At 33.9% G+C, this 144,179-nt stretch overlaps 9 protein-coding genes across 10 annotated transcripts; 5 read left to right on the top strand and 4 right to left on the bottom strand.

Moving 5' to 3' along the window:
- Nucleotides 1–5,680: 5,680 nt before the first annotated feature.
- LOC138307823 (glycerophosphodiester phosphodiesterase domain-containing protein 5-like) lies at nucleotides 5,681–25,795 on the top strand. 2 transcript variants are annotated; one of them, XM_069248728.1, is made up of 15 exons: nucleotides 5,681–5,768; nucleotides 8,362–8,556; nucleotides 9,465–9,568; nucleotides 12,137–12,230; nucleotides 13,284–13,442; nucleotides 13,820–13,913; nucleotides 15,498–15,643; nucleotides 15,873–15,955; nucleotides 16,589–16,739; nucleotides 18,981–19,199; nucleotides 19,535–19,683; nucleotides 20,588–20,735; nucleotides 21,331–21,413; nucleotides 22,233–22,294; nucleotides 24,403–24,677. In XM_069248728.1, the coding sequence occupies exons 2-15, from the start codon at nucleotides 8,440–8,442 to the stop codon at nucleotides 24,531–24,533; spliced, it is 1,740 nt and encodes a 579-aa protein (XP_069104829.1). In that variant the 5' UTR covers nucleotides 5,681–5,768; nucleotides 8,362–8,439; the 3' UTR covers nucleotides 24,534–24,677. The 2 variants fall into 2 exon arrangements, with proteins under 2 accessions (XP_069104829.1, XP_069104828.1); XM_069248727.1 differs by lacking the exon at nucleotides 22,233–22,294 and having other exon boundaries at nucleotides 24,403–25,795.
- A 7,932-nt stretch (nucleotides 25,796–33,727) lies between these two features.
- On the bottom strand, nucleotides 33,728–40,448 carry LOC138307824 (probable methyltransferase-like protein 24). Its single transcript, XM_069248729.1, has 7 exons — nucleotides 40,095–40,448; nucleotides 38,140–38,324; nucleotides 37,641–37,804; nucleotides 37,089–37,217; nucleotides 36,808–36,882; nucleotides 36,501–36,645; nucleotides 33,728–35,509 (listed from the first exon to the last, which is right to left on the bottom strand). The coding sequence occupies exons 2-7, from the start codon at nucleotides 38,320–38,322 to the stop codon at nucleotides 35,213–35,215; spliced, it is 993 nt and encodes a 330-aa protein (XP_069104830.1). The 5' UTR covers nucleotides 38,323–38,324; nucleotides 40,095–40,448; the 3' UTR covers nucleotides 33,728–35,212.
- Nucleotides 40,449–73,631: 33,183 nt separating this feature from the next.
- On the top strand, nucleotides 73,632–90,845 carry LOC138307121 (sodium-dependent multivitamin transporter-like). Its single transcript, XM_069247752.1, has 16 exons — nucleotides 73,632–74,003; nucleotides 75,965–76,033; nucleotides 77,189–77,240; nucleotides 77,726–77,793; nucleotides 80,279–80,359; nucleotides 80,854–80,927; nucleotides 81,306–81,443; nucleotides 81,839–81,974; nucleotides 82,701–82,789; nucleotides 83,483–83,588; nucleotides 83,878–83,884; nucleotides 85,234–85,304; nucleotides 86,374–86,615; nucleotides 89,619–89,719; nucleotides 90,066–90,187; nucleotides 90,777–90,845. The coding sequence occupies exons 1-16, from the start codon at nucleotides 73,632–73,634 to the stop codon at nucleotides 90,843–90,845; spliced, it is 1,797 nt and encodes a 598-aa protein (XP_069103853.1).
- Nucleotides 90,846–94,072: 3,227 nt separating this feature from the next.
- On the top strand, nucleotides 94,073–95,335 carry LOC138307120 (neuronal acetylcholine receptor subunit alpha-10-like). Its single transcript, XM_069247751.1, has one exon. It carries the CDS (start codon nucleotides 94,073–94,075, stop codon nucleotides 95,333–95,335), a length of 1,263 nt encoding a protein of 420 aa, XP_069103852.1.
- A 14,003-nt stretch (nucleotides 95,336–109,338) lies between these two features.
- On the bottom strand, nucleotides 109,339–110,136 carry LOC138307119 (5-hydroxytryptamine receptor 3A-like). Its single transcript, XM_069247750.1, has one exon. The coding sequence runs from the start codon at nucleotides 110,134–110,136 to the stop codon at nucleotides 109,339–109,341; it is 798 nt and encodes a 265-aa protein (XP_069103851.1).
- Nucleotides 110,137–111,992: 1,856 nt separating this feature from the next.
- Nucleotides 111,993–113,246, top strand: LOC138307118 (acetylcholine receptor subunit alpha-like). Its single transcript, XM_069247749.1, has one exon. It carries the CDS (start codon nucleotides 111,993–111,995, stop codon nucleotides 113,244–113,246), a length of 1,254 nt encoding a protein of 417 aa, XP_069103850.1.
- A 9,532-nt stretch (nucleotides 113,247–122,778) lies between these two features.
- On the bottom strand, nucleotides 122,779–123,561 carry LOC138307117 (acetylcholine receptor subunit alpha-like). Its single transcript, XM_069247748.1, has one exon. It carries the CDS (start codon nucleotides 123,559–123,561, stop codon nucleotides 122,779–122,781), a length of 783 nt encoding a protein of 260 aa, XP_069103849.1.
- A 2,079-nt stretch (nucleotides 123,562–125,640) lies between these two features.
- On the top strand, nucleotides 125,641–126,891 carry LOC138307116 (acetylcholine receptor subunit alpha-like). The gene has a single exon (XM_069247747.1). It carries the CDS (start codon nucleotides 125,641–125,643, stop codon nucleotides 126,889–126,891), a length of 1,251 nt encoding a protein of 416 aa, XP_069103848.1.
- Nucleotides 126,892–131,468: 4,577 nt separating this feature from the next.
- LOC138307115 (uncharacterized) lies at nucleotides 131,469–131,912 on the bottom strand. Its single transcript, XM_069247745.1, has one exon. It carries the CDS (start codon nucleotides 131,910–131,912, stop codon nucleotides 131,469–131,471), a length of 444 nt encoding a protein of 147 aa, XP_069103846.1.
- Nucleotides 131,913–144,179: the final 12,267 nt, after the last annotated feature.

Below are 144,179 nucleotides of genomic sequence, written 5' to 3'. Positions count from 1 at the left end.
GGAGATTTCAACTTACCACACATAGATTGGCAAAACAACACACCAATTCAAGGTAAAACAGATACAAACAACAACTACTTGATATCATAGACGATAACTCTCTCACACAAATGACTACCAACATAACTAGAGGTGACCACATTCTTGACCTAACAAATCGCCCTTCAATTGTCAACAAGACTGAAACATCGCCACATATAAGGAAAGTTGATCACGACATTCTATTCACCGAAATTGACGTGCGACTCAAGACAATTAGGAAGCAGCCCAGGGACATCCCCCTATACGGTAAAGCAAACTGGGACAATATTAGAAATGACCTGACTCACATCAAAACGAAACTGCATGACTCAACAAACCAAACAATAGACATCCTCTGCAATCTTTTTAAGAACACACTGAATGACTCAGTAGACAAAAAAATACCAAAGAACCACATCACATATAAATCTAAACTACCATGGATAACACAACTCATCCATCAATTCGTGAAGAATTGTAAAAAACTACGCACGCAGAGCAAAAAACACACAAGATCAAGAGCTTAAACAAAATTAAAAGCATACAAATCAAAACTACAAAAACGCATTAGAAGTGCCTATCTAAATTAAATAGAAAAAAAAAGATGAAAGGCCTACCAATAGATGAGCAACAGCAAGAGTCACCCCAGAAAAGAAGAAAATACAACCCCGAAAAATTATTCTCATACATCAAAACAACAAGAAAAGAGAACACAGATATCACAGCACTAAGAAAGGATGGACACCTAATGACAGACACCACATGTAAGGCAAACATATTAAATGAACGTTTTAAATCAGCCTTCACAACAGAACAGGATCACCCCATACCAGAAAAAGGACCATCACCACGCCCAGTCATGCCTGAAATTAACATTACACAACAAGGAATTGATAAACCCCTTAAAACACCAACCCACACAAAGCAACAGGACCAGACAATATACACGGCAGTCAACTTAGGGACATAACAGCACCCATACTTGCCAAACTGTTCACTCACTCTCTAAATACAGGCACATTTTCAACAGATTGGAAACACCATAGACAAGAAAGGCGACAGATACAAGCCCACTAACTACAGACGGATTTATTCGAACTCTCTGTTGAATTGAGAAAGTGTGTAATCAAGCGAAAGCTTGATTGTAAATCTGATGCTGCTTTTTTATCTCTCTCGATAAAGCTTCGTGATGAGACCCATATCAGTCACCTGTATCACATGCAAACTCAAATGGAACATAGCATTACAAGCGTCACAATGTCACATCTGGTGAACAACATCATACTTTATAACTTACAACACGGCTTCAGATCCTACAGATCATGCGAGACACAACTTGCTAAATTCATACACGACCTTGCAAGCAATAATAACAGCAACAAATAGACAGACTTTATAATCATGGACTTTGCCAAAGCCTTTGACAAAGTCCCACACAGACGCCCACAATACAAATGAAAATACTACGGCATAACAGGCAACACACAACAATGGATCACAGACTTTCTCTCACAACGCACCCAAACAGTAGTACTTGAGGGAAAACAATCAAATAAAATACAAGTAACTTCAGGAGTCCCTCAAGGAACATGTTTGGGCCCCATTCTGTTTCTCATATACATTAATGATTTCCATCAATACATGCAGCACAGCACACTAATATTATTCGCAGACGACAGTAGTATATACAAAACAATAAACAACAAAGACGACACAATAAAACTACAGAAAGATTTGGACGCAGCAGCACAATGGGAAACAGACTGGCTAATGAAATTTCATCCAGATAAATGCAACATCATCAGTGTTCCACCAAAACGCAACAAAATACATCACAACTACATACTCCGCAATCACACACTCGAGCAAATAAACTCAAGTAAAAACCTAAAATGGAACATATGTACATAAACAATATCACCGCAAACGCAAACAGATCACAAAGGTTTTTAAAGCTCAACTTAAAAATTAATTCACCACATATAAAAGAACACGCATACAAAGCACTAGTCCGACCCAAAATAGAAAACTGCTCTTCAATACGAGATCCCCACAACACAAACCAAATTCAACAGATAGAAAAAACCACTCCCTATAGCAGCAGTACAATGCACTACACTCGAGGACCTCAAGGCACATATTTCCAACGTAGCCCTTGAAGCCCTCATGCACTAGTTCTGCACACACCTTTTATCTTATATAATAAAAAATCTCAAATTAATCTCTTTACATCCTTGCACCCCTACAGATCACGTGACGTAATCGTCATTTTTGACGGAGTCATGAAAAACAAAGAAAAGATGAAGAAGAAGATATGTTTTTGACTATGTTTGACTATGTCAACATTTTTCGAATAATATGGACTCTGACACTGATTTAAGTGATGCTCTTGATTTAGAAGAAGAAATTTCACTGGCAAAAACGGAAAGCAATGCCTTATTCCAATGTACAATTATCTCCGATATCAGTGATGTCCAGAGACGAAATGTTGAAATTTACCTACAAAAAACGTTGTAGAAAATGCAATATTTCCAAGCCACTAAAGGAATCATATTTAGAAAACTAAATATGACGGAGGGACTTTCATAGAAAAGAGAGGATAATTCAAGATAGGTGCAAAATTTGTTCGCAAGTCAACTTGGCAAACAGAAAGAGAAAATACAGTTTCTTGAAAATACAAAAGCATATTCAAAGAGAGGTAACTCGCGATCGTTTTTCAGTACAGTGAAAAGAAATAAATGTATAAAATACCATAGAAAATTAGAAATATAATAGTATACTATCGGTTCAGAACTAAACACTTGAAATGTTGTTTTGTTTTGCTTTTTCGAATATAAAAAGAAGATGCATCGATGCGTCCCAGGGGATTGGAAAAATAAACACCATATAATTATTGAGTTAGTCCGCTAAACCTGTCTATAGATCAGGCCTTTTTTATTTTACAGAGCACAGGCGCGGATCCAAGGGGGGTGGACCCGGCGTACGCCCCCCCCCCCCCCCCCCCCTAAAATAGTAGAGAGAAAAAAAAAGAAAAAGGAAAAAGAAGGGAAAAAGAAAGAGGGGAAGGAAGGAAAAGAAGGAAGAAAGAAAAAAAAAAGAGGGAGAAAGGGAAAAAATTAAGGAATTAGATAAAGAGTGAGAATTAGACAGAAAGCTCCATTTCCTACCTTTACCGTTTGATGTTATCATTTTAAAATCTAAATGTATTCGACTTTGTGGTACATACATGCATGAACATACTTGTATCCAGACACAATGGAATATTTTTTTTTTTTCGTGTAAGTTAAGGTTTTATCTCCATCGCTTAAAAGGTACAATGTAAATCCCTTCAAGTATTTACTTTTTCCAAAAAAAAAAACCCCAAACCGATAAAATCCCAATATGTTAGATAATTTATTGTCATTACTATTTAATATTGACAGGTTATATCTCGATATCCTTAGCAATAAAAGAAAAGGGGGAGGGGTGGGTGGAAGGAATTGTAGCTGGCCATGAGTCTTCGCTGGTTGATTATATGTCATGCCCTTCATTTTCCAGGTTGTAAATGATATATTACACATTTTTGAATCAGCATTAAAGTCCTGTATTAAATCCGACTATCAATTCACAAATGTGTGCGTACTTTCAAAACGCCAGTTACAAGATCACTACTGACGCCGAATGCTTCTAGAAGCATTTTATTTGTCCTAAGAAAATGTGTGTAAAGAAAAAAGTGGAATGCGACAGAAAATGAGAGCTTCTAGGGTCTGGGTGCACCCCATGGCCAGATGCCTTCCTTTTTTGTTTCAATAAAAACATATCTTAACGATAATGTTATAAGATAGGCAAGCGATGTTAAAAAATAAATGCACATGACAAAAGGCTCCCTATTAGAAAACAGGATGATAGCAATGGTTCCTGGCACCGTATGGCCATAGACAAGACCACTAGCCTTCTTTTCTTTCGTTGTCCAATACACGAATTATGAAGATTGTGTAAGTTAGGGAAAATGAATTACTGTATCTAATCTGACAGATAATGTACAAAAGTAAAAGCTTACATGTATATCGTTAAAATAGTTCACATACACTTTCATTAGTCCTATAAAAACCTTCAATAGGCGACCCCTAGCTGCAATATTGTAGCTCAAAAGACTTTAAGACTGAAAATGGTGTCTTCTTTAGAGCTACAATTGTTCCCTATTACTTCAAAACCTTCAAAAAAGTATGAAAAACTGTGCCCGAGTGATTTTCGGAGGCAGTGCTCCACTACGATACATAGGGACCAATTCGTACCCGGCCTAAAGGCATAGTAGGCCGGGTACGTATATTCGTTCTAGGCGGCCCCCAGACCCCCATCCTTTTCTTTGCTTCGTGCCTCTATGAATAGATATTCAGATTTTAGGCAGTGCAATTCTGTAACTTTATATTCAAAATCTGACATTAGACGTCAAAAATAATAAACGAACATTTTTACATGGCTTCAATTATTTTTTGGAAAAAGTGTACATTTATTCGAGGGCTTCAAAAATTAAATCAAAACTTCAAATAAAAAATATGACACTTGACACGAAAACCATAAATAAACATCCTTAAATGGCTTCAATTATTTTCTGGAAAATGTGTTCATGAAATCCTCAGAATGCAGTATTTTGCACCATTTATTCGAGAGCTTCTGGGGGCCGCCTAGGCGGCCCCCAGACCAGGCGGCCCCCAGACCCCTCGCCTGATTTGCTTTGTCCCACGCCCCCTCTAACCTAAAAACCTAAATCCGCCCCTGGAGCAATTTTTTTAAAGTTAATAAAATTAGTTCTAGCAGGTTTATGGAAATTACCAAATGATTCGACCTAACGAGTCCTATATACATGTAGATCTACTTATGTATTTTCTTAACAAAACGCAACAAGTGGATACTGACATCAGCATGAGGTACATATTTTAAATCTAGTGTGTTCCTGTAAAGTCTCTCTGAGTCACGATCAATATGGATCTATTACTTAAAGGGTTTGTGACACAAAAAGTGATAAGTTGTCTATAGGATTGGGGGCCCCTTTAAGTTCACCGAAATACCCAACTCCAATACGGAGTGTTCCATCAAAGGCAAAAACTGTATTGGATAATTTGTCCCGAAACAAAACGCCAAAGCAGAGATATCACTGTCATTGTTTTCCATAAAAAATAAATACTAGAACATGACGTGTTGGTGTACCACGTGACCGGCTAGCTCATTAAAGTTTTCTCAGTCGCAGCAATTTACCCTTACTGCCCTTAAAGTAGATAAACAGCTTTGCGGAGTGCTGTGAAACGTGTGTCAGCCAACATTGATGGGGTCAAACTATCAGAAAATTTATAAAAAGGTTTTTGTGTCACAAACCCTTTAACAGTTAGAAAATTTCATATTAAGCGCGGGAACTTCGTTAGACGTGAATTGGGCGAAATGACTTTAAATTAAATTGAACCTAAATTTTGCGTATCGAATTAAAATATCCATTAATCACGAATTATGCAGGAGTGAGGTGTTGCTTGAAAACATTCATTCCGTTTGTGGGTTAAACTAGTATTATTGTTGACTGATTACGGATAATCTCCCGAAAAACATAAATTTCGGTCTTCCATGAGAAGTAGGCTAAGCTGCCCCAATTCGAAAACGAGACAATGACCTTTCATTTTACCATTGACCTCTCACCCTTAAAGAAAACATTCCAAGATGGCGGAACCTGAATTGAAAACAGTTCGTCAGTGAGAAAACATGGAATAAACACATTTCTGGTTAGTATTTTATGATAATGATGTAACAGAGAACTGAAATGTTGTTTATTTCAGCTGTACGAATATACTGTTTTGTGTAATTACGACATCGAAGGTAAATATCCATTCAACGTTTGTTCAAACTTCCTGATAATGAAGTCGGTTGTCGGTTCTGTGTGTTGGCGTGTTAGGGTCATTGCATTTGATGACAAAGTAATATAGTGTGATGACGCACAGAAGACAATGCCTACATGAACTAGACTATTATAATATATATTTTTATATTACAAGGTATAATGGCGCGGAATGACTAGCACGATTAAACTACAGATCCAGTGACACAGTGGAGCACTTCGGGAACAAAATAGAACAGTAGAAGAGTCTAGAACTGTAGAATATTTAAAATGTAAAGTTAATATTGTATCGTGGGCATATCCCCATCTTGATTTCTCAACAATCCTTTGTAACTTGATTATATATAATCAGATCATTTTGATATTCTGAACTTTTTTCCTTTGATACACCGGTATCGCGTCTTAGTCCAGCCATTGAAATTGAGGTTAAAAAAATATTAATTATGTCAAAGGTCGTTGTACGTATGGTTGTGTAAAATATTTTGTAAGGTAGTGTATCGAGAATAGCTTGTACGGATTCACACTATGTCTATGTTACAAAGAAGAATAGGGAAAACACACATATAATTCCTGTCGAACATGCCTCGACCTGACCCCGGTCTCCGGTGTGAAAAACTCTGGCTCTACCGACAGAGCCAAAGAAGCAATTTCGGTCAGCTGATCATGAGTGACAGAGACCGTATTTTACACGATGTACAAACACTATACCGACCCGCTTCTTTTACACTACTCCCCCCTGTTTTTCTTGAGATTTCCCAAATCTCAACCCAAGACTCTTTTACCACCTATCATGGGTTATTTAGTTGGACGCCAATGTAGAAGAACAGGGAAAATACACATGTACATATGATATTGATTCCTGTCAGTACCCCAACCAGGACTCTATTCGAAGAACCTGGTGTGAAAAACTACGGCTCTACGGACTGAGCTAAAGAAGTATGCTCAGTCAGCTCAGTGACAGAGACTGTATTTAACACTGACTATGTACAAACCACACTGACTTGCTCCTTTTACATTCAATTCTTATATAATGTATCTTGCATTGTAAATCAGTGAAACAGTTACATGTATACAGCTATATAGTGATAGGTCTCTATACTGTTGTGATTCCAGCAAAAGAATTCAGCCTATCATAAATTACAATTATTGTTTGAAATTTTTTGTTCGAGTAGAAAACAATTTGGTATATGTAACAGTAAAGTAGAAAATGTACTGGTCAGACCAGGGTTATATTTGAACCTTGGACCTCGAGCTCCGATACTATTGTCAAATCCTCTACTGCTCCACCACCTGTGCATAGATATACAGTGGAACTCGGTTAATACGAACTCGAAGGGACCGAGATAAAACTTCGAGTTATCCGAGTGTTCGAATTAAGCGAGTTATCATGTCTACTGACGATCTCTTTACTTGGTATAAATGTACTAGTTCCATGTCATAAAACGATGTGAACAAGACAAATGTCAAAATAGCCGATGGTAGTTGCAAAATTATAACAAGAAAACCTAGATATATATTTTGAAATGCCGTTCTACGGCAGATTTATGAAACAGAAATCGGCATTTTCGGCGATCTCGTTGCCCACAAAATCTCATTTCGAGTTATAAGAACATATTATGTATGACTTTTGTCATTCGGGCCCAAAATTTTTTTGTATTATCCGAGTTCTTCGAGTTTTCCGAATTCGAATTATCCGAGTTCTTTAAACAAAGATAAAGAGGGAATTCGGCCGGGACCGTCAATGCACTTCGTATTAAGCCGGGTTGTCGAATTATCAGAGTTCGTATCAACCACCTGTGCATAGATATATAGTCACCGATTATCAACAAGAGAACTATTGCTAGTACAGTCCAATCCCGCTATATTCCTCCCTCCCTTTTCAAAGTCTTTGTCTTTGAAGACATATATGATATCCTTATACCAGCACCATGGGTATTTTAATAGTTGGGCGCCTATTTTGTAACAGGAGAGGAGATAATGTTGTGGCCATACTGAGATTCAAACCCAGGACCTCTGAATCGAAACTATAGCTGAATGCTCTACCGCTGATGAGCTGCCTGAACTGCACTGATGATCGACCCAATTCAATTCCGCTAGTCTACACTTCTAATCATAAGCAAAGACAGTTTATTAATATTTTATTGATATCAGGCATGTAGATCACTATTACATTTAAATTTATATACAGAGTTTCAAGGTAGTTCATTTGTGTTCAGTGTTGTAGAGCTAAATGCACTGAAGTTTAAATATTTTTATGTACATGTAATTGTAGCATAATTTGACTTATATGGTACAACCAGGTAGCTCAGGTAGATCTGGAGCATTCGGCAGTGTTCAGAGGTTGCTGGTTCAAGCCCGAATCTAGCTGGATTACATAATTTTCCTCTCCTGTACATGTTATTACCTAATTAGTAATTATGAATTCTATGTTGACCTCCTATGATTACTGGAATTATATATGTTTTCTGTTTGTGTTTCAGAATAATGTGACAGTAGCTGTAGACCTATTTTGTAGATGTAGGAGACTGATCTCAAGGGTATCCCCCTGAAAGGTAACCATGGTTACTCACGCCAAACTTCAGTATTACCGCCACAACTATGGCCTGGTGTGTATCACAGGTTTACTGGGCTGTCGCTGGCATCGTTATAAACAGTCCTTACGTGATAATAGAAAGGTAGGTCTGAAAATTATCACATATTTCGAATTCATCATGTGATGAAACTAATGATAAACGTTAATTGTCAGATGTACTGTGAAAGTTTTTTTTTTTTTTTTTTGTTTTTTTTAACCCATGTTTTCTTCAATTTTGAATAAGTATTACAGTTATCTTTTCTGTCTGGTATATAGGTATATATTGATTTTTTGTGAATTTAACAATATTAACATTTTTTTTTCAATTAACATGTCTTTTACTCATAATTAGTTCTGCTTACAAAATAATGATGTAACAAATTGCCTCGAGAGTGATTCCTATCCTCAAGGCAGGGCATGCGCAGACATCTTTAATTCTGTATTATATATATGCAAAGATAGGATTATTATTTCTTCTGTTGCTTTCAATTTCTATATTTTTACTTGCTTCAATATAGAAACCATGAAAATAGCATGTTATAAATGTATTAGATGCATGCATAATTCGATAATTTTTGATAGATAAATGCAATGCATTTTTTTTAACACTTTCTATACATGTACAGTACCGTATACTAATGTATAAAGCATTTATTGCCTTTTTGGTGGTGAACTATATACAAAAATATATATATAAATATAAATGTCAATGTTTTATATTTAAGATTTAAATGTGATCTAATATTTTTAAATTGAATAACCATATTTGACTCAATAAAAGCAAAGCATATTTAAAGATTGAAAAAAAATGATGGGGGCCTGATGCTATGTAAAATCTAGGACCAAATTTTAGCTAATGTTTTACAAAATTTTCAGCCTGCAATTTAGTTTGAGATAAGTGATATGGTGGAAGGGGTACTTATATAGAGACATTAGGCACTTATTATTGGGTCAAATACTCGAATACAGTATCATTATATTAAATTATAAATTGTTATTTTGCTTTTACAGAGGGACTTCTGTGTGTTTGGTTTTATGTCGTTGACGTTTCTCTTCCTCACATTTCTACTATATGTCATCTTAATATCCCGAAATGACTTTGACGACTTTAATTGGTGAGTTATAATTTAAATAATAATTGATGTTATTACTACTGATTTCTTAATTAGCTATATGCATGTACTTAAAAAATGGCCTCAGCCCTGGGCTGATGTCCGATCCAAGTTAAATCTTTTTGATTTAAAAGAACATTTTAAAATGATATAAACATTAAAAATGGCAATAGTTTGGTATTGTAATACACAGGTGGTACATATGATTATAAGGATATGTGTATTGGCCAAACTTTCCAATCTTTATACTGAGCCTCAGGAACTCGCTATATAACCACGATTAACAGTTTGAACATTTCATTTAAGTTTATGTCAGTGTATAATTATGAGAAAATCTACTCATTATCAATATTATAGCCTGGGATGTTTGTCCGTAACAAACATAAACAGAATTCAAACTGTTAAAAAATATTATTGAAAAAAAAGTAGACGGTGAATAAACCAAATAATTTATTCATACAGATGTTGAACAATTAAAAAAAGGTAAGAAAAATAAATAAAAAATTAGGAGTTCTTGATCCAATAACACATAAAAAGCATTCATTTATATAGCTGCATGATTTGGTTTGCATTTTCCCTCTAATTATAATATTAAGGATTAGAAAATTGCATAGCTAATTACAGAACCAACACCGCAAAATTTCTTATAGACCAACCAGGTTTTCTATATATATGGCCTCAGGCCATCAGACCAGGCACTGTTAACTTCACTTTCAAACACTGTCTTGTAAAGATATCAGTTCTAAGTGAATTTTACAAGGTTGTGTATTAAAAGACAGATTATTATATAAATTGTCTCTACATTTTAATTATTTTAAATCCTCTCTATATTACAGGTTTATGTACAACTTCCTGGATGGCGTTTACAGTTTATCTTTTCTGTCTGGTATATAGGTATATATTGATTTTTTGTGAATTTAACAATATTAACATTTTTTTTTTACAATTAACATGTCTTTTACTCATAATTAGTTCTGCTTACAAAATAATGATGTAACAAATTGCCTCGAGAGTGATGCCTATCCTCAAGGCAGGGCATGCGCAGAACATCTTTAATTCTGTATTATATATATGCAAAGATAGGATTATTATTTCTTCTGTTGCTTTCAATTTCTATATTTTTACTTGCTTCAATATAGAAACCATGAAAATAGCATGTTATAAATGTATTAGATGCATGCATAATTCGATAATTTTTGATAGATAAATGCAATGCATTTTTTTTAACACTTTCTATACATGTACAGTATACTAAGGTATAAAGCATTTATTGCCTTTTTGGTGTTTGAATTATATACAAAAATATATATATAAAAATATAAATTTCAATGTTTTTATATTTAAGATTTAAATGTGATCTGATATTTTTCAATTGAATAACCATATTTGACTCAATAAAAGCAAAGCATATTTAAAGATTGAAAAAAAATGATGGGGGCCTGATGCTATATAACATCTAGGACCAAATTTTGGCTAATGTTTCACAAAATTTTCAGTCTGCAATTTAGTTTGAGATAAGTGATATGGTGGAAGGGGTACTTATATAGAGACATTAGGCACTTATTATTGGGTCAAATACTCGAATATAGTATCATTATATTAAATTATAAATTGTTATTTTGCTTTTACAGAGGGACTTCTGTGTGTTTGGTTTTATGTCGTTGACGTTTCTCTTCCTCACATTTCTACTATATATGTCATCTTAATATCCCGAAATGACTTTGACGACTTTAATTGGTGAGTTATAATTTAAATAATAATTGAAGTTATTACTACTGATTTCTTAATTAGCTATATGCATGTACTTAAAAAATGGCCTCAGACCTGGGCTGATGTCCGATCCAAGTTAAATCTTTTTGATTTAAAAGAACATTTTAAAATGATATAAACATTAAAAATGGCAATAGTTTGGTATTGTAATACACAGGTGGTACATATGATTATAAGGATATGTGTATTGGCCAAACTTTCCAATCTTTATACTGAGCCTCAGGAACTCGCTATATAACCACGATTAACAGTTTGAACATTTCATTTAAGTTTATGTCAGTGTATAATTATGAGAAAATCTACTCATTATCAATATTATAGCCTGGGATGTTTGTCCGTAACAAACATAAACAGAATTCAAACTGTTAAAAAATATTATTGAAAAAAAAAATAGACGGTGAATACACCAAATAATTTATTCATACAGATGTTGAACAATTAAAAAAAGGGAAGAAAAATAAATAAAAAATTAGGAGTTCTTGATCCAATAACACATAAAAAGCATTCATTTATATAGCTGCATGATTTGGTTTGCATTTTCCCTCTAATTATAATATTAAGGATTAGAAAATTGCATAGCTAATTACAGAACCAACACCGCAAAATTTCTTATAGACCAACCAGGTTTTCTATATATATGGCCTCAGGCCATCAGACCAGGCACTGTTAACTTCACTTTCAAACACTGTCTTGTAAAGATATCAGTTCTAAGTGAATTTTACAAGGTTGTGTATTAAAAGACAGATTATTATATAAATTGTCTCTACATTTTAATTATTTTAAATCCTCTCTATATTACAGGTTTATGTACAACTTCCTGGATGGCTGGGCCCCGTATTTTATTATACTATTGTCTGTGATCTGTGTCCTATTTACATACCTTGCTATCTTAATGGTGAGTACGTACAGACACCCATGTACAGGGTACTAGTCAATTCCGTCTTTGCATATTACAGAGTTGCTTCCCTTATTAATGTTAACTTTGTTGTGCTGTTTGGGCAAGATGACTTCGTACATGAAAATCATTCTGACAGCTTTTCAAACAATTTCGTCACCTAAAGCAACATTCAAGATTCTGGCAGTAGCAATTTGATTGGCCATTTCCAAATTTAAAGGTCACCTGGACGTGACCCCTTATGGGATGTTGTGTCAGATCCATTTATCTTGGTTTAAGATTTAATATTCATATTTTTGTAGAATTCTATTATCATTGTCAGGGTGCAAAGGAAAAATGCTGAAATCAGATAAAAATAATTAAGCATTAAACTGTCTACCTAAAGCATCTATGGTCTATATATATAGATGCCAGAGCTTTGCAGACAATCTTTATAATGCACGCTAGTGCATTATGAGATGATTGTCTGTAAAGCTCTGGCATCTATTTAGACCATATATCTATGCCATAGAAAGATAGTTTCATGCTTATATTAACATCGAATCAACTCACTTTAGGGTATCTGCATTAACATTGTTTAAGCAGGACTAGGAAAACTATTTATCAACAATGATTTAATCCACAAGATAGAACAGCTATTTTGACGGTGATCAGTTGATGTCACCACATCAACATTAGTGACGTCATAATGGTCATGTTTTGGGTGTCCATTATACTGTCATATACTTCACTTTGCCTCGGTTAGTTTATATAGTAGAAGTGACAAGCAAAATTAATGTAAATATTACACTATAATCTATGTTTTCAATATTCCATATTTGCATATTAAAGAGTTATCTGTCCTTGTGGGTAGGTATGTATAGTGGGGTCATATGTTTCAGAGGTTTACGTCATACTATTCAAAGAAAACAACGTGAGTTGCGCTCATAAAATACTGACATCACAATGGATACCTACCCGAAAGGGAGATTACTGTGTAATATGCAAAAACAGAATATAACTATGTGAAACACCTGTAAAATAATCTGTACCCTCCTTCCATGTATTTTCCAGCTCCTCTCCCTGTGTCACATAATACACGGCCATCAGTTGTACGTACATCCTGTACACGTAGTGTTCATTTTCATCTGTCTGGGGTGCTGTATTGCTGGAACAATCGGTTACTCCAAGCTTTGGGCTACAGAATGGTTTCTTATCTGGTTGTCTTTAAAGGTACGTCATGTGATAATCAAAATATGATGGGAAATTAACACATAATTTATTTTTTAAGTTGATATCATAATTTACATTTTCACATATTTATTTTGTATATGAAGATGCTTCACTGCTGACAAATGGTATCTGTTCTCTATTGGAGCAGACGAAAAAATTTCCATGGCGCTATACCTTATATGGAATAAAGCACTAATATCGTACATGCACCAAAAGGAAGATAAATTACTAATATGTATTTTTGTGTTAATTAGACAGATATACATATATATGATTTATCAGTTGTTTTTCAATTGAAAGGTTTTTGTTTTTGCTCTGTCGGTGCTGGAGCATCTTTAAGATGTTGGTTATAAACAAGAATTGACTGTTTGTTTCAGGCGATTGGTCCTTTTCTACAGATCGGATGTGTAATATTGATGACAATGGTGTCATACATAATCATAGGACAGTGGTTCACCCTGTCTAAGTGGTGTAAGTAAACCAAACTTAATGTAGATATATACTTTTACAATATTTGATTTAATTGCTATGTGATAACTGACTTTATCACATGACTGGCCCGTCCAGCCATGTCATTCATGCGACCATTAAATATCATAAGACACATGATTGTGTAATAACACTATTGTGATGTCACAGGCAGTTTTGATGTCATGATCTATATCTGTTAGTAACAGCACTGAAACTTTTATTCACTATTTTTCCACTTTGATTTATATGTAATTTATTACTTTTATATGTTATTTTATCTACTTGAAGTCCACTTGTTTTGCTCTGTCTATTGTGTGAATCATGTGATTTAGTAACAATAAATGTGACATCATTTCGTGAACTGTATTTTGCACTTTAGCGCTGGAAATGCATTGCTGATGTAAATTTGTCAGCCTACATGTAGCCATCCGAAACATGTAAACTAATAAATACCCACAAATTCACGGAATCTTTGGTGTTGATGCTCCATCCTTCTTCATACTTGTATTACTAAACATTTCAAATCACTCAACTGAAAAAAAATTGAGGTTTTCTCACTGACCTTTGATATAAAAAGATTTAAAGGGTACACTGTACAACCATGGGGAACCACTAAATATAACACAAATTCATACACTTCAAGGGCATCCATTAACCCCGAGACCTCAGGTCATTGGCGCAACAGAATTTATTTTGACGCACAATCTTTGCATGCCGTGCGTCAATCTAACGCTTCACATTATTACTACCACTGTCCATCAGGTTTGTGTATGTGTGTATTATGTGGTAACCAGCCCTCAATAAAGTGCATATTACCAAGGGTCAGTGACAGTAATTTGTAGAAACCCCACGCCAATTAAAAGATTCACTCAACTGTGACGTAGTCCGACCATAATTTGCTAATTGGAGCATAGGTAAAGAAGTCACACCTCTAATGTTACCAAGTACCTACCTACCTACCTTCGGTCCGCTAAAACTGCATCAGCAATCACATTTTAATCAAAGCTATATTAGATTTCCATTTCAATACATTAATGTTACATATCTTGTAATCAGGACATGCATATATGCTGCAGTAGCCATTTTGTTGTTAACCTAAAACCCTACATGTACATTACCCACAAACCATCAGGGTTAGAGTGTGAGAAGCGTAAATCGTTCTTGTTACCTCTGCATTTATTATTCGTTAGCCTAGACATCAGAGATTCATTAATTCTTAAACATTAAAAAAAAATTAAGAATTAAGTTAAACAATTTTATAAGTAAAATTAAAAAATGTAAACTTTCTTAAACATCATCTGCAATGACACTACAGAACAGAGACATCATTGTTTCTTTTGGTATTTTTTGCTTCACATTTATTATTCTATTTATACTGTACGATGAGAATCCAGTGTTGTGCCAGGAGAGACAAAAGTTCTGGTTTAAATTCCTGCGATGTGTACTCCCAAAATGTTCATGAGTTTACTATCTGAAAACTGTGTAACATATGCTTTTCACATATTTTTGTCAATGAAATAAAAATATATTTTGATTTCATTTGTGCGATACTTATATTGATATTAATATGTGTTTGTCTTTTAGATTTACAAATGTTCTGGTTGTGTGTATATCTATCTGTGATGGTCGGACTTTATATATCACCGTTGTTTATTGACTCGCCCTGTGTTGTGGCAACTTCCAAACTGCCACCGAAGCCACATATCATAGGCCACCGTGGGGCATCTGGAGTAAGTACACACAACCAGCTAGGCCACATATTATAGGACACCGAAGGGGATCTGGAGGGAGGGAAATTAGCCTCATATATAATTGTATCAAAAAGAAGCATCGTAAGACTATCTGATTATCAGAAAAAGTTAATTTATAAAATCCAATTTCAAATTACACTTCAGTGTGGATTACTAGATTATAAAGCTTGTATACCGGGTACATGATGTGTAAAAATTCTCTTATCAGATTGCTCCAGAAAATACTATGATCTCATTCGAGGTTGCTGAACAAAATGGAGTTTTAGGATTTGAAACTGACGTGAGAATCAGGTAAGTGGTATCTGGGTTCACACAATGTCATGTTTTTAGTGTTCTAGTGCATTTGTGTATGTTTAGTATCTCATTTAGAATGCAGGACTACCATTTAATATCAGATACCAAGATAGATAACTTAAAAAAAAAATGAAAAGAATGAATACTGAATGTGTTCAGTACAATATACTGAAAACCACCTTATGTTTACACCAACTTTGCTTCATTGTTTTCTTAACAATCAACATTTTCACAGCAATTCAGTTTCACGATTTATTATAATTTATAGTGAAAAAACTATTTCGACATGCAGTTATATATATATTATTGCTGTTAATATTTATATGCAGTGATTAATTTTCACAATTTTTTATTGGCAACAAATTTAATAAGCGAATTTCATTACATGCATGCAGAAATATATTTGGTTTACAGTATAACAGAAATATTTACATTAATTTGCTGTATACAAATGTATATATATTTAATATACTATATGCTAATAAAAAACTAAAAATAAAAAGATTTTCCTGTGATATGTGCTGTATAACTTTATGCATCATATTATAACGTTTTATGAATGATATAACAGATTGTTCTAATGTCTTTGTGATATATGTATGACCAGTTTATATTTTATTTGCTTTGCAGTTTTGATGGCGTGCCATTTTTACTCCACGATAAAACTTTCGAGAGAACAACAAATATTGCCAATGTCTTTCCTGATTTAATAGAAACTGAAGCTTCCATGTTCAACATATCTCAAATAAAAGAGCTAGATGCTGGGTCATGGTTTATAGAGGTAAGAACTCTCAGAAATTCAGTTTTTCATTGGGCTATACATTTGTAATTAGCATTACAGATTTATCAATTACTGTTAAAGTGAAATTTGATATGTGTATGTGGAACTTTTTGCTTAATATATAAATCCAGTATCAAACGAAGTGTGGTAAATGAGTGTCCTATTGCTGTAGGGTGATGCATGTACAAAACAAGACTTTTTAGCCCACCATCATTAGATGCTTTTTGCATTTTGCTTTTTGGGACCGATCGGTCAACAAGATGGCTGCCAGGTAGCCATATACATCTTGGATTTTGATAGTTAAAGTTTGTTATGGCTATTTCTCAGAAATTATTGAAGGGATCTGTTTAAAATTTCATATGTAGGTTCCCCTAGGCCCTAGTTGTGCATATTGTCTTTTGGGACCAATCAATCACCAAGATGGCCACCAGGCAGTCATCTTGGATTTTGATAGTTAAAGTTTGTTACTGCTTTTTCTCAGAAAGTACTGAAGGGATCTGTTTAAAATTTCATATGTAGGTTCCCCTAGGCCCTAGTTGTGCATATTGTCTTTTGGGACCAATCAATCACCAAGATGGCCACCAGGCAGTCATCTTGGATTTTGATAGTTAAAGTTTGTTACTGCTTTTTCTCAGAAAGTACTGAAGGGATCTGTTTAAAATTTCATATGTAGGTTCCCCTAGGCCCTAGTTGTGCATATTGGCTTTTGGGACAGATCGATGAACAAGATGGCTGCCAGGGAGCCATCTTGGTTTTTGATAGTTGAAGTTTGTTCCTGCTATTTCTCAGAAAGTACTGATGGGATCTGTTTCAAATTTTATGTGTAGTATGTTTGAAAAAGTATGAAAAGCAGAGAAAAGATTCCTCTTTCCATTTTCATACATAGATCATTCTTTGGTGGGCACCAAGATCCCTGTAAGATCTCTTGTTAAAGGCCCACTACCTTTCCGAAACGGCTTTTAATTTTTAAAATGGTAATGTAAAACAAGATCGATAATTTTGTAGAGTCTTATAAATTATTAACTTACCGTTAACACCACATTTATCATTATCTTGTGAACAATTTGATTAAAATAAATAAAATGTTTATTTTCATAACGCGGGTCGTCTTATGTTTCCCGCCGCCGTCCTAAATACCGGGCGGTAGTTGACTATCACTGCGCCAAACGGCAAAACAGCGAATTGACTCTCCACTGTTTTCATATATTATGCAGGAAATCTTGCATATGTTTGGTGTCGTAACCTTATTTTAGGTCATCGGTATGCATTTTCTGATGTTATTAATGTTTTTTAAGAAACCTTTATATTTTGCTCCGGAAAGGTAATGGGATTAAAATGATTTATAAAAAAAGATTTCCTTAAATAAATCTATGTGAATAATATGATATGTCAATATTTAAGGTATTAATTTTGACTAATAATATATGTATTTATGTCAAAATATTTGCTTTATTACGGATTATACTATTGATGCAAATGCAATAATAATCACATCACACACTGTGTTGAAAGCTGACAGCTAGCAAATTTCTATTATCATTATCAGTTATGAGTCAGATGTCTAGACCTTTTGGGGCCGCGATGGCCGAGTGGTTAAGATGTCCCGACATATTACCACAAGCCCTCCACCACTGGGAAGCGGGTTCGAATCCCATGTGGGGCAGTTGCCAGGTACTGACTGCTGGTCGGTGGTTTTTCTCCGGGTACTCCGGCTTTCCTCCACCAACAAACCTGGCACGTCCTTACATGACCCTGGCTGTTAATAGGACGTAAAAATAAACAAACCAAACCCCAAACCCTAGACCTTTAGTTTGAGTCATTTTAAATGTTTTAGAATATAAGAGCAAAAGATATACTTGATGTTATCTAGCTTTCAATGATGAGCAAATACTTATTCATATAAGGCCAAAAAAAAAAAAAATGTCTGCTTAGGGTTACCCGACCGACCCTAATCTTTTTATCCCCGTTCCTATTTTTTTTCCCACTTTTCTACAAAAAAAAAACCATTTTAAAAGTCAGGATTTCGATCTCAGACTCTGGTTCCGACCATTATTGTAGAGTGAAAGACTCTAAAAAAAAAAAAAAAAAATCCTCTCGACCTACCAACTCTATATTTTTTGTAACCCTAAACAGACACATATTTTTTTGGGCCGAACAGAATGAATGAAAAATTTCAGCAGAGTTATGATGTATGAAAAATGTACAGAACTTTACATCACTTTTTGTGGTAATCTTTAACAGGATAACCCCATGATGACATTAGGGAGTGTCCCACAAGAAAGGAGAAAGCTTTACGCGCAACAGAAAGTCCCTACTTTACTTGAACTTTTAAAATTTGTGAACAAAACAGGCATGGTTATCATGTTTGACTATTTCAACCCTCCCAAGTCAAATCCTTATTACTCAGACATGGGACCAATCCATAACGCCATACACGAGTCGGGCATCGATCCCAAGAAGGTAAGTGCAATGATCATACAAATGATTTTGGTCCAAAATTAAAATTGATTTCTGTTTGTGATGGTTAATATTAATAAAAAGAAAACATGATATACCAAATTAAACTATTCTGCAATTTTAGTTTTTGGAAAGGTCTAAAATTTTGAAGGATGGTGCGTATCCACCCATTTACCACCTGTAGAGTTATTTGAGCTTTGGTTTCAAAATAATTGTAGCTTCTAACTCATTTATTTGATTTTAACAAACATGTCAAGTTTTCTCACATTTTGTGTACTACATACAGTACTTTCAAACTTTGGTTTGTAAACCGCTACATCATTATTGCTGTTCTACAGGTCTGGTGGCTGCTGAGTGATGCGGACATTGTAATGAGTGAACGTTATACACCGGTTGTAAGAGAATACCTACCGCCCGATGTTCTACGTGAAAAGCACATTAATCACATTAACATCGAGTTTAGCAGCATATCGTTGGAGCAAATTAGGTTGGTACTTTTCTTCATATTATGAATCATCCTCAATATTCCAGGGGTTGCTCTCACTATCATTATATACACCCTAAGTTTGCACTATATGTCGTAGTAAAACTGAAGGCTCTGTGTGCAACAATAGATAAACATGTACCTCAAAAGAATTAAATAACAGTACCCTTTATGGGTTTGAAATCATGCATGGTTTTCTGTAATGTTCAAAGGATGTGTATGTACAGGCCTGTGATTGATCAGATTTTTCTGCCTGAAATGCCTTCACTTTTGCTATGACATGTAGTCCTAGGTAGGATATGATGACAACGATTGTACCACTTAGAGTATTAAAGATGATAATGGATAAATAAATAAAGAGAGTAATACAGTTCATATAATCCTTTGAAACGTCAAAAGATCGTCAATTACTTGCAATGCATGGTAAAGAATAGCTTTATATGCTATGTATTTAAAAAATTTCCATTATCAACTTTTGAGTTAATTATATAAAATTGGACAATCACATAGATATGCAAACAAGACTAAAGCCCACAAAATGAAAGGCAATCATATCCTTCACATAACAAACTTCAAAGATTTATGAATGACGTAATTCTGTATTTGCATATTACAGAGTTATCTGCCCTTGCAGGTAGGTATCGATTGTGACGTCATGTGTTTGCGAGCGTAACGTCATACTTTTCGGAGAAAACAACGTGAATTGCGCTCACAAAATCATGACATAACAATAAATACCTACCCGCAAGGGAGCTAACTCTGTAATATGCAAAGACGGAATATCCTATCCAGTGAAACCTTGATAAATAAAAGTTTTTCAGCACAAGGTTAAATTTTAAGTATATCATACCTGAATATATACATATGTAGTGAAAAATCATATTAATTATGTTGTGTTCCATTTCAGAGAGTACTGGTCCCATAACATTAGTACTAATGTATACAATGTAAACACAGGCTGGTTTCTGTCTCTACTCTGGTGTGTAGGTACATACAGTGTCAGTTCTGACAACTGTCATACACTGTCACATCTGGAAAACCCTATCTGGACCCTGGTATGTATATATAGGTCATCCACCCCTGCGGACACATTTAGGCTCTTCTTAATTAAAGACTAGACTAGTCCATTTAAAAATTTTAGGGGTGAATGAGTTAATGATAATTACTTGTAAAACCTCTTTTTTTATTTAGTTGATATGTAATTATCACTTGATTGTCAAAAAATATAATAATTTTCAACCGCCTTTTACAAGGAGTAATTCAAGATTGATGGACAGTTTTAATTTTAAGAATATTTTTCCTATCAGTCAAATATTTATGTATTAAACATTTTATGCCTTGCCAGTAAATTTGTCTGGTGAACAGTCATGTGCTCTCTCATTACATCCTGGTGGTAAAAAGTTTTTTTGCGTTTTCAAAGGGGAATAACTCTAAATGTTTTTGCAAAGTACATGGAATATGACAATGGCTTTTAACGATTTTGTGTTAACATGATCATCAAATTTGAAATAAAGAAGCATTGTTAAGATGTAATCACATGAATTTTAATTGTTTTCTTGTTTTCTTTGATCCATTGTTTGTGCATATTAAATATATTTGATTGTTGATTTTAAAATATATAGAACTAAATTCGGACTATTTTAATTGCAGTTGCCACGGAACTATCTGATCCTCTGGGTAACCGTTGATGTGCTGTCAGCTATTGTTATTGTTGTGATATTTATAGTACGAAGGTATGTTAATCATTTTATCCATATTTATCATGACTTTCATATTCTAAATTTGTTAAGAAATGTTTCACATTTAACCACATTTTGTTAAATATCTAACCATTAGTTGGTCCCTTTCAAGATTAAAATTTTACTACATATTTTGTATTTTCTGATTGCATGACTAGCAGGGATGGCACAGTATCCTATCGCCTCATTTAATACAGGATTAACATGTGTGAATGAAGCAGGCATAGGGGAATTGTAATTGTGTAATGATATCACTTGTAATTAATTACATTCTCTCAAGTAATCAATAGTAATCTGTAATTGAAGACTATTCCAATTACTTATATGATCATTATTTAAGTGAAATTTCAATGAATATATTTATTATTTATACTGTGGAAATAAAATACAAAAATCAGACTAGTCTAAATAAAGCAATTTATGATGAGAGTGCACTCGAATTTTTGTGTTATAGTTCCCTAACATAAATTATCTAACTCTATTCAAGTTAATCCTTATAATTCAATCTAACCCTGAGGAATTCCAGCCTTTTGAAGGACTTTCTATGAAATCATTAAATATTACACAGTTGTTTCAACAGAGACAGTGTTACAAATGGCGACAGCATTAGATGAAAACATTTTTTTAGCCAATCAATATTCAACGTTGACGTCATGAGATGAAAATTTTTTTTTTTACAAATATCTTGTTACAAGATTAAATTATCTAATAATAACATATATGAAAATCTTCAAAGATGTTGAAATGTTGGACATGTTTGAAGGAAATTTACATAGCTTACCTGTGTCATACACAACTGCTGTTTTGTTTTAGTGTACGAAAGCAGCAAAACTTGTACAACTTGAGTGACGACATTATTTACCAGGAGTTCTCAGGTTTTGTACCCCCATACAAACGGAATCAACCCTTCAGATATAACTGCCTTACCTCCTTTGGCTTTGAATAATGAACACCCTTTAAGACCATTTATCCTGACCAGCACAATAGATTTAAACTCTATGTAGGAGATATATATATATATAACAGGTCTATATAAAATTGTGTGAAAAGAACAGGCGGTCAATTGGTTAATTGGCATATCTCCAAATGCATGTGTACCTATTCAATGTCAGAGCTGATAATATAGAATATTCTACCCCTTGTCCACTTATAGTTATTATCTTTATCCCCCTCAGTTATTCTGCATTTGCATATTACAGATTTATCTGCCCTTGCAGGTAGGTATCAATTGTGACGCCATGCGTTTGCGAGCGTAACGTCATATGTTTTTTAGAAAACAACGTAAATTGCGCCCACAAATAATGACGTAACAATCAATACCTACCCACAAGGGAGCTAACTCTGTAATATGCAAAGACGGAATATATTGTAGTGTGATGATACCATAGGTAGCCTATTTGGACAATGATAACCTTACCTTATCATTTACCTAGCCAGATGTTCAATTCCTGGCCATGGTTTTGTGTCAATTGCCTGACCATGTTTCTCCAATTAACTCTTAATTCTTTCCTTCAACATGAATGAGGCTCCAGTTAGATAATTGTAATGTGTGTTGTGAAGCCTGTTTTACTATTCAAAAGAATTTAAATTATATATTATCCAGATAGTGAATATTTTGTATACATTGGTTCAAATCCATTCGCCGTACATGTTATCCAATGACGTCAATCTAAGCCAATACTATGTAGTAGAGTTTATCTTGGCAATTTTAACTAGTCTTAGAGCTGTGGAAAATATTGAAGAAAAACCCTTGTATCTTTAGCAGATATACCCAGTTACCTACATAATAATTTTACAATTATATACACAGAAATGTATAGCAACCAATGCATGCATGATATATAATATGTAGATCTAATATTATCTGTCTTTACAATTCTTTGTAATTTCTGCCTCTGTTATAAAGCCTGATAGACCGAATTTAAATTTCAAAGTTGGTAGGTTGGTAGCTTTTCTCTGGGTACTCCGGCTTTTGTCTATCACCTTAAAGGATGATTTTCTTGAATGCCTCGATCTGGCTGTTAGTTAAAAATAATTAGATAAAACAAGAACACAAAACAAATTTGGAACTTTTTAAAATAACTGAATACATAAATTTTAATTCTTAGACTTTCAGAGAGTGTCTCAATTAAACATTTGAAAAGTCTAATGTTTTTTTTGTTGTTATTGAAATTGTGTAAAAAGTAGCTTGAATGGCAAACTTCAGAGAGATTAAACAGGTTGTTTTCTGTGCATGAATTCTTTACACAATTATGATGTTTAATTTTGTTCTTGCAGCACTTCTTTCATTTTTATCAATATTCAGTAGATAATTTTTATGTTTTGCTATTTTCAAAAGTTGTTTTCAATTAAACTTGCATTGGAATTCTTTTTTTAGAAGTTTTTTTTTTTATTCTGATATTTAAGTTGCTTGCAGTCGAGTTCATAGAAAGAGGTTCCTTTTCATTAGTATACTCAGCCATGTAACTTGGTAATGAACTGGCTCTAGGAACATGAAAGAATCTTTGACTTAAAATTTTACTTAGCCAATCATAAATGATGTAACATTATCTTTGATTGGTTAAATTTAAAATCAAGACAGTTTAAGGCTTCAGTCTATTTCATAATCCTGATGCCTTGTCCAGTTTTAGGATAAGAACATATTAATTGCTCTTTTATGGTAAGTTGAATAAAAGTTGTTGGTGATAATGTTTATGATGTTTAACTAACATTTCTAATCTCTAGCCATATCTTACACACTAGGCATGGGTTCTTGATTGTTTCAACTATAGGCCTGGAAATCATGAAACAGTTTTAAGTCTAAAAATTGTTTTGGCAATCACAGATTCAGCAGGGTCTAATTATTGATTTGCTAAACTTTTTAAGTCTCCTATTGTTTTTATAATGTTGCATTCTAGACAGTTACTTCAAGTCATTAATAGGTTCATATTCATATCTTAACTGTTATATCATATTGACAACATTAACTTTGGTTTCGTTTCAGAATCCACAAGCAGGGTACCAAATACAGCCCCGAGTCCCAATCCCTCAACTGGGAGGCCCAAAGCCATCAGGTCCAGCAACACAGGAGTCACCAGCGCATGGACAGTTATCGACGGAACAAGAGAGCCATGAAGGAGAAATTACTGATGAGGGACGTAGCATCGGAACTCTTTGATGTGGAGCCGGAGGTCGACGATCTCGGTATAGAGAGTAACTACACCGTGCAGTCGACAGACGGCCGAGTCATGGCGGCCACATTTCATCAGGATCGTAATGGCTATCAGACAAGTTACCAAGACCCCAGTCGTATACATTCAGATGGTATAGTAAATCTTTAGCACCTGGGGATTAAACTCGTTCACCCCTGAAATTTCATAATGGACTGGTCCAGTCTTTGATTTGTAGAAGAGTCTAAATGTGTCTTCAGGGGTGAATGAGTTAAGATTGAATTGAGAACACTTACAATTTATGATGCAAGAAGTATGGAGTTGGTATTTTCAGTCACAAAAATTACAAAAAATATTAATATTAGATTCAGCAAATGCATTTTCATGTCTCAGCTATAAGATGTTGGTCACCTTGGCATATAAAGATAACTATATCTTTTGGGTCCCAACAAGTTTGCAAGTATGGGATAGTTAAGACTGAACACTTATATTGGTTGATTTATTGATTTCAGTGGTTAGCTTAAAGGGACAATTCACTCACGCTAATTCTTTTACATAACCAAGAAGCAAAATATGGCATAAATGTATTGTTCTACATTTCTTATGAAACATATAACATAAGATATTGACAAATTCCACGTCATTGTTTAGTATTTTAATTGATACCGTTGTAATTACAAATCGTTGATCAATACGATTAAGCAGGTACAATATGTACGCTGTACCAATATCCGAGCCAAAGTCACGCACGTTAAACAAATGAACTACATAACCACTGTGGAGGTGATATAATGATTTTTTAGGCAAGACAATTCACCTAATAAGGTAAAAACATTTCTGTCAGAGCGATTTGAGCTGTTCTAGACAAAAGTAGCATTACTCTACGAGCAAGGGACTGGGTTCGGCATACAAGATATTCGACCACAATTTGTAATGGCGGACAGCGAGTGAGTTTGAACATTTCACACGCATTTCACCACCATGGGATTTTCTGACATATCACAGTAAAACAGACTGATCTAATTCCCATTAGAACTGGGGGTTTTCCGATATATATACAAATTTTAATGTTCTTGTAGAATGAATTGTTAGCTTAAGAAACAAACCTGGAAGAAATGATACAGTCTATGGTAAATGATTCAACATTTTCAAAATATATTCACCATCATGCACAGATTTTGTCTAATTTTCATATCTGCGAGTTTTGACAATTTCTGTTTTTTCAGAGGCATTCAGTTAATTGATTTTCAGAGGCATTCAGTTAATTGATATATAATTATAAGGACACTGAAAATGCTTGAAATGTACTTAAAAAATCTTTAATCATTAAAGTGCTTTCAAGGCAGAAAAAAACCCATAAGTTATAGCTACATCTCCTTATTGATAAAAGTTGAGTGAGCATTCAACAAGATATATCGCTGATAAAAATATGTTTTTTTTTTACTTAATCTGACAAGCCGGTGTGCTTTTGCTTCATCTATTTATTCTATTTTTGCAGATTACAGAGTTTTCTCCCCTTGTGAGTAGGTATTAATTGTGACGTCACGTTTTCTCCGAGTGTAACGTCATACTTTTCAGAGAAAATACGAATTTCGTCAACAAAATAATGAAATTACAATGGATACCTAACAGCAAGGAAGGTAACTCTGTAATGCATAAAGAGGGAATAATTACTTGTTACGTTGGTTTTGTTAGCGCTATGTGACTAGAAAATAGGACGATGGACATTTAATCTGAAATATCAGATTTCAAGGTGATATTTTGCATTTCCATTAATTTTAACCATAAGTGTGAATACATCGATTGATTAATGAATGAAATATATTGTGCTTTAAATGAATACTGTGTATTCACATATAATATATTCTGACTTTTTACATGACTAAATGCATTTATTAATTATTTATAATTACGGGGAAATGTATTTTGTTTTGAGATTGATTAAGGTGTTTCCTTTATCATAATTGCTATTGGACCAAACACTGCATATGTCTTTGTTAATTTGTTTCATTAAATGGAGACTAATTTATGATAACATATATATACATGTACACACTGTACTATAGATATTAATTTATTATTATTGAGAAGTTGTACAATTTGTGAAAACCATCCAATGGTTTTTGAATAGTCAGTGAGATATAAAAGATATTTGCAAGTACTTAGATTTTGATAGTTTGCATGTCAACTAGATCTGAATTCCACAGATTCTATGAAAATCGTACTTATTGTGTAAAAACGGGCATTCTAGGCGTATAAACTAGGATAACATGCATGTGATATCATAACATGAGAAAATGTAGTACCAGTAGTTATTTTTTTCTGATTATCAAACATGTATCTTTTTAAGTGATTTTTGATTCAAATTGACATATTATTTTTTACTATTACCATATCCGACCTAATAGCGCTTCAATCCCTATAAGCACCCTCCCTCTTTTTGAGGCCCCAATTTCACTTGCTCTGGCTTACACACAGACTAATAATATGAAAACCAAATGGGGTTCTCAATTTAAATTCTTTTATGAATCGCTTATGGCTTAGTCTTTGCAATAACTAGCAATACATTAATTTTGTGAATTGGGTCTTGTTAAAGGGCCTTTAAGTGCCCTTCATTTTTCTTTGAATTTTAAACTTTCTGGGCCGCTTCTTAAGTAGAATAGAGAATTTAGAACTTTTGTAAATGCCTCATTAACTTAAAGAAGTTGAATTTAATTCATTCACCCCTGGAATTTCACAATAGACCATCCTAGCCTTTGATCTAGAAGAATCTAAATGGGTCTTCAGGGGTAAATGGGTAAGTTTTAGACTATAGTATACCTCATACATATACATTGCAGAAAATTACATTAGAAATTGGCGTTGAATTTTTTCCCATGTGCATAGGTACAAAATACTCCTTTGTGTATAAGTACAGCCTGTATATTGACACACCTGCTGATTTTTACCTTTATTTGTTATTTAAAATTTATAACAATTTACCTAAAAAATCATACAAATATTAAATGATCAAAGGTGCAACACCGCCGATGAATGGTAACTTCTATCCACTTAAAAGAAGGAGCAGATTAATCAGTTTTTTTTTCAGTAACAAATGTTTGGACTACTATGTACTCCAGATTTGAAAATAATTAATTGCATTTTGAAAAAAAAAACATCATGAAACTATACCTACATGAAATGAGGTTTTAATTGTGCAGACAAACAAAGCAAAACAAATTATTTTATGTGTTTTTTTTGTGTTAATTAAACACATATATGTACACGATTAAACATAACTTATTATTCAACTAATAAATATGGTTTATGCTCTGTCAGCGGTGGAGCATCTTTGATTATCCCCTAAAGTATTGCTTTATCCCTGCTGAATTTATCTTTAATTGTTATTTAAAATTTGTAACCTTTTACTAATTATATCATACGAATATTGAACAATTAACTAGATCCCTTTACACATATTGCTGATTTTTTTGAAAAGTCATATTTCATTGATCTAAAAGTACTAGCTCTCAGTATTCCAGCTTTAATAATTGTTTTATATTATGTCATATTCTTAAAAAAATCTAATCAGCTGAAGTGATTATTTAAACACAAACCGTATATGTTCTATACATTTTTAACCACTTGTTAAACTTATATTCCACTGGTTATATTTGGTATGAATGTTTATGAAGTTTTAGTATATTAAAATATACACAATATGATTTGTTCAGCATATTTGTCAGGTATAGACAATTTCCGGATTATACAGGTTTTAAGGCTGACAATTTGTTTATTAGTTTATTTCATTTCTGAGATTGAAAGCTTTGTTACAGAAAATGGATATTATAAGCTAAAGGAAGATCATTATTTTGAGTCAAATTGGAGACCATTATTTTTAGCTGACCTGGTCCGAAGGACCAAGGTGAGCTTATAATTATCCCATACCGTGGTGTCCGTGGTCCGTCCGTCCGCAACAATCGACTTCTTCTCAATAACCGCTGGTAGGATTTCAACAAAATTTGACTGGTAGCATTCTTATGGGCTACTAACTGAAAATTATACAAATGATGGGGCTGACCCCCCCCCAGGGGCCTGAGGGGCGGGGTCAAAAGGGTCAATTTGTCTATTTCCATAAAAACGACTTCTTCTCTGAAACTAAGCATGGGATAGCACCCATAATGCAATGGTAGCATCCTTATAGGGTGGAGATTTACATTGTAAGATTGAAGGGGCTGAAACCCCAGGGACCTGAGGGACGGTGTCAAAAGTTGTCAATTTGGCTAATTCCATATAAACAAGTTCTTCTTTGAAACTAAGCATGGGGCAGCACTCATAATGCATTAGTAGCATCCTTATATGGTGGGGATTAATAAAATTGTACAAATGATGGGACTGACCCCCGGGGACCTGAGGAACGGAGTGAAAAGTGGTCAATTTGACTATTTCCATATAAACGACTTCGTCTCTGCAACTAAGGATGGGATAGCACATAATGCAATGGTAGCATCCTTATAGAGTGGAGATTCAAAATTGTGCAAATAATAGGGCTGACACCCCAGGGGCCTGAGGGACAAGGTCAAATGAGGTCAATTTGGCTATTTCAATATAATCGATTTCTTCTCTGCAACTAAGCATGGGATAGCACACAAAATGCAATGGAAGCACCCTTATAGGGTTGGGATTCAAAATTGTACAAATGATGGGACTGACCCCCGGGGACTGAGGGGCGGGATCAAAAGGGATCAATTTGGCTGTTATTTACAGCATCTACTGTATTTATAGCATCATTATATGGTTGGGATTCAAAATTAAACAAATCATGGGGTCAATTTGTCTTTGTGATTTTTGAATCACTTATTACTAAATTACAGAATTGCTAAAAAAAAAAAAAAAAAAACTAGGTGTGATACAGGCCCTCCTTTTGTTTCATATGAATTACATCCTCCTTGAAACTTTGTATTGGAAAGCATATTTGTATGGTTGGGATTCAAAATTGAACAAATTTAGGGGTCAATTTTGATAATTTTTCTGTTTGTAAGAGTCTTTTTGATTATTACTTTTAAAAAAAACCAAGTTAGCGATACAGGCCCTCTGGGGCTCTTGTTTTACGTTGCGTTTTTTTTATTATTGATACAGGTAGTCAGACACTGTTTATGTTGTCTGACGAAAGCCATATTGTATGTTAAATTTCTCCCTCGCATGCCCATAAATGACCTTGAAGAGCATAGAAAAAAACTGATATTCTTAATAAAAGTGAACCTTTTACAAAGGAAATTCCATGCGCTTTAAGGAAATAAATGTATTAATAAACGGGTTTAATGAGGAGTTGTGTAAAATGTTTGTGTTTCTGCTGTAGATTTATGTGAAGCTATTGACAGTCACAAGAGGTTTTTGTCGGAAACCTAAAACTTCATTCATCGCTTTCAAAGTTTATTGAGTTGTGTCCCTTTTTGATATTCTGTTTCGATTTTCCCTGAAGTGCTAACACTCATCCTACATATTTATTTTCAATCCATCCTTGCGCTTGTGTATAGTTTTCGTTTTGATATTTTTATATTAAGTATTGATTGCCTCTGTTTGATCTCTATTTTTCAAATATTGCTATGAATTTAAGTAATCGAGAAGAAAGCAGTTTTTCTTGAGTAACATAACTCGTTGTGATTTAGGATTTTCCTTGGTTTTTATTTTTTCTTGCTTGTAAGTTTTTCCCTTTTTCAATTTTGCTTATTGCATAAGTGATCTATATTATGTCCTAGTTTATAGATTTTTTTTTTCTGACAAGTTAATTTTGGTTTTAGTATTAGAAACATGATAGAGTGAAATGAACATTAAAAACGTTTTTTTTATGGATGAAGGATTGTTTAATTAGAAGATATTTGTGAATATTAAACATCTTACCAAAGTGTTGTTAATGAGTTGTCATCAAATCATTACTTACATTGATTTACATGTTGCATATAAGGTAAAAGGAATCATTATGGGAACCATTGTGATTTTCATTTTCATAAAAAAAAATTTTTTTCTCAAAGGCTATGGCCATTAAATAAAGGGCTTGACTGATTATAAACAGATTCTTTTCATAGACAAATCGGAATGCATTTTCATTAGACATATCATATTAATGCATACATGTAGTTTATCAATTGTTAAAACGATAATTATTATCAAACACGCTTTCTCTATTCATTAATTCTCTCATACATATTATAATCAGCACCATTAATGTTCAGTCTAACACAAACTTGGTTGAGGATAAATTTTCTTTTTAAAAATTAAAAGATATGGAGAAGTAATTGCTTCTCATGTTCAGAGATGGAATAAATTCATCGATTTGTACAAATTAGTTTTTGTACCACAAATTGGCTCATTAAATAATTATTTGTTGGTATACGAAACATGTTAAATAATTAATTACATGTACAACGTATATATACCTGACAAAAAAATTCTCTGATAGGCCAGGCTCAGGGAATGTAAAAGAATTGTAGGCTCGTGTTTTTCTCGATGAAAACTTATGCTATTTGTATGTTTTTGCCTTGATTTCTTTTCAAACTAATTCATCTATAACTAGATGGATCAAACATAAGAAATTTCAGATTTTTTCATGATCGTTTAGCCAAACTGCTTACAAAGAGATTAACAAACTTATCTGAATCTCACTAAATTTGATTCTTCTATGTGTTTGACGTGAAAACCTTGAAAATGATTTTGTACTAGTTTTAAATATTCTTCACAATTTTTATTTTTAATGGTCAAATGTTCATTTTTTGAATGCTTTGTTAATGCAAATGGTTAGTTTATTCGTTTGATACATTAGAATATTGTTAATGTCATTTTTGGACCTATTGAGGCATCATTTAAGTGTTTTGGACACAAATACTCATTATGTTATAAGTATATTTGATTACAAGTTATTAGTGTTTTTCTATCCGTTATTGCTTAGTGCTGTATATGTATATAAAATATGAAACACGAATACTTGTGAAAATACAATATTGGATAGAAATGGATGATTGAGGTAATGAAATTGACACAAATAGGAGTCCCAAGCTAATCTGGATGTCTTAAATTACACAGTTTGTCTACGTTTACACGGAAAAGGAATAGTATGATAAAAGTATGGTAAAAATAATAATGCATTTTCTCATTTGCTTTCAGCAAAATGTGAAGATGAAAAACTTAAAACTTTATTAAATTAGAGACAAAGTCATAACCAGATTGCTATACATGTATTTGTTAGCTTTCTTATAACATTTTTTAGTCATCCATATTACAATTATAAGGCTTTTGACACGATAATGTGTAGGAAGCTATAAACGATCATCTATGTCTGAGTAGACTATTTAACACATGAATACATTTTCATGCAACGTGTGTATTTTACTTTCAGGTTATGGAAGAATTGTTTGATTTTCAGCTTTAATTTTGTTGGTTTCGAGGTAGATGTAAAGCTCTGCAGATCATAGCTGGTATAATATATTGACTCATGTCGAGATCAAATCTACTGTACTTTCGTTTTAGATATACATTGTGTTATTTTTTACTTTTTTGTCTATTATATGTAATGATACTAACAAGAATGAGCGATTGTGTGTGACATTTAAAATAACACTTTTTATAGCCAAAAACTGGGAGAATTGGTGGACAAATGGTTGGTGCTGCTATTTTTGTTAGAGAGAACAAATGTACATGTTAATATATGCCAGACAAGGGATTTTGAAACACTGATGAAAAATTCCGTAAAACAAGCAGACAATCTTAGGTAATTATTCAACAGAATAGTTTAATATCCATATGAAGTTACTACTATATATAATAAATCTATTGAATTAGCTACCAACTTAACATTTTTTCTATCATAAAGTCTAGAAACGAAATTAGCTAAGGACTTACATTGATTTAAAAAAAAATATGAAATAAAACGTGTTATTGTATCTCAGTGACATATTTTAACTGTTAATGAGGGATTTATGTCTTAAAAGTTAAAAAAGGGGAAATTAATTTGTTAGTGAAATTAAATCGCTCGTGAATAAAATTTGAAATATATACATTGTCATTATGTTGATATGTAGCAATAAATTAATGTTCTATGAATCTTAACAGAATGCCACAGTAAGTGAATCTATAGCTATTGTCACATGTACGTGCAAATGTAATATTATATGAATTCAATATACCCAATACACATCACAGAACTATCCTCTGAGTCACCAATTGTTGTGATAACAACGTGTAGATACACAGGGACTTGACAAGAATTCCCAAGCCACGACCAATATATATGTAATAAATAATCTATGACTATCTAACATGTATATACATTTTAGCTGTATATGAACCATGGTTTTGAAATTCATGTCACGATCCTGTGTGTAGAAATAAGTCCGTAGAAACTTACTGATATTGTTTTTACATTGCCATAAGTTGAATTTGTTGGGTTCTTTTAAATACCAATGCTTATTTTTGTACTTGTTTTTTATGAATTATGTCTTTCATGACTTGTAATGAATTGTCCAGTTGTTAGTGTATTTAATGTATGGACCATGGTGTAAAGGCATGATATGTTTGGCCAGAGATTGGACATAGTGGTCAAGCCCGGACAGCTTGACCAGCGTGCTAGTGCTGCACCAACACCTATTTACAATTTTTATCTGACCCATGATTCTAAAAAAAGTAATAAGATACTGCAAACGTACATATTTTAGTGGAAATCATATTTTAGCGCTCATCACGAAAGAAATACTGCGCTGAATACAGCAACATGAATTGTATTTTCTTTATATTTTGAATATAGCTATAATGGTGAATTTGCAAATTTTCCATTGTTTTAAAACACTCAATGTCCCATTTGCGCTAAAATATGATTGAACCAAAATGAAATAAATACATTTACAGTAACGTTTATTAGCTCTTGTGTTTTCGAAGATTTATTATTATAAAGTAGACATAAATTTTATTTGTTCTTGATTGAATATTTCTTGAAAATCAGTATTTTTTCAGTGAACAAAAAAAAAAGAAGAAATTATTACCTATTTTTTGTTTTAATGAGGTATTTAAATGATGTTTGGATTATGAGTTGACAAAAAGATAGATAAACGCTTTTTCTGATACTTAATACCATTCTTGACAAACAAATACATAAAAAATAGTCAAAATTCTTTGTGAAATATTGACAGATTTCTTTCAATAACGGTTATTAAAAAGTACAATGATTAACAATGATTTTTCATTGAAAAAAATCATACAATTTTCCGATTTGATTACGAATAATATCGAGGAAAGTGCACATCATTTTCTAACCCGATTTTCAGTTTTAAGGCCGGATGTACTATATCAGCCCATTGAATAAACAATAACGAAAATTTATAGTCTTTGTTGTTGATTATTCAAACAAATCCATCAATGAATATGTATTTATTACGGTGATACGAAATTGCAAAAAATTGAAACGGAAAACTATATTGAAGGAAATAAAAGGACTGCAGAAATATGTATTAATTATTAGATTGACGAACGTAAGAAATGAAAAACGGAAGTTTAGATAATAGAAGATGTGAATTGTGATGTCGTCATTTATCTATATATTATATAATTAGTATTTGAAATACTAGTATTCTCAAGCACTCACTTTTGGACTTGAATTGAGCGTTTGCCCTTGTGAGGAAGGCTCTAGGTTCTGTCCCCTGGCCGAGACACCATAGTCTATAAAAATGGTAGTTTCTGCTCCTGCTTAGCGCTCAGCATAACTGGAGTGAGGCGACATGTTCGCCCGTTGTCAGTACATGTGTGACCGATTGGGGCAGTTGCTTGGTGTCTTCGGCGGCATGCTTCAGTGTTTAAGCACTATAAAAGCACTAAAAAGGGCAACAGTTCCACTATACAAGAAGACACGGACATACCGCAGTCTCCCAAAACACGCTCTTCACACACACTGCATACATGGGGGCCGTCCTTATATGATCATGACTGTTAATAGGACGTTAAAATAATCAAACAAACAAACATTCTCAAGCAAATGCCGTTAAGTAGGTCATGAAAAGACGAATCAATTTTGAGCTGTAAGTGTAGTTGAATAAACAGTATGATCAAACATGACTACAACGTAACAAACGACGATCACATTCTTGAACAACAAACAATTAAAATGAATTTTGGCATGCATTGCAAACAGAAACAGACATATGTTTCAATTAAAACAAAACTTCATAGATAAATGTGACAGTGGATGCCGAATGGTTCAAGTGTTGTGACATCACCCTTAGCCACCCTCTTGTTTGTAAGCTTGACGCTCAAAGTTACTGACCTAAATGCTGAAGAGTTTTCCTTACCGCTTACACCTGATAAAACACCATATTCTCTGAAGTACTTACAAAGAATAATATTTCGAAATAAGTTCCGACTTTATCTTTCACATTTGCAAATACTCCGTCTTTTATATCCATACTCATTCATTAGCATAAAACAATGTGCTCCTGCCTTGTTCATGTCGTTTCCAGTTGCATACTCACAACGCTAAATCTGTTCTGTCTAGCGTAGCGTATGTATTAATACTCTCCCCGTATTCTTCAACTGCTTACAATTAGGATAATTTACTGTGACAGTGTATATATCCGTACATTCTTTTGTATACTCTATTACCGCTAAACTACTCTGAAAGTTGTTCTAACTGTTCTTGACGAAGGATACTTCGTAACATCCGTATAATTTACGTTTCAGTATAGGTGAAGTGTAGGTGCACTTCATATTGCGTCCTATCCAGAATATACGAAATCCTTCTAGATATAGTTCACGTAATATCAGTAGCTTATGGATCCAATATTCCCTCACGTGAGTATCGGTATTGGCGTGGAATTCCACCAGAAGCTGCTTGGTACCAGTGAACTGTGAGGTCTTTAACATGTCGGGTATGACTTGCCATTCCCACGACTCAATGTCCATCTTAATGATTTCAGTGGCACGCTGTAATGAATTGAGAGGCGTACAATTATGTTGAACAATTAAGTGTTTATTAAAATCATATCAATGTCTTTTTGAATTATAGCAAGGCAATATTCCTCCTTCTCAAAAAGAAATGGCATATTTATTGTGTTTTAATGCTCATCATATAAAACATTATTTTAGAAAATTTATGTTTTATATAATCAATAATGTTTTATGCAAAAAAAAGGAAAACGAAATTCTAGTAATCTTCTCTATTAGCTTAAAAGCTTAGTGTTATTCGCAGAGAGATATCATTAACCCGATATTTGTACAATGCGTATTCATAAATATAAATACTTAAATGTTTTAATCGCCTGACGCAAAACGTCTGGTATCCTTTTCTTCTGCCAGTGGTCGATAAATCTAAGTGTGATTTTTACTGCTGCCCATTGTATAAAAGCCATATCTAAAGAATGCATGTGACTTTCCCTGCTTTATACTGAAAGTATCAGCATTACATTTCATGGAATTGGACTAGCGTTTTGTAAGAATTCGAAAATATGTCATAATTAGTCCTTACAGGTAACATATTACATTTCATGTTTACGAACAGTTATCCCCGCTTCTACCGCTTCTAATATTAGTAATCAGGTTTGTACACGATATATACCATCAAGTTCATAAATCAATAATCCCTCATTACTTACTTTTCACACACGTTGCATAGATGATCGGCGTCCTTAAATTAACCTGGCTACCGAAACGAGAAATTTAAGTTTTAGCAGTTTCCGGCATTTGGATTTAATGGGATACAATTTACAATTTCTCAATTTTTCATTTTTTTGCGGATCAAGTCTTCGCGACCATACCTGTCAAACCGTGAAAAATACCAACACCGCTAAAATAGCCAGCTATACAGTTTACCTAGTACATAACTAAATAATAAAATAAATAAAATGAAATAACTCCTAACTTGTAACTGGTGAACCCCGACCACCATCTTGTACTATACATCTTCCAGGTCACTTACACTTTCATGTAGCAGCTCTTTCCGAATAGTTTTGAATGTTCTCATCTTCCAACTCGCCATATCTTTACTGACGCCGTTATAATCAGATAAACCGATGGCATGGAAAAACACAGACGGGCTCCGATTGTGGTCCTTTTGATGCATACTGGAAAATACAAAAAGAAAAAAAATAGTTGAACTTCATTACCACGAACTTTAGTAACTCAAAGACTGCTTAAACTTTAATATTTTGTCATTTTCACCTACCTTTGTTAATTCCCACAAAGGAATAACGACCATAACATGTTTTATATTAACAATTACTTACCTCGGATCAAATGAGTGCACTTCGCATCCAAAAACTGAAGCAATGTCATCGTCGAATGAAAAGTCAAACTGGATTCTGTAAATGACAATGCAAATCTGATCCGTAAGATAAGAAATATGTAAATCAAATATTATTCTTGAAACTAAAATGGTAAAAACTGTGATTTGCTTGAACTTTTAATATGTGAAAATTGCGTTTTTTAACGTGCAAAAATAAGCAGCTACGCTGTTTTGGCATACATATTAGGTTTTAAAAATAATGATTGAGAAAGTGTCGTGTACCCGAATGAGTAGACGAGACAAGCATTCCGATTTATCTTGTTCTTTTCACTGCACACATCCCACCCTCCGTCCAAGGTATTGCCCATCCTTAAGGAACGTTTACACGGTAACTGTATCGTACTTAAGTACCTGTAATTTTGAAGAAAAAAATAAAATATTGATATCATAGGGTTTGCATTGGACAAGAGTTTCTTTTTGTATCTTAAGCTTCCTTTCACATTTCACAAACATAACTCCTCGAAACAATGGTATGACTAGACTGTATGACTTTTCATTATGCATTTGATTGTGAGAGCAACTTCCACATCTAATTGAGTATTTGATTACCAGCGAAGGGTTGCATTATCCATGTGACAATGCCATTTAAAACGATGGTGGACAGTTTTGGTTAATCCTATGCTAATGTTTACATTCGTATTATCATGTTTACGAAACAAAATGAGCAAATGTGAAACGACCAATGAATTTAAAATGATATTGTATACGTATCCAGGTTTTGTTTTTGCCCTTTATATGTATGAAAAGAAAAGAAGTAATAAATTAGCTACGCACGTGTGATAATACATTTCTAGATCCTCAAACGACATCCTGCATAGTTCGTCCCATTCTGGAGGCGGTCCTTCTGGTATTGCTATTGTTTTCTTGATGCTATCTATTACACTTATATTTTGTTTTAAAGCAACAGGCGTATGGCACATGGTATATGGTAACTTCTCCTAAAAACAAAATATATCAAACAATATTTGATATCATATACACTTAATGTAATTGGTATAACTCTACTTTTATATACAACTATATTGATATTTTTGATATACTGTAAACTAAAATAAATGTTTTTTTGATTTTGGGTTTTTTTTTTTTTTACAAATTGATTTAAGATATATAGAGAATTGAATATTGTTTCCTAATGAATACATACACCCCTACCCCACATACATGTTAATTTTTACATCTGCTTCCATAAGGATAAAACAGTTTCCCCCTTTTTCTTATACATAAACTGCCGGTATTTAACATATTTTATCATCTTTTATGAAATTCAACGTACCGGAAGAGACTTTGCGTCCCACCATGTGCGGTTAAAGGGCGTTGGCCGTGGTGATGCCACGCCACTGTAGATTTGGAAAGGACTGATGATGTAGATTGCTCCTATAATTAATGCTATCAACATCCAGAGCCTAACGTTCCTGGAGCGGTAGCGTATCAAGCTGGAGGTGAACGACTTGGACATGACTGCACGATATAAAATATTATACATAATAATTTTACGAATGTTGTTCGTTGTCCTTGTAAGTCTGCTTCAGTGAACTGGCATTTTGAAATGTAAAAGATTCCCGGCAACTACCCCACATGGGATTCACCGACCTACACCTCTGAGTCACAGGTTCGAATCCCATGTAAGGTAGTTGCCAGGTACTGACCGCTGGTCGTTGGGTTATTTTACGGGTTCGCCGGCTTTCCTCCATTTACAGACCTGGCACGTCCTTACATGACCATGGCTGTTAATAGGCGTTAAACCAATATAACCAAAAAAATCCAGATTTCTTGCTATCACAAAGGGACATGACAAATATATACGGTAAACCTGCCTCAGCGACCACCTCTGCATAAGGACTATCTGCTTAAAGATAACTTTTCGAGAGTCCAAAATTACCAATTTCAAAACAATTAAACCAGTGTATAAAGGATAGGTTGGACTTTAGTGTAGTTTCCTAATACTAGTACGTACTTTACACAAGTACGCACATTGCTAACGAGAGAGGTCGTAAGGGCATATGAAATTGACTCTTCTGTTAATCAAAACAAGAAGTTGAACTCTGAAAGCGTTTCAAACGAAAGACATGCGTTTACAGTCATAGTATCCTGCTACTCGTCATTCAGTCTTCATTAAAAAACTTTCGAAATAGCTAGTTTGCAGCAATCCCTGAGAACCGTTCAGTCCAACAAATTTATTGGTTCTTTTGTATGCCACATTCGTATTTTTGGGAAAGAGGAAAAGAACCATAATATCTCAGTTTACTTCGATTTTACACTTAGATAGTCCTATATTCACAACATATATAATCGTTTTTGTTAGCATATTTACACATGTAATCCTCGATTTTTCAGGAGTTACTATCACTCTTGTAATATCCATCCTTAGGGTTATATCATAGTAAAACTGAAGAAGAGAGAAAAAAAACCTGACCAATCACAGGCCACAGATAGAATCTTCATTTGAAGAACACAGAAAGCCACGACTAACTTCAAATCATGTAGTGTACCTTTGTTGCGTCATATTAAGAACATCAAAGGACCAAACTACCATCATCATCTGTACACAGAGACGTAAGTTGTACTATGATATAGTCCAGATGTGGATAGCACGAGAGTAAAAATCGATATCTAGGACGGACATGTGTCAATAAAAGGCATGTTACTCATTATACATTCAAATAATGTCAATAATCACAATATATGTCCTCCTACCGGTAGTAGCAGTACAAAACACTACAGCTAAGTCCTGACGAATACAACAAAAACGCAATGTGACACCTGATGACAATAAAAATGCATTTACTCATGATAACAAAACGTGGTCACTAAGGCAGGTTTTATGTAAGTGTAGTTCTCACAATTACATATATGTCAAAATACAATGTACTTCACTTAAACTTCTTCAGTTGTGTGAAATTTTATCTTGATAAAATCCTGCAAGAAGCTATACGAAACATACCTGATATGAGGATAAATTGGTAGCCAATAGGGATTTACACAGATATAACTGATGAAATAGTTTTGTACAGAAATGGTAACCTATGTGGATGAATAACTTGTCAATGGATACGCTGTTTTTATACAGTATTACTTGTTGTCATATCATCTAATTTGGATCACAATGTAATATACATTTCACATCAGTAATAGTAGTTAGCCTTATATCTTCAATGCAATATAGCATTACCTTTCAAAAGGAAAAATAACTAAATCAATCAATATACAATTTGACTATTGTCTACTGACCTGGTCACATATGGTCTGCATCCACGATCTATCCACAATAAACTTGTAAATGTTGACTCGTTGGCTAAATTGTAAACAATCTTATACAGATACTCAAGGATTATACATCCTCGGTATACCCTGGATCAGAAGATAGGGGAATCGGCAATTGATGTCTAAATATATCAGCCAATCCTAATACTTCACACAGATGCCGTTTTTGAACTTTTGAGTGAATCCCCAACATGACGGTCTTCAGTGATTCAATAAATAATAGCTTGGTGGATAAGGCTTCAACGCTACAGTACTTTGTCTATGTCTCTTCCATTGCGCTATGAAAGCTTCATTCTGATTGGTCGTAGATCTGCAATCAATTTGCCAACATATGTTTATAATTTGTTTTATAATAAACATATCCAGTGCACAAATAAAGATTTCATTTTATGAAGTCGTGTCAATATAAGTTTACATCGTGTTGTACTTAAACTAGGCACGTTGAACAGATGGAATGTTTGGATTGTAATAAAATATGATAAGTTACAATATTTGTAGTTGTAAATTGATATTTTTGGTCACTTGATTATAAAATAACGAATATCCTACTATAAAAGTTACCATCTAGACGTATATAATCGAATAACTAAAGTAAAAGAGTGCTACTTTTCCCAGACACCAATTTGCATAAGACGTTGATATCATATTTCAACTTTGGCTAAATACATAATTTCGTCTTACACTTAGTGACAGACGTAAACAATTGACTCGTCACATTGACACTTACACTTGTATTTGCTTTAGTATTGAAGAAAAACAAAATGTGTAGTATTTTTTGTAATATTATAAAATTTACACATTTGACAATCAGATGAATGTTTTTTTTACCTACAGTTACATTTGAAAATGCTAAATCATGTTGTTCGTGCACTATATACAAATCACAAAAGAAGTTATGATTGATTTTACTCAATATTGAATATATTTCATGCACTGTATGTAACGGCGAAAGTAGTGTGCGCAAGCCGCAAGCCCGCTCAAACCCGAACTTACTGCTCCGCCGCATTACCTACTGAGCTAGAGGAGTTCATCCTAGCGCGAAGCTAGAAGGAGGCCATACCACTCGTCCACTCGTTTATTCATCGTTCTATAATTATCACATGGTCAACTTTACATTAACTATACGAAAAGCATGTGCTATGTGTCAAATTATTTCGTTTAACTCCGGATAATATATCAAATGATTACATTAATTGATACTTAGAATAATATACCTTAAAATTGTATGTGCGGTAACTGGGCGAACATTTTGACATGTTGTTTTTAGCTCGAAGAGAGGATCACTTTTGGGTCGGCGTCTGTTTGAAGCCGTCGGTGTCGGTGTCGGCGTCGGCGTCGGCGTCTGTTTGACGCTCTTGTCGTTGGGAATACAAAGTTAAGGTTTTGGTAAAAGTGATGTAATACTTTTATATGTTACAACTGACGCTGATTTCTACAGTCATTTTGGATTATAATTGTTGCTATGGTGATGGACAATTATTTAAGTGAACTAAATGCTGTTTTTTTTAGAATGCACAGAGGAACAATGGACCGAAATAACCAAGTTAAGGTTAAGATGCAAGTGTTGTAATACTGTTATCTGTCACAACTGATGTTGATTTCTAAATGATTTTGAATTTTAATTGTTGCTATGGGTGTGGACAATCATTAAAGGTAGGGAATATTAAATTTTGAGAGTTCCATGAGGCCCAGTGAGCTTAAAAGTTAAATTTTGTAATGATATTGGTATATTTTATAATACTTGTAAATTACAGGAACCTGAAATACATCAATAAAATTCCAGAGGCGAGCTTTGCTGCTCTCAAATAGCTCTTGTTTCTTTAATTATCTAATAAAAAAACCATTAGGTTTAATGAATAAAGCTGTGAAAATCATTCAAATGGACAGACAAACATAACTATATAGTCCCTTATAAACGTTAGTTAGAACACAGACGTTATGCAGTGTAAAATTATTGATTTTTATATGTCTTTTGTAAGTTTAGATGAAAATAGAACTGCAGAAGTTATAAACAATACTGTAAAATGTGAAATGAAATTGTAGACAACAATTTGACACTATGGTCTGACGTATGCTATCTTTCCACTGACTGTTGATTTTTTATAAGGAGTTTTGGCAGAACTGTCAAAAATCATTTTCAGCTCATATTTGTACTTGTAATCCAATATTATATTATAAAATAATACAATATATAATATATTGTAATTATATCAACATATTGGTAATTTTTGGTGGTGAAATAACATATTAAAAACTCTTCTTGATTCGTGAGTATGAAAAATACGGCATATGCAACTTTAATATAATTATAATCAATTTCAAATTACATTAATGAATAAACACCTGCGAGATAATACCTTAGATATTTGTTTTCCAAACAAGTAGTTTAAAAGTAAAGCCTTAAGAAAATTAACCAGAATCATAAGTAAACAATTCAAAAGTTATTTAACATAATCTGTTTACTTAAGCGCTTGTACAATGCAAGTATCAAAATGATGGTCAATATTTACTCGATCTTGTTGTATATTTAATTAAGATAATTTGATAGCATGTATGACTTTTTAATGCGGTTGATGTGTGGAAGGTGCGTCTAGTTAAGTATTGTTGGTGATATTTGAAAAAAAAAATCATAGCTTACTTTCGCGGCTACTTAATTTTGCGATTTCCTTTTCACAACTTTTTTGCGAGATTAAGTTTTGCGGATTTAAACTGAATGGAATTATCTTTGAACATAATTGTGCAAGAATTGTGGAAGATATCAATATGCAGAGATAAACTTTCGTGAATTTACCTTGATCGTGAAATTCGCGAAAATAAATCGCACGCGAAAGAAAGTTGGTTTACAGTAATACTTTAAAGTTTACATTTTCAAGTTTTGTTTTTCACGGTGTAAAGTTCGATCTATGGCGCAATTTTTGTGGTTATCAGGGTTAATCGTACGTATGTATGCCACTGTGTATCGGACAGTTAACGTTGTTTTATTGTTTGTCAGCAGTCACAAAATTCTCGACCTCCACCAAGTGAATGTTTCATCTCTGTTACCCATCCTCTATATCCCAGGTGTTACTATCACTGTTGTCATATCCACGCCATGTCACTCAACTTTACGAGTGAAACGAGTAGACCATTACTACAATATACTTCATAAGTGGAATAACGTTGAATTTGCTTTGAATAGGTGATTTGGTAGAGTAGCATTAAAAGTGGTCAGAGTTTCGCTATCACAAAAGGCTACAACAATAATATACCGCAGTTTCCTGGTATTAGCACTCACTCATGATGATCACTTCTACAAAGCGCGTACCACATGAAAGGACGTCTGCCAATGATTTAAGATTTTAGTGTGACGTTTAGCAAATAATAAAATATATATCAACCCGGAAACTTTTACATGATCCACATGCACAGGTGTGTTCTACAAATCAATCTCAAAACACCTCTGAGAAGTAAAAAAATGAACTTTTTTTCTCAATAGGTTTTTGGAAATAGGAGTTTATACCATAAAAATGGAAGAAAAACACTTGTCCGTGTGCTCGTTTTTCAGTTATAGCCATTAAAATATAGATATTTGACAAAATGTTCGATTTTATTGGAATTTCGTCGTTTTGACAATCTACACAAAAGATAATAACATAATATCATAATGAGTTGTATGGTATATGTATTGTTTGAATGTTTGCAGGATATATTGTACAATTATAGGTTTTTTGTTTGGTTTTTTTTTACAAATATAGAAGCTATGTAGCATCATACGTATGCTACCCCAACCCATGAATTTTATCCAGATTCATCCCTTTACATAAAACGTTCTGGTATCAAACTTTGCATATCAATAGCATAAAGGTTCATCTTCCGGAATTAACCACAAAATTGTTGGATCCGTGTGCTAACTTTTTTTTTCTCATTTAATTTTTCTTTATATTTTAGAGTAAATAATAAAAGTGCTAAAATTATCCTAAAATGTAAAAAAAAAAAGTGACAATAGTGTATGATATCCCACATTAACACTTGCAGTAATTTTCATACTCACGAATCAAGAAGACCTTTTAATATTTTATTCACCACCAAAAATTATCAATATTTTTAGAATTACTACAGTTACAATGTTAATTTTATAAGTACAATTAAGAGCTGAAAATTATTTTTTGCAGTATTGTCAAAAAGTATTATATATACATCTACAGTGCATTGAAATGGGTACATGCCGTCTGACCAAGTTGTGGTCTACAGTTTCCTTTCACATTTTCACATTGTTGCTAGTAATCGTAAAATTATGCATGCAGGTTTCATCTAAACATACAAAATTCATACACAACAAGGATTTAACAGTGCATACATTATGTGATGTAAGTTATGTTTATGAGACATGTTTTTCTGTCCATTTTGAATTATTTTCGAGGCTTAATTAATCAAGTCTGTTTGCGTTCAATAGATCAATGAAGAAAAATAGCACGTCCAATTTTTCGCCCATTTATGGATGGCACATTGAACTTAAATATTTATATTGAGCCTAGTCAAGATTTATAACAAAACATTTGCTCGATACAGCTAAAACTGTTGTCGCAGTGATGAAGTACGATATGGTAAAAATTGGCTCTATTCAAAGCGAAGAAAGACACATTTATAAAATGGCCGCCAAAAGGGGTGATTTCTTACAATTCCTGTATAAAAAATCTACAAAGAATAGAAGTCTATTTTTTAAACAAAATTGGGGAATTTTAACTTTCTACATATATTGATCAATATTATCTGAAAATCCCAACACTTTTGTGATTTAAGTCGAAACGAGACTTCAACGATACTGTAACCTCAGTGGTGCGGATCCTTAACCGATACAACGGAACTGAAATATAATCAATATAATGCATAAGCGAAGTTTAAAAATCATAAGTAATAATCAATATAATCTAAAACATTAAAAATTTAACAATATCAATATAGTAAAGCACTATTTTGGCGTTTACAATATTTTGCGTATTTGTTCTTTTAATCATATTCGCGAATTCATTGAATTGTCATCAATGCGTCTTACTGACATTCACGCCGTCATACATGTACGTGTTGTACAAATAGTCGCGAAACAGTTGAATTCACTTTCGAGCCGAGTTTTCTCGTGAAACAAATACAAGTTTTTTATCACGCGAAAAAATGTCGTTGCGTAATACAACAGAAAGTAAACAAAATAAAATACATAAATCTCTGATATCTCGTGTGCAAATATGAATACCACAAGCATGTACATATACCAAACACAGACGAATGCAACTTTTTACGAAATATTACATCAAATAAACAATTACTGTACCTAGAAATCTCAATATCCAACTCTTTTCTACTAGATGAATATTGTATGGTGGTTAAGCTAGTGTCCCTGATGTGTATTTTCTCTTCTGTATAGGTGATGGCAGTGGTATTTTACATCTGTAGGCTTAGTTTCATTAATAATAATTGGAAACTCATAAATGTCATTTTTAAGAGAGATAGGATATCTGATAAACTTTAGAGAGCAGAGGAGGTGTTTCCGAAAGATACAAATTGCAAACAAAACAAAACAATAACAATTGAGGATCATCTCTTTTTTTGTATGTGGAATGGAAAATCGTAGTTGCCAGAAGAATGGGAATCTTAATGACTGCTAACGAATATATTTTTGGTAAAGCAAGAAGGCAGTCAAGGCTTCACATGGTTTATTATGACTGCAATTATTTAATGCATATTGATGATACCACATCATTATCTCCCACCAGAGCAATGGAATTATCAGCAAATATTCTTAACAAAATCACTTTGGCAGGCATCTGAAATATTTTGCGTGATGGAGATTCACCTTAATATCAGACCTGCAAACAGAAAGTACTGATATTGGCAAGATCATTTGGGATTCGTCTACCAAAGAAAGGTTTCAATGGATGCGAGTTGGCCGCACTCATATTGGCAAACCACGTTCTTGTCCGGCCGTCAACAGCGTCTCAGGCAATCTTATGTGGAATCAGGGGAAGATATTCCCTCTATTATAATCAGATAATATACCAAGGCATAATTGGGTCCGATGCAATCCAGCACGACTCCCAACAACATCTAGACAACTCCACTTAAGTAATGTTCATAACAGGTTTTGCCCGTTCAAAACTTGGAATGTCTACCTGGTCCTGGACATGGCATACTTATGGTACGTTGTATCAATTTGACAGTAGTGGCCTTAGAAAGTTAACCAAACCCACAACCAAGTCCTTGCGATGATAGTCATATATACCTCTATGACATTTCTTTTACCAAATGTAAGCCAGTGGCTCCGAAATAAGAAATTCCATTGCAGGCTTAGGAGATAAAGATGGCGAAGGTAAGACAGTTGATGGTGTTGAATTAAGAACAGAGATGATGCAAACTAAATCCACCATATACATATAGCCACCGTCAGTAAAAACATGCATACGGTACCAAGGACTGGGTGAAAATAAATAGCAGCCATGGAGAACAAAATAACTGTAAGTCTTCAAAGAGAAAGTATTATATGGTCATTAAAACTAAGTGCAAAATTTGGAGATGATAGAGAGTATAATCAAGATTGGGAACCACATAGACTGAAAAACTAACTTATTAATATTGTCATCTGGAACCTTGCCGACTTTAGTTTAGGTTGACATCGATATGTGGAAAAAAAGAAGGACCGAAAGTGCAGCTGCTGATTGTTACCACAATAACTCTTGTGCGTGGTTATGGATATACTTGACAGTTTCATCGGAGTTACACTGAGAGGAGGGATTTGAAAGTTGGAAGCCGAAGTATAAAGGATTGGTAGAAGGTAACAATATCCTAGATTGTCCGAATTGGTGTTCCTGTTTCCTGCATGTTCAACTTAAAAGCTATTTCCAACATTAAGAAGTAATGGACAGTGAGAAGAAAATCAGCTGTAGATGTACTTTCAAAACAGGAGAGAAGGCGTCTCGACTGATCGCAGTAGAAGCGACAAGTTAAGAGCTGGGTGTTATCCACAGATGGAGAAAGATTGGGCCAATCACTGCTGATTTGTGAACTTTTAAGATGTTCCATTGAGGACTCGATGAAGCACATGAAAGATGGTCATCTGATGACGCCTGTAGAGTTGCAATTCAGGGATTTATTCAATGCATTTCATATGTATCAATATTTAACTTTTTTCTTCTCTTACAGAGTGAAATACGGAGACAACTTTAATTCAAGCAGCCATCTTGGATCTTAAATTGGCGGTCATTTTGAAGTTAAAATAAGAATAAAATTATTAATGTATCAAACACTACTACCAAGAGATCCCTGAGGGATCTTGACGCTCCACCAAAGAATGATCTGCGTCTGACAATGGAAAAGAAGGATATTTTTCTCTGTTTTTCAAACTTTTACTACATTCTTACTACATAAGAAATTTGAGAAAGATCCTTTCAGTATCTTTTTGATATATTAACAGTAACAAACTTTCATTTTAAAAAATCAAAGATGGCTACCGGTCGGGCCATCTTGTCGACCGATCAGTCCCAAAATGTAATATGCACAATAAGGGCCCCAGGGGAACCCACATATACAATTTGAGACAGATTGCTTCAGTACTTTCTGAGAAAGAGCGGTAACAAGCTTCAACAATCAAAATCTAAGATGGCAGCCTGTCGGCCATCTTGATCACCGATCGGTCCAAAAATGCAATATGCACAACTAGGGCTCTAGGGGAACCTACATATGAAATTTGAAAAATATACCTTTAGTACTTTCTGAGAAATGGCGGTAATAAGAATTGTTTACTGGACGGACGGAAGGACGGACGGACCACGGACGAAAGGCGATTTGAATAGCCCACCATCTGATGATGGTGGGCTACAAATTTAAATACTCTCACTATATTTGCATATGTTTATTTGGTCAAAGTAAGATTAGCCATTCGATGTATTATATACAGATATAGCTCGCAAAAGTTGGCGGCCATCTTGAAAGACAAAATGGTGGTACTTCTACATGAAGTTTAAACACTTTAGAATGTTCTTATGTGTCAATAATATGGTGTAGACGTTTAAAATTTTGGCCTAGCTGGTATAGAACGCTAGATATGGGTCGCAGAAGGTGGTTTTTGACGGCCATTTTGAAAACTAATATGGCGGCCGCCCAGGGCCGTGATTTTTTGGGGTCATATGCAAAGTTTCATGCTTTCTTCAAGCTTTGAACGATTTTGCCAAAACATCGACCTTAGCCGCTCCACAATTATACTCCGAGGCTTGTAGAAAGTACCATTCATTTTATAATATACATGTATGTATATAAACCGTTAACGTTTATGGTGTCCATGAAAAATATTTGCAAAGGAACACAAAACATCAGCGTTATATCCGATATTATGATCGAACCAATCACAGCCACTAGAATAATGCAGGCCACGCCTCCCATGACTTTACTGATCGGCCTATCGTCATTGACACTGATCTTCGTACGCCGGAACATCGTGGTGGTATTCTTAATAAACGTAAAGTTCCTTCCGGATCTTTGAAATAGCATTCCCACAGCTCGGTGGGGCTTAGTTGTGTGATGTTCTTGTGTGAACAACACCCACAGGATATACTCATCCTTGGTGGGGTGGCGAGTGTGGTGGCCATGTTCTGTTTTGGTTGCTATAGTTACATTGGTTAAATCGGTAAATGCGATTGGTGTGTTGGTTGAGATGGATGGTGTCAGGGGTTCCATGGCAACTGTGCTAATCGTGGTCGTTGTAGCACTTGATACGATACGTGTATTGGTTAGGTCAGCGGTAATGATGGGCGTCGCCGTTTCCATAGCTACCGTGGTGATCATAGTCGGTTCAGCACTTGTTACTTAAACTTTGAACGGTTGCGTCGGCGACTTTGGGGGACATCACCGTTCCAACATCTAGTGTGGAGGTAATGGGCCGGTTGACACGAGTTGATACACTTGTTTCGGTTAGGTAAGTTAGGGTGGTGAGCGCGGTCCATTCACTAGCTGTTGTGGTGGGACAAAGTCGATAATGACGACGAGAACTCTGAAGCTTTATAACAGATATATATACCAGATTTCAGTCTATTTTAAGCAAAGCTTCTTGACCACCTAAATCTATAGTCTGTACATAATCATAATTATATTTGCGCAAAAAACTCAAAAACTTGAACATAATGAAATATTGAGCACATCCAAGTTCTATACCTTATATACAATATATACACATATATGTCCATTGTTTTAGCCTGCTTATAGTAATGTCTTCAATAACAGCTAGGGTAAAACTTAATGTCACAGTTCTTCCAATACGTGTTTATGAGGGTCTTGAATCTGTTCACCGACTCGGCATTCACAATTTCCGAAGGTAGGGAGTTCCAGTCGTTGATCACTCTTATTGCAAATGAATGTTTCCGAATGTTAAGTCTCGTATGATGTTTCAGTAATCTTTTGTTGTGTCCCCTGTTCTGTAATGGTCTTGTTTGGTCAGCATGCTTCGGCCTCTATCACTGGTTTTGTCAATTTCATTAATAATTCTGAATACTTGTAGAACATCAGCTCTTTTACGTCTGTACTCTAGAGATGGTAATCCAAGTTGACGTAATCGGTTTGAATAGGTTAAGTCGGAAAGTCCTTTTACTAGTTTGGTGGCCCGACGTTGCACATTTTCTAGTTGCTGAATATCCTTAAGTAGCAGTGGACTCCAAACTGTAGTAGAATATTCTAACTGTGGCCGAATGAGAGATTAATATAATGGCAGAAACATGTCTTTTTCGAGTGGACCAAACGTTCTCCTAATCATCCCCAGAAGTCGATTTGCTTTCTTGACACAAGTTGATACGTGTATGCTGAATTTGAGAGTTGGATCAAATCAAATATCACAACTAAATGCGATCTATAATATACGAATAACAAATAATTGGAAATTCGTGTAAATCGTAAAGGCACATCAATTGCGTGCAAACATCTAAATTGGAGTCAAATGATAACTGTCCGTGTGGTATTGTTTAAAGACACAAAAACCTGTGTATTAACACCCAAACCCCGAGAATACCAGACAGAATAAAGTTCGATGGTTTAGTGGTTCGGTCGTCCTGGCAATTCAAATTACCAAAAACAGCTCCATCTTTGGATAGATGTTATGTCGCCAGGTACTAATCACCGGTCGATAGGTTTTTTTTCCACTTTGGTTCCTGTTGATTTTCTCCATCTCCTAACCTGTCATCTCTATAAAGAGCTGTTAATAGGACGCCAAACACAAGACAAGCCAACTAAATAAAAAACCAGTACTGCAAGTAGGACATACAAAAACTTTATAAAATATGACTTTCTTTGCTATCAATATGAATGTCTCTTTAGGGAATAATAACATTGATTTGTTCTGGTACATTGTATGAATTTTTGAGTGACGTCTGTCATTACATATGGCAGCATGGCACATAAAAAATGCATAAAAGCAATTTACATAATAGGTTTATGTTTTGTACATCTTCTGTTGTGAGATATTGTCACTGCAGACAGCCGTTGTAAGGGATACATAACATCACTATATTCCCACAATTATTTATTCATTTCCAATTATAGTTCAAAATCAGTACAAAATCCAAAATAGAAAGCAACGGAGAAAAAATCAATATCAAGACTGATTTAGAATAAGCTTTCTACCACAATAGTGAGTGTTATTCAACTCTCAGGGTATCAAATAAATGATGCAGCTATTGATTAACAATTTGTTTATACCACACGTGGTATAAACTCTGTACGCATTCTGATTGGCTGACACGGTGAACTTTGACCGAACTACGTCTTTCTGAGTGGGACGTCATGCTATGCTGTGATCGCCGCTTGAGGGCCAAAACTGCTGTTGGATAGCGTACTTATCCTCGTCGTATTTCTATCGGCTAAAAGCGGATATAATTGTGTTAGAAACAGGTCACACGACTCGTAGTTGTTGGCTATGGAATTTTATTCCACACTCGTAAATTATTTTTTTAAAGTTACAAAAGACACATCGCTATAGCTCGTGTCTTTTGTAAATTTTAAAAAAATAACTCACTCGTGTGGAATAAATTCCATATCCAACAACGTCTCGTTGTGTAACCTTTATATATCGCTAAATTCGACCAAAACCCATCAAATAGTTATCATACTTACCATATTCGCACATAGCTGCGCGCATGGCGCTGACACATTTCGCCGTGAAGAAGACACCGTACCTCACCTTAACACACTGTCGATCTGAAACATCTATTGGGTTCACCAAAAGCCCATTTACTCCACGTCATAGGACTGCCATTGACCCAAACGTACTTGGTGCAGTCAGTTGATGTTGTAGATAGACCAATACTGACGTTGTCAGTAAGTCTGTAATAAAAACGCAAAGTAAACTGAAACATCAACATGTCGGACTCCTTTCGAAGCAAATCATCACCAATACTACAGATAAACTGGTTTTCCTGTTGGAATAAATCCCGCGTGTTTAGCAATCACGAAAATAAACCGCCGCAAAATACAAACAAGGAAAAGTTAAATTAAAACCCAGGAATTCATTCGCCTTGAAAAATATCCCTTAGTATAAGAAAGCGGGGTTATCAGTAAGACGCAACGCGAACACAAGGTTGTTTACAGTACAGTAACATGAAAGACCAAGCGTGATTGATATTGTTATATCGATATAATAATAATACATAAAATATACCATATGACAATATTTATAAAAAGCCTTGTATTTTGAGACAAGACTGTTTGACCCTCTGTTTATTACAACCAGTTACCTTATCAAATGTAAATTACGGTAATACATACCATTAAATAGGCATTGTGTTTCTAGTTACAGTTTCTTTTTTACTATGAAGTCATTGACAAAAACATTCATCATTTATGTAATTGTAGCTTAATACAGTATAAACTCCTCTAAACTCGAACCCGCATTCCTCGAATGACTCCCATTTATGAATATTTTAAAATGCTAGAAAAAAACTATCCTTAAATCTTTATTGACACGCAAGCTTTGTCACAGACTATGTCAAATTTTAGCATTTCACAACGTACATTTTTATAAAATTCACATTTTATTAACATTACGATTGAAATCATCGTTATGAATATTTTAAATGCTAGAATACAATACTTGTTATCGATATGCAAGGTTTGTCAAAGACTAGCAATTTTCAGCGTATCACAACTTGCATTATTATAAAATGCACATTTTATTTTCATTACGATTGAATATTGCCCTTATAAATATTCTTTATGCTGGAAAACAATACTTCAAACGTAATTGACATGCAAGGTTCGTCACAGACTGTGGCCAGTACATATGCCTATTTCTCTGACTGTCGACTAATATCATATCTGATTCAGGCAATAACTAAGTCCATATTTTTAAAATTTAGTTGTTTTATTTTATTGATATGCAATTAGGTAACTTTTTCGAATGACTGTGCCACTTTTGAAAATGCCCGCGGAAACGTTCCTTGTACTTGTATCTGATGTTATGATAATCGAAAAAGTGAAGCAAAAGATAATTAATAAAGAAACGTATCACATCGAGGATTGCTTGCTTGTTTTATAAAGCTTAGACTTAAATTTCTGTCGGCACTGTCATTATATTTCTAAAAAAATACAAGAAGTTTGAATACAACTATGATTTTACTTACGTGACGTTTCCATGGTGTTTCACGTCCATTTCGAGAACATAGTTATACTTGGTCAATGTATCTATGATAACCAAGCGGCCATGTAGAGTCTCACAGGATAACTTGGCTTCGTGCCAAGTCATTGTGGAATTAAGTGTAAAGAACGGTGATTCATAGCCACAAACGTACTCTGTAATAGTGAAATGTTATCGGATGTTCAGTCTTTGGTAATTCTTCATAGTCTAGGAGTTACTATCACTATCGTCACATCCACCCCTTGATTATGTCATTAGCTTTATTAGCGTATACACCAAATTACCAAATTTACTGTTTCGTTTGAGTCAGTTTTGCTATGGCAAATTACAGAGGTAGATATAATGACAGCGATAGTAACCCCTGGAATACCAAGGGTGATCTTTGGTAAAAAAAGTTACAAGCATCATTAATGGGCGGTAGAAAAACTGCAACAGATATAATGTTAGTGAAAATATTCGTAAGGTCCTTAATGATATTTATCGCGTAATTTATTCGATGTATAGTTTTATTTGCTTATGAATATCCGTGCATAAGTTACGAATGTGATATGGTCTTTTGATTGGTTGTGGCGACCAGAAAATACACTGAGATAACATAATTGAACATTGACGTGACGTTAGCAAAACAATAGCATAACGCCAGGATTCAAAGACGACTTGCCGAAATGACTTGATGTGCTAAACGTACCGACGTTAAAAAACAATACTTGTAATTGTAGGATGTTAATATTATGTGATTTTTTTCATACTGTGTTAATTTTGTATCATATTTTAAGAATCTTTTTACATAAAATCTCTCTCTTCATAAAATAAAAATGAACATGAAAACTGAATACACATATGCAAGATCTTTATGATATTTTCTCAAAGTACATACAAACGTCTAATACACTTTGCATATTGCCGTAAGTTGTTCATTTTTTTCTTTACTTTTCTTGTGGTACATACAAAGGACTAATATATTGCCGTAGTTTGTTTAAGCTGTCTCCACTTTTTCTCATTACATTAATGTAACTCCGTTAGATTTTTAAGACTTCCTTACTTTTTCATTATTCTATTAACGGTCTGCTTGAAATTCTAATTATTATCACAAGGTCACGATGACCTGGTCATTACGCTTTCCTGATATCTAAACACTATTCCTTAACACATTGTTCGTCGTGATAGATTACTTAAGGCTTTCATCAGTTCTATTTCTGATTTCATTTCCGGGTATAACACTAATGCTATTAAGGTTATATTAAGTGTTGTAACTGGGATTAACCACTAATCGAATTTTACTAGTGTGATGAAGTTTTCATGAAGGTGTGGTGGAATTTCTGAAAACCTTAAGATCGGTGGTAGAATTTAAGAATATTCAATCAAGGCTTTCCGAACTTCTACTACGGCCATTAAAGCATTGCGAAATTCTACCAACTATATATAGGTTTTCGAAAAGTAAAATTTCAAATATTTTAATTCATATTTCTATACATGCCATTATTTGTTAAAACCCATTAATAACATTCTAGAAGTAGGAATAATAGTTGAGACCAACACGTACTTCTGTCAAATATGGCGTAAATTTATTGCTGAAGTATGAAAGTCAAGTCATTTATATTGTATATAACAGCGTATAGCATACATTAATAAGGGCAAAGAACAGCAACTCTTGTAGAAGTGCAGAATCAGAGTTAGGCTTTTCTGACAGACCATGCTAAATGTAAGATATATTTAAGTTATATAGACTTCACCTGTGTGTGATGGCACATAACGAATACAAAACCAGTAAATACGTAGCAGTATATTCCGAATTTGCATATTACAGAGTTATCTGCACTTGCAGGTAGGTATTGATTGTGACGCCATGTGTTTGCGAGCGTAACGTCATAGTTTCGGAGAAAACGACGTGAAATGCGCTCACAAAATAATGACGTAACAATCGACACCTACCCGCAAGGGAGCTAATTCTGTAATATGCAAAGACGGAATTGGTGCAAATGATTTATTAGAAATGAGATTGACGATAAGTTTGTATTTATTATGACGACTACATTAAGCAGGCCGATTATAAGCATTTCTAACATATTAATATAAGAAATATATTCACCTTGATGAATTAATTGGCCTTTGGAAATCATGTAGTTTGACGAATATCATTTATTTCAAAAGCATAACGTTTAAGGGAACATAACAGCATACATAGTATACAAATTAAAAATAAAACCAAAAACATGGATCATATACTAACAAAATTCGTATTTGTATTATACAGAGTTATCTGTCCTTGCGTGTAGTATCGGTTGTGATATCATATGTTTGCGAGCGCACTGTCATATTTTTTCTGAGGAAACGTCGGGATACTCGGTAGCAAAATAATGACGTCACAATGGATACTTACCCAAAAGGGAGGCAACTCGGTAATATGCAAAGACGGAATAGCTGTTCGAACAATGATATCTCAAAGCGAGTAATGCGATATGACAGTCTTTATGGATAACTGACATTCAGTCGCATTTTGACCATGTTAAGTCATGATATATATTGGTTTATGTACATACGGTACGTTTGTATTAAGATACATGAATTAAGCACGAATAATGATAACATCACACAATCTACATTCGCTAACAAGTTCCTCCTTGTAACCTTCTGAAATATGAGGCTTTGTTTGTACATTATGCATCACTGTAAGACCGGTTTGCATCATTTAAATGTAACATGAAAAATGAAAAAACGCACAAGGCAGATAATTACCTTACTGAAGGACACCTTTTTTCCTAATTACCTTATATTACCCAAGGACACCCTTTCCTGCAGTAACAAGCAATACTATTTTTAGGCTTTTCTAGAAGCTCCCAAGTTTAGGTCATCGTCAAATTGCCCCACAACTATGCTGCCAACCCCTTTTTGCTAAGAAAACCTGCAAAGTTTAATGCAATCTGGCACAACGATCGAACCAATCACAACAACTAAGACAATACAAGCCACGGCTCCCATGAATTTACAGGTCGGCCTATCCTCATATACACTGATCTTCTTACGGCGAACCCTCGCGGTATTACTTTTATTGACCGAGAGTTCCGCCTTGATCTGGGTGACGGTATCTTGAAGTTCAGTGAGGCCGACTGTGTGCTAGGTTTGTTTTCCTCTGAGCAACACTCGCATGATACATCGGCGAGGCCGTTTTTGAGGGGTGTCCTCATGGTAGTCTTTAGCGAGTCGGCACTCGATGTTTCAGTTGGCTCGTTGAATTGGTGAGTGGTTGCGGGTTATACCTATTGCAGCCCGTCCACGGAGATGATGGTGAAATTAGCGTATCTGAAGCGTTGAAGAAACAAAACCATCAGCATGTACAATGTAGATTTGAGAATGGTGGGTGAAACGTTACTCCATCTTTTAATCAAAAGTTATACGAGATACCCCATCATTCTGAAATAAAAATGCAAACCTAAACCATAATCCAAAGTTATAATTCAAACATGCATATAACAATGGCTAGGTACCCCACCAAAAAAATACATTTGTCAATCTCTGTAAAACTCATTGTCGAGAACAATCACGAATAGATTTATTGTTTTGATGATTGCCGAAGTGGTAGTCTATCATCGACCCTGTAATTTCACTTGTAATATATTTTCATATAAATTTGACCTGAAAAGAGCTTTAACTGCAATTCTGCCGAAATTCAACAGAAATTGACCTGATATTCCTCATGAAGCAAAATTCAGTTTAATTTCATTCGGGTCAGTTTCAGGTACAATTGACATAAAAATAATCCATATAGAATAGTCAAAGCTTTCAGATCAAATTCATATGGAAATAGCTTCATTATAACTTCATCGCTGTTAAAGTTATATGTGCCGTAACTGGGCGATAGTTTTGACAAGCTATTTTTTTCATCATTAATTTATTAAAAACCATAAGGTTTGGTGAATAAAGCTGTAAAAAATCATTCAAATGGCTTCAGATGACTTATAATACGTTAGTTATAACACTGAAATTTTGTACTTTAAAATTGTTGTTTTTATGCCTTTAAATATGTTTAAAATGAAAACATACCAGCAGGAAGTCACTTTACAATTACTATAAAACATTGTAAAAAAAACGTGTAATGGAAATTGTAGACCACAATTTGGCTGCCATGGTCGCTCACCGTATGTACTCATTTCACTTCACTATCTGATGTAAATAAATGATTTTTGGCAGTACTGCAAAAAATCATTTTCAGCCTCTTATTTGTACATGTAAAATTTAAACTCTATGTATTTGAAAAGCCACTGTCATTTTCAAAAAGGTTGGTCAATTTCTGGTGCTGAATAACATGTTAAAAGCTCATCTTGATTCGGTGAGTATGAACACAATACGGCACATATACTTAAAATCTTTTCCAGAAAAATGGTATGAGTGTACTTTCAAATTTTAAATTGGACTTGAACTCGACTTTAGGTTGATCCAAAATTTTTCTATATTTTGGAAGTTTATGATGACAACGATTAACATTCTTAGGTCACAGACACACATGTTTTCTTATCATTTATTTTTTGGCCCATTATTTTTTACACAAATACGATCTGTTTTTATTAGGTAAGAACTTAAAAGTGAGACATCATTTAATGAAAACGTTATTCTAAGTCTTTGTGGCGGTTTATTTTTGTGAGTTCAACCAACCACTTAGGACTAGCATAAATTTTGATTAAAATTTTATTCTTTAGTTGTAGTGATGTGGGAATTTTGCATTGAAAAATCAGTTATCTTCTAGTTTTAAATGCCACATGGTTGATCATTAACAATAACTTTAAAAATGTCGCACGCCTTCTTGGGTGTGGCCAATTTCCAATTTCAGTTTAGATTGTTGCGATTGATTCATTGATATATGTGGGAGGGGCACAAAAATTCAACTGTTTTCCTATTAATGTATGAACACGCTTTATTATTCTTTAAAGAGAATTTCTTTACTTTCTAAGCAAATCATGATTCATAATGATCAGTTTTCAAAGATGTAAGACTTGTCTGTAAATCTCATTAGACAAGCATTATGGGTGAATGATACCAACTGTATTAGCTTGTGCCGCCGGTCACTTAGCAGAGAGCGGGAATTCATGTTAACACACAAATAAAACCATTAAAAATAATCTATGACAATTTCGCTCCCGCTGAACATACTCTGAAATTACTTTAGGGTATTTAAATAATGAACATTGTTTAGAAAATGTGTATAAATATTTGATCAGCTGCTTTTACACCCGATGGATCGTGAGAATACTATTAAACTTTTACATGAGAAGTCATTAATATAGTTAGGTTAGGCTGATGTTGATAAGAGCTGCATAATATTATAACATCCTCCTGAGGGAAGATAATTCAAGGGCAAGCAGTGCAAAGGACGCGACTTTGAACCGGTAAGACGCACGTATACATTATAAAAAATTGATTTTTCTTTATAACAGAAAGAAACATATCCTGTCCCAAATTCGCATGTAGTTTTATAATTCCGTATCACACCAGACTAGAATTTTGTGACGTAAATATGATATCATTCGTAAAAAATGAAATTTTTTATTTTCAGATTTAACAGGAGGATTTTATGTATTATGTAATCTATACTTATGGGATTTTAGCACAATTTTTTCAAAGTAATTAATTATTACAATATAAAGCTCGCATTCCCAAATACAAGTTTTATAGCATATATTAGTATTATAACAAGATGACAGTTTAAAAATGAGATGAAAATGGTATGGCAAGAGTTAAAGTACATGTATCAAATATAAATATTTGTCTTTTACTGTATAGTCGTTTTGTCTTTCCATTTCCATTGATTATGTTAGCATGTCCTATTAGGCACATGTATCAAATTATCAAGGAAGATACAAGTGGAACTATATCATGGTAACCAATTGCGCCTAATAGCCTATATTTAATTAATTTCATATCCTTAATGAGTATATGTGTTGATAAGTGGCATAGATTTAATCACCTGACAGTAGAACGCTCGCTGATCATCTTATAACTAAATACAGTATTAAAATTAGAAATTATAGAAAATAAATATTAGAGAACAGTAAGATAGATAAATATAAACTATTATTTATAATATCAGTCAAAGATTACGAAAACAAGTTAAATAACTTATTGGAAAATCCACTCTCCGATGATGGCCCGGATGTATAGCGCCGAGGGATCTATATGTGGGAGTAAACCGAGTGCCCGGGGAAAACCCACGATTATCAGCATGGTGACGCGCTAACCATTTCACGTACCTGTGGCCATGGGATCGAACCCCGCCGCTATGGTGAAGCAGAGGTGGCTTTAACCACTAGCACAACCACCCGATCAACTGAAATCAAGACGATAGATTATACTTCTATCCCTGACAATGCAACGACAATGTAATGACCCATGTTAACCTTATCATTTAATACACGAATAGAATAATTCAAATCACCATAAAATGTAATCATATTTACCATGTTCGCATAAAAATTTACGAATGGGGACGCTCCCCACAGTGTGCCTGTTTTGAAAGAGTTCTGGATCGTAGCGGGCGCGTACACATTGCTTGTCTAAAAACATCTATTGGGTAATCCCGGCAGGGCCCATTTTACTCCACTCCATATGTCTGCCATTAATGCCAAACCTAGTTTGTACGAGTCTGGGCTAGATGTAGGTATAGAGTCCGATGCTGATATCACGAACAAGTCTGTAATGCAAGCAAACACCACCACTATTTTGTACGAAAACGTCAAAAATTTGTTTTAATATGTATATTCAAGTTATTTTATCAATTATTGACCTTTGTTGAGGTTCACATGGTGTTATATCGTCCTTGTGGAATTAAAGGTTTTTAATTTCTATATGAGGATATCTAGTGTCTTTAAACAAAAGCCCAAAAAGTTATTCTCCCATGGGAGTAAAATGTTTATTTGAATTTTCATGTACAATTTACGACGGTCAATAGGACGCCATCCAGAAAAAAAACAACTCAACATTAGCCAATGATAATAGTGGAAAATCATCAGAGAGCATATGTAATATAAGAGCTATTTTTGCCTTTTATATGTATGTCATGTTCAGGTCACCTCTTGTGCGTTAAAGACCAAATCTGATTGCAGATTACAAAATTTTGAACATATTGCATTGGCCATATGATGATGTTCACGGTGTTTTTGATTAAAAATATTCTACTGAAGACAGAACATAAAGAATATTTATATTTTGGGCAATAAGTTATGTCTAAAGACTCTCTAATTTTTCAGAAACGAAATATTCAATTTGCTTAACAAATGCAAGATTTTCAGCGTAATTCATGTAAACAGTGAAGATTAATTTCGTTGTATTGCCGTCTGGCGGTAATTACTGTAAAGGCGAAGGCAGCAGGAAACATTAAGGAATATAGGTAAGTCTTACATAAATTACAGAATAAACAAATTTAGCATTTAAGCCTTTCTCCCAAAAAGGAATATAAGCCACAGCTTATTTTGCGATATGTCAGGATATTACAAAATACCAAGTATATCCAATTGCAGATAACTATTGCAAGCATTTGGGACAATATACACGTTTAGATCGACTGGGTAACATAAAGGACTCAAGATTTATTTGATAACTACTTAATAGATATTGCTTTACGTGAGATTTCCATGGGTATTTCATATTCCATTTCTAGAAAAAAGTTAAATTTTCGTCACAATGTATCCATGGTTACCAGCTGGCCACGAATTTGCCTTGCAGTATTCATTTGCATCGTTCCATGTCATGCCCATGTTGGAAACTCAAAGAAAATATGCGATTCTTCGTTCCGAACAAAATTCTGAAAAATGAAAGTACATGTATAATCGGTATAATCCTATAGCTTACTGCAAAAGTGAAATTATTGGCGGGGCAGAAAGAAATTTTCGCTTTTTTATATACCCGCAAATATTCGCTCACGTGAACAAGTTTTAAATGCAACCTACTAGATGTTTCAAGTTTAACTTAAGCTCATGTTAAATCACGAAATTAAATTAATGGTCAGAAAGTAAGACAAGAGACATTAAATTAGATTGCGAAAAAATAAGGTTGTTTTAAGCAATCAATACAAAGCTTTAAAACTCCCTTGAGGCCAGTGAAAACATTCATGGATACGGAACATTTTGCATGATATTGTCTTTCAAAATATCCGTAGGCTTAACATTTTCTCTTAAAACCATTGACTTTTGGTTGATTATCTACATTGTAATTCGACTATTATTGTATTTTTGTCACATGCACAGCTTATGCTATGACAATAGACATACATTCATACTAGTGGAATGGCTTCTCTTTATGTTCCCTGATGTATTAGATATGGTTACATGTAGAACGATTACATTTGTATGCTGTACTTCCATATAAATTCTCGTAAACAATAAAACCACATTGGTTATTTAAATAAAAAACGACAAAAGAAACAATAGATTAGTCTGAAATGACCATGGTATGTGATTAAAAAATGATGCATAAATAATAATAAAAAAGCAATACAGATCAACATTGGCAAATACAAAGTCACTCAAAGATAGAAAACAAAAAACAAAGCATTAATCAACCTTAACAAACAAAACTGAAGAATCAGAACAGATAAACATTAGCGAAAGAAAAAAAAAGATTTTATTACTTGGAGTTAAATATATAGTGGTATATAATACCTTTTGGTAATGACGATCCAAATCCACAAGACAAAAACGAAGAACGGCGAGAAGAAACGAAAAACATATTTCCACATATCAACAACAGCGCGATCAGATAGCGACAGTTTCTCTGTTGGAATGATACTATTGTACTGCAATGTTTGTCACCGAATCACCATAATACCATAAATTTTTACCTAACAACAATACTTGCTTAAATGATAAACAAACGTAAACATATATGTGCGTCAGAGCGATGTGCTTTCTGAATAGCGCGGTCTGGTAAATTTCTTATAAACTGAAGTTATAAATATTGTGGTATTTTTGTATGTCCTTGCCACTGCTGAGCTGTGGGGTATGTTCCGTATCTAGAAAGAAAAGCAACTATCCTGAGAGATCCACTTTACCTTTACCAAAACACAATAAAACTCCTAATGGTCTTGAATCGCTTCCTATTATCTAAATACTCATGAGAAATAATACACCCAGGTATTTATCCATTTCTATATTGTTTGTTTTTATGGTGAAAAACAAACAGTGTTATATGATACTTGGTCAGGAATTCGTGTACCTCTAAATTTTTCGACACGCGCTAAAAAGTGTCAAATATTCTGTACAATTAGGAAATAATGATTCTAAATCGCGATTTGTGTCTTAATAGGGATTATGTGGTTTATGTTTCCTTACGGGGGTAGTTTACATGCTGTATCAGGTGGTTAATACTTTCATATATTATTTTATAAATGCAACAAGACTTTTCTAATAAACGGAGCATCTGTATTGTAAACTGTTCATATTCTATAGAACATTAAGCCTGCGTGCATGCTTCAGTTTAAATGTACTACAGTACTACAAATGCATTTAGTGTATTCTGGTGAATTTCCGGATTCACCTTGTTAGGAGACGGTCACTAATCATGTGTAACCATTACATTATATCTGTATGTCAGTTAGCAGGCAATAAACTTATCAACCTCTAAAAATGCGATTAGGTATAGTTTTTAACAGTTAGATTAAGAATTCTTTAATTAAGATAAACGGTACATATCTGTTAACCAATCTAAAATGGAAAAACAACCTATTTATAGGTTTGTTACTATTGTCGTTGTGTAAAAAAAATAAACAGAAAATAAAATTTATCATATATAATGCCCTTTGGAGATTTCCATAAATATGTTGGCGACTGAAAATTAATCAAAGAACACCTATATTTTAAGCTGTTTTGGCGCTTTCTGCTTATTACCCTTGGGTTTTTTTTTTTCTTAATTTCATTATTGATAATCCGTTGTCTTATGAGTTTTAAAGTGTGTGTCATTCGGCGTCGCTTATAAATCAATATCAACAAATCACGAATTAAAAGGTACACGTTTTTTGGGAAATCGAGAGAACTAGTGCGTTAGCCATGTTGATTGGGTAACAATTTGGAACATGTTTAAAAGCAGCTGAAAAGATCAAGATAAGCAGATTAAAACATGGCCTATAATAAATAACACATTTTTTTTAGATAATACTGTAATCATTGTCACACATTTTTTTACTTTTTTACTGATAATATCAGACGTGTACCAATTTCTTCATGTTCATAGTAGAGAATATATTTAAATAAATTAACAATCATAATTTCTGTAATTAATAGAAAAATAAAATGAATTAAAATAAGCTATATCATTATGCTAACTGGTGTTATTATTTATACATGCGTACTTTCGGCATAAATTCAGTTCATCCTCAAGTCAATTTCATAGTCAATTTCTTTCCTTATGAAAATTCCTGAAATCATTTTCCTGTAAAAGATGTAAAAAAAAAAACCAATGTATATTGTATGTGTCATTAAGACATTTTCTTGTTAATTTGAATCTTAAAAACTGATAATTCTTATTATTGCTTGTTGTTTATATATGAAAATTGATCTGAATTTTCCACTTGTACACTTTTTAACCTATTTTCACATGTAATTGATAAACTGGATCTGAATTTTTGCTTCCTGTTCTCTTTGACTTTCCTGTTAAATTTCCTGTTAAAGCTCATCCTTTTCAGGTATAAATTGGCTTGTAACATACCAGTTCACCTTTGGCATTACAGCACCGGTGAACTATCTTTTCGCACAATCAACAAAAAAGCACAATCTATCAAAATGTTATGAAATGAGTTCACAAATTCTTTATTTATTTTGGTAGTAGATGAGTTTTATCTTTAGGCCTTTGATTGTTTTGTTATGGCGTTCTCTAGCTGTGACTGGTTTAACGTACTGCCATTATGATTTAGAGTTATCAATTTAGTCACAGAATAATCAGACAAATAAACCCAATGTACATTTAGATCTTTATTTGGGCAAAAAAAAATGGTCATGTCATTTCAAGGACAAATACACTCATGAGCTTATGGGGAACATAGAGCACACCATGAATATTTAATTACAAACTAAATTTATTTTTGAAGCATACGGAGCACTCACGAGAATGATCAAATTCTTGTTCATAAATCTTGTTCTTTATTAATGTGTTCATAAATCAAAATCAACGAGGGCAAGAAAACATCACGGTGTTTAGCACACTCCAACACCAACAGGAACACTTTGGAATATACTGACTGTAGGGGGCAAATGCACGAACTTTAGTTGGAATCTATTCATAAAGTTCATGTTCACTTATATATAGATCCAAGGACTAATTGGCTTCATACACACCAATAACATCAAAAAATTCTCTTATTTGGAAATATAACAAATCAGTACAGACGAGTATTAAAAAGTATTACGCAATGTGAATTCAGCACACAATGCTCCTGGACCCAGACAAACAGCTCCCAATAAGGAAATACTTAAAGGGTTTTGCGGTCTAAAAACAAGTGTTCTAAGTCTGTCATATAGTTTGGGCCCACAACTTTAAGTTCTACCCTTAACTTAACCCACTCCAATGGGGTACACACACTGAGATACTGTCATTATAAATTCAAAAATGTGTGGATATAACGAGGCATGCAATGTGCGCTTATGGTTCACCGGCTCACCGCTTATAACAACACACAGAGATAAACAAAATAAGTTAAAATAATCTTGTGTTTCAAAATAAGTTTTTTAAAAGTTCACGAAGTGCTTCTTTCACACAGAAATTTTCAAATTAAGAAAACATGAAAGACGATAGTAATTTAAAATACATAGTTGCACTACGTGCATAAGTGTCAAGTTTGAGCTGACAGGAAAATCATCATTTGTGTAAATGGGGATAAGATAAGATAACTGTGGAGGTATTAAATTACTTCAGGGTCAATTTAATTCATGTTTGAAAAGGTGACCTATCATCTATGACCTGATAATGGTATTTATTGTACATTTATATTATAATTACTCAGCCCTGTTTGTTAGTAAACATTCTCGTACATGGAATGTGCTTGTTTCAAATGTGTGTTTGCTAGTAACAACTTAAGGACAATTCATCATCACCATTGCCAGCTACTTATTTACTCATACGAATGCTACAGTTCTCATTATTAAATAAATAATTGCATAATATCAGTAATAGTATCTGGCTGTATAGTCATATAAATACATTATATCGAGAAGAGGATTGATGTAATGTATATAAATATTGCAACAAAAGTAACATTTCGTTAATAATAAATATATCAATAGGTAAAATTAATAACAATATAAACAATTTACAGAGATATTTTTTTATTGAAAACTATGGAATTGATATTTATCTCACGACAGCAGACCGTAGATTCCGATTCCGTAACCATTGGATCACAGAAACCACATGAACGCCTGTTGAAAATAAAAAAAAAATATAGCTAAATATGTATCCACAACATAAAACGGAAAAATTGAACCATGTAATTAGCTTCGTCTCATAGTAGTAACCAATGTCATTATTATACATTCCTGTGTTGTTAAGAATATAATCCTCATTTATTGAATTCTTCAATTGTTTATTGACAGTAATAAAGTGTATTACACATTGTTGTCATTGATGTTTATTAAAAAATAGATTTTATTGAGATACATGTATATTTGTAATATGTAGGTATGTAAAATTAGTGTAGTAATCATATAAGTCGTAAGTCACTGATATCAATCATACAAATGCATTTAGGTTTATGCATTTATAATGTAATAAAAGGTGATGGCAGTGGTATTTTACATCTGTAGGCTTAGTTTCATTAATAATTAATAAAACTATCGCAGTAATAACGCACGTTACGTAACAATGATGACTAACAATGCATTTCTAAATAGGTTACCACTTCATCTTCCTACCCATCAGCCAGTCCTTGGTAAAATAAAACACGCTTAGAATTAACTCGATCGATAACCCTGCTGGGAACCCGTGCACTTCAAAGGGATGTTAGTGAATTCACACGCCACATTTAGTTAAGTAAGATGGTTGTCATGTGTTGGGTTTAACACGGCCCACTTCGTCTTTATGTCGAATTATCCGTTCTCAATAAAATAAGAAATTGATTTTTTGTTGGGTAATGTACTTTGCTTTTCATTGAATTATTGAATTATTTATGAGCGATAGATTTTATTACACTCTTGCAATCCAGGAGGCAACAAACATATTCCTTCTTATTCAAACCCACGCTATTGCCATAAATTTTCATTTTCCCCCTCGCACAAGTGTGTAATAAATATCCTCCTGCTAATTGATAACGTCAAGGCATAATACTTCCCTCTAACCTTACACTTTATACATATCTCAATCTACGATAATAGATTGGTATGTTTTCGTTCTTGTCGTTTTCATTGACGAGGGAATATAATTGAAATAAATGACAATTGGTATTACTATCGGTTTAACACTTTAAGTAGGTTGCAGATATATTATTAAATTATTTTTGTTACAATCGATAGATTAGGTAATATGAAGACGACTTTTCTACATGAATTCTGTATTTGCATATTACAGAGTTATCTGTCATTGTGGGTAGGTATTGATTGTGACGTCACGTGTTTGCGAGCGTAACGTCATACTTTTCGTCGAAAACGACGTGAATTGCGCTCACAAAATAATGACGTAACCATCGATAACTACCCGAAAGGGAGCTAACTCTGTAATATGCAAAGACGGAATAGTGTACATATGTGTCTCATAAAGCTATGGTAAGTTTGTGTTGTAGTTCAATGTAATGATCCTCAATGGTTATCGCCCGTAAGCGGAAGTAATATGACGTTACATTCGTAAGGTGAGAACAGAGTTTGGAGGAGACAGCACCACAAAGGTAGTAGCGTGATGACGCTGGAGGTAGACAGACAGAAAAGGAACTGTAAGCTTGACGGGATTGTCAAACATTTCATACCTCTTAATAATAAATCTAAATCAATCTAAATTTTTAAAATTCTCCATATATTTAAACTTGAGAAAAATTAAGTTAAGAAGTTAGATTAATATCTCTCGATATTATTTATATAGTAACATGCATTTCAGTATGTTATTATGCTCTTCATAACAGTTACAGTCATGCTTCGTTATCTCGAAGAGACAATTCATTGAGACTAATTCTGTTACATCACCACGAAGCGAAATATGACATAAATTAATTGGTCTACATTCCTTATGAAACATATAACAAGAAATATTGACAAACTTTACGACGTTGTTTAGTACTGTGATTGATACCATTGAAATTCCAAGTCGTTGATCAATACATTAAGCAGGTACAACATGTACACTGTACCCATACCCGTGCCAAAGTCACACACGTTAAACAAGCAATACGTTACCACTGAGGAGTTAATGAAATTATTTTTAGACAAGAAAATGCATCTAATAAGGTTAACACACTACTGTAAGAGCGATATGAGTACATGTAGTTCTAGACAAAAAATTCTTTACTTCACTGACAAGGGCCAGGTTTCGGCATACATGACATCTGACCACTATGTGTAAGTGCGGACAGTAAGCGAGTTTGAACATTTCAAATACATTTCACTACAGTTAGCTTTTCTGGCATATCACAATAAAACCAACTAATCTAATTTCTATTAGAACTGGGTTATTTCCGAAATATGTGAACATTTTCATGTACTATTAGACTGAATTGTCGATCCTGGAATGTTTTAAACCCTGTTTAAACTAGTGATATTTGTATGCCTATATATCAATTTTTATGTATACCTAAACATAAGTAAGTTTATAAAAAGTGCGTATGCATGAGTCTTAGCCTTATTATCGTTGAGTCGTAGATTAAAATGTTGCTTGTATGGCCAATTATGCAAACAATTGTACAATTCAGTTGGGTGAGTACACAGAGTTCGGTACATTTTATGTCACCAAATACATGTAACTATGCCACTATGCTTACTAGTGTCTATATCATGTACAAGGAGCGCTTCTTTGAGGGAATTTGACTTTTATCATCATACATGCAATATGGCATAAAACGGGATCTCTCTGTTAAAATTCATGGATGAATGACAGTCGTTAATGGATTTTTTATGCCCCATTGCACGACTTACACTCTTTTTTATACCCAGTTTCAAAATTGTTTTATTCATAACAACAAAAATGATAAAATAACATGCATTAGCTTATACAGCTTATCTCTTATATATTACAAATTATATATTAACATGTGAAAAAGAAGCGGGTCGATATGGTTTGTACATAATGTTAAATACGATCTCTGTCACTCAGCTGACGGACCATGCTTCTTTGGCTATAGGCAGGGATGTGTATGTTTCCTGTCGGCATCCTACAATGTAGACGAACATGAAAAATACACATGATTTCTGTCGAACTGTCCTAATCAGGAATTGAACCCGGGTCTCCGGTGTGATTAACTACGACTCCACCGACTAAACCAAAGAACCGTGCTCCGTCAGCTGTGTGACAGTCATGTATCAGCCACATCAATCTACTCTTTTTACACATTTACCCAGATGAAGAAAACAGTATCCTTATACAATTTATAATAGTACAGTAATATCCTAATATGTGGTTAGACCGGAATTACTCAATAGAAAATCATGTATTGTATTCCTTCAGAAGTAATCACAACATCAATGGTATAAATGTGTAAATGTTTTTTTAATTAATATACGCCTGCAATGACATATCATTTAAATCCAGTTACAATGTAAGGGTTGCCTCCACCCATGTGATGGGACCCGATCTATCAATATTGCCTTCACGATGATCTCACGTCTTCAATATCCCATCTGACCACTGAATAAACCCACATTGCAGTATTACATCCAGTTGAGCAACAAACTGCACAAATGGACGGTCCGCTTACAGCATCCGCTGTGAGAAGTTAATACAATTCTAAATTGGTCGACATGTTGTTGTTTTAAACGTGAGAAAAACAATGAACTATGTATGATAAGGGTCTTTTGTGGCCCTCAAATCCGCTATATTTCAAAGTCTGTTATTTTAAGATGTTAATCTTGCATTTCAAATATTAACTACATAACTGACATATTTGATAGTGCTGTTAGGTAATATAGCAGTTCTAGTTGCCATGGCAACCATTTTTATTATATATTATGCAAAATGTGAAAAATTCATTAAAAACGACCTTTTTATGCAGCTTTTCATCTAGTTAACATAGAGCGCATTCTAGAACAAACTTTATATTTCTTAAAATGATGTATTCTTCGTGTCTGGTAATTCCCTTGAAATATAAAGTTTGTTCTAGGTTGTGCTCTTTTGCTTTTAAAAGAAAAACTGTCAAAAAATATGCCAAAATTGACCAAATCACCATGGTTATATAGCAAAAACATACTTTATGTCAACAAAAATATCATTAAGTTTTTATCAGGGAGGTATTCAATATTTCAAACGCAGCCACTTAATTTCTAAATGCTTAATTTGAAATTTGGTAGATTTAGGGGCCAGAAAGAGCCATTACCATATCTAGTCAAAAATCTTATTCCTTTTACTATAAGACAAGCTTCATTTCATTTACAAATCTCCTATACGGTTTGTTTCAGAATAGCAAGAGAAATAACAATACAAATTACAAAACGGGAAAAAGTAAAAATAAAAATGCGTACCTTTTCCACTTTATTCACTTCATAATCATTTACTAAATTATGCTTCTATTCACTCTGGCGTATACTTGATATTTTCTATACTCTCCCACTCTCTGTCGACATTTGACCAATACAATGTATATGGAAGATATCGTCGATAACGCTTTATCCTCCGGAACAATTGGAATGGTTCTGGTTCTCTTGTTGTCCAGGGGATCTTCAGTTTGGTTGATCTTTGCCTAACATAGTTGTTTTAAAAATGCATACCACTTGAATGTGTATCAGATATATAGTAGATATAAATGCTTTCTAGTTTTAGTTTCAATGATATTCAAGGGGGCGGAGTTCTCAAAGTTGATTAGCCTGAATAGAAATATGACTTGTCGCGAAAGGAACATTAACCAGAGCAATAAGCAAACATACCTAAGATCTTAAGATTTAATCTGTTTACATACTTGCTGTAGCAAAGTTCTTGTCAATATTTTAATGTTGTAGTGATATGTTTGTTTATTATAATTTGATAACACATTCCATATGGTGGGAGACAAGTATGTTTATTTAATTATTATATTAGTAACAATCGTGAAGGGATCAGTACGCTTATAAGGATTATATATTACGTGAATAAATAATAAACCACATAGTAAATGTATTTTAACATTTTTAGCGACTAGAATTTATTTTACTTTCATGAATATGAATAATAAACAAGATTTGTTTTATTCTGCAGGGTACAAAGGCCTTACGAGTCTATTTACTTTTATTCTTATTCAGTTTTGAATCCTTTAGTTCTAATAGATATTTAGGTATACTATCTAACTCTCTGGTTATAAGAGTCGTTTGGCAGTATGCTTAGAAATATTTTATTTGACCGAAGATAATTGGGATTTTAGCAGCTCTCTGTGTGTACCTTCTTATTCTGATGATATGCAGTTTAAGAATTATATATGTGGGTTCGTATTAGTTCATATTATAAAAAAATACAAATGCGTCTGCATATACGCTGTGATAGAGCGAGCGCATTACCATTCTAATAAAACTAAAATTTGATACGGGATGCGGTGAACAATACATTACATATTGAGGAGAGAATATAATTATATAGGCTTAGCATGTTTTTCTATCCTTCTGACTGTACCTGTGCCACCATATGTGACAATTGTGTCGAAATGTGCAACTTATTACTTAAATATAGTGTTGAGAGACAGAAATTATCTCCCTTCAACTATACATTGTATACTGTATCCGAGTCAATGACATGGCAAGAGTGTACACGTTCGTGTACACCACATCGTTTTAAAATGAAACATCAAAAGTTATCATAGCAATTTTACTTAAAATAATTAAACCGTCTTGTCTGTGCTATTTCATGGACTCAAATATCACAGACAAGATGGTTCGAAACTATGAACAGCATACTTATACTAAAGTTGTACCCATAAAAAAATGTAAGTTTACTTACACTTTCCATATGTCCCCCATTAGTATTGCTACCGTCCTTGGTATTCATTATGAATGAGCAATGTTTTAAAGTTATATTGCCGTAATTTTCGTACTCACGAATCAAGAAATTATTTTATTCACTACCAAAAATTACCAACATTTCGAGAATGACGATATCTACAATTATACAAAGTTTTTCATTTTAGAAATATAGACAAGAGCTGAAAATGATTTTTGGCAATGTTACAAAAATTATAATACAAAACTGTATGCACTTCTACAGTGCAGTGAGATGTATGTATATGACCAGACAATGAAGCCTAGTTACCATCTACAATTTCATTTCTCATTGTACAGTGTTATTAGTAATTTAGAGATTTCTGCAAGTATGTTTCTATCTAAACATAAATAATGCATAATCATTTTACAGTGCATAAATTTCGTAATGTCAATATAACTTGTAAGCCTTCAAACATGTTTATTTGTCCATTTGAATTAATTTCACAGCTTAATTCATCAAAATTGATGGTTTTCAATAGATTACAGAACAAAAAATAACATGTCTAAATTTTATGCCCAATTATTGCACATATAACTTTAATGTTCATAGTATAATAATTAAATTCCTTTCCATTGATAAAACGGTTAGTCGGTGGCACTTAGAACGTATATATTTATCAGAGAGCCAGACAATTTCGTCTGTGCTCACTTCACTAATATAATAGTTGTATTTTCATATGATATTTCCAGTAAATAACCAGTTAAAGGGACATTACTCTGTTTCGATATCAAGAAAGTATAGAAGTTAAAACAGTCTAAATTTCTATTGTGTATCTATGTATTAACTAAATTCAATATATTTTGACTCAAAATTAAAAAAAACTACAAAATACAATAAAAATAAAATAAAACTACAATACTTTTTGCTGATGATTTGATATAATTACGTCAATCTGATTAACTCCAGATTTGCGATTTCACTTCGAATATATTATTCCCATTATATTAAAGTAAGAGCATAGCACTGCTTTTCGCATATTCTTATTGTAATAGGTGAATCCATATGATCGATGTATCATTAAAATTAATACTAATGCGATATTTAGTCTGGAACGTTTGGTTTTGTTCTTATTTGTATTCCATTGTGAATTCTTATCTTGGATGTTTTGATATTATAAGTTTACTATTTTTTTTATATTTTTGGTATTCCCCTTTGTATTCTTATTTCATGTATTTTCATATTTGCTTTTTATGTTATACATATATTTTTTCTTTGTAGGATTTTGTTTAATTTCAATCAAGATATCGACACACAGTTTTTTTTTTTTTTTTTTTTTTACAAACCACATTATATCTTGCTTTTGAATTCAATAAATCACCTTTATGCACAGTTGGTGCACAGACGTAGGAGACATTGTCATAAGTTCCAGTACACTACGACTGCAAAACCACTCAGTTGTAATTATACAATGAACCATTTAACCACTGTCAAAGCAACGTTGTAATATCGACCAATGATGCTGTGTATATAAATACTACTTTTTCTTATCTTGTCATACGCTCCCTCGTGCTAACACAGCTGTGTAGAGAGTGTTAGGACACAGATGTGTCACTCCTGGACTTTTTTTTATTGGCGACGAGGAGACGTGCGTAAATGATATAGGTAAGTTTATATGATATTGTATAAATACTGTATGTCCACTTACTTGGAGCAATCAAAGTGTAGCACAAAAGCAATCTCCTATTTATATCGGTGCAAAGGTTTAGCACGAAACCTACCTTGAACAGATTGATGGATTTGCGATAAAATCAGTGAAGGGTTTTATCTCTCACTGGCTATATAGCTATGTAAGCATTAAACTACTGATTTTTGTCAAAGTAAATTAGCCTCATTTTTTCAAAATTAATTGTCCCGTCAAAGTAAAATTGTCGAGTTAATTTTAGACCAACATTTTGGTCATTTTTCACTGCAAATTGTAGTGAATATCTTATCATTTTACATTATGAAATATCTTCAGCAAAAAATAATGTGTTGAAGGTGTTAAGAAGTCAATGGAGAAATTCATGTATGTTCTGTATACCGTAAACTGTAAACATAAAATACAATGAGTACAATCATATTTCAGCACAGCATTTTACCGCAAAAAAGAACTAAAATAATTTCACCACTAAAATGCGAACGTGTAGAGCAATCTTGTACTCATAATTTAACATATTTGATTTGAAACGATAGAAAAATTATTATGATCAATTCATTGTCCCAAATACTCATGTACAATGCTTTTGAACACGCCAGATACAACTTGACGATAGTTTGATATTTCATCTTAACCTATGCTAACTTCGAATTATATTGTAAAGGAATTAGCCTTAATTACAATATTGTCATTAGTTTGAAAATTTGTGGGAAAACTGAAAAATAAAACAATAAATTGAAAATCCAAATCACGCATGAGTTTCACAATTTAAAAATCAAGGCTGTTAGAAAATGGCATCACTTGTTTTTGCTTTTACTTTTTTGCACTTTTTTAAATAATCCAAATTCCCTGAATTTTCTGTGAGTTCGTGAATAGCGTACAAACTAGACATGTTTATTATTAATAGACATTGTAAATCAATTTTCAATGTTCACCTATACGGGTTCTGTCACTTGATTAGTGTTTCGTAATAAATATATATCTACTTAAGCGACTTTCACCTAATGCATTAATTTACTCCCACGTGTATCGGCCTTAATTTGCTTTGTGTTCGTTGTGTTTAATATGATGATGCATTTGTTTCAGAAATTCAGAAATACTCGACGTTCATTAAAATATGGCGTTTTTGAAATGGGAAGATTACTTTATCATCGTATTGGCGGTGATAGTATCCCTTGGTATCGGACTATATCAATCACTGAAAGGACAGAAACAAAAGACCACGTCCAACTACTTACTGGGTACAGGACAAATGGCGGCCATACCTGTGGCCATCTCATTGGTAGTTTCGTACGAGTCTGGGATCACGATGTTGGGAGTCCCCGCCGAAGTTTACATGTATGGGTTGCAGTGGTACATGGCAAATATAGGATTCTTCATCGCTGATCTTTTCAATCGCCATTTTTTGGTTCCTACTCTAAAGCAACTTTTCAATCGCCATTTTTTGGTTCCTACTCTAAAGCAACTGGAGATTACAAGCATATTTGAGGTAGAGTTGACTTCAGTAAATAAATTAAAATATCATGGTTGGCTTCTTTTATATGATAACCGATATTTGAGTCCCGAGTTTATTAACCTCAGGGCAATTGCCATCCATTGACCTTACTTACCTAACATCAGCCCTCTTCGTCCATAAGACCTAACAGTTAGCAAAAATGGAATTTGTCTGTTATCTGTGTGCTTTAAAGATGCTCCACCGCCGACTAATGGTATTTTTTCACTATCAACAGCAGGAACAGACGATTTATTAGTTTTCTTCAGTTACAAAAATTACTTACTTTACACCAGTTAATTAGACATACATATACACGATTGAACACCAATTATTGTTTAAATAATTAATAACAGTTATGCTCTGTCGGCCGTGGAGCATCTTTAAACTCTTCTGTGTGCGATGTGGACACAAATTTATTTCCGCGACTCCAGTTTAATCATATTAATAATACAAACCTTACTTAAACTGGTCGCCTAACATTAAGTTGTTGATACGATTTTTTCAGCAGATTTATAATACTAGGTTTTATCCTGCACAGCTTTATCATTCGCTCCAGCAACGTTATCATTCGCTCCGGGCAACACTACTATTTCTTCAGCCGAAACTTTATCAATTTTGCTTCACGTGCCAATTACGTGATTTTTATGTGAAATTTATTCAAGATATTTTCCATGATTTCCTTTCCAGTGAAATTCATTAGAATTCCATTCACATCAAACAATATTTGCTGTATTAAACTATAAGATTTGTTCTGCAATATTATTCGAACAGTGCGGTCATTTTGTAAATTAAAAAAAGATCATGAAACACGCAGCGAATTCTCACAGAAATGCAAACATTTTCTTACGTACAATATGGATGATTAAACAACAGATTATTTTTCCAAATCAATACGCTTCAATGTCTCTATTGTGATGTATTGGGTTTCTGTGGTATTCTCGAAATTGTATAAAGATATGAAAAATCGGACATTAACAAAGTCAGAATTATCATGAAAACAAAGACAATATATCATTCAATAACATTTTAAATGAAAAAAAACCTCATTATATTCTTTATGATGTACTTTATTATGAGAAACTTGAAAGGGACAAAGAGTTTATGACGCTAAATACATGGTTGATGAATAAGATTTTAAAGGCATTTTTTATTTTCATCGGGTATAATCTTCACATAGATGAATTTATTTGAGGTGTCTTACTTTGATACATTGAAGTTTATGATAATCTTATTTCAGTTTGATATCATCAAAACGTCTCTAATGTTAGCTTGAAATTTTACATTAAATTGCATTGTCCGTTTTGGGGAAAAAGTATATTTGAAACAGATGCTGAATATCTGCAACCCTATATTTACATATTGTCAATAGGGTATATATGTGATATGCATACATTTAAATTCTAAACAACATGAAAAAAATGGAATCATAAGATAACGAGAGATTCCATTAATAACAGGTATGGTCATTTAAATAATTTTGATTTTAATTTTATCATATCCAGGGTAAGTGTTATATAAGTAATGTATATCTACTTCTCCAAGTTGTTATTCGCAACGAGGGACCACAGTTGTCTTTTTTGACTGAATATTCAAGTTTCTTTTCATATATAATTCATAAAAATACACAATGATTCATTGTATTCAAGGTATGAGGTCCAAATGGGGAGATAATTTTTTTGAAAAGAAGTTTCTTGCTAGCACTTTCACCCATCCGTAGAGTATTCATGCAGTAATTTATTAAACTTATTATTATAAATCATCGCTCGCAAGAATTTTCGTCATTTTTGGTATGTTTTCGTGTATTTTATACACAAGCGTATTGATAGTTAAAATACACATTCTGGTGTGATTATATAACGGTCTTTTTATGAGAAAACATCAGGCTATGAGGAAATATGATTGTTTCCAAACGCGCACATAATGATAATGAAAATAATGTTAATTTTGTTTTACAGTATTTAGAACTCCGTTACAAATCACATGGGATCCGGATGTTTGCTACAGTCCTAAGCATCATATCAGGGGTATGTATTAAATCAAACATAGCTATAAAAATGCACCTCCCCATGACCTTAAAAGAGCACTACTATCGAATGCTGTTATTTGTGCAAGTTTTAAGATTGACTTGAAAAGAGATTTGTATGCGATTAAGATATAGCACAACAAGCAGAGTGTTCTCAAAATTCACCACGAATTAGTTTATGAGAATATACTATAGACTATAACTACATACCGTATTCGCCGTAATTAGCTAGGGGCTTAAAGATGCTCCACCGCCGACAGAGCATAAATGTTATTAATTATTTAAACAATAATTGGTGTTCAATCGTGTATATGTATGTTTAATTAACTCAGAAAATATTATATTTTTGTTATTTTGCCTTTGGTGCACGCGCAATCAGTAATTCACTCCACATAGGATATAGTGCCACAGAATTTTATCGGGATGCAGTTAATTATTTTTCATATTTTTAACTTGAAATAAAATTAGAAGCTCATACTTTTCAATGGTGGTAATGGTGTGAAGTAAGTAACTTTTGTAACTGAAGAAAACTACTAAATCGTCTGCTCCTGTTTTTGATAGTGAAACAATACCATTTGTCGGCGGTGTGGCATCTTTAAGTATTGTAACAAAAGTAGTGATTATAAGTGAATCAAATTGAAAGGTGTGGACGAAAAAAGTCTGTTACATTAAACATGTATGTATATACCTTTTAGCCTTTGAGACACATTATTATGTCATGATTCACGTGTTAAAAGACCCACAAGTTCATGTAATATAGGATACAATGCTGGTGTTACAGACAACACAGCTTGTACAGCATCGGTAAATTCATGGGATGGGGTTTGTACAACTTCAACTCCTTCTCCAGAAAAGTGGAGAGGCGCTTATATGGGGAAGGGCGCTTAATACGTCGAATGCAGCAATATAAACTATATTTCAGTTAATCCTTGCTATTCATTATCAGACTGTGAATGGTCAAATTTCGTAAAAAAAAATCCTTAAAAATTGTTAAACAGTGGTATCAGTCGATGAGATGCGACATGACAAATGGCGCGTCATTTAAATATTATGAGGAATCAAATTAATATAAGCCAAAGGAAATTTCAGTTACCAGCAAAATTCAATTATATTCAAAAAATGAACAAAATGTGAGATTCTATCTTCCACATTTCAGCTAAACTATCTGGGAACAGTGTTGTTTGTCCCTGCCGTAACGTTGGAAGCCGGTAGGTTTGTTGTTAAAACTGGACAGCCTCGGCGGAATCTCAAATAAGGGCAAAATTTTATTAATGCTTTCTGTCAATATTAATATGTCAACAGGAAAATAACAATAATATTAACAACAACAAGAAATAGATTTAAAAGAACTTTCATGTACAAATAATATTAGCGGTTTAGAGTAAAGAAATAATGTTAGCACACTAGGATTTTGTGTAGATTCAGTTTTGAAACGATGCGCGGAATTATGGATTTATTTCATTTTATTGAATATGTACATATACACACTTATAATTCAACAACCGTATTGAATGAATAAGAAGATAATTACATAGGGTAACAGGAAATTTCATAATTCAAAAACTGATACAACTGTATTCTAATATGATATATGACAGAACTTATCGGAAATACATATAAAGACATATTTGTTTTGTATAAATATGAAACTAAAAGCAAATATGGGGTTAACAAAACTGTTGTTTAATTGTAGTTGCTGATATACCACAATGGGTGTCTATTGTCGGAGTAATGACAGTTGTCGTCATCTATACATACATAGTAAGTAAGGGTCAAATAAGTAATATCAACAGGATTTTCCCGATGCCACGGGATCCAATTAAGCGTAAGTCTGTTGGATACGAATCACTTCAAATGGTAAATATGGGACAAGGAAGTAATTCCAACCGTGTGCACAAAACAAAATTGTAAAATTTTTGAGGCGATCTGCCCCTTTATCAAGACATACAAAACGAACACGATAATAGGATACGAACAGTAATGCCGGACAAAGTAGACAAATATTAAACTATACAGCACAATTGAGCGCAATTTACCCTTCGGCAAGTGGCAGTCGAAGGCCAGATCTACAAAAATGTATCCATGTTGTTAGACAGAACGCTAAAATATGAGCGATGACTGCAAAGCGTGCCACGCGTGACGTCAAATATGTGACGAAATTTATATTTAGTGCTCTTTGGTATAGGATGCAACTTCTTCTCGGTGTGTTGGCAAAGAAGCAAAGTCCCAGATTTAGTCGCCTATCTTCTCGGTGTGTTGGCAAGGAAGCGAAGTCCCAAATTTAGTCGCCTTTTGCCGGGCAGCATATGTAAAGGATCAAAAACGCGTAGAACAGAACGGGAAAATGCTGGAAGTAGGGATAATTAAATGAAAAGCAAGTGATCAATTGATGTCAATTAGTATATTTAACGTTCGTTAATGCCTTTGGGATAGCGGGTCTGTAGATAGGTAATCCAGAATCTCTCTCTCGATCGACGCTTGGTTTGTGTCAAGTAGGAACAGTGCTTAATTGCAATCACCTGCATGTCTTTGAAACTATGGCTGGGTAAGTTGAAATGTCTGGCAACAGTTTTGATAGACCAGGTGTTTGTTGATTTTGACGTTGAGTGGACCACCGGTTTCCCCAACGTATTGCATTGTGAATTTCCTACACGAGAGGAGGTAGATGACATTGCTGGATTTGCACGTCAGTTTCTGTCGGATGTTGTATGCTCTGTTGTTGATAGCACATTCAAATGTGTCTGTGGATACTGTGTATGGGCACATCATGCACCGTTTATTTTTGCATGTCTGGAATGAACCCGTTTGTGCAGCAGGAGCAAGATGAGGAAGTTTGCTGCTCACAACAAGGTCTTTTACATTTTTTGGTCTGCGGTAGGCTAGTAGCGGTGGCTCTGGGAAAATACGCCTAAGTTTTGTTGATGACTCAATGATTTTCCAGTGGCTCCTACGGATAGAAGGGAGATGTGGTAAGTTAGGATGGAATGTTTCCACACGGGGAACACGTTGAGTGGCAGTTCTGGTTTGGTATATGAGGAGATTGGCTCTATCTAGGGCGCGGACCTTGTCGATTTCTTGGTCGATCAGATGCGATTGGTATCCTCTAGAGAGAAGGTAGCATTTCATCTCTTCGCACCGGCGTTCTACGGTGGTATTGTCGGACACTATTCGACGGATTCGTAAAGCTTGTGAATAGGGAATGCTTCTAGCGGTATCCGAGAGATGACAACTGGTGGGACGGAGGTATAGCTGAGAATCAGTAGGTTTGGAATACCAGTCAGTACTAATGGCCCCTTCAACTATGGTGGATCTAGTGTCTAGAAATATATTGGTATCTGATGATATATCGGCAGTGAATTTGGTGGAATGTGTTGGTATGTTCAATAAATTCATCGAGAGACTGTCGGTTGAAGGTCAATTTGATTTCAATATAGTCAATGAATCTGAGCCAGCTGAATGGTTTGATTGCGGCTGATGTTAAGATTGCAGATTCAAGGTGTCCCATGAATACATTGGCATACGAAGGAGCCATCTTGGTGCCCATAGCTGTACTCACTGATTTGCAAGTAGTTGTCGTCATTAAACTTGAAGTTGTTAAGGGTGAGGACAAGTTTAAGGAGATCTACTAAACTCTGGGTCGACGGATGGTTAGACACACGTCTGTCCCATGCCGCACGACAGGCAGCAATGCCGTCCGCGTGCGGGATGTTGGTGTAGAGAGAGACAACATCCATCGTAACTAACAGAGTGCCATCTGGTAGGTCATGGCAAGGCGTTTTATTCAAGTAATCAGTAGTATCTTTTAGATAAGATGGTAGATTTTCAACAATGGTGCGTAAATGGAAATCAATAAACTTAGATATCTTATATAGTAAGTAAATAATATAAAGTTAATTCCTCTGTTTAAATACATGTTTAATAAAAACACTTTCATTGTGTCCCATATGGACAATTTCAACCATATGATATTTTGACCAGTTCACTATAAAGACAATTTATCCTTTAAAAATTTTTTATAGACCGATTAAGTGTAAAGTGTTATACGCATAAACCTTATGAGAACTTCTGGTTTAGTTTGAAATCAAGCTGTCACAAACTGAACCATATCCAAATACATGTATTTTATTTTTTTTATTTTATACCCTAGTGATAAAATCTTTATGTATCTAGACAGCTGCATAATTTGATATATATAGATTGTATTTTTTTATTATCACTGCAAATGGCTTCTTTATTTTATTTTTAGGGAGGTTTTCAGGCAGTCGTGTGGTCCGATGTTGTACAAGCTGTTCTGATGTTTAGCGGTATATTTGCTCTTCTTATTATGGTAAATGATGTTTTATATAATACATGGCATATTTATCTATATTTAACAATAATGCCCTTTTATATTTATAACATGTTATTATCTATCTAATGGTGAATATTTTACAAAAGCTTTCATGTATATTGTTTATGTAAATGGGTTATAAAACAAAGTATAAAAATGCAATCTAAATTAATACTTGTAACCGGGATATGATGCAAGTTTCATTGAAATTACTATTTTATTGACGTTAGCCAATACAAAAAACCCATTAAATTTGATAACAGCGCAATAACCAATCAGATAGAATGTTAATAACAGCATTTTAGCCAATCGGGTAAGAAATCACTATCAGTTAGTCTATCGGGGAATATTTTAAATGAATAGACGTTGATTATGTATAAGCCAAATGACATAAAATCTAAATTTATGAAAAAGTTTGTTTCAAGAAAGATTATATTGTATTAAATCATCCTTTCTTTTCTTATGTTTTTTCTTTATTTTTGTTAAACTAGGGAACGATAGAAGCTGGAGGGGTTGCTGCCACATGGACATTATTTAATAACAAAGGACGTCTAAATCTCTTCAAGTATGTGATCTAATAATAATAATTACGTTTCTACTGTGTTATGTATATACTGAATGCTATATCCTATGTAAGTCACTTGAACTTCAATTATTACTTTTAACGTACGTAAGTGATTGATAGATTTCGCTAAATGAGTAATTTTGAATCATGTTTAGAAAGGACTAGTTAAAGTGACCGCATATTGTTAATCTAGTTACACCTAGTCTAAACTGTTAGCAGCACTGTAGCATCACTTAGACATTCAAAATCTACCGAAAACTCGTGCTTCATGTCTTTGATTAAGGTTAAGAAGTATAATCAATTCAATACATGGATTAAACAAATCTATTTAGCAATGTAAGATGTTTCACATACATGATTCTTCAATTCCCTTTTCAGCTTTGATCCTAACCCGACTCTGCGTCAGACATTTTGGAGTCTGGTGGTGGGGAGTACTATTTCCGGTATGGGGGTACCACTCACACAGGTATCATTCCTCAGGATTAAGGCGACACCAACAGTGAAATCAGCAAAGAGGTATGTCTGAAATCTTATAAGAGTAATGCTAAATGAAAAACGTAAAACGATACATGACCGAGTTTTAATTGATTTCTGAGTGTAGCGATCAAACATGGGCAAGGTGAAGTATTTTGTCAATTTTTAAATCATTGTGTTGAAATAGAGGACATGTTATTATTGAGATTTGCTAATTGAGTTATTAAAATACAGTTTGATTCGAAAACGATACATGTACTTCTTTTATTTCCATTTCATTTCAACAACTTTTATTGACATATTCTACAGACAAAAGGATTGAATAACAGGCAAAACATATATATATTATGAAATCGTCTTTCAATTTATTTCATAAAGACTGAGTTAAATTAAAAGATGTATCAGCGCTAGATCTTTTATGTTGCTATTTCTTTTAGAATGTACCTGTTTACGGCATTTGCTTTCCTGATTACCAATCTGATCGCTGCTTTGGAAGGCGTTGTTATGTTTGCTTACTATGAATCCAAAGGTTGTGACCCCTTGGAGGCCAAAGAGGTGGACAATCCAAACCAGGTGAGAGATTAATTAGAATTAGGCGATTAACTAATTAATTATAAATTATGATGTCATTACACAGCAAATTATTTGATAACCCGGAAGTAAAAAAAATGCATACCTAGTGCGAAAAATGCAATATTGCAAATCCATTAATGTTATACCCTGTAATAACGTAATCGAAGAACTATTTGAAAATTAATTCCATGCTCTGAACAGTGTCTGATGATAAAATCCGATTAATATCCACTCCCACCCTAATGAAGGACACACCGAGTGCACTCTAGGCTACGAGTTCGAAATCGACATGTTATAGTTCTCGTGGGGATACCTTACCGTAGGGGTTATTGGACGGTTACAGCTGATCGAATGTTAGATCATCACTTCACAATCCGGTCGTTTTGTTCCCGGCGTCGTCACAATTACAGTAGTTGACTAATATTGTTCCTCTTGGGAAAATAGCGAAATAAACCATCATTGATAACAAAGATTTACACCGGGTGTGTTTATTTATTGTAACATTGTAACATCATCTTGAGAGTTCAATATACACAAACTGGCGTTATTATTGTTATCAATAAGCTTTTATGTTTTGTTTGGGAAACGTAGTGGATTTTAGAAATAATATCTCAACAAAGGAAAGATAACTCTAACATAAAAAAACAGCTAAAGCGTAAGCGTATTGAAGAGCTGGTTTTAATCAGATTGTTTCTTTTGTGTTATGGATTTTAAATACTTTTACAGTTGATTGCTAAGATGGTGATGGACGTTTTCAGAAACACTCCTTGCCTACCTGGGTTATTTTTTGCTGGTATTTTCAGTGCTTCGTTAAGGTAAGAAGACCAAATTTTAATATGTATTTTGTTAAACAAAGCAATACAATCATGTTATAGAAATAAGATTACTTAGATTATTTTCAAAAAGTTTACTACAATATTATTGGAAATATTCATTTACAATGCTTACTTAAAGTAGATGTAAAACAAATTAATCGGTATGATATTTCTTTGCATTTAATCAACAGCTTATGATAAAGTGTACGGTGCATTATTTTTCTCAGGCATTTTTAAGTAGGGTCTGACTTGACAAATCTATAACTTAATTCGCGTGTCTAAGTCACCTGCACACTGATACACTATAATTATACTTTATCAATATGATCGCGAAAATTTTATACGCGAAATATTAAGAAAGCATTGAATTAAATTATACATCGATGACCAACTCGCGAAAATTTGTGAAATAGTTAAAATGTTATATCCTCATTTTAGTTACCCCCACGAAAAGCTCCCCTGTTAGTCGCTCTGATGAACATATAATGGGGAATTTACGATTTATTTGATTACTTATCACTAAAATATATCGCCACAGAAAAGATTTAATTACAATAAAGCCCTCGAAAATAAATCGTAATGTAATTACAAATGTCCCTCACCAGAAAACTTCGCTTGTTTGCATTATTCAATATGAAACTCTTCTCTAAGGTATTCATGTTATTGTTTCTATCTGTCGTTTCCTCGTTTCAGCACGATGTCCTCGAGTCTGAGCGGTTTGTCAGCATTGTTTTGGGAGGACATAGTTAAACCACATACAAAACCAATGTCAAATAAAAAGTCGACGATTCTCACTCAGGTATCAGTAATTACAGCAGCCATACAAACGCGTCTTCACAATTGGTCAAAGGTCAACAATTCATACTTTAATAGTAAGATCGAAATCTAAAAGATCTACAGTAAAACTAGCTTGTAACAAATTCAGATGGATCTGATCTGAAAATTCAATTCGCTATAAAATGAGTTCGTTGTATGTTTAATTCGCTGAAAGCGTTATGTTTCTGGTGTAAACCTAACATATAAGCATGATGGCATGACCACTTGAAAGAGTTGGAGACCTCATTTCAAGGTATCCCTCCATGTAATAGTCAGCACGTTGGCTTATTTACCGTAGTATAAAACTAACAGCGCCAAATGACCCTATTCAATTTATGTTGATCACTAAACAAGGACATACTTAAATGTTAAAAGACTGTGGCATGCCTCTGCCAGATGACATAGCACAGAGTAACGCAATTTCATAATTACGACATCATAATCAAATAAGTTAATTTATCACATACCTAAGCCTCCTAGACATATCACACGCGCGAACGACCATGTCATAAATATCTATATGCATATCACGTCGCATGATTGTTTCAGTAGACGGAAAAGTCACATCCGAGTCAGATTTATACAGTTTAAGTTTTGCTTATATTTCTATAAATAAAAGTTATGTGATAAATATAATCTTACACTCGTCACTATGTGATATGGAATTTATCAAACTCCTTATAAATTATTTGATATGCCACTCGCCTATAGGCTCATGACATATCAAATTATTGAACTCGTTCGATAATTTCATATCACATAGCCACTCATGTAAAATCCTTTATGCATCCTCCATCTTGTCACATAAACAACAAAAATAGTTTTGTGTGAAATGGCCAACGGATGGTGACATTTAATATTACATAAAATATATAGACAAACAATTTAAAAGTCATACTGACTAAGGCATAGCATTATACATATCAAACAAAGGAGACACTTTGTAAAATAAAGAAAAGTGGGGTTTACCAAAACTCTGCCAAACATAAAACCTAAAACAAAAAAATCATAACTAAATAACTAACTGGAGTAAAATAAAAGATCATGGCTGGAAATATAAATTTATATAAGTTTTCAAAACAGAAATTTTGTTCCACGAACGATAACTTTAGGGTGGAAGAGGGTGGGTAATTGTTAAAATTCAAAATTGGAGCTCGCACTTTCTCATCATAATGGCGCCTTGAAAATTTTTTCTACCCATGATCCTTTACTCCTATCAGTAAAGGGAAGTAATCCTTACAATAAATTTGGGTACACGATCAAAGGGAGAAAACTCCTATAAAATATATGTGCAAGTATCGGTGTGCATAAATTAAGCTAAGTACTTAGCTGAGTTTTATGCATCCTCCATCTTGTCACATGAACAACAAAAAATAGTTTTGTGTGAAATGGCCATCAGATGGTGACATTTAATATTACACAAAATATATAGACAAACAAATAAAAAGTCATAGTGGCTTAGGCATAGCATTATACATATCAAACAAAGGAGACACTTTGTAAAATAAAGAAAAGCATGAGTAGGGTTTACCAAAACTCTGCCACAAAACCAAGATGTTGAAAACATCTAGGTTTCCCTGCCTTCTATGTCTATTATTAGTTCTGAATTAAATTTTTGTTACTTTTAGTTTTGGTGTTTGGAGCTATTGGTATAATCGTTGCATTCCTTGTATCTGGACTTGAAGGGCCGATTATCCAGGTAAAACCATTTAATTTCGTTCAATGTTGTCAAAAAATGATATGAGCCGGTATGACATTAAAACTCAACCTCTCAGTTGCAACTTTGACAATACAATATAGTCTTGCGTTCCACCTGCATCGCTGAAATCTCTAGCATGTCCCTAAATGAGCCTAATGTAAATACATGCTGTTATATCGACTAAAACACAGATTTTCAACTTATGCTGAAAATTAATAGAAGAAATAAAACAATTCTTTATCAAATACATCATTTTCTTCAACAGATATAACAGATGTTTCATTTCTAAAGAATCAATACGGGTTTTTATAATTGTTGAATGAATATTTGATATTACAAATGTAAGAAAAGTATTGCTGAGTGTTTCATCTAGAGTTAATACAAAAACGGTCTTGCCTGTATGGAATCTGTTTCAGGCGTTGATGTCGTGTGTTGTGGGATAGGTTTGTCTTAAATCTCCTCCTAATATTGGAACTTTTGCTCTTATATAGTTCTTTCTAACTGATCCATGGCGCTGCAGTTCACACTTTATGCCGGATGTGAGAATTTGTTTTCACATGGCTGCTTGGATTACTCCATAATGAAATTACTCCGTTAATACCTCCCATTTGGCATTTTCGAATAAATATTGTATTAAGGAGTAGTTTATTATGTACAGATCTTTAAAACAACAAGTTCCTGCGTGAGGGGTGCGGTGCTCGGCATATTCCTGATGGGTCTCCTCTGCCCCCGGGCCAATGCACTGGTAATATAAACAGTACTTTTACAGTATAACTTTTAGTTGGCGTTATAATCGTATCTATTTCCCTTCATGATATTGTAAAAGGCTACATTATTTAAATCATATTGCACATTAATGTGGATTATTACGAATATATAATGGGAAAGTATAAAGTGAGCGGTTCGTGTTGCTGGGCGTCTAATAAATATAATTTATAATTATAAATCATTAGACATGGTCATATATGTATGTTGATGATTTGTTTAGATTTTACCTCCAGTTATGATTAAAAAACCATGGCTTTATTTCTTTATCATATCTATTTGGTTGGTTGCTGTTTATTTTTAGGGAGCGATTGTTAGCGGAATCTTGAGCTGCGGTTTAGTGGGATGGCTAGCTATTGGCCGATATATTAATGACGTCGTTAGTCCGAACTCAAAACTGGAACCTGCCTCTACAGAGAACTGCATATTCCCTAACATTACCTCAATCACTAATTTATCTTTATATAATTACGATACATTTACGCCCACAAACGTGTCGAGTTATACCTCCACACAACCTCTAGACATCACTACCTCAACAACGCCGTAAGTTATCCTCAATGTACTTCCTCTATAATACGTCCTCTATCTAAAACGCTACAACTCGGCGATTACATGTATGTTAACTTGTTGAACTCGTAATGACACTATTTGGCTACTTTCAGGCGTTCAAATAATGTAAATTAAACTTGCTCTTAAGTATAATTGATATTTTGGAGGTACTGTAATACAACTAATCAAATTTCGCGATTTCTTTCTAAAACCAAGTTCGTAAGTATTAACTTTGGCGAATTTAGAAATTAAATGCAAATATATATTAGTATAAGCGAGGTTCATTTAAGCAATACACTGTTACCAGATTGGACATACAGTTGATATGAAGCCCATCCGGAAGGAAGATAAATACAATGGCGCCCGTTAGGACGCCATGGATATTTATCTTTCGGACGGATGTGCTTCATATCAACTGTATGTCCAATCTGGTAACAGTTTATTACTTATATTCCCATTACGATCATTCGAATTCAAAACTACACACGTATATCCATTAAATTTCCCGCTTGCGCTAGTGTTGACGTCACCAAGTTTAATAGACGGAACAGCAATAGCATCAACTTCTGAATATAGTTCAACACAAAACGGTTTGAAACAAGCGAATAAATGAAAATTATGCGATGACGTTTTTTTAATACAAGTGATTTTGTCAACACGATAATACTATTAGATTTCATAGACTACACAACTTTAAAACCACTTTTGAAAGTATTTGACCGTTATGTATAGGCGTAAGTATACATGGAATACATTGTCAGTGACGCGGCGGAAACGTTAGATATGCATACGCTTGGCCAGATTGGAGTTCATAGCCAATTATTGCCCATCTGTTTTAACATAGATTAATCGGGAAACTGATAGAATGGAAATATAAGCATTTGCGGAGATAAAACATTCGCAAATTTACTGTGATCGCGAAATTCGCGAAAGTAAATTGTTTAAAAATATCGAATAATCTAATTTGGAGATAAAGTTAAGTTATTCGCGTGTACAAATGCGAAAATATTTTGTATCAATACAGGGATTGGATTTCGTTTTTATGTTAACCATGCTTGTATGGAGCTATTCCTCTAAGAATATATTCTATGGGGCGCTTTAGCGCCCCATATTGAATATATTCTTAGAGGAATTGCTCCATACAAGCATGGTTAACATAAAAACGAAATCCAATCCCTATATTTACACTCACACGACTTTTTATTTATATTTTATGCAATAAAATCGTCATTTGAAAGTGACGTAGTTATTCAATAAATGTCGGTCAAAAGTGGGAGGAGCTTACTCAATTGAACAGCGAATGATGACGCTGCACGTAAGGTAGAATTATTCATCCGCGACGACAAAAAAGTTCAATATTTTAGTGTAAAATAAACATGACAAACAAAGTAAATTTCAGAGATAATTTTATTTAATCAGATCAGAACTTTAAGTAGGTATTAAATTTTGCAAAAAGTTCATATATAGCGTAATTTCATAAAGTATTTGTTCTCGGCCACATGTGTGAACTCGGTGACCGTTATTGTGCAGCGAGGCGAGGCTGACGCACGCGTACACAGTGGAGTTTTCCGAAGTTGTCAAAACACCAGTGTTCAAGTAGCTAAATTTGTTTGAGTTTGTCGTCTGACTTGACGATATTACATCCTTCGGAGCCATGTGATTATATAATCTACGCTTATATCCATCGCCATCTAGGCTATAGATGGAATAACTTCACTTGTGTTCGATGGATACAATGTATTTGTGGTGACGCGTAACTGTCAACACGTGGATTACTAGCGGTGCATGTTTTATAATACACATGTTAAATTCTCAAAGAACAAAGACAAGAGGATATGTTTATAACTGACCTCTATCAGAAGGTCTCACGCCCGTCCACCCAAATGACTCGATCGTATGACGAACACAGACACAGAGGTAATGTTTACATTTGACACCCATCATTTTTAACAAAAATGAAAGCACGTCGCCCCGGTCGGGATATTTTTCCGTTTCTGTATACAATTGTTAATTTAAAAATTGTTTGAATCAGATATAAATATAAATCATGTGTTTATTGTTTACATTTTTCCAAAATTCTATGAAAAACAACAATATACACGTAATGTTGCATCAAAATGTAAACAAAGCCATGTGTTTGTTTAAAAAAGTAGTCCTTTAACGTTGCATAGAACATTTTCTTACGCAAGTTCAAAGTTCAATGTTACCATGCAGTTATGGTAAACAAAATCGGCTAGTATAAGCGTATAGTGACCAAGCATAGCAAGTGTAAATATAGTTTCATATAAGTTGTTTTTATATAATAAATAAAATAAACTATTATATATATATTGATGGAGGAATTGCGCAATGAGCAAGTGTAAACCAAACGGAGTTATTTTCGCGCTCGATTTAATTTCACTATTTAGCGATCAATTAGATGACGCAAAAATAAATCACCTCAAAAACGCTTTAGGTACAGATACAATAGAAACATATGTCACTGTAAACTGATATTTGTATCTGATAATTTACCGGTATCTATCGTTAACTTTAAATTCGAAAGTCCTGTAGGGTAGTTAGAAAGTACCCGTTTGTGTTGACGGGTTCGTTGTATTATCTAACAAGACAATTTGCTCCGAGGTAATAAGACCGAGAGGTATACTATCAGGTATCTTAAAACATAGTTGTGATGTCATCTATTGTTTTTTCTGTACTTTAACTTCCAGACTATGGGACCATAACCTGTAACTGAACCTTTCACCAACAGTGTCTACATCCTATAACGAAATACGCAGTGAATAAAATTTTGAGATTCATTTGGTTGATTTTCTTGTAATATTTAAATCTTATTATTTTTGTTATTGAAACCTTTTAGAATTCATTAATGATTTCATTTTCCGAGAACGTATTACGTAGTAAATAAGATTTCCAGATTATTATTAGTAATATTTAAATCTTAAGAATTGAAACCTTTCAATAATAATTCACTAGTAATTTTAATTTGGTCTTTTTCAGAGAAGGCGTGGACATAATGTACTCTATATCCTATAGGTGGTTACGGCCGATTGGTATACTCACTGTTCTGATAATAGGATCGTTGATAAGTCGTCTTAGACGTAAGTATATATATATCACTTATGTCAATCGAAATTCTCCAAATTAATTTTTAAATACGGTAAATAAGATCATATTACACTTAAAATTATGGCCAAATTCGTAAAATAAGTGTCATTTTCTATGAAAATAATAATATATCTGTCTTCAAAGGGACAGATAAAATAAAGATAAAATACTTTGAATTGTCGCACACTTCTAGTTAGTTTGAGAAAAATGTTACTCTATCATGGTTTGAAAATTGTTGTTGCTCAGATAAGATGTCTGTCGAGGCAAATTGAGTTTACATTGTAGAAATAACGTTCGTTTCTTCATTCATGCATTCCTTATTTCTTCCCTCCTTTTCAGGACATGAACCGGTACCGGAAAACCTAACGGTACCTGTATGTGAGCTGTTAGGGAAATGTGTTCCGAATTTCGTACGGCAAAAATTCTGTTGTGCCAAGTATCATCCATCGACTCAGGAGGAAGTAAGTAAAAAAAAGAAAATACCACATTAAAATACAAGTATTATTTCAGGTATTTATAACAAAGCTAATGTATAAAGAAAATTATGAATCAACTTGAAAAACAATGAAATGCATTTTTATGGATGACTGAAATTGTTACTTAAGAAAGAAACACAGTAGCATTATAATTAATATTGTCTTCCGTTAAAGATCGTGTATTTGAAAAAAAATCTATAGAATCTGACCCGTTTTTGACGAGTATTTGTAATTAATTAAAAAATCATTCTGTCTTCGGCTAACAATAAACACAGTCGGTTTTGAATGTTTGATATATTTTGTACAACGGGGTCACGATTCCTTAGGGACAAGAGCCTTGAAATTTTAATTACACTTGAATTATATACAGTCGGTTTTGAATGTTTGATAGATTTTGTACAACGGCGTCACGATTCCTTAGGGACAAGAGCCTTGAAAATGTAATTACACTTGAGATATATATATATATGGAATGTTCACATTAGTTTGTTTGTTTTTTTTTTTAAGCTGATTCAATGCCACAACTATGTGTTGTTCAGTTTAATTTTTAATACAAAATTGTTTATTATTATAGGTACTGGATATTTCTCTGGATAACAATCGCCTTACGGATGCCAAAACAACGGGTGGATTTATAACATAAAACCCTTATTATTTGTTACTGTATTACACCAAGGGCATTTCTCAATCTAGTTAAAACAGTTCTAATTATATAATGCATAAATGGCCATACCAGAATAGTTCACGCTGTTTGTCAGTTATAAATGATACTTTTTCCTTTCAAATTGATATTATTATATAGATAATAATATTATAATAGATAAAACAAATATAAGTATTATTATATAGCTTCATACATACACTGACAGAACTTGTGTAAATATAAGAATTGTAGTTAATAATTTTAAAAGGTATGGATAAATATTTTATGTTAATGGCTATTGTTACATAATAATGTATTTGAAATTACAATATCAAGAGTAGCATTGTTGTTTACGATTCTTAATTAAAAGTTTGATCGTAAACTTTATTGAAAAATATATGTTAATATTTTGATATTTCTGTTTTCTTGTAGAAAATACCGATGTATGTTAATATTATTGTTTCACACCTAAATAGATAAAGATAAATATATGCAAGATTAAACACCACACATTGTTCAAATGAGTATCGTTTATACTTTGTCGGCGGTGGAGCCTTTTTAAATTTATATAATCATACCTTAAAATTAGTCTAACGAATGCAACGTCTTATAAGCGTATTCAACATCTAACTCGCGTAATTTCAGAAAATGAAATAGGAGCATTATTTTACTTTGATCAAACCTTTTTCTCTTCCTAGGCTTTATATCAGCTAGACAATAAATGAATTGTCTATACTCTACACTGTAGATGAAGATAAAATCTATGTCAATTTTTATTTTTGAATAGGCGTGTTTGCCTTCTTTTTGGTAAAATAAGATATTTTCATGAAGTAATTTAAATATAAAAAATATTTTGAACATGAAATACGTTTGACAATCATGAAGAAAAGTTTTACTAGACATGTACATTGATGTATACAACATTGTGGTTAATCATCAGGTCAAACGTTTGTACACGAATCTTGACTGTGATGTTTGTAAGAAAACATAATGTTGTGAGATGAATATGGTTTTATGATGAAGCTATGTAGACAGCATAAACAGCATTTGCCGCCACAAACATCGACAGAAAAAATCCAAAGAAGACTTTATCAAGCATGATACCAATGTGCCTTAACGCAACCAAGACGACGCCGTCTTCCATTTCTAATTCCTTTACAGTATCGACACAGCTACATTGAGTATTAGACATGTCTTGAGTATTACAAGGATTTGGATCAATCTTGTAGCCGTACATCTTTGCACTTTTTCGCAAACATATTATTTTTTTTAAGCCAAACAGGAATCCGTTCATCACTTTCCGCCATATGCAACCGAAGTCCGATCACAGTAGTGAAGAGAATAAGGGCACTGTATCCCACGTTACACATCAGATACTTAGTGAAGATTGACACTGGGTTTGTGATAGGGAGCTTCTCCGATATTAGTGTCATGTAGACAGAAAACGAGAGGAACATGGTCACAGAGAATGAAACCCTTTCTGCGGATTGTGGGGGGGGGGGGGGGAAGAAGGAACACAGCAAGCTCAAGAAAACACAATAGGATTATTGAAGTCAGAAGGTTCACAATGATAAATTCAGGTTTCCGTCGGAAGATGACCCCGAATACAACTACATTGGATAACAGAGTAGTCCCATTGTATTCGTAAAAGCCTAGTACTTCCCATTGGGAAATATCATCCAAAGAAGAAAGTGTACTCGAACTGGTTGCTGCGAGAGATAATTCATCGACTGTATAATCTGTCGAGGACAGCTTACAGTTATGACGATCAAAGGGATACAAATCCATGTTTGATTTCCTTTAGAGTTTGTACGCACTTTGCCTTCTATAAACTTACTCCTGATATTCGTATTACCGGTAGGGTTGTTCAAGACAAGATCTGGATTCCAAACCTGAATTATATCAAACGTCACATACAACTTCCCTCTGGACTCGTGATTCCAGTGTAATATTTCGTCCGTCCAGCGGATATGGAATGTTGGCATTGCAACTAAATCCCTGTGACCTCATTAAAACTATCAATTGAATGCAGTTGCCAATCCACAACGACGTGTACCGGACGATTCTGGTTTTGAACGGGCCGTAACTCTTTAGTGTAATTCTGAAGCAAAGTGTTACGAAGAATATCCGCCTTTTCATATGTCAAGGTCATCCAGCATTCGAAATGCAGCATAACTAAACGTCATAAATACAACAGCAGACACAATCAAATGCATAGTTTATGTTTTTCGTAATTGACAGCAGGGACTATGTGACAGTATGCTCATTACTAACACAAGTAAGAATTTGAAGCGTTCTCTATGCTTATAGGATTGCTATGTAAACACTCAAAATGACCTTAACTGTCATTGGACTGAAATCTAAAGATTTTTGATGCCCGAAATCTAAGCTACTTTACATAATGCCGACATTAATGGACAATTTCATAATAACGTTCAGTATCTTTGAAACTTTCCGTCAAATCAATGACATGATGGTCGGTAGCAAAAGGGGCTATTTTAGGCTATATTGATACAAAATATGGCAATAGAAAGTTCTCGATTCCTCTCCTCTAAGGACACTACGCAGTATATTGATTTTTTGAAATATTTGAAAGGATGTTTCATAAGAAATGCAATGGATTTTATTATGGTCAATTGCATTTGTTTACTCAATATGTATTGCAAAAGTGAACGATAAGTATATTTAATGTACATGGTATTTAAATATTTAAAAGCGCAAAGTATTCAGTCGGATTGAAGAACGTTTGTATAGTTGTGCGAATCGCGCATGACGTTTCATCGAATATCCACTGGACAAGTCGGACAAAGAGATTCATAGTTACCATGGACAATTGACGCACCAAATTATATTAACCGAAAACAAACTTAACCTCTTTTGTATAACTTGCGGTACTTGGGATACTTCTCATTACTACAATCATCTTGAATTGTTCCTCCATTAACCGATGAGTTCAAAGTACCCGCTCTTTACATAAGCAGGATGCCTACATGAATACGTAAGTAAATATTTGTACATCATCAGGATCATTTGTCAATTGTTTCGTTCACGATATTGATTTTGATGGGTGTATCGACAATACTTACGTAATTACCCAGAGTGACTCTGAAGATCAATTAATAGGGGCCCTTTGTAGGCTATCCATAGACCTGAATTTATCATTTCATTCGTTTGAATCAAGTGCTCCAGTATCACTTGATTTTCAATCCATCCCGAAAGTCTAAAGAATGCATGAGATGTTTCTAGCTTTCTTCTTTCTCTTTTGTTGTGGTTCTGTCCATGGCTGGGGCTTGCCTTATGACGTAGTCGAGGAGTTCCATAACGACCTTCTTCAGAATTACTCCAAACGATTACGTCCCGTAAAAGATCAGACTAGAGCAGTTGAGGTAACTGTTCATTGGCAGCTAGAATCCATCAATACGTTTCACGAAGTCTCTGGAGAGTTCATTTCGACATCAACATTCATGATAATATGGACCGACGAATTGTTGCAATGGAATGTCAGAACAGACATCTATTTGTATGTATTATTAAATTCCGGTGAGATATGGAACCCGGCTCTCATGGTTAGTAATCCATCTGGAAATGAGAACATCGGAAAACGTTTAACGACGGGAAAAGTTCGCGGAACTAGTGATGGAAAACAGTTTGTAACTGTGACGGTAATGACCAGTACAACATGTCAACCAGATATGGATTTGTATCCATTTGATCGTCACGACTGCACTATTAAACTCGCTTCTTCTGATTACATTTTTAATGAAGTTTTTATTACGCCGGTTGATGACAGCGATATTTCTGATTTGGTCGATATTTCACAGTGGGATGTTTTAGAAACTTACACAAATAACGGCACTGAAGTACTTTCCAGCGTTGCAACGTTTGGGGTCATCTTCCGACGAAAGCCCGAATTTATCATTGTGAACCTTCTGACACCAATAATACTATTGTGTTTCCTTAACCTTGCGGTGTTCCTGCTCCCACCACAATCTGGAGAAAGGGTTTCATTCTCTGTGACCATGTTCCTCTCGTTTTCTGTCTACATGACACTTATAACGGAGAAGCTCCCTATCACAAACCCAGTGTCAATCTTCACTAAATATCTGATGTGTAACGTGGGGTACAGTGCCCTTATTCTCTTTACTACTGTGATCGGACTTCGGTTCCATATGGCGAAAATTGACGAGCAGATGCCTGTTTGGCTTTCGAAGATGTTCTGCACTTGTAGAAGTACATGTATGAAAGATAAGCAATCGGCTACTACAAAGGAGTACGAAATCAACATCACGACGACTAACACAGAGTACGGCGACTTACATACTAATAGATGTGTTATAAAGGACACAAACATTCCGACAATGCAAGACAATGGTCATTCGCTCACGAAAATGGAATTCGGCGTTATGCTCGACAAATTCTTTTTCGCAATCTTTTTTGCGATGCTTGTAATTGCAAATATTGTGTATGGTGTTTATATCATTTCTGTTTAGATCAGAACTATATCTGAATCAGGTAAAACATTTATAATGACTGTTTAATAAACAAATGCATTGTATTATAAACCCTTTTTTCGCCTATACAATATTTTGCGTCTTGGTTTTTTCAAATATATTCGCAAATATATTCTTATTTAGGAATGATATTCATTTGTTGTTGTTTACTGGCATGTAAACTGCATTCGTTGGACAGATAATTTAAATAAATCGCGTTAGCACGTCATGTTGAAATATCTGTCCAATAAATGCTGTTTACGTTCCAGTAAACAACCAAAACTAAAAAATAAAAAAAATCTTAATATTTACATTTCAACCGACGATTTCTTTCAAATTCAATGTTGCGATAAAATTTTATTTTTCAACCTGATACGATTGATGTAACAGCCGGTCAATTGATGGTTTGCCCAGTTGGTAACGTTATATAGCAAAGAAAAAATCGGAAATGTAAATAATGCAATTTAACCAAGTTAAAGCCCGCATTCAAGGTGTATTGATTCTATGGAAATCACTCCAGAGTCATCGTACGGCAAGATATACTATTAAACAATTATGAATTTGGGGTCTATAGTTTATGCTACGAATGGGAATACCGGAACGATTTTGATGCCGTCACACATGCGGTTTCAACAGCGTTTTGTTCTGCAAGCAGTGATCGGAGTACAACAACATAAAGTCTTTGGTAACTTCAACAATTTGTGTCGTTACAATGAGAAAAAAGTAGTTCTCGTCGTTGTTTAAAGTTTCGACCAATCAAAACACAGAAAAGTGTAATTCCACTTCTGGAATATCAATATATTTATCCAACACCCAGCACATTGATATAATTGCCTGCGAGTGCCATTGCTGGAATATCAATGTATTCATCCAACACCCAGTACATTTATAGAATGGCCTGCGAGTGGAATAACACCACTGATTGTATTAGACACATATTTAGCCCTTAATTATACATATTTCACAATAAAAAAACCCATGTAATAAATTCCATAGCAGTTAGTAATCATTTATGTTTACACACTTCAGTGCGCAATTTTCCATAGCGACATTTCTTTTAAATGACATTCTTTTACTGTATAACAGGTAGTTGCTTATTCAGTATTAAACAATAGAATATTGGCTCTCTATTAAGGCACTATTTTTATGGCGGAAAGATATCACTACACATTGCATGGTGGTAAGCTAAATGGAGACTAGAAAATGGTTATCACGGTATAAATATAATGTTAAAGTTACGGGATAAGTAAGTTTCCCAAAGAGTGACTGCTGTTTATCATGGTTGTCTAAACTCTCTATAGTAAATTTTCAAACTTTTAAAACATTTTTTGATAATTTAAAAATTAACTAACTAAAGTTTGAAAAACACTTGTTGGGGAACCTATATATATATTGATATAGCATTGAGTGAAAATCTTAGTAGATACAACTTGGTTTATTATTGTAATCTTTAAACATGTAAAAATTAAAAATGTATATTATTTTCTTCTTAAAAACTATATGACTCATTACCGAAGAGCATCTTTCTCCACGGCTTCTGTAAGGTATTGGACTATATTTACACTTGCTGTGCTTGGTCACTATACGCTAATACTAGCCGATTTTGTTTACCATAACTGCATGGTAACATTGAACTTTGAACTTGCGTAAGAAAATGTTCTATGCAACGTAAAAGGACTACTTTTTTAAAACAAACACATGGCTTTGTTTACATTTTGATGCAACATTACGTGTATATTGTTGTTTTTCATAGAATTTTGAAAAAATGTAAACAATAAATACAGGTTTTATATTTATATATGATTCAAACAATTTTTAAATTAACAATTGTATAAAGAAACGGAAAAATATCCCGACCGGGGCGACGTGCTTTCATTTTTGTTAAAAATGATGGGTGTCAAATGTAAACATTACCTCTGTGTCTGTGTTCGTCATACGATCGAGTCTTTTGGGTGGACGGGCGTGAGACCTTCTGATAGAGGTCAGTTATAAACATATCCTCTTGTCTTTGTTCTTTGATAATTTAATCATGTGTATTATAAAACATGCACCGCTAGTAATCCACGTGTTGACAGTTACGCGTCACCACAAATACATTGTATCCATCGAACACAAGTGAAGTTGTTCCATCTATAGCCTAGATGGCGATGGATATAAGCGTAGATTATATAATCACATGGCTCCGAAGGATGTAATATCGTCAAGTCAGACGACAATCTCAAACAAATTTAGCTACTTGAACACTGGTGTTTTGACAACTTCGGAAAACTCCACTGTGTAAGCGTGCGTCAGCCTCGCCTCGCTACACAATAACGGTCACCGAGTTCACACATGTAGCCGAAAACAAATACTTTATGTTATTACGCTATATATGAACTTTTTGCAAAATTTAATACCTACTTAAAGTTCTGATCTGATTAAATAAAATTATCTCTGAAATTTACTTTGTTTGTCAAGTTTATTTTACACTAAAATATTGAACTTTTTTGTCGTCGCGGATGAATAATTCTACCTTACGTGCAGCGTCATCATTCGCTGTTCAATTGAGTAAGCTCCTCCCACTTTTGACCGACTTTTATTGAATAATTACGTCACTTTCAAATGACGATTTTATTGCATAAAATATAAATAAAAAGTCGTGTTAGTGTAAATATAGGGATTGGATTTCGTTTTTATGTTAACCATGCTTGTATGGAGCAATTCCTCTAAGAATATATTCAATATAGGGCGCTAAAACGCCCCATAGAATATATTCTTAGAGGAATTGCTCCATACAAGCATGGTTAACATAAAAACGAAATCCAATCCCTATATGTGGCACTTACATTTCATGTCGGTAAATGAATATTTGTAAATTAGCGTTAATTGTTTTAAGAAATGCTGATGTGAATATTATTTCATCTCAATATTTGTTTGCGGTGACCTATTTTACTGTTATCAAGCCGTAAATTTTTCCGAGACAATATATTTCTGCGACGTTATATAACATGGTTAATATACTTGTGTTTGAATAATATTCGCCGTGATTGAATTGTGCGATTTCTTATTGCCCACTTGAAATGTGATTATGGTAACGAACTGGTTTATAATATAACATAATTACATATCCGTTTTCAAATCAATTCATACATATTGCATGTGCATGTATCGTGATTCATGTAAATGTGTGAAATAATGAAGGTAATAAAATGCTTTTATTTGCAAAATTACGTTTATTTTGTATATTTAATGGCAATATCGTTAAACGTATTAGCATGTGTTAACCGTTTTGATAACGTATTTTCAAAAGAAACAAAATGATATTTAAAATAGTACAATATGTTTTAACAGTGAAAAGATTTTTACTGGATGACACCACGATATCTTTATCAATTTATAGAATATAGTCCATTATATTAGACCTTAAAATATGATTTAAAAGAAAAGAAAATAAACACATATATCACAACGTCACTATAAATGACAACGTCATTTCCGATTTTCAAATTTACAAAAAAGCAATGCAAGCACTTGCAACATGCAATATAGATTTTTATTATAAAAAAAAATTATTGAACATATTCCCGTACAAATCAATGATAAAAGTTACAAGACAACATTAACATTGACTTCAATATAACAGAGACCAATCATTCTTCAACCGCACATCAAAATCAGGTATGGATTACTACCATTCTATATTCCTGATTGTGATTTTGAACACACGCTTTAATTTGTATAATTCACCTAAAGCCAAAAAAGCATATGACTGTTTAGGGTTAAAGAAATAGGGTAGGAAGGTCGGGATGTTTTTTTAGTGTCTTTCACTCTAAGATAATGGCTGGAACCGGCGTCTGAGATCTAAATCCCGACTTTCGTATTTTTTTTCGTAGAGAAGTGGAAAAAAACTTAAGGTCGGGGGTAAAAAATTGAGTCTGTCGGGTAACCCTAAACAGACATATATATTTTTTCGCCTAATGCCAGAGGATTATGACATACTAGTGACCAATAATAGGTTTTATATTTGTCAAATGATTATCATGCAGCGTAAAACCCGGCATCTAACAGGGGAAAAGTAAAATTATTATCAGAATATAATTTTTATAAACCCCATCTTTTGGTGTCGTTATAAAAGTTTAGCAATATACTAAATGGTATATGTAATACTATGAAACAAAATTCTTATCTAATATTGGCATTAAGTCATACCACCATTATAGGCTAGGATTTTATCACAGTAAGTTTTTTCTCAGTTGAAAATCAAATATGGCGATACTGTTCACTTCGTACCCCATCACTACTCTGACAACAATACATCTTGACTACCGTAGTTATATAACTTAGCAACCAACTCCTTTTGACGACAAAAATGTGATGGTAGACTTATTTATGTAAATATATAGATTGAACAGTGTTTTGAATGCGTTCATACCACCTTTAATGTCTGTATCCAATTGCGTTCATACCACCGTTAACGCGATCGAAACACTTTTTAATCCCTATATAACAGTACCTAGTTATTATGTAATCACAAAGTAATCATATAATCATCAAAAATGGTTTGATATTAAATTCACGAATACTGATACATTCGGAAGAAGTTATTTTCCGGAGAGTAAATTCTAAAATGCTGAAACGCTTTTCGCTGTTTAGAAAATATCCATATTTCATATCTATATCATTAAAGTTGTATTTTTGGTAATTTTCACCACCACAAACTCTCATAAATCATACAATATGTGAACATTCATGCTTATATATGATGGTTCAAATCCATGAAAGCACAGTATACTATTGACATATCCGTAAATGTCGCATGAAATATCACACGTTTTGGAAGAACTGCCATGTTTTCAACTTTCGGGTAATATCGCAAAACCGAGTTGCATCACGTAATCGACATCAGCGTTACCCGTGTAGATCGGAATCTCCCGAGCCGTATCTCGTGGTCAATATCGGCAATACCTGTACAGATCGGAATAGATTGGAACACTTCGGATACTTCCAAGCTATTTTAAACGTGTACACGTTAAAAATCAATATTTTTATTTAATTGTTTAATAACTTTGCGAATACGAAGTTTACAAAACTAGGTAAATATCGAAAGTTTAATACTTAGAGAGGCAGAGCGGAAATTTTGCGTTAGACATGCTACGCTAAATTTTCATTAAGATAATTGTATTCATGTATATCTCTAATATAACCATTATTGTGATTTCGCAAATTCAGCATTCAAATAAACTGTTCAACATCGCTTTTGCGCTGAAATCCAATTACGCCGAAATAATTGCGTTTACAAAATTAAAAAAATGTATATTTTCAACAAGGGATGTTATCCAAATGTGCTTTTGGCAATAATTGTAAGATACACATGTACATTATTAAATTTAGCTTTCATTCAGTTATTTGATCTAAGTGCATGATGCAAATGTAAAACTACAAACATTCAAACTTTTTTCGAAACACCTATGAATTACCACATGTTGTTTACACATGTATGAACATGAATATCAATGTAAAACAAATTGAACGCTTATGGCGGACATCTTTATTTAAATTGTTTCTAAAGTACGATGTCATGGCTATACTATTCACTTTTCTTTTCAGTTTTATTTTTAGAAAATATTGATATAATGATAATTAAAATTCGATTTTTTTAAAAATTAGAATATATAAGTCAGAATATCATGATCAACAACTATTTAACGATATATTTGGACATCACAAACAATTACTTAATTAGTTTAAAAAAGCAGGCGTAACAAGCTAATGCTTAGTTGTAATTAAGATTTCTTCATGTCCATTACATGACATTTTTCAGTTATAAACGAACAACATTTTTTACACTCATACCGAATTAATAGGTCTAAAGATTGTTTTAGACTTTTTTCTTGTCAAAGTGATATAATGGTATCCAACACGTCTCTTGCGTATTTTGTAAAAAGTACATAAAACATAATTTATTTTGATTACGTCTTCTTCTTTTTGTAGTATTTAAATCAGTTAGACAATGACCTCGTCAGCAAATACATTATCTTGACTCTACACTCTAGATGGGAGGGGTAGAACGTCTGTCTATATTTTCAATAATACATGACATAATCGAACAAATGCAGTATAAAATTAATTTGAAGCTAACTATATTTCCATGGAGAGAACATTGAAGTTATATCTTGTATGCGGGCAATTTTCATTTTTAACAATAAAATACTTTTAACCAAAAAATGAGTTTGACAATTATGAGCAAAATATTTTATAACAGTGCCGTGTCGTAAATTATGAGTTCAAACGAATGTACAATAATTTTGCCGTAATTTTTCTAAAAATCAATAGCACACACTGTTTTGAATACATTTACAGTGAACTGCGTTTAAGCGTCCGGATGAGTCTCCTCCAAAGACTTCTCCAGCCAAAGAAAACTCTGGGAAATTGCCTCGATTGGATAAGCTCCATGTGGTGTAGCGCAAACAATGTTGACTTCAAAGGGATCTACTGATTTGACTTGGTCACACCTTTGTACCAAACATTTGTTAGCATACACATGTAGATAAAAAGGTTTAAAATATGTTTTTTAAGTTAATCGTACCACATAACCATCGAAAGACAACAACACTATATCCTGACAGCTTTGTAAAACGTTCTCTGGAACATACACGGTTGTAGCTGTATATATGTAGATTTTTCATCCGGAAGCAGACATCACACCTCTAATATACATTGTTAGTTGTATGAATTGTAATAGTAATGTTTAAAAGTGTGCTTGTAAATATGTATTCGAACCTGTGATAAGTTGTCCTAAAACATGTTCCGCTATTGTAGTTAAAAAAGAATAATTTGACGTTTGGAATACTCTACATTACATGGAATGACAAATATAAATGTACATGTATAAAGTAACTACTTTCTGGCTTCTGTGATTTCAAATAAAATAGTATTGTAAAGTTAAGATACCAAATAGCAAATTTCCACACATTTTAATATGTGACTATGGCTATGTACATGTAGGTTATGACCATATACATCCATGTTATATTGTTTTTATTTTACGATTTTGAATACCAAAGTTTTTTCCAATGTGATGCAGCTATAACAGGTAAACGCCGCCCTCAGTTAGACTATTGTTTTAACTGAACTCCGCCGAAAGTTTGGCTGACGCTATTCCCGAGCCGATAAACGCGCATACGACTGGTTGAAACTATTCACGTGATTTGTGGTTTGAACGATCCGAAAGGCGATTCCGGATGCTTGAACGCATTTCACTGTAGATCTATGATGACGCTATGTAGACAGTATAAACAATATTCGCCGCCACAAGCACCGACAGAAAAAATCCAAAGAAGACTTTGTCAAGCATGATACCAATGTCCTTTAACGTAACCAAGACGGCGCCGTCTTCGATTTGTAATTTCTTTACAGTATCGACACAACTGGATTGAGCATTAGGCACGTTTGGGGCATTACAAGATTTTGGATCAATATTGTAGCCATTCATCTTTGCATTGCTTCGCGAACAGATTATTTTCTCAAGCCAAACAGGGATCCGTTCATTACTTTCCGACATATGTAGCCGACCGAAGTCCGATCACAGTAGTGAAGAGAATAAGGGCACTGTATCCCACGTTACACATCCGATACTTAGTGAAGATTGACACTGGGTTTGTGATAGGGAGCTTCTCCGTTATAAGTGTCATGTAGACAGAGAACGAGAGGAACATGGTCACAGAGAATGAAACCCTTTCTCCTGATTGTGGGGGAAGAAAGAACACCGCAAGGTTAAGGAAACACAATAGTATTATTGGAGTCAGAAGGTTCACAATGATAAATTCAGGCTTTCGTTGGAAGTTGACTCCAAATACAACTACACTTGATAACAGAGTGGTCCCATTGTATTTGTAAAAGCCTATTACTTCCCACTGCGAAATATCATCCAAAGATAAAGTTGTGCTCGAACTGGTTGGTGTTAGCGATAATTCATCGTCTGTATAATCTATCGAGGACAGCTTAATTGTGCAGTTATGACGATCAAAGGGATACAATTCATGTCAGGTTGACATGTTGTACTAGTCATGACTGTGACAGCTACATTTTGATTTCCTTTCGCGTTTGTTCGCACATTGCCTTCCATAAAGTGCCTCCTTAAATTCGTATTACCGGTAGGGTTGTTTAACACAAGAGCCGGATTGCATACCTGACTAATATCAAACGACACATACGACTTCCCTACAGCCTCGGGATTTCATTGTAGTATGTCGTCCGTCAAACGGATACTTAAGGTCGAGGTTGCGACTAATTCCCCGGTGACCTCATGAAAACCATTAATAGAATGCAGTTGCCAATCCACAAGAACGTGTACCGGACGATTCTGGTGTTGAACTGCTTTAGGGTAATTCCGTAATGCTTTTTTATACGTCAAAGTAATTCTAAAGCAAAAAGAGATTGTTACGAAGAATATCCTTGCTGCAGTGGAATAGCAGTCTTTTTATGTATAGATTCCGGTCAAAGTCATCCGAGCAGTCGAACGGCGGGAACAAATGACCAGTGTCAACCAGATATGGATTTGTATCCATTTGATCGTCACGACTGCACTATTAAACTCGCTTCTTCTGATTATATTTTTTAATGAAGTTTTCATTACGCCGGTTGATGACAGCGAGATTTCTGATTTGGACGATATTTCACAGTGGGATGTTTTAGAATTTTACACATATAACAACACTGAAGTACTTTCCAGCGTTGTAACGTTTGGGGTCATCTTCCAACGAAAGCCCGAATTTATCATTGTGAATCTTTTGACACCAAATAATACTATTGTGTTTCCTTAACCTTTCGGTGTTCCTGCTCCCCCCACAATCCGGAGAAAGGGTTTCATTCTCTGTGACCATGTTCCCTCTCGTTTTCTGTCTACATGACACTAATATCGGAGAAGCTCCCTATCACAAACCCAGTGTCAATCTTCACTAAGTATCTGATGTGTAACGTGGGATACAGTGCCCTTATTCTCTTCACTACTGCAATCGGACTTCGGTTTCCATATGGCGAAAATTGACGAGCAAATGCCTGTTTGGCTTTCGAAGATGTTCTGCACTTGTAGAAGTATGAAAGATAAGCAATCGGCTACTGGAAAGAAGTATGAAATCAACATCACCACGACTTGTAACACAGATTACGGTGACTTACATACTGATAGTGGTGCTATAAAGGACACTAACATTCCGACAATGCAAGACGATGGTCATTCGCTCACGAAAATGGAATTCGGCGTTATGCTCGACAAATTCTTTTTCGCAATCTTTTTTGCGATGCTTGTAATTGCAAATATTGTGTATGGTGTTTATATCATTTCTGTTTAGATCAGAACTATATCTGAATCAGGTAAAACATTTATAATGACTGTTTAATAAACAAATGCATTGTATTATAAACCCTTTTTTCGCCTATACAATATTTTGGGTCTTGGTTTTTTTCAGATATATTGTAATTTAGGAATGATATTCATTTGTTGTTGTTTACTGGCATGTAAACTGCATTTGTTGGGCAGATAACTTAAATGAAGCGCGTTAGCGCGTCATGTTGAAATATCTGTAATCTATAAAATAAAAAAAAAAAATCTTGATATTTACATTTCAACCGAAGATTTCTTTTAGATTTAATGTTGCGATAATTTTTTTCCCAGCCTGATACGATTGATGTAATTACTGCAATATCAATATATTTATCCAACATCAAGCACATTGATACAATGGCCTGCGAGTGCCATTGCTGGAATACCAATGTATTCATCCAACACCCAGCTTATTTATACACAATGGCCTGCGAGTGGAATAACACCACATATTGTGGTAGAAATATATATATTATGATAGAGCATTGAGTGAAAGTCTTAGTAGATACAACTTGGTTTATTATTGTAAATATTTAAACATCCATGTATATAATTATCTTCTTTATAAAGATATGAATCATTACCGAAGAGCATCTTTCTCCACGGCTTCTATAAGGTATTGGACTATGTGGCAGTTACATTTCATGTCGGTAAATGAATATTTGTAAATTAGCGTTAATTGTTTTAAAGAATGCTGATGTGAATATTATGTCATCTCAATATTTGTTTGCGGTGACCTATTTTACTGTTATCAAGCCGTGCACTTTTTCGAGACAATATATTCAATTTTACAAAAAAGCAATGCAAGCACTTGCAACATGCAATATAGATTTTTATTACAAAAAACATTAATGAACATATTCCCGTTCAAATCAATGATAAAAGTTACAAGACAACATTAACATTGACTTCAATATAACAGAGACCAATCATTCTTCAACCGTACATCAAAATCAGGTATGGATTACTACCATTCTATATTCCTGATTGTGATTTTGAACACACGCTTTAATTTGTATAATTTACCTAAAGCCAAAAAAAACATATGACTGTTTAGGGTTAAAGAAATAGGGTAGGAAGGTCGGGATGTTTTTTTAGTGTCTTTCACTCTAAGATAATGGCTGGAACCGGCGTCTGAGATCTAAATCCCGACTTTCGTATTTTTTTTTCGTAGAGAAGTGGAAAAAAACTTAAGGTCGGGGGTAAAAAATTGAGTCTGTCGGGTAACCCTAAACAGACATATATATTTTTTCGCCTAATGCCAGAGGATTATGACATACTAGTGACCAATAATAGGTTTTATATTTGTCAAATGATTATCATGCAGCGTAAAACCCGGCATCTAACAGGGGAAAAGTAAAATTATTATCAGAATATAATTTTTATAAACCCCATCTTTTGGTGTCGTTATAAAAGTTTAGCAATATACTAAATGGTATATGTAATACTATGAAACAAAATTCTTATCTAATATTGGCATTAAGTCATACCACCATTATAGGCTAGGATTTTATCACAGTAAGTTTTTTCTCAGTTGAAAATCAAATATGGCGATACTGTTCACTTCGTACCCCATCACTACTCCTGACAACAATTCATCTTGACTAACGTAGTTAGAAAACTTAGCAACCAACTCCCAGTTTGAGCGACAAAACATTGTAGACGTATGGTAGATCGTCTTTTATGTAATATATAATATGATTGGACCATTGTTTTTGAATGCGTTTCGATCACCACCTTTAATGTTTGTAGCCAATTTGCGCTCCATAGGAGCCCCGTAACGCGATGCGAAACACTTATTTAATCACCCGATATATAAACAGTAGCCTAGGTTATTGATGTAAATCACAAAGTAAATCATATACATCATCAAAAATGTGGTTTTGAATATTAAATTCACCCGAATACTGATACAATCAAAGAAGAAGTTAATTTCCGATGAGTCAAATTCCATAAAAATGCTGAAACGCTAGAGAGTCTGCGTGTTTGAGAACGATTCATCCATATTTCATATTTTTAATTATTTTCATCATTAAAGTTGTATTTTTGGTAATTTTCACCACCACAAACTCTCATAAATCATACAAGTGAGTGTGAACAATCATGCTTATAATATGATGGTTCTCAAATCCATGGAAAGCACAGTATACTATTGACAAATCCGTAAATGTGTCGCATGAAAATATCACAAAGTTTTGGAAGAACTAGCCATGGTTGTCCAACGTTTCGGATAATACTCGCAAAACCGAGTTGCATCACGTAATCGACATCAGCGTTACCCGTGTAGATATCGGAAGCTCCCGAAGCCGTATCGTCGTGGTCAATATCGGCAATACCTGTACAGTATACGGAATAGATTGTGAACACTTCGGATACTTCCCGAGCTATTTTAAACGTGTACACGTTAAAAAATCAATATTTTTATTTAATTGTTTAATAACTTTGCGAATACGAAGTTTACAAAAGTAGGTAAATATCGAAAGTTTAATACTTAGAGAGGCAGAGCGGAAATTTTGCGTTAGACATGCTACGCTAAATTTTCATTAAGATAATTGTATTCATGTATATCTCTAATATAACCATTATTGTGATTTCGCAAATCCAGCATTCAAATAAACTGTTCAACATCGCTTTTGCGCTGAAATCCAATTACGCCGAAATAATTGCGTTTACAAAATTAAAAAAATGTATATTTTCAACAAGGGATGTTATCCAAATGTGCTTTTGGCAATAATTGTAAGATACACATGTACATTATTAAATTTAGCTTTCATTCAGTTATTTGATCTAAGTGCATGATGCAAATGTAAAACTACAAACATTCAAACTTTTTTCGAAACACCTATGAATTACCACATGTTGTTTACACATGTATGAACATGAATATCAATGTAAAACAAATTGAACGCTTATGGCGGACATCTTTATTTAAATTGTTTCTAAAGTACGATGTCATGGCTATACTATTCACTTTTCTTTTCAGTTTTATTTTTAGAAAATATTGATATAATGATAATTAAAATTCGATTTTTTTTAAAATTAGAATATATAAGTCAGAATATCATGATCAACAACTATTTAACGATATATTTGGACATCACAAACAATTACTTAATTAGTTTAAAAAAGCAGGCGTAACAAGCTAATGCTTAGTTGTAATTAAGATTTCTTCATGTCCATTACATGACATTTTTCAGTTATAAACGAACAACATTTTTTACACTCATACCGAATTAATAGGTCTAAAGATTGTTTTAGACTTTTTTCTTGTCAAAGTGATATAATGGTATCCAACACGTCTCTTGCGTATTTTGTAAAAAGTACATAAAACATAATTTATTTTGATTACGTCTTCTTCTTTTTGTAGTATTTAAATCAGTTAGACAATGACCTCGTCAGCAAATACATTATCTTGACTCTACACTCTAGATGGGAGGGGTAGAACGTCTGTCTATATTTTCAATAATACATGAAATAATCGAACAAATGCAGTATAAAATTAATTTGAAGCTAGCTATATTTCCATGGAGAGAACATTGAAGTTATATCTTGTATGCGGGCAATTTTCATTTTTAACAATAAAATACTTTTAACCAAAAAATGAGTTTGACAATTATGAGCAAAATATTTTATAACAGTGCCGTGTCGTAAATTATGAGTTCAAACGAATGTACAATAATTTTGCCGTAATTTTTCTAAAAATCAATAGCACACACTGTTTTGAATACATTTACAGTGAACTGCGTTTAAGCGTCCGGATGAGTCTCCTCCAAAGACTTCTCCAGCCAAAGAAAACTCTGGGAAATTGCCTCGATTGGATAAGCTCCATGTGGTGTAGCGCAAACAATGTTGACTTCAAAGGGATCTACTGATTTGACTTGGTCACACCTTTGTACCAAACATTTGTTAGCATACACATGTAGATAAAAAGGTTTAAAATATGTTTTTAAGTTAATCGTACCACATAACCATCGAAAGACAACAACACTATATCCTGACAGCTTTGTAAAACGTTCTCTGGAACATACACGGTTGTAGCTGTATATATGTAGATTTTTCATCCGGAAGCAGACATCACACCTCTAATATACATTGTTAGTTGTATGAATTGTAATAGTAATGTTTAAAAGTGTGCTTGTAAATATGTATTCGAACCTGTGATAAGTTGTCCTAAAACATGTTCCGCTATTGTAGTTAAAAAAGAATAATTTGACGTTTGGAATACTCTACATTACATGGAATGACAAATATAAATGTACATGTATAAAGTAACTACTTTCTGGCTTCTGTGATTTCAAATAAAATAGTATTGTAAAGTTAAGATACCAAATAGCAAATTTCCACACATTTTAATATGTGACTATGGCTATGTACATGTAGGTCATGACCATATACATCCATGTTATATTGTTTTTATTTTACGATTTTGAATACCAAAGTTTTTTCCAAAGTGATACAGCTATAACAGGTAAACGCCGCCCTCAGTTAGACTATTGTTGTAACTGAACTCCGCCGAAAGTTTGGCTGACGCTATTCCCGAGCCGATAAACGCGCATACGACTGGTTGCAACTATTCACATGATTTGTGGTTTGAACGATCCGAAAGGCGATTCCGGACGCTTGAACGCATTTCACTGTAGATCTATGATGACGCTATGTAGACAGTATAAACAATATTCGCCGCCACAAGCACCGACAGAAAAAATCCAAAGAAGACTTTGTCAAGCATGATACCAATGTCCTTTAACGTAACCAAGACGGCGTCGTCTTCGATTTCTAATTTCTTTACAGTATCGACACAACTGGATTGAGCATTAGGCACGTTTGGGGCATTACAAGCTTTTGGATCAATATTGTAGCCATTCATCTTTGCACTTCTTTGCGAACAGATTATTTTCTCAAGCCAAACAGGGATCCGTTCATTACTTTCCGACATATGTAGCCGAAGTCCGATCACAGAAGTGAAGAGAATAAGGGCACTGTATCCCACGTTACACATCCGATACCTAGTGAAGATTGACACTGGGTTGGTGATAGGGAGCTTCTCCGATATTAGTGTCATGTAGACAGAAAACGAGAGGAACATGGTCACAGAGAATGAAACCCTTTCTCCGGATTGTGGAGGGAGCAGGAACACCGCAATGTTAAGAAAACACAATAGGATTATTGGAGTCAGAAGGTTCACAATTATAAATTCAGGTTTCCGTCGGAAGATGACCCCGAATACAACTACATTGGATAACAGAGTGGTCCCATTGTATTTGTAAAAGCCTAGTACTTCCCATTGGGAAATATCATCCAAAGAAGAAAGTGTACTCGAACTGGTTGCTGCGAGAGATAATTCATCGACAGTGAAATCTGTCGAGGACAGCTTAATTGTGTAGTTATGACGATCAAAGGGATACAAATTCATGTCTGGTTGGCATGTTGTGCTAGTCATGACTGTGACAGCTACATTTTGATTTCCTTTAGAGTTTGTACGCACTTAGCCTTCTATAAACTTACTCCTGTTATTCGTATTACCGGTAGGGTTGTTCAAGACAAGAGCCGGATTCCAAACCTGAATTATATCAAACGTCACATACAACTTGCCTCTGGACTCGTAATTCCAGTGTAATATTTCGTCCGTCCAGCGGATATGGAATGTTGGCGTTGCAACTAAATCCCTGTGACCTCATTAAAACTATTAATTGAATGCAGTTGCCAATCCACAACGAGGTGTACCGGGTGGTTCTGGTTTTGAACGGGCCGTAACTCTTTAGTGTAATTCTGAAGCAAAGTGTTGCGAAGAATCTCCGCCTTTTTATAAGTCATGGTCATCCAGCATTCGACGCAACTAAAAGTCATAAATACAACAGCACACACGATCGCATGCATAGTTTATGTTTTTCGTAATTGACGGCAGGGACTATGTGACAGTATGCGCAGTACTAACACAAGTAAGAATTTGAAGCGTTCTCTAAGCTTATAGGATTGCTATGTAAACACTCAAAATGACCTTAACTGTCATTGGACTGAAATCTAAAGATTTTTGATGCCCGAAAGCTACTTTACATAATGCCGACATCAATGGACAATTTCAAAATAACGTTCAGTATCTTTGAAACTTTCCGTCAAATCAATATATAGATATGGGAATATTGACTTCCACCGCATGTATTTACACATAACACATAAAATGGGCCTCATTTAAATGGAAGAGTGTGATTTGAAGCGTTAATTCAATTATAAAGGTTTCACATAAAACTATATATCTTACATTTACATCAATTATCAGCTGCAGTCAGGTATTTGTTTATTTTATGAATGACTCTTCCTCATAACCGTTGATGAAAAGTTTACCAAAACCGTGTACTTGCATTTATGTAGATAGGTAATTAAAAATGATAATAAAAGCTTTGTAGCTTTGTGACAAATATCACTTTAGATATGATAATATAACATATTTTATAAGTTTTTCCTTAAACTCCTTTGAGTTGGACTTGAAAAAATGTTTTGAATGACATAATGCGGACATGATGATCGGTAGCAACATGGGCTATTTTAGGCTATATTGATACAAAATATGGCCATAGAAAGTTCTGGATTCCTCTCCTCTAAGGACACTACACAGTATATTGATTTTTTGATATTGCGTTTCATTGCACATTTGCATATTTGATAGAATGTTTCATAAGAAATACAGTGGATTTTAGTGAGATCAATTGCATTTGTTTGCTAAATATGTATTGCAAAAGTGAACGATAAGTATATTTAATGTGCATGGTATTTAAATATTTAAAACTGCAAAGTATTCAGTCGGATTTTAGAACGTTGTTCGAATCCCGCATGACGTTTCATCGAATATCCACTGGACAAGTCGGACAAAGAGATTCACAGTTTGCATGGATAATTGACGCACCAAATTAAATTAATCGAAAACAAACTTAACCTCTTTTGTATAATTTGCGTCACTTAGGATACTACTCATAACTACCATCATCTTGAATTGTTCCTCCATTAATCCGATGAGTTCAAAGTGCCCGCTCTTGACATAAGCAATGTGCCTACATGAATACGTAAGTAAATATTTGTACATCATCAGGATCATTTGTCAATGGTTTCGTTCACGATATTGATTTTGATGGATGTATCGAAAATATTTACGTAATTACTCAGAGTGACTCTGAAGGTCAATTAATATGGGCCCTTTGTAGGCTATCCGTAGACCTGAGTTTAGTATTTCATCCGTTTGGATCAAGTGCTCCAGTATCACTTGATTTGGAGTCCATACCGAAAGTCTTTGGAAAGCATGAGATGTTTCCAATTCTCTTCTTTCTCTTTTGTTGTGTTTGTGTCCATGGCTGGAGCTTGCCTTATGACGTGGCTGAGGAATTCCATAACGACCTTCTTCAGAATTACTCCAAACGATTACGTCCCGCTAAAGATCAGGCTGAAGCAATGGAGGTTACTGTACGTTGGCAGCTAGAATCTATCAATACGTTTCACGAAGTCTCTGGAGAGTTCATCTCGACATCAACATTCACGATAATATGGACGGACGAAATGCTAAAATGGGGTATCAGTAGAAGCAAATATTTGTATGTATTATTAGATTCCACGGAGTTATGGAACCCGGCTCTCATGGTTAGTAATCCATCTGGGAATGAGAACATCGGGAAACGTTTTACGACGGGAAAAGTTCGCGGAACTAGTGATGGCAAACAGTTTGTAACTGTCACGGTAATGACCAGTACAACATGTCAACCAGATATGAATTTGTATCCATTTGATCGTCACGATTGCACAATTAAACTCGCTTCTTCTGATTACATTTCTAATGAAGTTTTTATTACGCCGGTTGATGATAGCGAGATTTCAGATTTGGAAGATATTTCACAGTGGAATGTTTTAGAATTTTACACAAATAATGGCACTGAAGTACTTTCTAGCGTTGCAACGTTTGGGGTTATCTTCCAACGAAAGCCCGAATTTATCATTGTGAACCTTCTGACACCAATAATACTATTGTGTTTTCTTAACCTTTCGGTGTTCCTGCTCCCCCCACAATCCGGAGAAAGGGTTTCATTCTCTGTGACCATGTTCCTCTCGTTTTCTGTCTACATGACACTAATATCGGAGAAGCTCCCTATCACAAACCCAGTGTCAATCTTCACTAAGTATCTGATGTGTAACGTGGGATACAGTGCCCTTATTCTCTTTACTACTGTGATCGGACTTCGGTTCCATATGGCGAAAATTGACGAGCAGATGCCTGTTTGGCTTTCGAAGATGTTCTGCACTTGTAGAAGTACATGTATGAAAGATAAGCAATCGGCTACTACAAAGGAGTACGAAATCAACATCACGACGACTAACACAGAGTACGGCGACTTACATACTGATAGTGGTGCTATAAAGGACACTAACATTCCGACAATGCAAGACGATGGTCATTCGCTCACGAAAATGGAATTCGGCGTTATGCTCGACAAATTCTTTTTCGCAATCTTTTTTGCGATGCTTGTTATTGCAAATATTGTGTATGGTGTTTATATCATTTCTCTTTAGATCAGAACTATATCTGAATCAGGTAAAACATTTATAAAAACTAAAAATGAAATTAAAAAAAATCTTAATATCTACATTTCAACCGACGATTTCTTTTTAAATATAATGTTGCTATAAAATGCTTTTTTTTCAACCTGATACGATTGATGCAACAGCCGGTCAATTGATGGTTTGCCCAGTTGGTAACGTGATATAGCAAAGAAAAAACGGAAATGTAAATAATTCACTGTAACCAAGTTAAAGCCCGCGTTCAAGGTGCATTGATTCTATGGAAATCACCCCAGAGTCATCGTACGGCAAGATATACTATTAAATTACAATTATGAATTTGGGGTCTATAGTTTTATGCTACGAATGGGAATACCGGAACGATTTTGATGCCGTTACACATGCGGTTTCAACAGCGTTTTGTTCTGCAAGCAGCGATCGGAGTACAACAACATAAAGTCTTTGATGACTTTAACAACTTGTGTCGTTACAATGAGAAAAAAAGTAGTTCTCGTCGTTGTTTAATATTTCGACCAATCAAAACACAGAAAAGTGTTATTCCACTACTGGAATATCAATATATTTATCCAACACCCAGCACATTGATACAATGGCCTTCGAGTGTCATTGCTGGAATATAAATGTATTCATCCGACACCAGCACATTTATACAATGGCCTGCGAGTGGAATAACACCACGTATTGTGGTAGAAATATATATATATGATATAGCATTGAGTGAAAGTCTTAGTAGATACAACTTGGTATGAAATGAGAGACGTAAGGTGCGATAACAGAGTTATCGTTCCTTCGGAACGAATGTTAACACGACAACTTTTACCTATCAACACGCTTATAACCGCAAGTTGAGTAATAAGGAAACTGACAGATACTTTTAAACGGTATTTTACAGTTAACCCTTTACCACATGCAAACTAGTAGACTGAGATAGATTTTGACTGAACGAAAATTCATTTGAGTAAGATATTTTAGGTCAAACAGGCAAAAATCGACATTTTCATCGCTAGTTTCTGTTTAATTCTTCCTAGCGAACAAATGCTCATAGTTGACAAACTGAGATTCTACACATTATTAGTAAAAGTAATTCTGAACAAAACGGTATTTTTGGTTTTTGTAAATATTATACAGAACGATCACAAGACGGTCTTGGAAATTGGTGGTATTTCGCAGGTTCTCAGTAAATTTCCACGGCAGACGAAATTTCGGGACTTGTTGGCCGCCTTCCTTCAAAGCTTTTCTGACCGATTGGATCGACGGGTAGACCATTCACAAATTGGTTGTATTTATGAAAAAATCTGTTTATTTTATTATAAAATTACTTGAATTTATAAAAAGTTTTATAAATTTATCAATGATATCCAAATATATTTTTTGGATTTGCGTGCATTATGGAAATGGGTGCTGTTTGGGTCGTTCAACCGCACAAAGGAATGCAATACGACAGCACCACCTGGTAGAAGGAATGTGCATGGTTACGTTGTGTCACCTGTGTATACGGTTTGAACCAGTTCAGATTGATGTTGAAAGCCGCTTCGCTTTTCAAGTTACAATCGGCAATAACGGTAAGTGAGACTAGTTATGTATTTAAGTTGTTAAACCTTTCAATATCGGTGGGTGTTAGTATTATTCGCTATCTAATGATTGTTTTTCGTATGCAGTACGACTGAATCAAGCGTTAGGCTAGGCAACACTGCATGGATTGAATTTAAAAAACAATTCGTAAACTGACAGTCTATTGTACAGACTCTGAGACAGATACCGTTTTAATATGTTCTCCTAATATATTGATTAATTGTATGATTAAATTGCTACCTACAGTAGTGTAATTAAACCATACCCGTTATCAGATGACACATGTTTTGTTGATCAATTGCAGTCTAAAAATAGCACCGAGTATCAGCTGTGCCGTGATGAGATTAAAGCGAAAGCGAAAGACATGTCCATTATTACATGTTGATATATGCACTGCAGTTTTACATGACACGTCGGTCTAAACTTAACATACGCAATTTTTACATTACCTTAAAATTACTGTACACTTAGAGGGAGAGGGGCATAGTAACAACAGGTTTGTAAAAATTAAATGTTCTGTATATCAGACACTCAACAGTCTCTTCAGTTTCGGTTTTGAGCATTTCAGAGACCTTTTAATTGATTTTTTTTTTTTTTTTTTTTACATTTTTTTGATATTCATAACTAAAAAATGTTCTCTATTGGGACCCAACCAGTAATCGTGACGGAACAGTAGTCGTGATTATGAGCATATTCTACTGTGTGTCCACTGTCCAGATTTACGAATGTCTGGAGCTGCTGACGAATACATGTACTTCATCAAGGTGTTGTTTTGTTTATGTGGAAATAATATGTTTCATGAGACGCAAAGAATTCTTTTTTCCCAAATCACGACTACTGGTAGGCTCCCAGTAGTTTGTCTTAAAAAAATGTCTTGGTCTCCCAGCTAATTCCTGAACAAACTAATTTTTTTATAATTATTAAACAATAACTTTTGGGAATAGATCTAGAAAAAAATATATTTCTCTCATTATACAGATAGAATTTACATTTTAAAAAAATCAAGTCATATCAGGTAAGGTATTGTACCAATAAAAATATGATTTGCTTTTGAATTTTTTTTTTCACTGGGATTGAATAAACGGAGGCAATGTGCTTATTTATTCATTTTCTAGGTATATTTTCTAGCATAAATAATGCTAAAACACAATTTAAAAAATAGCCAAAATATAGAAATGTATGTACTAATCTGATAGATTTCTTGTTTAGCGAGATCAATATTGTCTATTATTACCATTTTCTTATTTATATGGGAAAAAAGGTTTCTTTTTGATAAAATAGGGTTAGCGGAGACTTATACATGAGTGGGTTTTATTAGTTTATCATCCTATTATCAGCCAGGGTCATGTAAGGATGTGCGGTTTGTTGGTGGAGGAAAGCCGGAGTAATCGGAGAAAAACCAATGACATGAGTGACCCCGAGATGAGCTAGGCTTGTGGTAATATGTCGGGACATCTTAACCACTTGGCCACCGCGGCTCTGACCATTATATGATAATTATATACAAGACATTTAAAAACTGTTTATTTCATGCCATTATTTAAATTAAATATCAGAATCAGTATTTATTGCAGGGTCATTTAAGGAGATGATAGAGGAAAGCCAGAGTACCCGGAGAAAACCCACTAACCAGCAGTCAGGACCTGGAATCTACCCCACATGGGATTCAAACTCATAAGCCAAAGGTACAGGGCTTGTGGTAAATATGTTGAGACATCTTATATATAATTACTACTCGGCAAACACTGTCCAGAGCCCCAAACAAGCTAATCCATCTTTTTCACCTTCTAAATAACCAGTGCATCCTAATAAGTGACTAATACTGATGAAAGGACCTACTGCATGGCTGTGACAATTGTGATGAAGAAAAAAATCCATTTGCATATTATTTGCAATAAAATTTGTTGAAATGAAAAGGACGGAAAACAAAATTAATCATTAACTTGAAATTCAAGTGATTCTTGTTCTCTAAAATGTATGTATTTGTAAGGTATTTATTGTTTGACAAGGACGATATTGTCTATTGTTACCAATTTCTTACTTATATGAGGAAAAACAGTGTCTTTTCGATAAAATGGAGGTAGCAGAGCTTTTTACATGATTATTCATGAGCATGCATATTTCCAGGATACATGTAAGAATACAAAACTGATGTCATATACAATTTCCAAATCTTTTATATTGGGTATCATGTCATTATTTATATATCAGAATCTGGATTTTTTTACTGTGATTTTTTTTCACATCTTTTTTTCATTTGGAAACTTGTAAAGCTACGCCAGTAGTACATTTTTGACTGATACAACTGATACAAAGCATATGTTGTATAAATTGCACAGAGTTTGACAAAGAAATACCCATTTATCTATATGCTGAAAGCAGAAAGCAGACTGAATAAAGTTTTCAAGATAAGTAATGTCTACATGGAGCCCAAAGTATCCTTCTTTATGGAGTTATCTCCCCCTACTGACAGACTCTTTGGAAAAACACAACTGTATATACGGTACCTATATCCCTTCGCTGACTGAACATTTTTACAAGAATTCTTTCAAATTCGTTACATTGATAACATTACATAGTATTTATGATGCAGATAAAACTCTTTGAAATCAATAAGTTGTATAATGACATGATTTTAACTTAAAACATTTTGAAGTTTTAATTACTGAACTAGAAAATGCTATAACATCGCAAAAACCAACATTCTTCAATGAACAGTATGTACTGTAAAAGCAATCTAAAGTTGGTCCTAATAGGAAAAGGTATTAAAAATAAAAGCAATGAATTTCTCCATTACTACTGAAAACTGACTTTGAAAGGATGTGCTTTCATTACCAAAGTCTTTAATTATTTATAATGGAAGTATTACCCGATAAGCTGTGCTACCCCCATGACAGAAACCACACGAGAAGTTCTAATTTGGATTAAATAAATTCTTTAATTTAGAAATTTTTGAGCTATACAGTATTTCCAAGCATAATGCTAAATATTAAATTTTATTATAACCGCTCCTCTTTCACAGAGTTATATCTCCCCATATGACTTAGGATTGTACAGCAATGACGGTAGCAGATTTTCTGCATAATAAAATAAATATAAATACATTATTCACCAAAAATGTGTGTTAATGTGTACATTCAGGTGCTTTTTGTTAGGAAATTAAAATATACTTCCGAAGACGTGAAAGAATATGCTAACTTTCGAAGAATTAGTAAGTTGTAATAGAATCGACTATATTCCCAACGTTAGGATAAGTCGCAAAAGAATCAAACTGCCAGTTTTGAATTGGGAGTACCTGTACCATGCTGAAATGGAAGGCTACCTAGTTTGTTCAAATAAATGGACTTGACCTTAATTTAAGGTCACAGTGTCAAATGAGCTTAAATCTTTAAATGACTCTATCAATAATTGACTGGTCTGTAGTCATATGCATGGTATATGTATTAGTTTGCAGCATGCTGGGCTGAAGGGCTACTTATTATGAGTTTGATTAAATGATGTTTCCACCTTCATTCAAAGCACTTACATTTCATGTCGGTAAATGAATATTTGTAAATTAGCGTTAATTGTTTTAAGAAATGCTGATGTGAATATTATTTCATCTCAATATTTGTTTGCGGTGACCTATTTTACTGTTATCAAGCCGTAAATTTTTTCGAGACAATATATTTCTGCGACGTTATATAACATGGTTAATATACTTGTGTTTGAATAATATTCGCCGTGATTGAATTGTGCGATTTCTTATTGCCCACTCGAAATGTGATTATGGTAACGAACTGGTTTATAATATAACATAATTACATATCCGTTTTCAAACCAATTCATACATATTGCATGTGCATGTATCGTGATTCATGTAAATGTGTGAAATAATGAAGGTAATAAAATGCTTTTATTTGCAAAATTACGTTTATTTTGTATATTTAATGGCAATATCGTTAAACGTATTAGCATATGTTAACCGTTTTGATAACGTATTTTCAAAAGAAACAAAATGATATTTAAAATAGTACAATATGTTTTAACAGTGAAAAGATTTTTTACTGGATGACACCACGATATCTTTATCAATTTATAGAATATAGTCCATTATATTAGACCTTAAAATATGATTTAAAAGAAAAGAAAATAAACACATATATCACAACGTCACTATAAATGACAACGTCATTTCCGATTTTCAAATTTACAAAAAAGCAATGCAAGCACTTGCAACATGCAATATAGATTTTTATTATAAAAAAAAATTATTGAACATATTCCCGTACAAATCAATGATAAAAGTTACAAGACAACATTAACATTGACTTCAATATAACAGAGACCAATCATTCTTCAACCGCACATCAAAATCAGGTATGGATTACTACCATTCTATATTCCTGATTGTGATTTTGAACACACGCTTTAATTTGTATAATTCACCTAAAGCCAAAAAAGCATATGACTGTTTAGGGTTAAAGAAATAGGGTAGGAAGGTCGGGATGTTTTTTTAGTGTCTTTCACTCTAAGATAATGGCTGGAACCGGCGTCTGAGATCTAAATCCCGACTTTCGTATTTTTTTTCGTAGAGAAGTGGAAAAAAAACTTAAGGTCGGGGGTAAAGAATTGAGTCTGTCGGGTAACCCTAAACAGACATATATATTTTTTTCGCCTAATGCCAGAGGATTATGACATACTAGTGACCAATAATAGGTTTTATATTTGTCAAATGATTATCATGCAGCGTAAAACCCGGCATCTAACAGGGGAAAAGTAAAATTATTATCAGAATATAATTTTTATAAACCCCATCTTTTGGTGTCGTTATAAAAGTTTAGCAATATACTAAATGGTATATGTAATACTATGAAACAAAATTCTTATCTAATATTGGCATTAAGTCATACCACCATTATAGGCTAGGATTTTATCACAGTAAGTTTTTTCTCAGTTGAAAATCAAATATGGCGATACTGTTCACTTCGTACCCCATCACTACTCTGACAACAATACATCTTGACTACCGTAGTTATATAACTTAGCAACCAACTCCTTTTGACGACAAAAATGTGATGGTAGACTTATTTATGTAAATATATAGATTGAACAGTGTTTGAATGCGTTCATACCACCTTTAATGTCTGTATCCAATTGCGTTCATACCACCGTTAACGCGATCGAAACACTTTTTAATCCCTATATAACAGTACCTAGTTATTATGTAATCACAAAGTAATCATATAATCATCAAAAATGGTTTGATATTAAATTCACGAATACTGATACATTCGGAAGAAGTTATTTTCCGGAGAGTAAATTCTAAAATGCTGAAACGCTTTTCGCTGTTTAGAAAATATCCATATTTCATATCTATATCATTAAAGTTGTATTTTTGGTAATTTTCACCACCACAAACTCTCATAAATCATACAATATGTGAACATTCATGCTTATATATGATGGTTCAAATCCATGAAAGCACAGTATACCATTGACATATCCGTAAATGTCGCATGAAATATCACACGTTTTGGAAGAACTGCCCATGTTTTCAACTTTCGGGTAATATCGCAAAACCGAGTTGCATCACGTAATCGACATCAGCGTTACCCGTGTAGATCGGAATCTCCCGAGCCGTATCTCGTGGTCAATATCGGCAATACCTGTACAGATCGGAATAGATTGGAACACTTCGGATACTTCCAAGCTATTTTAAACGTGTACACGTTAAAAATCAATATTTTTATTTAATTGTTTAATAACTTTGCGAATACGAAGTTTACAAAAGTAGGTAAATATCGAAAGTTTAATACTTAGAGAGGCAGAGCGGAAATTTTGCGTTAGACATGCTACGCTAAATTTTCATTAAGATAATTGTATTCATGTATATCTCTAATATAACCATTATTGTGATTTCGCAAATTCAGCATTCAAATAAACTGTTAAACATCGCTTTTGCGCTGAAATCCAATTACGCCGAAATAATTGCGTTTACAAAATTAAAAAAATGTATATTTTCAACAAGGGATGTTATCCAAATGTGCTTTTGGCAATAATTGTAAGATACACATGTACATTATTAAATTTAGCTTTCATTCAGTTATTTGATCTAAGTGCATGATGCAAATGTAAAACTACAAACATTCAAACTTTTTTCGAAACACCTATGAATTACCACATGTTGTTTACACATGTATGAACATGAATATCAATGTAAAACAAATTGAACGCTTATGGCGGACATCTTTATTTAAATTGTTTCTAAAGTACGATGTCATGGCTATACTATTCACTTTTCTTTTCAGTTTTATTTTTAGAAAATATTGATATAATGATAATTAAAATTTGATTTTTTTAAAAATTAGAATTTATAAGTCAGAATATCATGATCAACAACTATTTAACGATATATTTGGACATCACTAACAATTACTTAATTAGTTTAAAAAAGCAGGCGTAACAAGCTAATGCTTAGTTGTAATTAAGATTTCTTCATGTCCATTACATGACATTTTTCAGTTATAAACGAACAACATTTTTTACACTCATACCGAATTAATAGATCTAAAGATTGTTTTAGACTTTTTTCTTGTCAAAGTGATATAATGGTATCCAACACGTCTCTTGCGTATTTTGTAAAAAGTACATAAAACATAATTTATTTTGATTACGTCTTCTTCTTTTTGTAGTATTTAAATCAGTTAGACAATGACCTCGTCAGCAAATACATTATCTTGACTCTACACTCTAGATGGGAGGGGTAGAACGTCTGTCTATATTTTCAATAATACATGAAATAATCGAACAAATGCAGTATAAAATTAATTTGAAGCTAGCTATATTTCCATGGAGAGAACATTGAAGTTATATCTTGTATGCGGGCAATTTTCATTTTTAACAATAAAATACTTTTAACCAAAAAATGAGTTTGACAATTATGAGCAAAATATTTTATAACAGTGCCGTGTCGTAAATTATGAGTTCAAACGAATGTACAATAATTTTGCCCGTTTTTTTTTCTAAAAATCAATAACACACACTGTTTTGAATACATTTACAGTGAGCTGCGTTTAAGCGTCCGGATGAGTCTCCTCCAAAGACTTCTCCAGCCAAAGAAAACTCTGGGAAATTGCCTCGATTGGATAAGCTCCATGTGGTGTAGCGCAAACAATGTTGACTTCAAAGGGATCTACTGATTTGACTTGGTCACACCTTTGTACCAAACATTTGTTAGCATACACATGTAGATAAAAAGGTTTAAAATATATTTTTAAGTTAATCGTACCACATAACCATCGAAAGACAACAACACTATATCCTGACAGCTTTGTAAAACGTTCTCTGGAACATACACGGTTGTAGCTGTATATATGTAGATTTTTCATCCGGAAGCAGGCATCACACCTCTAATATACATTGTTAGTTGTATGAATTGTAATAGTAATGTTTAAAAGTGTGCTTGTAAATATGTATTCGAACCTGTGATAAGTTGTCCTAAAACATGTTCCGCTATTGTAGTTAAAAAAGAATAATTTGACGTTTGGAATACTCTACATTACATGGAATGACAAATAAAAATGTACATGTATAAAGTAACTACTTTCTGGCTTCTGTGATTTCAAATAAAATAGTATTGTAAAGTTAAGATACCAAATAGCAAATTTCCACACATTTTAATATGTGACTATGGCTATGTACATGTAGGTTATGACCATATACATCCATGTTATATTGTTTTTATTTTACGATTTTGAATACCAAAGTTTTTTCCAATGTGATGCAGCTATAACAGGTAAACGCCGCCCTCAGTTAGACTATTGTTTTAACTGAACTCCGCCGAAAGTTTGGCTGACGCTATTCCCGAGCCGATAAACGCGCATACGACTGGTTGAAACTATTCACGTGATTTGTGGTTTGAACGATCCGAAAGGCGATTCCGGATGCTTGAACGCATTTCACTGTAGATCTATGATGACGCTATGTAGACAGTATAAACAATATTCGCCGCCACAAGCACCGACAGAAAAAATCCAAAGAAGACTTTGTCAAGCATGATACCAATGTCCTTTAACGTAACCAAGACGGCGCCGTCTTCGATTTGTAATTTCTTTACAGTATCGACACAACTGGATCGAGCATTAGGCACGTTTGGGGCATTACAAGATTTTGGATCAATATTGTAGCCATTCATCTTTGCATTGCTTCGCGAACAGATTATTTTCTCAAGCCAAACAGGGATCCGTTCATTACTTTCCGACATATGTAGCCGAAGTCCGATCACAGTAGTGAAGAGAATAAGGGCACTGTATCCCACGTTACACATCCGATACTTAGTGAAGATTGACACTGGGTTTGTGATAGGGAGCTTCTCCGTTATAAGTGTCATGTAGACAGAGAACGAGAGGAACATGGTCACAGAGAATGAAACCCTTTCTCCTGATTGTGGGGGAAGAAAGAATACCGCAAGGTTAAGGAAACACAATAGTATTATTGGTGGCAGAAGGTTCACAATGATAAATTCAGGCTTTCGTTGGAAGTTGACTCCAAATACAACTACACTTGATAACAGAGTGGTCCCATTGTATTTGTAAAAGCCTATTACTTCCCACTGCGAAATATCATCCAAAGATAAAGTTGTGCTCGAACTGGTTGGTGTTAGCGATAATTCATCGACTGTATAATCTATCGAGGACAGCTTAATTGTGCAGTTATGACGATCAAAGGGATACAATTCATGTCTGGTTGACATGTTGTACTAGTCATGACTGTGACAGCTACATTTTGATTTCCTTTCGCGTTTGTTCGCACTTTGCCTTCCATAAAGTGCCTCCTTAAATTCGTATTACCGGTAGGGTTGTTTAACACAAGAGCCGGATTGCATACCTGACTAATATCAAACGACACATACGACTTCCCTACAGCCTCGGGATTTCATTGTAGTATGTCGTCCGTCAAACGGATACTTAAGGTCGAGGTTGCGACTAATTCCCCGGTGACCTCATGAAAACCATTAATAGAATGCAGTTGCCAATCCACAAGAACGTGTACCGGACGATTCTGGTGTTGAACTGGCCGTAATGCTTTAGTGTAATTCTAAAGCAGATTGTTACGAAGAATATCCTCTCTTTTATACGTCAAAGTCATCCGGCAGTCGACGGAACAAAATGTCAAAAATACAACAGCATATAAAAACACCTGCATATTTTATGTTTTCGTACTTGATTGAAGGGACAATAATACAGTAAGCTCAGTCCTAACACAAGTACAATGTATCTCTAGGCTCACCAGATTGATGTGTAAACGTTCAGGCCTAAACGACCTCAGCTGTCGATAGACAGAAAAAAACTAAAGGTTTGCTATGTCTAACAACCGCTAAAAGCCAATTTTTGTACAATGCCAATATACAAACACTTTCATAAAAAGGTCCAATATCTTTGAAGCCTTCCGTAAAATCAATATAGAGAATGAGAAATATTGACTTCCGACGCCTTATTTACACATCGAATGGACCTCCATTAAATAGAAGATGGTATTTTAGCTAATGACAAATTTTCACCTACTAATGAGTAAAAGCGAAAAAAAACAGTATTCGATGTGTTTAGACTTCATACTTGGTCAATTCATTATGAGGACAAAGGTTCATAATCACTCTGAAGCTTGTTGATTGTCAATTTAATACAATCCCATTGCTAGACTACTTTGTATTAAGAACAAATGCGATAATATGATTTACATTAACATTCGTCATCAACTGTTGTCAGGTATCCATTTGCGGTCTTAACAGCGCTTTCTCCACTTTAAACTGTTGATAAAGAAGTTAACCAAAACTGAATGTTTGCATCCCTGCTGGTATCACTTATATATACGCATGCTTTGATAGTTATGAATGCATAGCTCTCATTTTTCATAGCATTCCTTGGATTTGGGATTTTGAGAATGCACAGATAGTTTAGAGGATCTGACGATCGAGAGCAAATGGGATGTTTGAACTTTACCAATACAAACGAATCCCTTTCTGAAAGTTACAAATAGATATTTATGAAATTTAACAAATTACACTAGAATGATCCAGGTGCACCTCTAAGATCGCTACACTTTGATCTATTGAAATGTTTTTTACCTTGCACAATTTGACCAGATCGATATGTCTCGTATTTGACATGACGCTTCAATAACGGACGGGATGATTATTTTTTTTCTTTATGGTGATGTCAAAATGTATGTTAAATATTTAACGCAGTAATAAACATTTTTTTATACATGTAGATGTATAATTAAATATTTAAAAAGTTAAAATTGCTAAGTTTGCATTTTTATTACGTTTTTTTAGTTGTCCGAGTCTCTCGTGACGTTTCATCGAATAACATCTGACGACCATAAACAGTCGGAAAAAAGGCACGAACAAACATGATATCGAACAGGTTTTTATTTCTACAACAATAAGATGGTGTTAGTGCCGAATAACTTCAAAATTGCCATGAACAATTGACGTACCGATATCGACTGAAAACAAACTTAATAACCTCGAGCTCTTTTGAATGATGTGCGGCTATTAAGATAATTCTCGCTCTTTACACAAGCAAAGCGCCTACATGAATAGGTAAGTAAATATTTGTATATCATCAGGATCATTTGTCAATTGTATCGTTCACGATATTGATTTCGATGAATGTATCGACATCGTTTACGTAAGTATTCAGAGTGACTCTGATGTTCGTTTGATAGTGGTCCATTGTAGGCTATTCATAGACCTGAATTTATCATTTCATCCGGTTGGATCTAGTGCTCCAGTATCACTTGATTTGCAGTCCATCCCGAAAGTCATAAGATGTTTCCAATTCTATTCTTTCTCTTTTGTTGTGTTTGTGTCCATGGCTGGAGCTTGCCTTATGACGTGGCTGAGGAGTTCCATAACGACCTTCTTCAGAATTACTCCAAACGATTACGTCCTGTAAAAGATCAGACTAGAGCAGTGGAGGTAACTGTTCATTGGCAGCTAGAATCCATCAATACGTTTCAAGAAGTCTCTGGAGAGTTCATCTCGACATCAACATTCATGATAGTATGGACCGACGAATTGCTGCAGTGGAATAGCAGTAAAAGCGTGTCTTTTTATGTATTATTAGATTCCGGTGAGATATGGAACCCGGCTCTCATGGTTAGTAATCCATCTGGGAACGAGAACATCGGAGAACGTTTAACGGCGGGAAAAGTTCGCGGAACTAGTGATGGAAAACAGTTTGTAACTGTGACGGTAATGACCAGTACAACATGTCAACCAGATATGGATTTGTATCCATTTGATCGTCACGACTGCACTATTAAACTCGCTTCTTCTGATTATATTTTTAATGAAGTTTTCATTACGCCGGTTGATGACAGCGAGATTTCTGATTTGGACGATATTTCACAGTGGGATGTTTTAGAATTTTACACATATAACGGCACTGAAGTACTTTCCAGCGTTGTAACGTTTGGGGTCATCTTCCAACGAAAGCCCGAATTTATCATTGTGAATCTTTTGACACCAATAATACTATTGTGTTTCCTTAACCTTTCGGTGTTCCTGCTCCCCCCACAATCCGGAGAAAGGGTTTCATTCTCTGTGACCATGTTCCTCTCGTTTTCTGTCTACATGACACTAATATCGGAGAAGCTCCCTATCACAAACCCAGTGTCAATCTTCACTAAGTATCTGATGTGTAACGTGGGATACAGTGCCCTTATTCTCTTCACTACTGTAATCGGACTTCGGTTCCATATGGCGAAAATTGACGAGCAAATGCCTGTTTGGCTTTCGAAGATGTTCTGCACTTGTAGAAGTATGAAAGATAAGCAATCGGCTACTGGAAAGAAGTATGAAATCAACATCACCACGACTTGTAACACAGATTACGGCGACTTACATACTGATAGTGGTGCTATAAAGGACACTAACATTCCGACAATGCAAGACGATGGTCATTCGCTCACGAAAATGGAATTCGGCGTTATGCTCGACAAATTCTTTTTCGCAATCTTTTTTGCGATGCTTGTTATTGCAAATATTGTGTATGGTGTTTATATCATTTCTGTTTAGATCAGAACTATATCTGAATCAGGTAAAACATTTATAATGACTGTTTAATAAACAAATGCATTGTATTATAAACCCTTTTTTCGCCCATACAATATTTTGGGTCTTGGTTTTTTCAGATATATTGTAATTTAGGAATGATATTCATTTGTTGTTGTTTACTGGCATGTAAACTGCATTTGTTGGGCAGATAACTTAAATGAAGCGCGTTAGCGCGTCATGTTGAAATATCTGTAATCTATAAAATTAAAAAAAAAATCTTGATATTTACATTTCAACCGAAGATTTCTTTTAGATTTAATGTTGCGATAATTTTTTCCCAGCCTGATACGATTGATGTAATTACTGCAATATCAATATATTTATCCAACATCAAGCACATTGATACAATGGCCTGCGAGTGCCATTGCTGGAATACCAATGTATTCATCCAACACCCAGCTTATTTATACACAATGGCCTGCGAGTGGAATAACACCACATATTGTGGTAGAAATATATATATTATGATAGAGCATTGAGTGAAAGTCTTAGTAGATACAACTTGGTTTATTATTGTAATATTTAAACATCCATGTATATAATTATCTTCTTTATAAAGATATGACTCATTACCGAAGAGCATCTTTCTCCACGGCTTCTATAAGGTATTGGACTATGTGGCAGTTACATTTCATGTCGGTAAATGAATATTTGTAAATTAGCGTTAATTGTTTTAAAGAATGCTGATGTGAATATTATGTCATCTCAATATTTGTTTGCGGTGACCTATTTTACTGTTATCAAGCCGTGCACTTTTTCGAGACAATATATTCAATTTTACAAAAAAGCAATGCAAGCACTTGCAACATGCAATATAGATTTTTATTACAAAAAACATTAATGAACATATTCCCGTTCAAATCAATGATAAAAGTTACAAGACAACATTAACATTGACTTCAATATAACAGAGACCAATCATTCTTCAACCGTACATCAAAATCAGGTATGGATTACTACCATTCTATATTCCTGATTGTGATTTTGAACACACGCTTTAATTTGTATAATTTACCTAAAGCCAAAAAAAGCATATGACTGTTTAGGGTTAAAGAAATAGGGTAGGAAGGTCGGGATGTTTTTTTAGTGTCTTTCACTCTAAGATAATGGCTGGAACCGGCGTCTGAGATCTAAATCCCGACTTTCGTATTTTTTTTCGTAGAGAAGTGGAAAAAAACTTAAGGTCGGGGGTAAAAAATTGAGTCTGTCGGGTAACCCTAAACAGACATATATATTTTTTTCGCCTAATGCCAGAGGATTATGACATACTAGTGACCAATAATAGGTTTTATATTTGTCAAATGATTATCATGCAGCGTAAAACCCGGCATCTAACAGGGGAAAAGTAAAATTATTATCAGAATATAATTTTTATAAACCCCATCTTTTGGTGTCGTTATAAAAGTTTAGCAATATACTAAATGGTATATGTAATACTATGAAACAAAATTCTTATCTAATATTGGCATTAAGTCATACCACCATTATAGGCTAGGATTTTATCACAGTAAGTTTTTTCTCAGTTGAAAATCAAATATGGCGATACTGTTCACTTCGTACCCCATCACTACTCTGACAACAATACATCTTGACTACCGTAGTTATATAACTTAGCAACCAACTCCTTTTGACCACAAAAATGTGATGGTAGACTTATTTATGTAAATATATAGATTGAACAGTGTTTTGAATGCGTTCATACCACCTTTAATGTTTGTATCCAATTGCGTTCATACCACCGTTAACGCGATCGAAACACTTTTTAATCCCTATATAACAGTACCTAGTTATTATGTAATCACAAAGTAATCATATAATCATCAAAAATGGTTTGATATTAAATTCACGAATACTGATACATTCAGAAGAAGTTATTTTCCGGAGAGTAAATTCTAAAATGCTGAAACGCTTTTCGCTGTTTAGAAAATATCCATATTTCATATTTATATCATTAAAGTTGTATTTTTGGTAATTTTCACCACCACAAACTCTCATAAATCATACAATATGTGAACATTCATGCTTATATATGATGGTTCAAATCCATGAAAGCACAGTATACTATTGACATATCCGTAAATGTCGCATGAAATATCACACGTTTTGGAAGAACTGCCATGTTTTCAACTTTCGGGTAATATCGCAAAACCGAGTTGCATCACGTAATCGACATCAGCGTTACCCGTGTAGATCGGAATCTCCCGAGCCGTATCTCGTGGTCAATATCGGCAATACCTGTACAGATCGGAATAGATTGGAACACTTCGGATACTTCCGAGCTATTTTAAACGTGTACACGTTAAAAATCAATATTTTTATTTAATTGTTTAATAACTTTGCGAATACGAAGTTTACAAAAGTAGGTAAATATCGAAAGTTTAATACTTAGAGAGGCAGAGCGGAAATTTTGCGTTAGACATGCTACGCTAAATTTTCATTAAGATAATTGTATTCATGTATATCTCTAATATAACCATTATTGTGATTTCGCAAATCCAGCATTCAAATAAACTGTTCAACATCGCTTTTGCGCTGAAATCCAATTACGCCGAAATAATTGCGTTTACAAAATTAAAAAATGTATATTTTCAACAAGGGATGTTATCCAAATGTGCTTTTGGCAATAATTGTAAGATACACATGTACATTATTAAATTTAGCTTTCATTCAGTTATTTGATCTAAGTGCATGATGCAAATGTAAAACTACAAAACATTCAAACTTTTTTTCGAAACACCTATGAATTACCACATGTTGTTTACACATGTATGAACATGAATATCAATGTAAAACAAATTGAACGCTTATGGCGGACATCTTTATTTAAATTGTTTCTAAAGTACGATGTCATGGCTATACTATTCACTTTTCTTTTCAGTTTTATTTTTAGAAAAATATTGATATAATGATAATTAAAATTCGATTTTTTTTAAAATTAGAATATATAAGTCAGAATATCATGATCAACAACTATTTAACGATATATTTGGACATCACAAACAATACTTAATTAGTTTAAAAAAGCAGGCGTAACAAGCTAATGCTTAGTTGTAATTACGATTTCTTCATGTCCATTACATGACATTTTTCAGTTATAAACGAACAACATTTTTTACACTCATACCGAATTAATAGGTCTAAAGATTGTTTTAGACTTTTTTCTTGTCAAAGTGATATAATGGTATCCAACACGTCTCTTGCGTATTTTGTAAAAAGTACATAAAACATAATTTATTTTGATTACGTCTTCTTCTTTTTGTAGTATTTAAATCAGTTAAACAATGACCTCGTCAGCAAATACATTATCTTGACTCTACACTCTAGATGGGAGGGGTAGAACGTCTGTCTATATTTTCAATAATACATGAAATAATCGAACAAATGCAGTATAAAATTAATTTGAAGCTAGCTATATTTCCATGGAGAGAACATTGAAGTTATATCTTGTATGCGGGCAATTTTCATTTTTAACAATAAAATACTTTTAACCAAAAAATGAGTTTGACAATTATGAGCAAAATATTTTATAACAGTGCCGTGTCGTAAATTATGAGTTCAAACGAATGTACAATAATTTTGCCGTAATTTTTCTAAAAATCAATAGCACACACTGTTTTGAATACATTTACAGTGAACTGCGTTTAAGCGTCCGGATGAGTCTCCTCCAAAGACTTCTCCAGCCAAAGAAAACTCTGGGAAATTGCCTCGATTGGATAAGCTCCATGTGGTGTAGCGCAAACAATGTTGACTTCAAAGGGATCTACTGATTTGACTTGGTCACACCTTTGTACCAAACATTTGTTAGCATACACATGTAGATAAAAAGGTTTAAAATATGTTTTTAAGTTAATCGTATCACATAACCATCGAAAGACAACAACACTATATCCTGACAGCTTTGTAAAACGTTCTCTGGAACATACACGGTTGTAGCTGTATATATGTAGATTTTTCATCCGGAAGCAGACATCACACCTCTAATATACATTGTTAGTTGTATGAATTGTAATAGTAATGTTTAAAAATGTGCTTGTAAATATGTATTCGAACCTGTGATAAGTTGTCCTAAAACATGTTCCGCTATTGTAGTTAAAAAAGAATAATTTGACGTTTTGGAATACTCTACATTACATGGAATGACAAATATAAATGTACATGTATAAAGTAACTACTTTCTGGCTTCTGTGATTTCAAATAAAATAGTATTGTAAAGTTAAGATACCAAATAGCAAATTTCCACACATTTTAATATGTGACTATGGCTATGTACATGTAGGTCATGACCATATACATCCATGTTATATTGTTTTTATTTTACGATTTTGAATACCAAAGTTTTTTCCAAAGTGATACAGCTATAACAGGTAAACGCCGCCCTCAGTTAGACTATTGTTGTAACTGAACTCCGCCGAAAGTTTGGCTGACGCTATTCCCGAGCCGATAAACGCGCATACGACTGGTTGCAACTATTCACGTGATTTGTGGTTTGAACGATCCGAAAGGCGATTCCGGACGCTTGAACGCATTTCACTGTAGATCTATGATGACGCTATGTAGACAGTATAAACAATATTCGCCGCCACAAGCACCGACAGAAAAAATCCAAAGAAGACTTTGTCAAGCATGATACCAATGTCCTTTAACGTAACCAAGACGGCGCCGTCTTCGATTTCTAATTTCTTTACAGTATCGACACAACTGGATTGAGCATTAGGCACGTTTGGGGCATTACAAGCTTTTGGATCAATATTGTAGCCATTCATCTTTGCACTTCTTTGCGAACAGATTATTTTCTCAAGCCAAACAGGGATCCGTTCATTACTTTCCGACATATGTAGCCGAAGTCCGATCACAGAAGTGAAGAGAATAAGGGCACTGTATCCCACGTTACACATCCGATACCTAGTGAAGATTGACACTGGGTTTGTGATAGGGAGCTTCTCCGATATTAGTGTCATGTAGACAGAAAACGAGAGGAACATGGTCACAGAGAATGAAACCCTTTTTCCGGATTGTGGAGGGAGCAGGAACACCGCAATGTTAAGAAAACACAATAGGATTATTGGAGTCAGAAGGTTCACAATTATAAATTCAGGTTTCCGTCGGAAGATGACCCCGAATACAACTACATTGGATAACAGAGTGGTCCTATTGTATTTGTAAAAGCCTAGTACTTCCCATTGGAAATATCATCCAAAGAAGAAAGTGTACTCGAACTGGTTGTGCGAGAGATAATTCATCGACTGTAAAATCTGTCGAGGACAGCTTAATTGTGTAGTTATGACGATCAAAGGGATACAAATTCATGTCTGGTTGGCATGTTGTGCTAGTCATGACTGTGACAGCTACATTTTGATTTCCTTTAGAGTTTGTACGCACTTTGCCTTCTATAAACTTACTCCTGTTATTCGTATTACCGGTAGGGTTGTTCAAGACAAGATCCGGATTCCAAACCTGAATTATATCAAACGTCACATACAACTTCCCTCTGGACTCGTGATTCCAGTGTAATATTTCGTCCGTCCAGCGGATATGGAATGTTGGCGTTGCAACTAAATCTCTGTGACCTCATTAAAACTATTAATTGAATGCAGTTGCCAATCCACAACGAGGTGTACCGGGTGGTTCTGGTTTTGAACGGGGCGTAACTCTTTAGTGTAATTCTGAAGCAAAGTGTTGCGAAGAATCTCCGCCTTTTTATAAGTCATGGTCATCCAGCATTCGACGCAACTAAAAGTCATAAATACAACAGCACACACGATCGCATGCATAGTTTATGTTTTTTCGTAATTGACGGCAGGGACTATGTGACAGAATGCGCAGTACTAACACAAGTAAGAATTTGAAGCGTTCTCTAAGCTTATAGGATTGCTATGTAAACACTCAAAATGACCTTAACTGTCATTGGACTGAAATCTAAAGATTTTTGATGCCCGAAAGCTACTTTACATAATGCCGACATTAATGGACAATTTCAAAATAACGTTCAGTATCTTTGAAACTTTCCGTCAAATCAATATATAGATATATGGGAATATTGACTTCCACCGCATGTATTTACACATAACACATAAAATGGGCCTCATTTAAATGGAAGAGTGTGATTTGAAGCGTTAATTCAATTATAAAGGTTTCACATAAAAACTATATATCTTACATTTACATCAATTATCAGCTGCAGTCAGGTATTTGTTTATTTTATGAATGACTCTTCCTCATAACCGTTGATGAAAAGTTTACCAAAACCGTGTACTTGCATTTATGTAGATAGGTAATTAAAAATGATAATAAAAGCTTTGTAGCAAGTTAGACAAATATCACTTTAGATATGATAATATAGCATAATTTATAAGCTTTTTCCCTAAACTCCTTTGAGTTGGACTTGAAAAATGTTTTGAATGACATCATGCGGACATGATGGTCGGTAGTAACATGGGCTATTTTAGGCTATATTGATACAAAATATGGCAATAGAAAGTTCTGGATTCCTCTCCTCTAAGGACACTACGCAGTATATTGATTTTTTGAAATTGCGTTTTCATTACACATTTGCATATTTGAAAGGATGTTTCATAAGAAATACAATGGATTTTAGTGAGATCAATTGCATTTGTTTGCTAAATATATATTGCAAAAGTGAACGATAAGTATATTTAATGTGCATGGTATTTAAATATTTAAAACTGCAAAGTATTCAGTCGGATTTTAGAACGTTGTGCGAATCCCGCATGACGTTTCATCGAATATCCACTGGACAAGTCGGACAAAGAGATTCACAGTTTGCATGGATAATTGACGCACCAAATTATATTAATCGAAAACAAACTTAACCTCTTTTGTATAATTTGCGTCACTTAGGATACTACTCATAACTACCATCATCTTGAATTGTTCCTCCATTAATCCGATGAGTTCAAAGTGCCCGCTCTTGACATAAGCAATATGCCTACATGAATACGTAAGTAAATATTTGTACATCATCAGGATCATTTGTCAATGGTTTCGTTCACGATATTGATTTTGATGGATGTATCGACAATGTTTACGTAATTACTCAGAGTGACTCTGAAGGTCAATTAATATGGGCCCTTTGTAGGCTATCCGTAGACCTGAGTTTAGTATTTCATCCGTTTGCATCAAGTGCTCCAGTATCACTTGAATTGCAGTCCATACCGAAAGTCTTTGGAAAGCATGAGATGTTTTCCAATTCTCTTCTTTCTCTTTTGTTGTGTTTATGTGTCCATGGCTGGAGCTTGCCTTATGACGTGGCTGAGGAATTCCATAACGACCTTCTTCAGAATTACTCCAAACGATTACGTCCCGTTAAAGATCAGGCTGAAGCAATGGAGGTTACTGTACGTTGGCAGCTATAATCTATCAATACGTTTCACGAAGTCTCTGGAGAGTTCATCTCGACATCAACATTCACGATCATATGGACGGACGAAATGCTAAAATGGGGTATCAGTAGAAGCAATATATTTGTATGTATTATTAGATTCCGCGGAGTTATGGAACCCGGCTCTCATGGTTAGTAATCCATCTGGGAATGAGAACATCGGAAAACGTTTTACGACGGGAAAAGTTCGCGGAACTAGTGATGGCAAACAGTTTGTAACTGTCACGGTAATGCCCAGTACAACATGTCAACTCAGATATGAATTTGTATCCATTTGATCGTCACGATTGCACAATTAAAACTCGCTTCTTCTGATTACATTTCTAATGAAGTTTTTATTACGCCGGTTGATGACAGCGAGATTTCAGATTTTGGAAGATATTTCACAGTGAGAATGTTTTAGAAATTTTACACAAATAATGGCACTGAAAGTACTTTCTAGCGTTGCAACGTTTGGGGTTATCTTCCAACGAAAGCCCGAATTTATCATTGTGATCTTCTGACATCCAATAATACTTACTTGTGTTTCCTTAACCTTGCGGTGTTTCTGCTCCCCCCCACAATCCGGAGAAAGGGTTTTCATTCTCTGTTGACCATGTTTCCTCTCGTTTTCTGTCTACATGACACTAATATCGGAGAAGCTCCCTATCACCAACCCAGTGTCAATCTTCACTAGGTATCCTGATGTGTAACGTAGATACAGTGCCCTTATTCTCTTTCACTACTGTGATCGGACTTCCTTTCGTTCCATATGGCGAAAATTGACGAGCAAATGCCTGTTTGGCTTTCGAAAATGTTCTGCACTTGTAGAAGTATGAAAGATAAGCAATCGGCTACTGGAAAGAATACGAAATTAACATAACCACGACTTGTAACACAGAGTACGGCGACTTAAATACTAATAATGGTGTTATAAAGGACACAAGCATTCCGACAATGCAAGACAATGGGTCATCTCGCGCACGAAAATGGAATTCGGTGTCATGCTCGACAAATTCTTTTTCGCAATCTTTTTTGCGATTCTTGTTATTGCAAATGTAGTGTAATGGTGTTTTATTATCATTTCTGTCTAGATCAAGATATGTATCCGAATCAGGTACAAAAATTCCTGTTTGATTTCACTTATAGAATATTTCCAGTCTTTTCTCGATAATGATCTTGCATTCATATAAACATTTGAATTATCTCACGAAATTGCGCGAAAATTTTGCATCTCGCATAAATAGAGTATTTTACAGTAGTAGCAATGTCCACATACATCAATCTTAAGATTTGTATAAAAGAGAAAAAGGAAGATGGTCGACTCAGTTTTGCTGAAAACCAGATACTACTTCGTACAGGATTCTATTCCATTTTGAGATCGAAATGATTTTTACCTCAATAAAGTGAAACAGGATGATGGTCGACTCACTTTTGTTGTAAACAAGATGATGCTTCTATTTTATCTTGAGTTAGACATAATTATCACCCCTTAATGCTAATGTGTAGTTCTAGTGAGGTATTTTTGTGCAAAAAGTAATATTATGCACAGTAAAGAAATGTGGTCATCCATCTCGGAAATAGTTCCCTCGTGTATACGATATATACACTTATCAAAGTACTCACTTTCAAACTTAAGCATAATATACAAGTTGTTGGGCGGAACACCTAAATATCAGTTGTTGCGGATGAAATTGACAAAGAAGAGAAACTGGGAGAATACTCTGTTGATGATACGTTAAACGGGCCCAATTGTTATTATCTAATAGGAAATATATAAGTATACATTATTATAATTATATTAAACAGGAAGTGACGAGACGCCAACATAGATTGGAACGCTTAAGCTAGACGACTGAATTATACTGGTATTTGTTGACTAGAATGACAACGAAAAAGAAAAAAAAAAAAAAAAAAATGAGACATTGAGAAATACGCCGTAAAACAACAAAATAATCCTGAATTTGCAAAAGGACGACGATTGGACAGGATATCCTGGTACTATAAAACGCTTTGGCCGCAAATCAAATTTTAATGCACACACTTGATTTCTAATGACTAAAGAAAACGTGCATTGCTATTCTAAACGAAATGCAGAAAATACAATTAACCCACAATCATATTTACTTTATAACATCTGGTACGACAACCGCCAATATGAGTATCTTTATTTTTAAGGATATTTTGGTGTTTTTAAATAATCAAACTCAAATTGTTTTTTATATTAAAATATCACTCTGGATGTCTAATTGGTGATATTAATGTGCCATCGATATAAATTTTCGTATGTTATTATGGTTTTCAAGAAACTTTTATCTTTTGTTTCGGAAAGGTAGTGAACCTTTAATTTTATAGTATGTTGTTACATAACATAGAAAGTCTGTGTATATAATTTAAATTTAAATAGTTATTTGAATTCATTGTTCTCCACCGGTTCCATTATGCATTTGCTTATATAGTACACTTTTATTACATCAAATGTATAAACAAATTTCGAAATTAATTAAGAAAAAGACAGGAAATAATATTTAAAAGAAGAGAAGAAAAGGTTATTGAAAATTTGTGGGTATCGTTTTGGTTTTTTGGTTTTTTTTTGTTGTTGTTGTTTTTGTTTTTTTTAATGAATAACACATAAGAATTTTAATGTATATTATATACTCATTACGTTCAGAGGACAACCTGAATGAAAAAAAAAAAACACGTTTACTGCCTCTATTTCAGTAACTAGGAATACATTTTCCGCTTCAGGTTTTGCTTCAGGCGCTCAAAAATCCTAGTCACAGGAGCTCGATAGCTTGAACCTCAATTAAAACGAAAATAGACGTCTGGTTCTGTACTGTGACATTGATACATGGTCTTATTTTTATACCTGATTTCTTAATGGCGAAGGCAATGGTACTGTATAAAGGAGTGAAATAATTCATAACTAGCTATGTCTGGGATATGCGAGAGATTTGCTCAATTGTCCTCCAACACAGTTCACGTTTCGTTCTCCATTTTGGCCATAAAACTTACATTTGATCTGTCCTAAAAAAACATTTTGACATATATCCCAGAATGTGCTTATATTTCATTTTATTTTATTTATATTATTGCATAATAGATTATTGGCGAGTTCAGTATATTGTGAAATTATTCAGAATCTATATTACCAATTTTAGTGTACAGTCCCCTGATTTAACAAAGACAACAAACTCATAGGTTGATGAATCATTTGAGCTAATAAACCGAAATCGTCATTTTAGGTCTGTTAACCTATCATTTTCATGGACGTAAGAATAATAAGACTAACAACTTCTTTTGAAATTGGAAATACACATTATATATACATACAGTTTTTAATTATTATAAAACATCCGAAATTAATATTCAGTGTATGATGTTTATACTAAAATGTTATAGGACTTTATATGCTTGGGGCCCTTTTTGGCTCCCAGATCCTTCGATTTTTAAACTAATAATTAGGAAATAAAACTGTTGCATTTGATATAATTTAGTAAATACCATGATTTAGGTTTCTATTTTTTTTAGTTTAAGTTGCCATGGTAACCATCCGAAATATGCAAAAATTAACTGAATTTCAAAATTTGGTAATTTTTTGATCGTTTTTGTCTTTAGAAACAATAGAGCGCAATCTCGAACAAACATTTATTCTGAATATGTAGGTACCTACCTAAGATACATCCTTATGAGAAATATGAAGTTTGTTGACGGATACTCTCTATGGTGTTTTGATGAAACACTTACCCAAAAATTGTCAAAATGGACTAAATTTGAACATTTTTATAATTTTTTGCATATTTAGGATGGTTACCATAACATCTACAATTGCAATGGTGTATAAGCATCATATTTATTACATCAACGATTGATATTGAACAATTTTATCACTAATTAACAGGTTTGAAATTGATGGATTTGGGGACCAAAAAGCGGCCAAACCATACAGTGTCCTTTCTTAATAATAGCACGTTACATTATATGTATGTATTCAGTAGTTAGTAACTAGTTGTTACCTAAGAGAGATAACTGATATAGACTACGCTGTTGTCCGATCGTTTTTCATTTATCTTTTTTTTTTATATACCATTTATTAAAATGAGATTGAACTCACAAAGGACTATGTATGGTTTGAGCCCTTTTGACCCCAAATTCCGTCACATTGTCAAACCTGTGATTAAATGTCAAATATCGAGTACATTCCTGATACAGTTATTATGATAGTTGTGTATCATTTCAGATATAGTTGCCATGGTAACCATTTGAAATACGCACAACTGATGCATTTTATTTGCTACGATAATCACCGAGCACATCCTTGAACATTTTTTTTATATCTCCTTAAATTGCATCTTAAGTGCCTACATATTGACAATAAATGTTCAAGATTGTGGTCTATTGTTTATGCTGAAACTTCAAAAATAGGTCAAACATATTTTGATGCGCCTAATTAATGCATATTTTGGATGGTTACCATGGCAACTGGATTGCTAATAATAATAGCAACCTACATTCATAGATGCATCAGATATGTAGCAGTATAGCTCCAATAAGAACTAATTATTTCGAACTGGTGTTACGAATGAAAATGGAGTGTTACCGTGGAATGGAAAACCACAAGAAATGCATACACACCTCTAATAATAAGATTAATAAAATTGCCTCTAATCTGGACTGATCCTGGTAATCCAGAATAGCGGAAGAAACCTGTTTTAAACATTTTTTCATATAATTCTAACCCATTGCAACAGCGAACTGGAACGCCGTCATATTTAGCGAAGTTGTTTTCGATCTTCAACTTTTGTTATAAAGCAATGCCAGCATTTGCAACGTGCCAGATATATATTTTATACAATATAAAAGGAATATAAAACTCAAGGATAAAAAGCGGTAAAAAACAATGAAAAAACCAAAAATATCGAAGTCATGTATGGATTAAAATCATTCTTTCAGATCGATATGGAAATCACTCTATGTTTGTAAACGTCTTCTTATGCCACACGATTATGGCATACTAGTGACCATTCATAGGTTTCATCACCGTCAAATCATAATCTTGCTGCGTAAAATCCGGCACCTAGCAGGACAAAATGGAAATAAATTAGTAGGATAAAATTGTATAGCATAGCCCTGGTATTATATAAGGACATACTAATGATATAACAATCGGAATGGTTCAAATATTCAAATATCACATTCATCAATACTGATTTATCCAGAAGAAGACTGTTTAGAAAGTAGATTTTAAAGCGTTTTTCGCTGTTTTGAAATCCTTCTTTGAAATTCTTTATCTTTAATGTGCAAATATTTTATTAACATTACGTATAGAGTGTTTTATGTTATTGATCAAATTATGTACATAGATTTATAAATAAAAGAACTTTATCAAACATTTATTAGTTCAGTCTCCAAATAAGACAACATTTTTTTGCACTTTGTCATTGTATTGAATCAATATCAAGTATGAGCCTTTCCTTCATGTTAATGTAGATATGGACGGGACGCAGCTCAAGTAACAATGATGTGTGTATCCACATTATTTTCTTATATCGTCTCTGCGAAAAAAAATAGTCAATATATTCTACGATAACGGTAAGTTCTGGTCCTGTTTAATGTTACGCAAATAGTGAGTGGGACGACTGGTTTGCCCGGTTGCAGTATAATGTGACCGGGCGGAGTGTGCTGATCGGTATCTTTGATGGTAAGTGCCATTAAACTGGGACACCATAATGAGCAAACGTGTCACAAAACGAACATATCGCATTGTATGCAACACATTGCATTAAGGCAAGAACGTCTTTAAAATACAGTTGTACACGGGCAGTTAATAATACAATAAGTTTGTTCGACCAAACAAGTTTTGTTAAATTATTACAAACATGCATTCCGGGTTTTTTTTAGAGTTATATGTGCCGTATTTTTCATACTCACGAATCAAGATAAGCTTTTAATATCTTATTCATCACAAAAAAGTTACTTACATCTTGAATATTACAGTACATTCAATGCATTGGTTTTAATTTTACAGATACAAATAAGAGCAGAAAATGATTTTTAGCAGTACTGCCAAACATCACTATATCTATAGTGAAGGTAAAATGTGGTGTACAATTTCATTTCACAGTGTAAGTATAATTGTAAAGTGATTTCTGCAGGAAAGTTTCCATCTAAACACACGTAAGGCATAAAAAACCAAGTTTACTGTACATAATTTCTGTGTTGTAACTAACGTTTTTTAAGGCATCTGAAGCCATTTGAATGATTTTCATGCCTTAATTCATTAAAACTTTTGGTTTTCAATAGATTAATTAAGAAAAATCGACATGCCAAAATTTTCGCCCAGTTACGGCACATATAACTTTAAGCATTCAGAAATAGTTTTCGAATCTTCGAATAAGATCAATGTTTTATGCATCGTTATAACCAGTGCAATTCTTAGAAAAAATCTCATCAACATTATTCTCTATTTGCATATTACAGAATTATCTGCCCTTTTCGGTGGTATTAATTTTGACGTTATGTTTTTGGGGGACCAAAACATCATATTTTGCAGAGCGACGTTAATACCACTCACAAAATAATGACGTTACAATGAACACCTATCCACAAGGTAAGTAAATATGTAATATGCAGATAATACTGGATTTGGTTTGTAATATCATATTGGGGTAAAATAATATAATAAACGGAATGCATGTAATATAAACATAGTATTTATGACGTTAATAAAAACCATCCTATTATGAAAGGTTTCTTTGTGAAAACGTTATTCAATTTATTTGCGTTAATGTATTACCTCTTTCTGCTTAGTTGGATGATAGTCAACACCACAACAATATTTCTGTCTGACGAATTTCGGGAAACAGCTCCACAAGAGTTCACCAAAAGGTACAGTAAGGTTCTTAGCAACAGGATCGGGTCCTAAGTGTTTTGAATTATTCGATCATTTATTGGATGAAAAAGAATTAAAAAAATGAACGAATAAATAAAGAAATCAAAAATGTGAAAAATAAACAGATGGAAATTATGTCAAACTATTAAAATAAGATTTCTTTGACTAATCTTAATCAACACTAAAAAACTTATACCTAGTAAACTTTCTGCTGTTATCATATATAGTAAATGACTACATATTATACAAATGTATATGTATGCTATATGCACACATGTACTATACTTTACGTTTAAGACGGCTTATCAAGGACCCCCACTAGTAGGACAGTAATGATACCGATTGGTCGTAACCATTTATATGATATTGAGTACATGATATCAACGCCTTCACTGTAAACAGAAAATAATCATTTGTAATTTTTTATCATCCCTGCCTTAACTTACACACGTGAAATTCATCTATTTTTAATTTCTCTAGAATCACACCATTGTCTTCTGCTTTCATGATGCTAAGAGCTATTTACAAATAATGGTCAAATGTTATTGGTAATAGAAAGAATGAGAAAAAACACCAACCATCCGAGAACCCTTGTGTATGATCATGAACTAACGTTCCATTTATGAGGCCCCATACTGACCACGTAACTGATAACGGACTTAAACTAGTCGTCATCAAATATGAATACTCTTGAACTACCTCAAGTGTGAAAAATACATGTTTTTTATGTATGCTTATTAGAAGAACACATCATATGTTTTCGGTCAGAGTGGCCTCTTCAACAATGTAATCAGCATTAGCATTAACAAAATGAATACTGAATTGAGATGACGATGATTGCGGAGTAAATGAAGTTGAAACACCGGTTTTCTAAGCCAATGCTGACATGCAGCATTTACGTAATAACCGCATACGTCAAAATAACGATCATTTTTTTCTCATTTATATCGATTTTTGAATCTATAAATATTATTTCTTTGTGCATTAAAGAAGTGCATTGTATATTACTTACGGCGCTATGACTGTTCCAATATCTTGAGGTTGAGTGGTCGCATAACCCGACATGTTGGTGAATGTTACGGTATCATAACTATATAGGGATATATTGCTTACTGATGTAATATTTGGAAATATGCAGTTCTCTGTAGAGGCAGGTTCCAGTTTTGCATACGGACTAACGACATTATTGATATATCTTCCAATAGCTAGCCACCCAACTAAAATGCAACTGAAGATTCCGCCGACAATCGCTCCCTGCAATATATCAATTATCAATATTAGGTGTCATATATAAATTAATTATGGCTTGGTTATAGTTAAAACCACTATGACGTACACGCCAAAACGCAAAACTTTAAACAAATTTTCACTATCAAGATATATCACAAAGGAACCATTCTGTATTGCATTGCCAAGTGTATATCATATCATTTTTTTTTAAATTCTTGGTAATGTTAAAGAGACAATAACAATGTAGTCAGGGTTGGGTCAATTACATTGCAATGTAATTAATTACAATTACAATTACTTGGTCTAAAGTCAATTACAATTACAATTACAATTACTCAGTTTTGTAAATGTAATTAATTACAATTACAATTACATTCAAAAAGTAATTAATTACAATTACACATTACATTTTCCTAATATGTTTATTTTTGTTAACGTCATACAAATTTAGCATTGATACAGATATATAAGTCAATATCAGTAAATTCTGACAGAACACATGTTCACTTCACATAAACCGCAAGTTACAATTGAGTACTGGTAGGGTGTATTAGTTTTACATGTACATTTTTATTGGACCTAGCAGTAACATTAGCAAATGTGTCAACTTTAGGTACCAGGTATTCATGTTTTTGAATTGCATTTTATCATCATCAGCTTGAAAATTATCATCAGACAGTCTGATTATGTGTGATCGGAATACTTTGGCAGCAGCACTAAACAATCTCTCTACTGGAGCAGAAGTGGCTGGTATAGCTATAAATGCTTGCTAGCTAAAATAGACGAATTTGGATATCAGCAAGGATTATCTTTCCAGAACTTTAATGGGTCACAACATCTCTCATTAAAGCATTGAATTTAAGACCTGAGTTGTGTCTCTTTCGTGGGGGTGTAATGGGAAGAAAACTGAAAAAGACTTCTGTTTTAATTTTCTTGGCAAGGGGCGGTGAAGACTAATATGAGCTATCATCTATACTTTTGCCCTTCATTAGATATGCTAATTAGTGATCAACAGATGTTATATAAGCAAGACCTTTGTGAGTTGTAATCACAGGCTATGTGTTCACACCTCACACCTGTATAGTGCCTGAGGGGTAAACTACAGGTAAAAAGAGGTACAAGTGTAGTGTGTATAATATGGTCACTGCCTCACATGTGTTACTTAATTGTTTAAATTTCTATATAGCCAAATATATGTCATTAATTAATCTTGGTATTAGACATTAGTAAATATGTATTATGTAATTGAAAAGTAATTGAAATGTAATTGTTAATTACACATTTTTAGAATGTAATGAATTACAATTACAATTACATGTAATTGAAATATTTCTTAATTACAAATTACTTTCAATTACTTGAAAAAATGTAATTAATTGCAATTAATTACAATTACATTTTTAATTACCCCAACCCTGAATGTAGTACTACGTTTTGTTTTTATATCTCTGTTCAAGGTTTGCAACGAAATTTTATTTTCAAATGCAGTTAGAAACGATTTGTCTTTTTCTTTGAAAATCAACTTCAATTATACGCTTGTAAATCATACATAAATTGAAATGCACTTTTTACGAGGCCTAAAAACTCTCATCTCATCTACAAATTTAGATATACATCCTAGGTCAAATTAGGGCAAACGAAAAATGAATCTGTGACAAATGAATCCAAAAACAATTGTGACTCATTTTGCTATTGTCTATGATGTTCTGTCAATTAAATTTTCGTATTACCCAGCCAATGGGTCCTTAA

Source organism: Argopecten irradians, chromosome 14 (assembly GCF_041381155.1).
Source record: "Argopecten irradians isolate NY chromosome 14, Ai_NY, whole genome shotgun sequence".
Taxonomy (NCBI): Eukaryota; Metazoa; Mollusca; class Bivalvia; order Pectinida; family Pectinidae; genus Argopecten; species Argopecten irradians.
Note: the sequence above shows the minus strand (reverse complement) of the source record. Positions and strands in the feature narration are given on the sequence as shown.

Excerpts from the sequence above, each read along its gene's own strand:
- LOC138307823 (XM_069248727.1), top strand. The coding sequence starts at position 8,440 with ATGGTTACTCACGCCAAACTTCAGTATTACCGCCACAACTATGGCCTG. Across the intron at positions 15,956-16,588 it reads GAAACTGACGTGAGAATCAG|TTTTGATGGCGTGCCATTTT; the intron begins GTAAGTGGTATC and ends TTTGCTTTGCAG. Across the intron at positions 21,414-24,402 it reads GTGATATTTATAGTACGAAG|AATCCACAAGCAGGGTACCA; the intron begins GTATGTTAATCA and ends GTTTCGTTTCAG.
- LOC138307824 (XM_069248729.1), bottom strand. The coding sequence starts at position 38,322 with ATGTCCAAGTCGTTCACCTCCAGCTTGATACGCTACCGCTCCAGGAAC. Across the intron at positions 36,883-37,088 it reads TGTCTCGTCTACTCATTCGG|AATCCAGTTTGACTTTTCAT; the intron begins GTACACGACACT and ends TGTCATTTACAG. Across the intron at positions 36,646-36,807 it reads GTGCACTCATTTGATCCGAG|TATGCATCAAAAGGACCACA; the intron begins GTAAGTAATTGT and ends TGTATTTTCCAG.
- LOC138307121 (XM_069247752.1), top strand. The coding sequence starts at position 73,632 with ATGGCGTTTTTGAAATGGGAAGATTACTTTATCATCGTATTGGCGGTG. Across the intron at positions 77,794-80,278 it reads TCGTCATCTATACATACATA|GGAGGTTTTCAGGCAGTCGT; the intron begins GTAAGTAAGGGT and ends TTTTATTTTTAG. Across the intron at positions 89,720-90,065 it reads GTTGATAAGTCGTCTTAGAC|GACATGAACCGGTACCGGAA; the intron begins GTAAGTATATAT and ends CCTCCTTTTCAG.
- LOC138307120 (XM_069247751.1), top strand. The coding sequence starts at position 94,073 with ATGCATGAGATGTTTCTAGCTTTCTTCTTTCTCTTTTGTTGTGGTTCT.
- LOC138307119 (XM_069247750.1), bottom strand. The coding sequence starts at position 110,136 with ATGACTAGCACAACATGCCAACCAGACATGAATTTGTATCCCTTTGAT.
- LOC138307118 (XM_069247749.1), top strand. The coding sequence starts at position 111,993 with ATGTTTCCAATTCTCTTCTTTCTCTTTTGTTGTGTTTGTGTCCATGGC.
- LOC138307117 (XM_069247748.1), bottom strand. The coding sequence starts at position 123,561 with ATGTCAACCAGACATGAATTGTATCCCTTTGATCGTCATAACTGCACA.
- LOC138307116 (XM_069247747.1), top strand. The coding sequence starts at position 125,641 with ATGTTTCCAATTCTATTCTTTCTCTTTTGTTGTGTTTGTGTCCATGGC.
- LOC138307115 (XM_069247745.1), bottom strand. The coding sequence starts at position 131,912 with ATGTTCCTCTCGTTTTCTGTCTACATGACACTAATATCGGAGAAGCTC.